The 127,522-nt window shown below is 46.0% G+C and overlaps 15 protein-coding genes, 1 long non-coding RNA gene and 2 pseudogenes across 26 annotated transcripts; 9 read left to right on the forward strand and 9 right to left on the reverse strand.

Moving 5' to 3' along the window:
* Positions 1–1,357: 1,357 nt before the first annotated feature.
* Positions 1,358–6,604, reverse strand: LOC117863577 (probable protein phosphatase 2C 39). Its single transcript, XM_034747364.2, has 7 exons — positions 6,366–6,604; positions 6,037–6,221; positions 5,821–5,937; positions 3,900–5,195; positions 3,544–3,808; positions 3,166–3,289; positions 1,358–1,956 (listed from the first exon to the last, which is right to left on the reverse strand). Exons 4-7 carry the CDS (start codon positions 5,061–5,063, stop codon positions 1,638–1,640), a joined length of 1,872 nt encoding a protein of 623 aa, XP_034603255.1. The 5' UTR covers positions 5,064–5,195; positions 5,821–5,937; positions 6,037–6,221; positions 6,366–6,604; the 3' UTR covers positions 1,358–1,637.
* Positions 6,605–18,240: 11,636 nt separating this feature from the next.
* Positions 18,241–19,500, reverse strand: LOC117862451 (uncharacterized). The gene is made up of 2 exons (XM_034745929.2): positions 19,343–19,500; positions 18,241–18,997 (listed from the first exon to the last, which is right to left on the reverse strand). Exon 2 carries the CDS (start codon positions 18,970–18,972, stop codon positions 18,637–18,639), a length of 336 nt encoding a protein of 111 aa, XP_034601820.1. The 5' UTR covers positions 18,973–18,997; positions 19,343–19,500; the 3' UTR covers positions 18,241–18,636.
* A 5,444-nt stretch (positions 19,501–24,944) lies between these two features.
* LOC117865726 (BTB/POZ and MATH domain-containing protein 1) lies at positions 24,945–26,479 on the reverse strand. Its single transcript, XM_034749966.2, has one exon. The coding sequence runs from the start codon at positions 26,468–26,470 to the stop codon at positions 25,196–25,198; it is 1,275 nt and encodes a 424-aa protein (XP_034605857.1). The 5' UTR covers positions 26,471–26,479; the 3' UTR covers positions 24,945–25,195.
* A 2,590-nt stretch (positions 26,480–29,069) lies between these two features.
* LOC117863040 (desiccation-related protein PCC13-62) lies at positions 29,070–30,611 on the reverse strand. The gene is made up of 3 exons (XM_034746615.2): positions 30,097–30,611; positions 29,791–30,016; positions 29,070–29,664 (listed from the first exon to the last, which is right to left on the reverse strand). The coding sequence occupies exons 1-3, from the start codon at positions 30,450–30,452 to the stop codon at positions 29,290–29,292; spliced, it is 957 nt and encodes a 318-aa protein (XP_034602506.1). The 5' UTR covers positions 30,453–30,611; the 3' UTR covers positions 29,070–29,289.
* An 8,848-nt stretch (positions 30,612–39,459) lies between these two features.
* Positions 39,460–45,052, forward strand: LOC117863378 (acetyl-coenzyme A synthetase, chloroplastic/glyoxysomal). Its single transcript, XM_034747050.2, has 18 exons — positions 39,460–40,111; positions 40,485–40,631; positions 40,741–40,896; positions 40,999–41,121; positions 41,205–41,373; positions 41,906–41,988; positions 42,197–42,298; positions 42,376–42,464; positions 42,571–42,661; positions 42,778–42,891; positions 43,220–43,296; positions 43,368–43,446; positions 43,540–43,608; positions 43,688–43,863; positions 43,933–43,989; positions 44,096–44,186; positions 44,289–44,387; positions 44,571–45,052. The coding sequence occupies exons 1-18, from the start codon at positions 39,776–39,778 to the stop codon at positions 44,754–44,756; spliced, it is 2,244 nt and encodes a 747-aa protein (XP_034602941.1). The 5' UTR covers positions 39,460–39,775; the 3' UTR covers positions 44,757–45,052.
* Positions 45,053–45,850: 798 nt separating this feature from the next.
* On the reverse strand, positions 45,851–53,234 carry LOC117863379 (uncharacterized). Its single transcript, XM_034747051.2, has 12 exons — positions 52,917–53,234; positions 48,090–48,227; positions 47,885–47,966; positions 47,712–47,788; positions 47,496–47,602; positions 47,279–47,390; positions 47,052–47,168; positions 46,869–46,960; positions 46,713–46,779; positions 46,538–46,616; positions 46,219–46,454; positions 45,851–46,100 (listed from the first exon to the last, which is right to left on the reverse strand). The coding sequence occupies exons 1-12, from the start codon at positions 53,169–53,171 to the stop codon at positions 46,074–46,076; spliced, it is 1,389 nt and encodes a 462-aa protein (XP_034602942.2). The 5' UTR covers positions 53,172–53,234; the 3' UTR covers positions 45,851–46,073.
* LOC117863380 (uncharacterized) lies at positions 50,947–54,096 on the forward strand. Its single transcript, XR_011898873.1, has 2 exons — positions 50,947–51,981; positions 52,111–54,096. It is a non-coding gene; the product is annotated as an uncharacterized lncRNA (long non-coding RNA).
* A 1,116-nt stretch (positions 54,097–55,212) lies between these two features.
* Positions 55,213–58,867, forward strand: LOC117862430 (protein MHF2 homolog). Of its 4 annotated transcripts, none has more exons than XM_034745905.1 (6): positions 55,213–55,362; positions 55,474–55,557; positions 55,658–55,697; positions 57,660–57,713; positions 57,805–57,909; positions 58,136–58,867. In XM_034745905.1, the coding sequence occupies exons 1-5, from the start codon at positions 55,309–55,311 to the stop codon at positions 57,906–57,908; spliced, it is 336 nt and encodes a 111-aa protein (XP_034601796.1). In that variant the 5' UTR covers positions 55,213–55,308; the 3' UTR covers position 57,909; positions 58,136–58,867. The 4 variants fall into 4 exon arrangements, with proteins under 4 accessions (XP_034601796.1, XP_034601799.1, XP_034601800.1 ...); XM_034745908.1 differs by having other exon boundaries at positions 58,157–58,867; XM_034745909.1 differs by having other exon boundaries at positions 58,203–58,867.
* Positions 57,954–58,554, reverse strand: LOC117862431 (non-specific lipid-transfer protein 2). The gene has a single exon (XM_034745911.2). It carries the CDS (start codon positions 58,552–58,554, stop codon positions 58,264–58,266), a length of 291 nt encoding a protein of 96 aa, XP_034601802.1. The 3' UTR covers positions 57,954–58,263.
* Positions 58,868–59,058: 191 nt separating the features above from the next.
* Positions 59,059–60,841, forward strand: LOC117862428 (reticulon-like protein B9). 2 transcript variants are annotated; one of them, XM_072295191.1, is made up of 6 exons: positions 59,059–59,251; positions 59,463–59,495; positions 59,605–59,785; positions 59,879–60,020; positions 60,211–60,280; positions 60,379–60,841. In XM_072295191.1, the coding sequence occupies exons 1-6, from the start codon at positions 59,188–59,190 to the stop codon at positions 60,543–60,545; spliced, it is 657 nt and encodes a 218-aa protein (XP_072151292.1). In that variant the 5' UTR covers positions 59,059–59,187; the 3' UTR covers positions 60,546–60,841. The 2 variants fall into 2 exon arrangements, with proteins under 2 accessions (XP_072151292.1, XP_034601794.1); XM_034745903.2 differs by having other exon boundaries at positions 59,059–59,785.
* Positions 60,842–61,137: 296 nt separating this feature from the next.
* LOC117862426 (uncharacterized) lies at positions 61,138–67,022 on the reverse strand. Its single transcript, XM_034745902.2, has 14 exons — positions 66,946–67,022; positions 66,144–66,168; positions 65,952–66,050; positions 65,798–65,817; positions 65,388–65,452; positions 64,833–64,902; positions 64,523–64,583; positions 64,311–64,364; positions 63,981–64,134; positions 63,740–63,836; positions 63,312–63,421; positions 61,971–62,077; positions 61,548–61,658; positions 61,138–61,437 (listed from the first exon to the last, which is right to left on the reverse strand). The coding sequence occupies exons 1-14, from the start codon at positions 67,005–67,007 to the stop codon at positions 61,321–61,323; spliced, it is 1,152 nt and encodes a 383-aa protein (XP_034601793.1). The 5' UTR covers positions 67,008–67,022; the 3' UTR covers positions 61,138–61,320.
* Positions 67,023–67,307: 285 nt separating this feature from the next.
* LOC117862425 (general transcription and DNA repair factor IIH helicase/translocase subunit XPB2) lies at positions 67,308–74,333 on the forward strand. 2 transcript variants are annotated; one of them, XM_034745900.2, is made up of 19 exons: positions 67,308–67,444; positions 67,536–67,652; positions 67,774–67,942; positions 68,784–69,006; positions 69,092–69,148; positions 69,479–69,619; positions 69,696–69,776; positions 70,302–70,389; positions 70,876–71,213; positions 71,311–71,386; positions 71,472–71,665; positions 71,989–72,152; positions 72,226–72,298; positions 72,388–72,501; positions 73,026–73,106; positions 73,243–73,302; positions 73,440–73,523; positions 73,616–73,758; positions 73,857–74,333. In XM_034745900.2, the coding sequence occupies exons 1-19, from the start codon at positions 67,429–67,431 to the stop codon at positions 73,933–73,935; spliced, it is 2,298 nt and encodes a 765-aa protein (XP_034601791.1). In that variant the 5' UTR covers positions 67,308–67,428; the 3' UTR covers positions 73,936–74,333. The 2 variants fall into 2 exon arrangements, with proteins under 2 accessions (XP_034601791.1, XP_034601792.1); XM_034745901.2 differs by lacking the exons at positions 67,308–67,444; positions 67,536–67,652 and having other exon boundaries at positions 67,792–67,901.
* Positions 73,977–77,992, forward strand: LOC117862429 (phytochrome-associated serine/threonine-protein phosphatase-like; annotated as a pseudogene).
* Positions 77,993–80,282: 2,290 nt separating this feature from the next.
* LOC117865357 (uncharacterized) lies at positions 80,283–81,235 on the reverse strand. The gene has a single exon (XM_034749543.2). The coding sequence runs from the start codon at positions 81,030–81,032 to the stop codon at positions 80,625–80,627; it is 408 nt and encodes a 135-aa protein (XP_034605434.1). The 5' UTR covers positions 81,033–81,235; the 3' UTR covers positions 80,283–80,624.
* Positions 81,236–81,376: 141 nt separating this feature from the next.
* On the forward strand, positions 81,377–93,997 carry LOC117865354 (pentatricopeptide repeat-containing protein At5g16860). Of its 6 annotated transcripts, none has more exons than XR_011898825.1 (10): positions 81,377–81,679; positions 81,775–81,845; positions 83,135–83,583; positions 85,929–90,582; positions 90,698–91,044; positions 91,407–91,653; positions 92,326–92,404; positions 92,490–92,583; positions 92,862–93,166; positions 93,684–93,997. XR_011898825.1 is itself a non-coding variant. In XM_072295188.1 (4 exons), exon 4 carries the CDS (start codon positions 85,987–85,989, stop codon positions 88,645–88,647), a length of 2,661 nt encoding a protein of 886 aa, XP_072151289.1. In that variant the 5' UTR covers positions 81,377–81,679; positions 81,766–81,845; positions 83,135–83,583; positions 85,929–85,986; the 3' UTR covers positions 88,648–88,885. The 6 variants fall into 6 exon arrangements, 3 of the variants coding, with proteins under 3 accessions (XP_072151289.1, XP_072151291.1, XP_072151290.1); XR_011898826.1 differs by having other exon boundaries at positions 92,862–92,993; XR_011898824.1 differs by lacking the exon at positions 92,862–93,166.
* LOC117864692 (phytochrome-associated serine/threonine-protein phosphatase-like) lies at positions 89,215–93,021 on the forward strand (annotated as a pseudogene).
* A 7,944-nt stretch (positions 93,998–101,941) lies between the features above and the next one.
* Positions 101,942–107,641, forward strand: LOC117863529 (chaperone protein ClpD2, chloroplastic). The gene is made up of 12 exons (XM_034747299.2): positions 101,942–102,966; positions 103,439–103,608; positions 103,701–103,930; positions 104,028–104,136; positions 104,222–104,352; positions 104,937–105,038; positions 105,121–105,402; positions 105,493–105,614; positions 105,706–106,000; positions 106,104–106,337; positions 106,617–106,850; positions 107,078–107,641. Exons 1-12 carry the CDS (start codon positions 102,359–102,361, stop codon positions 107,387–107,389), a joined length of 2,829 nt encoding a protein of 942 aa, XP_034603190.1. The 5' UTR covers positions 101,942–102,358; the 3' UTR covers positions 107,390–107,641.
* A 194-nt stretch (positions 107,642–107,835) lies between these two features.
* Positions 107,836–110,640, reverse strand: LOC117863530 (chloroplastic import inner membrane translocase subunit HP30-2). Its single transcript, XM_034747300.2, has 6 exons — positions 110,147–110,640; positions 109,494–109,609; positions 109,064–109,190; positions 108,652–108,800; positions 108,203–108,265; positions 107,836–108,112 (listed from the first exon to the last, which is right to left on the reverse strand). The coding sequence occupies exons 1-6, from the start codon at positions 110,477–110,479 to the stop codon at positions 108,085–108,087; spliced, it is 816 nt and encodes a 271-aa protein (XP_034603191.1). The 5' UTR covers positions 110,480–110,640; the 3' UTR covers positions 107,836–108,084.
* Between the last annotated feature and the right edge of the window lie 16,882 nt (positions 110,641–127,522).

Genomic DNA, 127,522 nt, shown 5'->3' on the forward strand with positions numbered 1-127,522 from the left:
CTCGACGGCGGCCTTGGAGGACGGCGGGTTGTCGCGGGCGCGGGCGAGGCCGCCGGCCTCGATCTGCCGAGGAAGGACGCGAGCGTGAGCTTGGCCACGGAGGGGCCGAGCTTCTTGGGGTGGTGGTGGTGGTGGTCGCCGCCGCCGCCGCCCCCGAGGAGGCCGAAGCAGGAGGCCCAGCGAGGGATGGGTGGTGGGGTGGCGATTTTTGCAGAGCGCCGGCGGCGGCGAGGACCACGGCGGTGCAGCGCGCGCGCTGCCCCGCGGGTTTGCCCCCTCGCACGGGCTGGTGGTGGAGGGGTGGGCAGCACCAAGGCAGGGTACGTCAGCTGGTCCTGCCCCGCCGGCATCTGCGGCGGGGGCGGCACCGGGAGCATCGGGAAGAAGGGCGGCGTCGCGGCCAGCTGCGCGGGCTGATCCGGGAAGAAGGCCTGGCGGAGCTGCCTCCTGGCGGTGGCGAGGGCGTCGGGGCTGTTGGCGCCATCGACACAGCAAGTGGCGAGCAAGATGGGTAGCAGCAGCTGCAAGAATTGCTAGGAGATGGCATTGTGATGGAAGAAGAAGAAGCAAGTAGAATTGTAGAAGAGGAAGCAGGAGCAAAAGCTGCGTGTGTATGGCGTGGTGTGTGTGATCGACAGATCTTGGAAGGGAGAGAGAGAGGAGGGAGGGAGGGAGGAAGAGGAGGTGAGGTTTTAGAGTCGCTGGCGGCGGGGGTGCCGGTGGTGGCGCTGCTGTTGGGCGCCAACCTGGCCGCGGAGCTGGGCGCCGCCGCGCGCGTGCGCCAGGAGCGGTTTGGGAAGTTCCGCTCAGGGGAGCTGCGAGAGGTGGCGAGCGGGGGGAAAGGGAGCACTAGGAGGGGCAGTGCGCCGGCTAGGGAAGAGGGAAAAGGAGGGGCATTTGGGTCATTTGCTACCAAATGTGCTAAACTTTTGCATACTATCCAAACACCTCAAGATGCTAAAGTTTAACACTCCATTTGAGGGTGTTAAACTTTAACACCTTGTTAAACTTTAACACCCCTTTCCCAAACAGACCCGTAGTTAGAAAACAGAATAATAGCTCCTTTGTTTTGCCTCCTGCTTTCCGGCGTATGAAGGTTCGCCCCTCTACTTATCCTACCAAGCTTGTTTTTCTGCCTTGATATTCAGTCCTTGACCTTGCAGCCACTAGAGATGGTGGCGTTGATGCAGTTGAATCGAGTTCATTTTCCACATTTACCTCATCACCATTCTGTTACCGATGCAGCTACTTAAAACTTAATACTGCTACTTCATACAGACATAGTACTCAAGTACAGATAACTATGGGCTCTAATCAACAGCTAGACTGATTAGGATTCATCAGAGAATAGGAATCATAAAGAAATATCCATTTACTAATATTAAGTTCCTAAACCGTGGAACAGAGCCGAGCAGAACAGCCTCACGCTAAACAACTTTACATGCTCATGCCACCAGCAGCTAAAGGCGCCAGCACACATGCGATTCATGAATCATTTCAACATCTCAGTTCAGCCCGGTGCACATACGCGCCCGATCACGGCCGACATGAACACGAAAAACACCTTTCACCACCATGAACTGCACGCTTATTCGGTTGGACCGGACGACAAGCCCGCGTCTCTGGCCACTCTACGCCTAGTACGGCTTGAGGCAGTCGAAGAGGCGACGATGCTCCGACGGCCAGCCCGCAACCGCCTCTCCCGCCGCCGCGGCAGCCGGTGACAGCGCGCCCGCGGCCGGGGATCTGACGCTGGACGGCGACGCGGCGGTCGGCGTCAGGCACTGAGCCGGCGCCCGCGGGCTCTCCCGGCTAGCCAGCGCCGCCTGCCGGGACGCGTCGGGGTTGCCCTCCACCTGCAGCATCTGCAGCTGCCGCCGCCTCTGCTCCCTGCGCTTGTTCACATAGTCCTCGTGGATGAACACCTCCATCTTCTCCCTGACCTCACTACTAGCACTACAAATAGTTACTACTACTAATCACTCTTTCAGAGTTCCTAAGATCCTGATGAGAAATGACACTTGGAGCTGAAGAGGGAGGGGAATGTTGCAGGGCAGAACTGCACTTGTATATAGAGTGAGTGATTGATTCATCATCAAGGAGGTCACTGTCAGTCGCTCTTAACTTTAACCAATTTCACAAGGCAGCTGCAGACTGCAGTTGTCTGCCATTAGTCCATGCCAAGTGTGCAGTCCACAATGGCACGAAAAGGTTTAACGGCATCACCAGAAGGTCCGACGCCACATAGCTACGACTGCGAAAGCGTGCCTGGCTGTTTCTGGAGAAATTAAAAAGAGGACTTTCTAGTTTTCTAGCAAGTGCCATTTCCCATGGCTGTTCCTTGGTCACATCTACTAGGATGGTATTCTTAACCAGAATGTTGCTGTCATCCTTGACGTGCCAAGAACACGAGAATTCGTGGTGTACGTTGGCGTTCGAGCAGGACAATGGTGTGCTCCAGGTTAGACCCGGACGCCGGCCGGTTGCTGTCCCTGTCCATGTGGAATTTTCCCTGCAGAGAATGGGGAGGTGGCTGCCTGCTTGCCGCGGCATGGAATCGTGGATCAGAAAGCACAAAGAGCTAGAGTCAGAGATGTGGGTGTGTGGTATGTGTGCCAAGATCCATCACCCACCTCATAATATCTTCTCAGGATTAGTGGCCAGTGATATCAGCAATCCTCCACATTGGACTGGCTTCTGAATGGATCGAAATTCCGGTCCACGTCTTAAATGTTTTCCCCTTTTTGTTTTTAGAGATAATCAGAATTTGATGATATCTTCAGATCAGAAAATCCAGAGACTTCAAATCAAGCAAGTTTGCACCACCAGTCATATTTTAGGATTGACAAGCAGCAATGTTTAGCAGGGAAAGATTAACAAATGAAAACTGAAATTGTTTGCCGTTTGCTTCATGGATTCAATCTCAAAGAAGAGCATCCATGTTCCAGTCATGTACAAAATAAGCCAAACAAATCCATGTGAACCTTTTGATTTAACAAAAGGTTTTGTCCACAACCAAAATTCCAAAAGGATGTATACAGATTTTTGGTTTATTGACTACCACACCAGACTAATCAAAAACATATTATTCGAAATAGTTGTTTGCCAACACCCACAAAATTTTACCAGCTGATAGCTCCTCTGTTTAGCTCGCCATTCTCTCACAAGGAGGTTGATGCAGTCATTGTCCTCTGCCCATTTCCAAGGATGATAACAATGACAGTCACGTCATCGTGGTACTTCCTCCTACTCCCAACAGGTATCCTCATCAATTCTTCAGCTGTTAAAGCTGGAAAAAAGGGAAGAAAGTATAATTAGAAATTAGCCTTGATGCATGCCGATTTTGTGGTTCTGAAATGATTTCAAGGATGCTGATTACATGGGAAGAAGGATACAAATACTATCATATAAATCCAATTTTTTTAACGTAATATGGTAAATACATATGCATGTTCGGCTCTAGAATAACTGATCTGCACAGCTAAAGCCCACTCACTATTTGACATTTTGATCGTAAAGTTCATAATATATTTTGGAGAATACCTGCTTCCCTGGCTGCTTTGAGTATAAGTTGCTCGATGAGATATTTTGCTGGATCCCCCATAGGATTATCATGCATGAATTGATAAACCAACCGAACAACTTCATTGTTAGTGAAGAAATCGAATAAGCCATCACTACCAAGAATGACAAACAAATCATCATCTGTAACTTTGTGACTCAATGTGTGTGGATTTGTATAAACGTAAGGTGGGCTGCTCAGATCACGAACACGGAGAATGCCCATGAGTGCATCATTTAACTTTTTCTGCAAAATGACAGATAAAAAGGTATGAATTTTACTTACAACTGTAAGGATGATATGAATTTTGTTCTCTTATCTAAGGATCATATGTTACCTGCTTTAGATATCCAACTCCAAAAGCACGAGTGACCTTCAGCTTTCCTTTTATTTTGTTTCCCCTTACAACTGAAGAATCGTTGGGGTGATCGGCTATAAGTTTTTGGTACTCCAATGGATTTTCAAGTGAGTGGGTCTCTGTTAATTGTGTAGCCTTTAAGATGCCCTTTTCTGCATATGGCATGCTAGCAAGCACAGCTCTACTATCCCCCAGATTCAAGATGCACAAATCTGTTCCATGAAGAAGCACAACCAGAACACAAGACCCTACTGATACTAAATCTGGTCTATCATCCATCTCTTGCTCAACCATGCACAAAAAGTCATTCTCAGCTTGCTCAACAGCAGTGGAAAGGCAGTTCAGCACACCAGCTCGAAATGTTTCAGAAAATTTTATATCTTCATTTTCTGCAATTCTCATGGCTAGTGTTAGCTCACTCTTAACACCACTAAGAGAGCTTTCTGACAAATTATATAGACCATTTTGTTGCTTGATCCGATTCTCCAACAAGTATAAGTAATATACGATGTTATCATATAGAGTTACAGCTAGAAAATCAGCTGCATCTCTCCCATTAAACCCATCATATATTCCACAAATCAGCCAACCATTTTTCTCTGAGCACACAGCTTGGACTCTATCCTCCCCAGCAGCTCCGCCAGCCATTTTCACCTCTGTATTAGTCAGAAAATTGGATGATACAGCAGTTGGAGCGCTGGACCTCCAAGTATTTTTACTGATTTCAAATATAGAGCTCTCAGGGCTGCCTTGTGAGGTGGAGAACGAGTCCAATCTTGACATTGATGGAGAAGAAACAATTTTTCTAAAGGAATTCGGAGAATCTAGTTCTGGTAAAATTTCTTCACCGATAAGACCCTTGCAGATATTTGTATTTGCCAGTGTGAAATTTGCACTTATTGCAGCACCAGACAAACAAGTAAATGAGCCATTTCGTGACCGCATCATGGTATTAGTGCCAAATATGTTCTTAGGAGAGATACCATTCTCATGATCATTTTCAGAAGGAAAACTTGGATAAGAATCACAGTGGTATCCAAAGCTGACATTGAGATTGCTACAACTCCTCACAAGCATGTCTTCTTCCTCAGAGCTGATGCTGTGATCACTATTGTCCCTATAAAACAGTTCTTCGTCCACCATGTTTTTGTAAAGAAGTATAACACCAATATGATGTAATATTGCTGCAACACTTTGTTTTAAAGGTCCTGATCCTATTCAAAGGCCATGCCAAATACTACTTCCTTTATACTTGAATGGAAACGCGAACCAAACCTGAAATAGTAGTAGGATTGTTACTGGTAGCATGTGAGCAAAGGCACATAGGATTGTGTACTGCAAACTTTTTCTGACGTCTTCAATACAGTGACATATAGTTCTCCTTCATGTTCGAAGGAACAATTTAATGTGTGTGTGAATTAGTCCTTCCTACTATTTTGGTCAATTGTTTTGACTATACCTCCAGCCAAATTTATAAGAGGTAGACAAATTACATGCCAATTGCCATGAAACCAATGAGAAACCTTGAGTTTGACCTGTGCAGGGTGCCTTGTATTACTAGCCTGTTAAAACTCCATAAATGGTGAATATCATTTTGACTGCAGCCTCCTCCATCTCGAATTGTACAACCATAGATAAACTAATTATAATTGTCAGCCCTTGCTGCAAAGCTACCAGACTTAACTGGACACGGTTTGCAAAGAAACACGACATGTTCCACAAGAGTACAAGATCTACTTTTATAGAAATATAATAAAGGGAAAAATAAATCTCCACCAAAGCAATCAAGAACACCCTCAGGAGCCAGGAGACAAGAGAGGAGCATGAGGGTAAATGCTCTCGAGTCTTGAGCAAGGCAAGTAGGAGGAGGAGGAAGGGTAGCAGCACACAGAACAATAACCTGAAGTGAGAAGGGGTTGCTTCGCATAGGAGCGGAGCGCACGGTTGCTCGATGGACTTCACCACAGCGGCTGTGACCAGTACCCCCACAGGAACTAACCTTCTTCTTCGCGTTCACCTGCGCACCACCACACGAGAAGAGCGATCAGATTAACCAAGCAAGCAGCCTGTAACTAATAGACAGATATAAATAAAAAAAATCATGACCGGTACTTACAGATGCATCCATCTAAGTTCAGAGAGATGGGAACCGGGCCAGGCGACGCAGCCGCTTCTCTCCCCCCATTCCTGAGCCCGCCACCCCTCCCAACGCGCAGCAAAGGAAAGAAGAGACCAAGCCAATTCGCCTCTAAGAAAAAGCGCCGCCCGTTCTTCTCGAAGACCCGGCCGGCCCTACCGCAGCTTTACGGAACACGAATCGAGAATCAGCATACCGGAAAAGGGGAGCGCGAGCGAGAGATTGCGGTTGCGTGCACAACTACACACGCATCTATCAGAACAGAGCGCGGACCGAGGGAGCAGAGGAGGGACGATTCGCTGGCTCACCTCTCCCGCCACCAATCCCCGAGGAGGCCCCGAGCCGCCAATCCAAGAAGAGCCGAGCAAGTTGAGCGCGGAGGGACGACGACGAGGGCTGCGGCGAATATATTGGGGTGGTCCGGTGGTGGCTGGTGGGGGACGGGGAGAGGGAGAGCCGGAGAGGGAGGGAGGGAAGCAAGGGATTCACCTGTTTTTATTTTTTCCTTCGTTCCTGTTTCGTTTTTCTTTTAGCTGATGAGATCTGACTGCTCGCTGTGATATGATTGGATACGCCAAATCCAACCCATGTCGTCGCCACCGAGCCATGCTGCTGCTGTGCTTTACCGGTTTTTACCCTTTTCTGCGGCTGGGAGTTGGAACTAGAAAAGCGTGTGGGCGTGTGGCCGCCTGCGTATTATGCGCGGAGAAGGGTTGTGCTGATTGGCACGGGCGTACGGTGAGTCGGTGACTGGTGGGGTCTTTGGGGGTAGGAGCAAGAGGATCTGACGGCCTGGAATGGCCATGTGCCATCCGACCGTCCAGCGGGCACGATAACTTCACCTGGCAACAAAGAAAACGGGGGTACGATAACTCCAGAAATCGGTTAAATGAGGTTCTTTATTTTTCTAGCTACAAAAATACCTCCAATTCCAGTAATAGCCCTCATGGATAGAGTGCTAAATAGGGAAACTAATAGAGGATCTGCTGGAGTGTGATTTTTTACTTGGCCCTCTAAACTTGGGATAAGGGCTGTTTGGAGCGTCTGCTGGAGTTGCTCTCAACCCGCCGTCAAGAGAAAGGGAATGTGACAAAAAGTATAGGTACGAGTATTGAGAAATGCATAAGAAGAGTAGCATGTAGCGAGTGGTCGAGTGGATATGTTGATATCAAATATAGGATCAAAACTCTTGGAAGAAACTGAGGTGATAGGCTAGAGGCTAGGCACTGATTCAAGGTTACACAAGATCATAGCTGTTTTTATATTTTTCAAGCATAGTATTTTTAAATTATGAATATTTTCTTGGAGGCTTGGTACAAAGTTTTCATTAAAAATAGTCATTCAGGGTTACCAGGTCGGTTATTTAGACTTGGTACTTCGAGATCTGCCCAAAAATGAATAGCTCACATTCGGATTTAGTAATTATGAACTACCCAATTACAAGCAAATCAATATGAACAAAAGCAAATGAATTTGCAAATCCAATCAATGAATTTGCATATGGAGATCCATACTACAAGGAAGAACTCAAGATCCATGAATTGATTCCAGTAAATCTCCACAAATCGAAGAAATAAAAGCTTAGAGCCTTCGACCCTCATTGCGAGCAACAACTTTAGCATTGGACTTCACTGGTATTGACATTAGTGCGTCGCCACCTCGCCAAGCGCCAGCTCCCCATTGGAGGTGGAGGAAGACGACGATGCTTCATGTGACAGTAAAGTGGGTGTTTGCGGAGGTGATTACACGCAAGACAAGGAGGGGTGCATTCGTGTGGCTAGGGACCTAGGGTTTAGTTTGTTGGTTGGGCTCAATTCAACTGAAAGTGTGCTATTGAGCTGATGCGCTTATATTTTAGATAACTGAGTCTTGTACGTACTTTAATTCAGGTTGTTTGAGCTATTATCGGGATTCAAAACCCATATTTTTTTTAAAAAAACAAATTTGATTGTTCAGGTTTAATTACGCTCGTTTTTTTTTGCCCCCTGCATAGTTTCTCCATGTAACATGAACTTAATTATCAGAAAATAACACGCCTGAAACTCTCAACCACATCTCGCACACATGCATACAAAAAAAAAATGCTCCGCCAGTTGACCTAAGCTGATCATAAACTATATCGTGCTTGCAAGTGTCACAAATGATTGATGAGCCGAGTGGTCGACGAGAAAGTGATATGTGGGGCTTGAAATTCAGTCGGCCAATTATTCTTGGCGTCGTTAGTTCAAATAATTTACGCTTTTTGAATTGTTCATGTCATATATGTAGCTAATTAAATTGGCTAACGTTCCTGTATACTACAAGCATGTCCGCGTCTACTCAACATTTTCCTCCCATGCCTACGCCATCATACAAAGGAGTCGATCAAGGACAGCAACACTTGATCCTGTCAGCTTCAGAACAGCGCATACCCGGTTTTACGAAAACAAAATTCAAACTAAATATGGCTGGAATCGACATGAACGACGACTATAATATATATAAATAAATAGAAAGAGAATCCAGTTACGCAAGGATGCAGTATTGTTCTGGGATACTCTAGTGGTTATAAGGGGGGCCTTGTCCGGATCAAGCGGACTAGACCACTTCAAAACTGAGTCTTAATCCAATTGATTCCTTTTGATTGATGGTGCGGTTGCAGCAGTTGCACAGCCTGTTCCTGCATGTCAGTTTCTTTGTGCAAAATCGGGAGGAAGATACTGGGAGAAAGTTTTTTCGCTTCTCCAAAAAAAAAAAACCAACACAAATAGTGTCGATCTGCTTGCTCAAAACGAACACTGTTGCAGAAATTTGTCACCTTTTGTGACAATTTCAGCATCTTTTTCCTGTTGAGAAGCTGAAACAAAAGCTGTGCCATTGTCCATTGGATTCCAGTCGTCGCGAGTAGCTAGAGATAATCAACCGGCTTAGATCACATTAACTGGACTCCAAAAGGTCCCATGAAGCGGCAAATGCACGGCTCCATTTTTAAGCGCGCGACACGTACAGTCCGTACCACTTGACTGCTTGTCAGTGCCTCATCAGTGGGAGACGCTGTTTCCGATAACGTTACCGATAAGCCAGCCAGCAAGAAATACTCCAGCGCTCCGTGCTCAACACGCGCGGCCGATAGCCGGTTGGTGATACTATCTGCATGTGATCTCCTGCGGATATATCCATCCCAATCCAAACGATGCGGCACAAATTCTCAACACCAGGTTCACTGCATGCACCCCCTCGGCGCCGCGCCTGCTCTCGAACGTGATCAGCGCAGCTGCAGCTGCAGCTGCATGGACAAGTGTGTGTGCGCGCGCCCGCGCTCTCGTCTCCACCCGAACGCGCCCCGCCAAGCTGCAAACCCTGTTGGCCTTTTGATCGATGGATCCTGCAGATTTCATGCGTCGATCGCCTTCGTCTCCCCGCGCCTTTTCAGCGACCCGGACTAGCTCCTGCTCCTCGGCGCTAGATTTTTTCTGAAGCGGGGTTGTGGTTGTGGCAGCCACTGATCTGAGCTGCGCAGAGCACCGGCCGGCCGGCCGGACGGATCGGACGCGAGCACGACGACAGGGACGCCGCGTTTCGGAGTCGCGTCGCGCGAGAGCGACACCCCAATACCCCATCCTCAAATTGCCGCGTCGCTTTCGACCCCCGGGGCCCCGTACGCACGCATTAGATCGGATCGCGCGCCCCGGGAAGGGTAACGACCGACCGATCGGGTGGTGATGGCAGCGGCGACAGCGACCGCGGGATTACCTGCGCGCGGCTACCCGTTCCTTCCGCCCGCCAAAGGTCAACAGTGCGATCGATCGATCGGCGGAGCCGCCGGGTCGCCGGCCGGGGGCACGCGCGCGGCGCGGGGAAGGCGACAAGCGAATCGATGTGAAAAGAAAAGAGGAACGGACGGAGAAGCAGCTAGTATAGCATCTTTCTTTCTGTCTGCCGCCTGTCCGTCCGTCGGTCTCTCTGCTCGCGTTGCCCTCTCCGACGCATGCACATATGGAGGGAGTTGGTCGCGGGAGATCTCGTGGATCGCGGGACGTGTGTGCTGCGCATCGGCACACGCGGCGCCTGCGAGCTTCACACGAGTGCGTTTTGGAGTCTTCGGAAGCTGCCGCGCACGGTACTAGTGACCCTTTCCTCGAAGCTATCATGGTTCATGGAGTATGCAGCTGAAGCGTGAGTGTTCAATCGAGTCGAGAAGGGGGGAAAAAAATCTTGAGACGATATATCTGAAAGACTGGAACTTTTGTTCTCTGATCCATAACGGTTGGCAAAGTTGCACGAAACAAGTTGCCAGTTTCGTATGGGAAAAAAAAGAACTGCATGCTACCTGATATTTTGTCTGAGCATCGCGAAACAAGCATGGCAAACGGTTTACAGCAAAGTAAACGCACATACGCCATGCGATGTCACCTGGACCTACTTCTTTTCAACTTGCTGTAAGTTACTATAGATACAAAGATTCATACAAGTTAAGAAACGTCGTCATGGCAGACTACAAGCAGGTGATTAAAGATGATAAAAAGAATCCATCCAGACATTTACCAATAGTGGTTTTCAATGATCAATAATGCAGCTGACGCCATATGCTACTGCGCCAGAATAGTGTCAAGTGGGGCGAGTGGGGTTTACGATAATCTCGTTTTGTTTCACCAGCTCGTCATGTCGCCTAGACACTTGTCCGTTGGGGGCATCCAAGGGCCAGCTCGTTGCCAGACCCTAGCCTTCTAGGGGGGCCGTTCATCTCTCTATGTGTGATGCTTCTAGCAACCCAGGGAGTAAGGTCACTAAGGCCAGTGAGGCCAGGTGTTTCTAATTCTGCATCTTCTATCACTAGTGCACTGCCAAATTGTTTGAGACCAGCGCGTACGGGAGGAATAAGTTAGGAGAACATATTCCAGTACGGGCATGAATTATGTGAGGACGAGAACAAAGAATCTTATCCCTGCCGCATGTGAAATCCCCTCCATTTGTACCTTGATTATGTTTAAAGATAAAACACATATGATTTCTCCATCCGCATCTCTTTTTTTCCCTTTCTGGTCATCATGCATGCAGCCTCGTCAGTGATGAGGTGCACAGCCACGGCCAACTTTGCCTTGTGGGTGCACGCGCTTGTCTGTCCCTCCGAGGCATGTGGCCGTGCATGGATCGATGATTGCACAGGCACCATGGCACCACGAGGCCTCATGGGGTTTGTTTCAGATTCAGAACTGCAATTTCCCCAATCGAGAGCATGTTCTCGGAGTAGATGGATCTGGTATCTGCATGTGAAGTGAAGAATGAAATGGGGTCTGCGTTCTGTGCTGCTGAGGAAGGCCTAGGGCCCAACTCCAGCGCCTGCATGCTCTCTGAGGTCTCTGAATCCGACTAAACTAGCAGGCTGCACTTCTTTCAGCAGCGATCACAGGTCAGGCTATAACTTCAGAATCGCGTTTGCGAGCTGAGAAGCCTGAATGTTTTGGAACTCCCTGCAGCTGTGCATCCCTCGTTTGGTTACCACACAAGAAGAACCTGAATTCCCAGGGCACGTGTTCGTTTCAGACTTTCAGAGAAAAGAGGCGATCATCGTCTCCCTCTTTTTGGTTACAGGAAGCTCTTGATTCGCCTGCCTGTCACCGACGAAGAACCGAAACTTTCCGGCCAAATGAGAGGTCGCGGGGTGATACGATCTGGCGGCACGAGATCACACGTTTCAATTCCCTATTTTAAAAAAAAGATCACACGTTTCAGGATGAAAAAGATGGAGCAGGCACCGGCCCTTCTTCAGTCCTACTCCTACTCATGACGCCCATACAGGACATGAACAAGATACTGGCACAGAATCAAATCTCCAAGGTGCTGCAGCACACCCCCTCCCTCCTTTCATCTCGCCTTTTGGTCGGGAGGGGGGCAAAGGTATGATCGGCACGAGGGCAGTGGATTTGGTTCCAGCAGAAACAACGATCGTCCCTGTGTCGGCGGCGGCGTATCGTTTCTGCAACGCAACACACGGGTCAGATCAGTAGATGCTCCGGCATCAGCTGCCATGCATGTTCCTTCAGTTCCCGGGAAGGCTGAGGCTCCATAGGTTGGCAATTCGTGTTTCTGAACAGAGCATGCGATGTACCTTGCAGATGCAGGGATACAAGGGATGCAGATGGCGAGATGCAGACACGGGCAATTCGTTCTCTTGTACGTTTGTTAGCAACGGAATAATTGGGGTAGATTTGAAGAGAGTTGGGAAGAACAGATGAATATATCAGAACTAAACAAAGAGGGAGTGATTGGGGTAGATATGGAAGAGAGTTTGGAATAGCAGACGAATAGATCAAAACTAGAACAAAGAGGAACACACGCCACCGTTTGGGCTAAGCCCACTCCAAGCCCGAATAGAACTTGTTGGGCTGCTTGGCCCGCTTACTCTTTCGCACTGGCTGCTCTGCTTCATGTAGAACATGTGGTTCACTGCTGAATGCTGATCAGCAGGGGCGGAGCCAGGATATGCTCAAAGGGGGTGCTGATACTCTTAAAACTTAAGCTAACCTCATGTTTTATATGCAAATTTGAAGACAAAGACTAATATTACATGCAAGTGCATGGCCTGCAGGGGGTGCTGCAGCACCCCCAGCACCCCCTGCTGATCAGGAATACTGGTGATAACAACGTTTTCTGCAGGATGCACCTCGAGATCTTCGCGTCTCCAGATCAGTGCCTAGAAATCAAATCATGCATCTGGCTTCAGAGACTAGTGCAAAATAAGATATTCCTCCAATGGTTTCCATCACCGGTTAGACCAAGAACAGCTCAAAGCGCCATCATTGTCACTTTGTAAGTTTAAGAACGGGTATCTTCACTCACACTTCTAACTCCAGGGCAACTACTCTGCGGATACCCCAGCAGCTCGTCTGATCGTGGCTTAGTTAGGATCGTGTAACAGCTCTAAACATGATTAAGCTAAGCATGTCATCATAAGCATCATTAAGTATTAATCAAAGTTCGTTAATAATTAAAAATTACTTAATGTTGGGAGGTCATTTTTTACGTGCGGACAGTCTGCCCCTTAGGCCGGACGGTCCACCGTTACACGTCAGCACGTTGATCAACGGTCATGCACGATTCCGATCAACTCCTTTGCCACATCACCCGCGGACAATCCGTCCCTCACTCGCGGACGGTCCGCCAGCACATCCCGGTGAGCGTCGCGGGTGCAGAACTTTGGTGCCGCATCGCCCCCGTGGACCCCACACGTCAGCCGCACCCCTCGGCCCGACCTGAGCATCTCCCAGCTCTCTCTCTTCCTTTCATTCACCCCCCACACACTCTCTCTTCCACCCCAAACTATGGAGGAGCTTCCTAGGTCCCTCCACCATTGAAGCCCCTCAACCTCACCGGAGCTTCGCCGGAGGACCGCCGGAGCTCGACACCGACGTGCTGCACCACCTCTGCTTCATTTTCTCCCTTGGGCTTGGAGCTTGGAGCTTCCCCAAGCTCTTCTTCCTTCATCCCCAAGACCTCCCTCAAGGTTCAAGTCAAGGATGACCTCAAGCTTCCCCAACGCCACCCTACACCAACCTTCAGCACCTCACCAAAGTTATAACCATCACCGGTGAGCCATCTCCATCCCCGATCCGTTCCCTATTACCCTAGATTTTGAATCCATGGAACCCTTTAGAGCCAAATCACTATTGTTGACCTAGAGTTTTGAATCCTTAATGCATGTCGAATATATCTTCCTAGATGAACTCTAGACACTCACAGGAACCTATAGAAACAAACCGCACCCCAAACTGACGTCGGAGTCGCCGTCAGCGAACCACGACGGTGGTGCGGATGGTCTGCTTGACACCCGCGGACGGTCCGCCAATTGCACACAAAAACCAATAGAACCTTTCATTTCCACCTCCCGGGAACTTTTCGTACTGCCAACGATCCGCCCTTGGTGGCCGAACGGTCCGCCATTCAACCGCACCGCCAACCGAGTCTCTACACATCTTTTCAACCTGTGCTGATTTTGAACTGTGGACGGTCCACCCCTCACCCGAGGACGGTCCACCATTCATTTTCAAAAAACCATCCATTCTGTCTAGTTTTACCAAAAACGGTTCGCACTTAACCGGCGAACGGTCCGCCCAACAGTCCGCCGTTCAAACCGGAGGGTCCGCCACTCATGTTCCAACACCTCTACTTTTGCACTTGTATCACCTACTTATATATGCTATAACTAAACATTTATATGATATTATAGCAATGTCAAATCATGATTAAACATGTCATTCTCATATCATTTGCAATCATTCATGACATATTTATGAGATATTTATTTATCAAGTATCATTGCACTCGTGTAAAGACCGAAACGCCGAAGCAAGAGGAGGGTGATCCCGAGCCGGAGCCTGTCACCGATGATGCTTCCTTTGAGAACCAAGGCGGACACCTAAGCATCATTTTTAACCCTATTTTGGATCAATGATGTATATGTGTCTTGTATGTGAATAAATTACTATTATGTATATGTTGCTTAGCTCCTACTGGATGCATTATCCATCCTCGAATTAGAATAACTCTTCTAGGAAAGTATGTTTGTATAGGTGTTACGAAATTAATTGCTTATACATGTTTAGCTTCGGTAGAAGTTGAGAGGTGGTAAGGTCACCACCACTCGCGAGTTACAGGTTGCTTGTTTAATTAATACTTGAGTAGTCATGAATGAAGTAAAATTTGAACAACTATTAAAGATGAACCGAACTTAAACAAGTATGGTAGGGTCAAGTATGGTAGGGTCATGTTGAGATTGGAACTCACTTGAGTTAGACTTGTTTGAGTTGATTAAGGACCGGGACTTTGTTGCCGAGTTCTTGAGCACTTTTTCCTACAAACCACATGCTTAATATGGGAACGGTAAGCCAAGTAACATAAGTTGTACCTTGCCTTGACCGGATTCAGCACGGAGTGGGATGAGGTGTGATCGGTCGTGTCCGGTGCACCTATCCACTTCTGGTCGTTCGTTCATAGTCGGGTGTGGGTACGTGAACGGTTGGGGGCATGAATTAACACTTATCCTCGGCTAGGGGTATGGTCGTTGGTCTCGCATCTCGTGTGGAAAAGTTGTACACCCCTGCAGGGTTATAATCTATTGCAATAGCCGCGCTCTCGGTCATTGAGCAAGCTCTGCTTTCATTGTAGAGTTATTGAATGGAGTTCATGGAAGATTGAGCTTATATTTATGATCACATTTACTTATTGGAATTACTTTATGCTTGACTTAGAGATCATAGAATACCATGTCTTTTGCTTATTATAACTTGATCAAATGTAGATGCTTTTATGCAAATTTAATTTCCAAAACCATTCCTTGCTACTTAACCAAATGCATCCTCCTTGAGAGTCGGGCAAGTATATATCCATAGTTGGATAAGACCTACTGAGTAACTTTTTGTACTCACGGTGCCACCATTAAGTAGTTGCAGGTGAGCCGCAGCCGAAGGCTGTCTTTGGGTACTTCTTTCCCGTGGATGGAAGAGCAGGTAGGAAGTGATGGTCATGGCTATAGGAAATGCACTATCAACATATAGTGTTAACCTTCTTATTTTGTATTGTATCGTATGAGCACGATGATAGAACTTTTTGCTGCAAACTCCGTGAACTTGTTATGTATGTGCACTTGAACCTTTTTATGTAATGTGATGGACTATGTATGGATTGCTATATGGTGATAATGTTATATTGTTGTGCTTGTGAGGTGTGTAGAAATCCTGGACAATGCTCATGATATATCTTAAGAAGTTATTCTTATTTAATAAATGGGTGTAACTTGGAGGTTCCTCACAGATCGCTGATCAGATATGTCCCAGATCATGAAACACCTAACAAAAGCATGCGAATGCTGCTATTTTCAGTTCGGACCACGAGCACCACAACCAATTTTTTTTAAAAGGAGTAGGAGCACTGCTATTCATTTAAGACAGGAGCACCACAAAATAACTGATCGATTTCATGTGGAAGATAACGATAAACGCACCGACAGGGCAGCCACCAAACTTGTGTTACTTGCTACTTTTGCTAAAGCATCAGCTTGCATCTATCAATCTGGAACACTCTGTACCATGCGAGTGTGTCCTTTCTTTGGTAAATGCTGGCGCTATCCTGCCCCAAGCAGAAAGGTTTGCCAGAAATCGCTGATTAGGTTGGTCCGACCTGTTCGTAACCAGTCTAGGCCGAGCAGAAGAAACTGAAAGCATCACTGATCCTCCTGTATGTTGTATCCCTCTTTCTGGAGGCCACAGAAGTACCACGTAGATGATGATCATTCTCTATCACTTCTGCAATGCATCTTTGGTTTTACATGCCTTTGCTCTGTCAAAACCTCTGAAACCTGAACACAGGAAGAACGTAGAAACTTGCAAGACACGGGTCTAAACTGATCTCGTCTGAAAGTCTGAAGCCTTCGTATGAAGTGGTGCTACTGAAGCTCTGGTGCGTACCCATTGTTCTTGAAAGTCTGCAACACTTCACCGAAACGATCTCTCCATCATTCGGTGAACTGAACAGGACTTTCTTCAGCTTATATATATCTTTCCTAAATCTGAACGAAATCGGTCCGAAGTTGAAGCAGCACTTGCATTGGCACATGCTTCTGTTTAGCAGCTACAAGAGACCGAACACAGGACCAGCACCCAACCAACAACATACCATCCAGCTGACACAAACAATGCATTCTATGATGCCATGGTACAGTAGGACCTGCATGCTGCTTAAAGCAAGATAGGGCTAATAGTACCTTGATTACTGATTAGCTACGGATCTTGACATGCCAACCGTCTCCTCTCTCCTGCCAACCAACTTCTGTGCTGGTGCAGCAGATCAACATCGCAATAGCCTTGGTTGTATTGTTGTTGTTCAGCTATTGGTGCATGCGTGTTACCATCAGACTGATGCAGCTGCAGCCTGCAGGTGCAGCTAATACGATGGAGGACGAGGCATTGAGGTCGGGGAGCTGTCAAACAAGGAGTGTTTGGGTTCTCTAGTCCTTTCTAAAATTTCCATCACATCGAAATTAGGAATATTAAACATAGATTAATTACAAAACCAATTGCACAGATAGAGGTTAATTTGCGAGACGAATTTATTAAGTCTAATTAGTCTATGATTTGACAATGTGATGCTACAGTAAATATGTGCTAATGATAGATTAATTAGGCTTAATAGATTTCGTCTCGTGAATTAGCCTCCATTTGTGTAATTAGTTTTATAATTAACTCATATTTAGTATTCTAATTAGTATCCGAATATTCGATGTGACACAAATTTTAGCCCAAACAAAGAATCCAAACACTATGGGGACGGATTGATCCACGCAGGCTTCGTCAGAGTGCTGTGCACAAGCATCACACGAGCCACTAAAGAATCACGGGATAACCAATCCACACCCAAACAGAACTTGACTAACAGTGACATAGAAGAATTTTAGGTGAGATGAACTGAACCAACACATAATCCTTTATAGCATTTCGGATGTTTGATACTAATTAAAGGTATTAAACATAGTCTAACTACAAAACTAATTGCACAAATGGAGTCTAATTCGCGAGACGAATCTATTAAAGCTAATTAGTCCATGATTTGACAATGTGATGCTACCGTAACCATTTGCTAATGATAGATTAATTAGCGTTAATGATAGATTAATTAGCGTTAATAGATTCGTCTCGCGAATTAGACTCCATCTGTGCAATTAGTTTTGTAATTAGCTCATGTTTAGTCCTCCGAATTAGCATCCGAACATCCGATGTGACCCTACTAAAGTTTAGCGCATCGTATCCAAACACCCCCTAATGTGATCGATACCTTCCACCATCAGAGAGATCTGGATATCAATCTACTAAGCTCATGTTTAATCCTCATGATTTGCATCCGAACATCTGATGTGATCCTATCTCGCGAATTAGACTCCATCTGTACAATTAATTTTATAATAGTTTTCTAATTAGCTCATGTTTAATCCTCCTGATTAGTATCCGAACATCCGATGTGATCCTAGAGTTTAGCAAACACCCCCTAAACTAATGTGATCGATGCCTTCCACCCTCAGAGAGTTCTGGATATCAATCTACTAAGCTAATGTGACTGACAGGCCCATTTGTAGCAACAGTGATCGATGCGCTTCCAAGATCTCCCGGACATGTTAAAAGCATCGCCAGCAGCAACAGTAACTAATCACAGCCCTTGCAACAAAGCGTGGATTTAACTGAAATGGTAATTACACACAAGAAGGCCATCACACATACTCTACCAATCGGACTTGTTCCATTTCAGTGGAGAGGGTGGACTGAAGCAGGCGAGCGGGATGCGTAGCAGAAAGAGCAGGGGATTTTCCTCTGAGGAGGGGCCATTCGAGGGAGATGGATCCATCCATCCCAGCAAGAAGCCGAGGGGAAAATAAGAAAAAGGAAACGAGAATTTTTTGCCGATGGCATCAAGATGAAGGGAGGAACAAATAAGCTCCCTTTCTTCTGTCACATAACAGAGACTATGTTCTTTTTCCTTCCTCCCTTCTCTCCTCCTCTTGCTGCCGGCGGTGGTTCTCGGTTCAGATTTCACATTTCAGAGAGACGGGTGCCGTCACTGCGCCGCGACGGTGCGGGAGGACGACGGTGGCACGGCCGGCGGAGGCGCGGCGGAGGTGGTGGCGGCCGGGGAGGGAGGGGACGCCGGGTGGCCGTGGCCGTGGGAGCTGCTGCGGTGGAGGCGGCACTTGAACGACCCAGCGTGTGTGGCCGGGGCGCAGACGCACTTGGGCGCGTGACCGTGGCCGTGGGCGGAGGAGGCGGACGACCAGCTCCTCCGCATGTGCTTCGGCGACGCCGCGGCCGCGCCGGTGGGCGTGGTGCTGTGGTGGTGGTAGTGGCCGTGGAACCTGCCTTCCTCCGCAGCGGTGTCCACGTAGTTGGACGCCATGAGCTTTCCTGCCTCTTTCCTGCCCCTGCATAGCCAATCATTGACGCATTAGGATGGCAGATTAAACACAAAGGGATCTCTTAAAAACTGACAGTACGCAGGATCTTCGTTGGTGGATAAAAACTAAGTTAAGCCAAACACTTCATCTGATCAATCTGCTTTGCCTACACCTACAGCAGTTTGCCAACAACTCAACGAGCCTAGTTGGTGGCGATCCGTTTCAGGTTAGTGCTAAACTTTTATCGAACTCCACAAGTAGCACGTAAGACGTAACATACTAGAATAAAAGATCATAAAAAGAAGGATGGGATTCTCCTAGGTAGGAGTAGAAGAACAGGAGAAGGAAGGCTTCGTAGGACTAGGAGCTTACCCGGAACAAGAGAAATAAACTGCGGACAGGCAGGAATCGAAGCAGAGGAGGGAGGCGAGGTGCCGAGCGCGGCAAACTGCGTTCCCCCCCGCGAGTACCCCTCGCTTTATACAGGGTTCGCCTGCCCGAGGGCAGGATCGGCCGCTGCCCTGCCCAGGATTCCTCTCCCGCGCCCCCGCCCACTGGCTCCCCGGACCCACCCACCATCTCGGCAGGTACTGTACGTTACCACGGGTTCCACTGGTTTTGAAACTAATCCCGCAAGCAAAGCGAGGCGCCAATGGATTAGCCCTCGTCCCGGCACGGCACGGCCCCGGGCGCGCCGTGGCAAAGCGGTCAATCCGGTGGGTGATTTTCTTTTGGCGGCGGTTTCTTTGAGGTGGCGGGAAACGATGGGCTTGGCGGGTTGCGCAGCTGGCTGGCTGGATGGCCAGGCGGATCGCGTCGGTTGCGAGCAAGCACGCCAACGGGTTTGGCGATTTGCCTGCCGCCGGCCTCGGGGTTGGAGGCGCCGGGAACGGAACAAAATCGCACGCGATCCCGCGCACCGGCGCACGCAGACGGTTCTAGAATAGAATGGATCTGCCGCCGTTGCTGCTGGTCTATCCTGATCCATTTTTTTAATGGGCGCGCGCCCACGGTTGTGAGATGGCTCCGGTCTAGACGTCTAGTAGGCTCGACGACGCCCCGTCGCCCACGGACTCCATCCCCATCCCTTCAGGTGCACGGCGTGGCGCGCCGGCAGGTGGGTATTGGTTGGTCTATTGGGGAACACGAGACGGCGAGCGGGCAGGGAAGGAATTGCGCTCGCGCGCGTACGTATACGGCCAGGGAGCGCACGCCCGCGCCGCCAGGCGGTAGCCAGTTCCCAGTGGCGTCCCGCGTCGCACTCCCCTCGCGCGTGGTGCGCGGCGCCCAAGCTCTCCCCGCCTCGCGATGGATCCCCACGACAACCAGACAAGCCGCGGTGTCCGTTGTCCGGGACGAATAGATCGTGCGGAAATGCCGATCGATACGGCATCTTCATGTGCCGCCATGACAGTACGACGACACGCGAGTATCGCCGATCAAGAGACGGACAAGGCACGGGAAAGAACAGTGGCCAATACCCCATACCTCATCAAAGCACCCCCACCAGCACACACGCATAAAACTACAGCTAGTGATGATAACTGATAATCATAGTGCAACACACATGACTGTCAGGTGACGACGTGTGTACCGGTGGTATATTATATTAGTTTTTCTGCACCGTGCTTTTTCTGAAAAAAAGAGCAGACCGCTATACGCAGTGCATGCTGCGCCACATCGGCAGCACGTCGGTCGGGACGGACGATTCGTGAATCGAAGGCTGAGTCGGGGAATCACTGTGTCCAGGAACACCAGAGATCACGAAATGGCCGGCTCTCTCTTCCTTTTGAAGCCGTCCACCATCCTTCCCCTTCCGACCACTGATGGTGAGCAGTGTCCATTCCTTTTTGGTGATGCTGCCTTTTCGTCCAAAGGCCACCACCACGATGCCAGTGTGTGTCAACACCCAACCCCACCGCGACCGAACCCTATCTCCTCCGCACCGGCCGCCGGCCTTGCCTGCATTATTGGCCCCGGTCCGGTCTCAGCCTCACCAATCATCATCCCCCGGAGCGCCAGCAAAGCAAGACGAATCGCCCGTGCCCTCGCCCTCATCCATGTCGACATGCGCATCTCTCTCGCTCTCCGGTCTCGGTCTGAATCCCTGCCGAAGCCGCCGCCGCCCCTCTCTTGCAGAGAACGCCATTTAATTTGTCTGTCTTCTTGACAGTCACGTTACAATGCTATAGCCGTGTTATCGAGCAGGTTAAAGGAAAGTGATCCTCTTTGTTCATCTATAATCGTTTTCGGACGTAGCGTGCCGTGACAACTGCGGCCTTCTGGTACAGATATTCCGATCTTGGGAAAGGCATCGATCTTGGCAGGGAATGAACGAAAGCAACGGGCCGCCGTGACCATGGATCCGATCGATCTAATCTCCAGCACTGTCGTGCACAAGGCATCAGCATGCATAAAAGGAGTAGCAAGAGCTTTGGGAAGAGAGTTTCTACGTGGAGACTCTAGAGACTGGAGTAGTGCGGTATCTTGGCAAGAATATCGCGAAGGTTGAAAATGAAAGGGAGGGGAAATTCATTTCGTAGGAGTGAGGCGATTTTTTTCCCCCTATATTCCAAGTGAGGTCTTTGCATTGGTGAGCCTTGTCTCCCGGCAAGCCCGCAATAGCTGCACGCATCTGATGGATAAGGATGCCCTAAAAATAAACGAAGTCAACCTGAACTGGAGGATACTTCACGAAGTTAGAGGGGTTGATTACTCGCATAATCCAAACCTAAAGATCTTCAAGGGTAGGTTGACTGATCGATATGTGTGCAAATGTACATCTCATTGCTCGGCAGATCAGGTCAGAGATAGGTTGCACCTCAAATCTCTGGACTTCCGAGTGGTTGAGGACGTACTGGTTTTGAGCATTGTTTAACTTATCGCGTACTGTTGTTAGGAATGAACAGAAGAAGAAAAAAAAAGTAGGTTTCTGATTGCACGGTTGTAACGCTGACGCAGGCTTTGAAATTCAAAGAGAGAAAAAAAGTCCTCGAATGATGTGCCGAATGTGACAGAACTGTTCTCTCACTTTGTAGCGCATTATCATTGTCGGGATTCTCAGCTGCTTCAACTCGGGTGCTTGATCCTACTTGTACTAGTGTCGTATCGATATTCGGATGTTAATTAGAAAGATTAAATATAAGCTAATTATAAAACTAATTGTACGGAGTTTAATTCGCAAGATGAATCTATTAAGCCTAATTAATCCATCATTAGCAAATGGTTACTATAGCATCACATTGTCAAATCATGGACTAATTAGACTTAATAGATTCATCTCGCGAATTAGACTCCATCTGTACAATTAGTTTTGTAATTAGCTTATATTTAATACTTCTAATTAGTATCAAACATTCGATGTGATAGGTGCTAAACTTTAGCAACCTGCATCTAAACAGGCCCGGTCGTGTATTAAACAAAAGAGCATAGGACGAAAATGGAAACCATGAACATAATAATAACGTCACCTAGGGAAATGATGTGCCGCGGATAATCAGAAACAACAAAAAAAATGTACGATAGGGCCTCTACGCTCTGTTCATCAGATACTACTATTCAGGTCTCAAGGCTCATAACAGGAGCAGAAGGCGCACTGGTACAGGCAAGCTTCAAAGAAAACCATACGATAAATAAGCAATTGACAGCACCGAATGCTGATTCGCCGCAATACAGTTCTGCATCTGCCCTATTACTAAAGCAGGAGTAAAGAGAACATGGTTGAAATTCTAAAACCGATCAAAGATCAGGAAGGAAAAGGCCCCTCGGCAACAAGAACGCTGTGTTACGGCGTTACCATTTCCGTAGCAAACTCCTGCATGAAAATAGCTCAACACAACAGGAAGAAACAGGAAGCATACTGACGGAAGAGTGAAGACCCAGCCTTCTTGCTTGTCTTCGAAATACATCAGCCCAGGAGTCCAGAAGCACCATTATAATTTGGAAAAATACACCAATCCGGGCCATGTGGAAATCTGTGTGCAATGCCACCTTGGGCATGGAAATCTTATATTCAGTTCAAATCACCTCGGAAACAAATTATATATCAAATCGTATCAGCATCTAGATTTCTCACTATTCATTGCAACAAGCCGACAGCCACAAACATGAGGGGAAACATATACTGCATACGCATGACGTAAAGATATCCAAATTGAACAAAGGTGACACGAGGATCTCAGTGCTATTTGCCAATGATTCATCACAGTTCACAATGGATTTAGCATATTTTGATTAATGTTAGGCCAGCTGAAGACGCACTGGATTGCGAATGACAAGCTAAAACAAATATATAACAGTGATACCTTTTCTCAGTCAGCACATTAACAATCGCAGAGAATACAAGTGAGGTAGCATATATTTATATTCTACATGGGCAGTCTTTGCATACGTATACATTTCAGATAACCTACTAGTCTCCTAAGATCTTAAGAAGACCATTTCAAAGTTAACCAATGATGAGGGTACTACATTTGAAATACTTGTTTGCTTTCTCATCCACATATTTTGAAATTGTCCCAAACATGCAGACTTGCAAAGTGCCCAGTGTAGATACAAAACTTGGATCATACTGGAAAAGAAGTCTTCTTAGTATAAAGAAGAAGCAAACAGAGGCCAAGTATATATTTTTTTCATTAAATGAAGAACCAAGCATCTGAGAACATGTGGGTTATAGACTTCTAGGTCCACTCAAGCCTGAAGGTAGGATGATGCAGAGAATAGATCAAGAACTGAAGTTCTGACATACCGCAAATCAAGTCAATGGAACCATGTGGAACACTGTACAAAATGGTTGTGAAACTGCATAGTTCTGCCTCCAAAAAGGTGAATACAGGTTCAAGCTTCGACATGTGTACAAGTAAAAGAAGAAACATCTGTTATAGGTATTCCTATTGAAACAAAAGATGTGATGAAATCTTGATGATGTTGCGAAAATATGCTCTCATTCAGAGTCACATAGAGTTAGCACTATGACAAATTTGGCATGGATTGATCATGCAGATTTGACACCGATTGGAAATGGCAGAACACAACCTGGAGAAACTGGCTGCCATTTCCAATATTATACAAAAACCTAGACATGTCTTCTTTTATACAATAACCATGAGCTGTCCAATATTATCTGGAAACTACAGTCTTGACTGATATTTTGAAACTACTTCAGTCAGGCATTGTAGAAATATGTGAGCTGGGCACAAGATGTACTGATATATTCAGAACTGATCACTTTATGAACATTACTTCAAAGCATATAAACACCTAGCCCTCATCTTCCCTTAACCATCACTGTGACAGTGGGATAGAAAACTTACAGCATATTAAGTTCTACAGGCATATATATCCACAGCTTGTGACCTTCAAGTCGTAAAATAACTTGAATGGTTACTGTTTTGACATCCTGGACGCTCTGCAATTGAAATCCAGGGCCTTCCCAACCATCCAGAGGGTCCAATTGAAAACGAAACATGAATCAGGAGACTAGATAAAAAAAAGTTGCCTCCACAGCATTATGTAGTTAGTAGTAAAGTCTGCACCACATATATCCTTTTCAAAATGAAGAACTAAGCATTTTAATAAAATGTGGGTTACCAATTAGATACAATAGAATATTTGTTTGTAAACAGCAGAACTAGTTCAGCTCTCTTGCTCGTTGAAGCTTGCAGGTAGTGTGCGGACAGGAGGGCAAGAATTGAAGCATTATCTTAGCGCACTGGACAAAATGGTTGCAGAAACTACACAATTCTCCCCAAGAGTTTTCCCAAAAGTTCATACCAAAGATTTCAAAACATCCGGTAAAGGATTCATATTTAAACAACAATACAAGGAAGATTATGATACTGTAATAAAAAAAATGTGCTCACTTTAAGTACCGTACAATTAGCAGTATGAAAAACATAATAGTTTCACACTGAATGGCTATGTTGCCCAACAATTTGCACTATTGGGCAATAATTCATCACAATTTCACAAGATATTGTTCGACTAACTGATGACTTGGCGGTTTGAACGCACAACACAAAAGTTATAGAAGTAATACATTGTTAACTCAGCACATAAAAAGATCTTAAGATAATACAACTGAGCTAGCACAGAGGTACATTTCATATGAACTACTATTAGCCAAAATATCTTCTGCAAACTAAAGGATAAGGAATCTCATCTCTAGTTGCTATGCGCAAACTAACCTAGTAACTACTTAAAAAAGTTAAATCAACGATGCGGATACTAAATTTTTTGAGATTTGGTCACTTTCTCCTCCTCCCACATATCCACAAGGACAGAAGGGCATGCCCTTTTCAGGTGCAGATACCCTTGGCTTGCCACCACCTCATTTATTCTATCTGAAGAGTTGATATACTCAATGCAAGCATCTTTGAGCTTTCTGCAGTTATGCTGGTCTGCTAGACATAGGATGATTGCAACAGTTTCAACATCAAGACTTACGCAAAGAATTCCCTCACAAATCAGCTTGAGCCTCTCCATGGCATATCTATCTGCAGCCACAAGCAGGTGTTTCATCATTTCCTTGTCATCGCTGCCAAGATCCTCCATTGCGGGCAATGAGTCTGTGTAGATGAAGTGAAGCAATGCCTTGAAAACAGGAGCCAGCATGTCTTCAATTGTTATGCACTCCCTGTTTCCCTCCCCTACAGGCCCGTAGAGCTCCGCCTTGAAGACTGGTGATCGTGTCGCGACAATAACCTTGTGTGCAGGGAAAATCTCCCCTTGAACAATGAATTTCACATCTGCTCCCTCCTCTGACTCCAACAATTTTCCAAAGTTGACCGACAAGTCTGAAGGAGGCACCACCAGATCCTCAGAGATCGCCGCCACCTCGGATACCTGTGGTTCCTTGATAACAGTGACGTCGCACTCGATCACGAGGCGGTCATTGTGTATGTGCCCAGAGGCTTCCCTATCGCTCGTGCCAATGAACTTGAATATGTCCAAGCCACGGTTCTTACTCGCCTCCATGGTGGTAAACAGCGTCGGTTTGTTCCGCCAGAAGGCTGGCCACGGTGCTCCGTTGTGGTGCACCAATCTGAGGTGATAGAGCACCCTCACCTCGGCTTTCTCGCTCAGAAGCTCCAGACAGACACAGAACGAGTCTCCGGTATCCGCTCTGTGGAGTCCATCGGGGTAGAAGCGGACGCACCAGTCGAAGCCGCCGACGGTGAAGGCGGCGGACCGGATGAAGCGGCCGGCGCCGAGACCCATGTGCAGACTGAACCCGTCGACCTCGAACCTGTGCGTGGCGTGCGCCGTCTCCGCCGTGCACCGCGACGCCGTCCTGATCCTTGGACGCCGAAGTGCCGCCGCCATTTTTGTGGTTTGCTCGCGGAGAAACCGAGGTCGATCGAGGAGGTGATGAGAGGGAAGGCGGCGCGGCGTGGAGAGTAGATCTGGTTGCGGGGGACGGCGGCACGGCGCGGCACCTCGAAGGGAACGGCAGCGTGGTGGGGGAAGGGGAGCGAGATTTTTTGGGAACGAAACGCTCATCTACACATTTTAGCACTAGTGGCATTTCATCTACACATTTTAGCACGAAAACAGTAGAAAATGATTCGAAACAAAATTTCATTGCCGGATACGTCGGTCGAGAATTTATCATTATTTTCTAAATCAACTACTGTACGAGAAAATGCAAATGTAAAGATTTTTTTTCCTCAAATGGGCAGGAGGACCACGCATCATTGTACGGGGCCAACTACAAAAGGTTGTAATTTATATGGACTTAACAACCAAGAAGAGGAGGGGGAAGGACCAAATGTAGAGATAAAAACGAGTAAAAATACCAAATTTTATGTTTAAGTAGAATTGGAAGCAATCAAAAACGATATGTAATTTCCATCAAACAATACTAGACCTGAGCAAACCTGGAGCCGAGCCAGGTTGGCAAAAAGCCAGATTTCTTTTGGTCCCAAAATATTTGCGCCCGCCCATTAACTCCAACTCCAGTGAGCCAACAAAATTGGACCCAATTCGGACCAGGCTCGGACTCGGGCCGGTCCGCTCATCATTTTTAAGCCTATTTTTTTCAGGCCGCGAAAAGCAGCACCACGTCCGGCCCTAAATGAGTGTTGAGCCAAGCCTATTTTGCTCAGGTCTGAACAATAGATAAAAGAAAGTTGTGACCCATCAAACACATATGTTGCCTTTGCGCGTGATTATACAAAATCCCTTTAAGTAGAGCAGAATCAGAACATCTACAAGCTGTTCAACTTGGAGAACCTACGAGTAGGTTTTGTTGGGGGAAGACACCACGACTTGGACAGAGGGAACGCCGCCGCAACCTGCAGGCGTAGACTGGGGGGCAGGGCCAGGCCCCCTAGGACACCAATTTTTCCACTGAAAATTTTGAAATTCAAATAAATTTTAAAAATTTAACATAGTTGGCCCCCTAACAAGCAAAAAAATCAGATAAGACTCGTGATGGATATGGTGCTAACCACTAATGGTCAAGATAACATCATCGAAAGGTATGTAAATTGTTGTCCAGAAGTGTTGAGTTTAATCTGCTCTGCATGTTGGATCTGTTGGTTCCCATGCACTGTTGTTCATCCAATTCTTATATTCAGTTTCTTTTATTTCCATGATGGATTGCTACCTTCAAGGGGTTCATATATATGTTACATTATTTGATCTACTTGCTTATGGATTTCAAGGATGAAGGAATTTTCTGTTCCTATGTACCTGATTTTGACATTTCTGGGCAAAAATTATATATGCATAGACTTTTTCAAAGGCAGCAAGGTTCAACATATTAAATGGATAGTTCTAATTTGAGCATGAAATGTATGCAGTGTTATTGACTTGGAGTAAATAGTACTTCCTACTTGCACACATAGAGCAAAGATAAGTGACATAGTATATGACAAGCAAGTGGTTCCAAGGGTACTACAATACATCAAGAATCGAGGATGATAATGATAGTTGAAAGCAGTAACACTTCAGAGGTACCCACTATCATTTCTAAAAGCACTTTCCAGATTAGGCGGTGCAATATTTGGTGCAATATTTGAAGTAGATTGCTTGAAAGCAGCATATATGATCTGATGCTTCTGGCTGAGGTGAGGTCTCTAAAACCTCGAAACCCTTTGGTCTTTATTTATTTGGTGCAAATTTGCGTGAAAATTGATGGATTCCTTTGGCATGCCATATTAGACATTTGGACTTGATCAGAATATGCTAGATTACAGTAGATTTAGTTTTCAGTTAACCTTGTAAGGTGGTATAATCACAAGAAGATGTTGTATTAGCAGGTATAGTTTACCTAATAATAGATGCTACCTCATAATTATCTTGATTGTGCAGGAATACGTATCAGTCATGATTGTGCAGGAATACGTATCAGTCAGACCATGGTGGACTCTTCATCGAGACCTATAGAGTTAGCTTGTTTCATGTGCCAAGATTCTGCAAGTTACACTATAGTTGAGGAAAGTAGTTTCTTTCATACACCAAGAGTGAAAAATTACATATTTGATGATGCTATAGCTAATGATAAAATGAACAATGTAATTAATAGTCAGTTTCGTGGAAACTATACTTGTGAAGTAACGAGGGTGTTAACTATATATTTTCAAATGAGCTATACATATTCCATTATTGAGTAAAAGTGCTAATGCACAAATGTATCCATCATGAATAATTTTGTAATGGTAAACAAAATTATGCTTTTGTTCTACTTTTATCACATTAAATTTTTTCAGCTCGTAGCAACAGTGCATGCCGAAAAGGAGAGGGGGGGGGGGGGGGTAGCTTGGTCCCGTCTCTCCCCTCCACCTGGGTCATTTTGTTTAGTAATGTAGAAGTTTGATGCCCAAAAGAAAATATGCAACTATTTTGTGGTAATTAAAGATTGCAAATTTTAATTAATAATTATCTATGATTGAATTGCCTGTAGCAACGCACGGGCACGATTCTAGTAGAAAAGGAAACTAAAAATGCAATAAATGTTTTTGCAAGACTAAAAACAAGATAATTTTGTTGTCGTCCCTGGTGTGTTTCGGCCAATCAATACACTCCAGTGCATCAAATCGTTCGAGTTTTGCATTGATGGATAAAAGAAAAAGTTGCGACCCATCAAACACACATGTCGCCTTTGCGCATAATTATACAGCGCAACCCTTTATTCAGGTTATTTCCATACACATGCATATCCCAGCTTACCCACGCTTCGCAAGGTCACACAACACGTCACCTACATGATGCCAACACACATGTATAGTCTACAGCTTGCGGGCTCCACTTTCACACACAAATTAACATGTGCACCACCCCTTGTTGGCCCCTGCCACGCCACGCTCGCCCGTGCGCTACACGGCGAGCAACCCCCTGGCGATGCGGCCGTCGGCGCCCTGCGGGAAGAAGCCGCCGTGCTGGGCTGGGTTGCCGGTGCCGTACACGATGCCGAGGATCTCCTCCGGCGTGCGGTCGTAGGCGAGCGAGAGGTGGTCGCCGGCGATGACGTTCCCGACGGTGAGCCCCTCGGGCCCCTGCCCGGGCGCCACCACCAGCCCCTCGTCCTTGACGCCCCTCCGCCCCAGATCGTTCCGCAGGTCCGAGATGTGCGCCGTGACCTCCGCCACCCCGACGCCGTAGCTCGACACCTGCGTCATCCCGCGCTCGTACAGCAGCGTCCGGATCACCGCGTCCTGCGCCGACTCCACCCCCAGGAGCCCCGCCAGCAGCTGCATATCCATACATACATGTTCACCAACATGTCAGCCGGGCATGAGAACATGGATTAAGCATGGAGAGAGAGATGGGCAGGTGGCGAGTAGAGCGGTCATGCGCCAGGTGCACACGCTTATTACCTTCCTGGCCTGAGGGGTGAAGAGCTTGGGGTTGGCGCCGACGTAGCCGGTGAGGCCGACGTAGGGGATGATGTAGGAGGCGATGAGGAAGTTGACGCTGTTCTCGTAGGGGTTGAAGGGCGGGTCCAGCGTCGCGTTCAGCGCCTGCTCGATCACCTTGCCGAAGTTGGCCGCGCTGATGTCCAGCAGCGGCCGCGGGAAGCCCCTCACCGTCTGCTTGATCGCCCTTCGTTCACCAATTCATGCACATGAGAGATTGCTACTTCTCGGATTGTTACTGTCACATGAGAGATTCAGGAGAATTACCTGAGGTGCCCGACTTCCTGGTAGCAGAACTGGGTGGCGATGTCGCGGATGAAGGGGGTGAGGCTGGCGGACTGGCCGCCGATGGAGGGCGGTCCACCGCCGGTGAGGTTGGCGTCGATGGCGTCCAGGCCGTACCCGAGCGCGGACCAGCAGAAGAACTCCGTCTCCAGGTACTCGAGGTTCAGCGGGAACTCCAGCAGGTCCACGTCCGACTGCGGCAGCATCGACCCGGGGGCGCCGAAGAACCCGCGGTACGGCGGCCGCGCCCACTCCTTGTCCATGTCCTGCGCGCGCGCCAAGGCGCCGCACAGGAGAACCGCCGCCGCCGCGGCCACGACGAACGCCGGCGCACCCATCGTCGCCGGCCGGCTAGCTACTACCTACTGGTAAGATGCGATTGCTACTAGCTTTAGCCACTGCACGCACACGTCACGACACCCAGCACGATCGCGCTCAGCTAGCTGCACGTTTGTTGACTTGTGCGTTTGCGGAATTAATTGCTTCCGGAGATGGGGGTGATCGGTGCGAGTATATATAGGCGGCGCGCGGGGCGTGCGGGACGGCGGCGACGGGTGGCCGGTGACGCGGACGGGTAGGGGTGGCGCGCCAGGGGCGTGGCGCGCGGGGGAGGACGACGTGTAGTGTTTGTTTAAACGCGCTGGCGGGTTTTGGTTTCTTGCCTCGGAGTTTGAGTGGTTGATTCACCTATTCAAACCGGGCAATGACGCTGCTCGTGCGTATGGGACGGATCTGCTGATGTTTTTCTTTGCGAGTTCACAGTTGTGACACGCAGAGATGGAAGAGAGAACAAGATTATCCTGGTTGGCGTGGCATTACATTTGTGGATGGAAATATGCGAGTGACGGAAGCGGAGCAAGTGAAGCACGCGACGTGCGCTCAAAAAGAAGGGTAGGAAGAGTGTAGCCAAACAAAGTATGATATACTCCCTACTTGCAAGAAAGAAAACAGCATCCTCCAGAGTCCAGAAACTAAAGCAAAAGAAAAGAAGAAAAACAGCACATCCTCACAAGGATCTCGTAAATGCATCAGCCCGAGAATGTATCGTCTCCTTCCGACGTGCATCGTCTTCCTCCTCATGATGTTGCAGTTCCATGCTCCCATGTGCCGCCCTCTTCGATTCGCACTGCGCCAGCTTCACCTCCGGCAGTTTAACCATTCATTTTGTATTCACATCTGATAATATTCATATTCGTTTCCAAATTCAAATTAAAATGTGGTAAATAGTAATATTCAAATTCCATTCTGTACGTATGCGATCCCAACTGACCAAGGACATGCAGCTTCTCAAGGCAGAAAACTGTTTGTTTTTATTTACACAAAAGAAGGTGAAGACGAATATCTTAGCTCTCTTCATATATACAACAGAACTGACCTCGATCATATATTTCAGCCGACAATGTAGTGACAGTCAGCGTAGCGAGACAATGTTACTGTGTTAATTAGGCGTTACAACGAGTCGCATGTTGGTAAGTTGACAGTGCACTATCGTCCACATTTCCCTGTGCAAGCGCGTTACAGTGATATAGTACAGGCCACCTCGTGATTCCCAAACCGTGTCGTTAAAGGCATATGTGATCATAGATGAGCGGTTGTCAGATGGCCGGCCACTGTAACGATGCGATGACCAGAGACCAGACAATGGTTGGTCTTGGTCAGGATCAGTAATTCACCGGGTAAAGGTAGTACGATGGTCGCTGTCTTGGTCAGGATCAGTAATTCACCGGGTAAAGAAGGCAGTACGATGGTCGATGCCAAATTGGCAATAGCGCTAGACTCCAAAGACTTGACTTCTTGTTCTAGTAGTGGCGGGATCCAGCACTGCAGAGAGACTCAACATGTGCACCAATGCACTGTGGCGTACATACTCCTACTTGCAAGAAATAAATAGCATCCCCTCCAAAATTAAAATAAAAGGCAACGAAAGATAAAACAGCAAACGATAAGGTCATCTATCTCTCGGGAATACAATGACAAGCGGGACTACGACACTAACTTTTAGTAGCATTGCCTCCTGAATGGCTTCAAGATTCGTGCTTGATTTAAATGTTATTCAGTTGTGCCACGCTACAGATCTAATTGTATGTTAGCATTATGTAAGCGTTGGTACCTATACCATATTTCACAAAGATAAATATACTAGTATCCACTTGATGAGGAAGAGTCCAGTTCTGTACCGCTCGTACCATTTAGTACCGACCAAAATACCCAGTACTAAATGCGTCATTTAGTACCGGTTGGTAACACACGTAATATGCGCGTGCGCGATCCGTGGGATTCAAACCCACGACCTCAAGCCTCACATGAGGCTTCCCTACTATCTCACCTACACAGCACATGTGATGGTATTAGATATGCTTTCCTTTTGAAGTACTCCGTGGAGTACCATTTAGTATTGGTCAATTAGACCAACCAGTACTAAATGGTACTCCATGAGATACTGGTGTTATTGCCCAATACTAAATAGTCTAGACCTTTTAGTACAGGGTCATAACACCAACCGGTACTAAAGTTTGACATTTAGTACCGGGTGGTGTTTTGACCTGGTACTAAAAAGCCTCCAAGGACCGAAAATTTAGGCTCGGTACTAATTCGGCGCGTTAGTACCGGACCAAAAGCCGTCCAGTACTAACGTGTTGGACGAATGCTCAGTTTTCTTGTAGTGGTCGGTGCTCACACTATGCACACACTTTACTACCTGTTGTAGTGGCAATTTTGGCCATAATTATATACTATGTGCTGCTTGAGGACTAACTTTTGCATATTATTAAACTATAGAAATTAAATATGCTATAATAAAAATACTATTGTTGAAAGGATCCACTCTCAGGTTACGGAGGATGGAAGAGGACAGTAAAAAAAGATTGGGTTTTATTGGGTCCTGATCCAACGCAAGCTCATACGCTAGGCCGATCAGAGCAGGTCAGCTTCGGGTGTTTTGATGCTAAAGGCCTCTGCATGGACTCCACAAGAATATTATCTAGGACTTCCATGACATCCACCTCAACGTAAGACGCCTATGTAATCAAATCTTCTCCTACCTATATATACATTGGGTACGGAGAAGGCGGAAGCTAGGTTTGAAACTCCGCGATGCAAAGCCAACGTTAGGTTAATGGTCAATGAGTGTAGGACTTCTAGAGGGGGAAAAACTATAGTTTATGGTTGATAATTTGCGTGCATAAATAAAGGACACAAACCACACATAACAAGCACTCTAGCTAGTCTCTAGTTGATTTTACAGAGATGAAAAATGTATGTGCATGAATTCATAAGGGGTAAGAGTAAATGTACGAGCCTGCCAATTTCAAAAAAAAAGGAATGGTTTAAATGAAGTACACTATCCTGTTGACTATATAGTCTCTAGCCGAGAATTTGCAACTCAAATCCGGATGGTAGCAAGATTAAGGGGGTGTTTAGCAGCACTCCACTCCAGAAAAATCAGCTCCACTCCACCAGCTCCACACTTTTCCAGCTTCACTCTACCAACTCTAGAAAAATATGAAGTTGTTGTACGTGTTTGGCAGATTGTAGTGCTCCAGCTCCATAAACATGAGGACTTGGTGGGAATGGTCTATTTTGCCCATGGTGGATGGTTGGTTGTGCTTTAAGCAATCTGAAGTATTTTTTATTGTTTTTCCCGCTGATACAATATGGTATAGTGCTCGAGTACTGTTCACTTTAGGAAAAAATAAAACAAGTCCAAAATTTAGCATGGCAAGATATAAAATAAGATATTCCATTGAATAATGTTCCAATGACTAAAATGCCCAACCAAATAATGTTCCACCGAATGAAAGGTCCCAACAAATAAGGTACAAAATCAACCATGCCATTACAAACTAGTTCCAAGCAAGAGAAAGTAAGGTGGCTAGCTCATCACGAAAGACATCCATATTTGGACGTTGAGTACGGAAGTTGACCCATCCGACGCCGCTTGTGAAACTGCATATTTGTTATATTTTTCTGGTATTGTAGGAACAAAATTAGGATCACGATCAAACCGAGCAAAGTCTCCATCTTCATCTCCATGTTCACGAATGAAATTGTGAAGGACCATGGTGGCCACAATAATTATCTTTTGCTTGTACATGGGATATGGTGGCATCTTATAAAGAATTTGCCACTTCATTTTTAATAATCCAAAAGATCGCTCAATCGCATTGCAAATAGATGAGTGAAAAGATTGAACCTTTTCATAGGATTCTTAGGTTCTGTACCTCTATGCCATTCCGTTATATGGTACCTTTCACCCTTGTAAGGAGTGAGGTAGCCATGACGATTAGGATATCTTGCATCCACAACATAGTATTTGCCTATATTCTATTAAAAATAATATGAGTTATGGATTAATACTACTTGTTAAACACATACGTATGTTCAAATTAAACACATGTTACCTTGTGGAGGATGTGGGAAAAATTCTTCATCCACTCTGAGTGCATTGTACAGCACACTTGTGTCATGCATAGCTCTAGGCTGTCCCGTGGAAACATAAGTGAAACTCATGTCAAAGTCACATACTGCTGCTAGAACATTTTGAGTGGCTATCCCAGTTTTTTCAATATATCTCACTTGCTCCTCAGGTGAGAAAGTGACACGAATATGACTGCCATCAAGTGTGCCAATGCAATCTTTGAAGTGTGGATATGCACATCTGTCATCTCTTATCCTTTTATGGACAATGGGGAAGTTGCGATTTTTGGGTCTAATGAAATCTTTTGCCATAGCCATCAAAGCATTAAGAACCTCATCAGATTTCCTGCTGATGGTTTCCCTGAAGGCTTGAATCTATTTTGAGGTCTCCTATTAGACTCATTTCCAGCACCTGTGTATAGTAACATAGCAAGCATCTCATATGTGCTCATAAGATTTTAGTCCATACCTCATCAACTATCTTGGTTACTTGCTCTTGAATAACTAGTGTTGTACCTATTCTTGGTTTCTTTAATGGTGAGTTTCTTTTGTTCGCCAAGAGAATGGTAGGAGAAGGAGAAATCTCTTGGGGCTCATATGTTTCATCCCCACCACCAGCATCATTGTCACAATCATCAGAAACATCATGAACCTCATTCACATAACCATTGTCAACATCCTCTTGAGATGGTAGCACGATGGGGTTAGAGCTCATAGGATTCCAATGATCTGATTGATCATTAGTGATGTCACCAAACATAATTTTCAAGTCCTCCTCATTTTGCGATGGTTTTTTCCTAAACTTACCGCATCTTGGAATATCCTGAAATTCATAAAGAAGGCAACCATTGTTAGTAAAATAATTAAATGATATCAAACTATTGAAGAACAGAAATAAAATAATCTCGGGACTCACCACCGTTGCCTTCTTCCACCACTCATCATCCATATCAATCACATCTCTACCTCCGTCTCATCCCATTCCTGTTTGCCTCCTTATTAATTGCTTCCAAGCTGCTAAATTGGGTTTCAACTTATCCCACTTGTTCTCCATTTGCCGCTTGGTTAAACAAATTGTTGTGAGGTTGAAAAATTCATCCTTGACCTCATCATAGCCTACTGAGTCAAAATGGGTGTTTGTCCTGTTCCCTTTCTTAACTTGTTTGGTAAACAATGAACATATGAGCGTCGTGTTTGCATCATTCCATTCAATTGAATCACCCTGACCAAGATATGACTGTAACATCTTTCAAGTATTTGCACTATTGTTTGTGTAACTCATGTTACCTAATCCAATCATTTCAACAAACAAATGCATCATGAATGAACCATAAACCTACTGCATGATAGTGAGAAAATGCATTACCGTGTCTTGAGCATTTTTTCTGCCTTCTTCTTGCCTTTGCCTTGTGTAGCACAAGCAGACACATCCTGGCCGCTGGCCTGGCTGACAAGGCCAGCCAGATCCTAGTCGCTGGGCTGGGAGCCAAGCCCGTCCAGATCCTGGCCACTGGCCTAGCTATCAAGGTCGGTGCCAAGGGGACCAAGGCCGCCTCCCTGACCACTACGCCTGCCGCCTTGGCCACCACGGCCACAGCCGCCCCTTGGCCCGCCCAACGTGCCACGGCCGGCGGCCAGGCCGCCAAGGCTGCCATGGCCTAGGGCGCCGCCAAGCCCTTCTTGTTGCGCGCTGAGGTCAAGGCCACCACAGCCGGCCACAGGAGCCGGCGAATTGAAGGGACTCCAGCCACTAGAAGATGCGGCGAGTAGTCTTTTGACGGCATGGGCGGAGGCCAAAATCGATCCGGTTGGAGAAGATGATGAAGAATTGCTGGATTAGGTGGACGAGGGTCGCCGCTGCCGTCCATTTTCGCTAGAGATTGGGCTAGCAGCGCCCAAACCAAGCGGCAGCGGTGCTAGGGTTCGCGGAAGGTGGGGGAAGGAGCGGCGGGATGAGGGGGAGGGGGGCGACGGGATGAGGCCAGGTGTTTTTTTCTTTTGTTGAATCGAAACGGTACGTTGTGTAACCAGTGGCATGGTGGTTAATTACCCCCCAACTCTACGAGGAGGTCTGAAACTAGGGTTTTTGGAGCACTCATTGAGGTACTCCAAGAAAAACATGGACCTAACCCCTGGCTCCATGTTTTTTCTGGAGCTAGAGTTTGTGGAGTTAGACGTGTTTGGCAGGAAATTTTGTGAAATTGATGAGATGGAGCAGTTTTTTGTGGAGTTGAGTGCTGTCAAACATCCCCAAATAACTTTTATGCCACCAAGCCACTAGCCTACTGTTTGATCTTATATGATTGAAGGTAAGCATGAAATGGATACGATAATCTTTATCCTCCTTTATAGTGCATTTTTTCTTATAGCAGCAACCATAGTGGTAGACCACTTTGGAGGCACTGCGTGGTTCTGCACTGAAAAAGAAGTTACTAAAAATTTTCGAGCCGGAAAGAAGTGGGCTGCTTGTGTTTATGTCCACACCGTCTCACACACTCACCGTCTCTACTGTATGGTGTGGAAATTTATGTGTCCCAGTCTCTCCCTGATTGTTCGTAAACGGCACTGTAGTGGCTTGGCCACTGTAATGGATCGATCGACCTGAGTCCGTGTAGATCCGCACATTGACAGTTTAGACGCAGGTGGGCGGCCAGAGATCATGGGTTGGTGTGACCGTGTGGGTTATTTTTGTTCCCAAATCCAGACGCAATCCTCGCCAAATATACGGCGCGTCCCACAAAAAGAGAGCCCAATTCGACAGTGCCAAAAGCGAGATAACGAACAGTGACATGCATGCTTGGAGAACGTGTGTGTGCGCTCTTCCTCCTTTTGGACGATGTAGTAGTGTGCTTTGATATTTATCGAGAAGAAGATTAGTATAGTAGCGTATCGTGCAAGTGAAAAGATACTACCATCACGTCACGTACGAGCCACTCAGTTCTGCGGCGACGCCATGGCGGCATGTCGCCATCTTCCATGGTAGCCCTCTTGGGAAATACAGCACGTGATTGATGGTGAAACAACGCTGATCCCAAACCACTTTATTTGGGCCCCCCTCCTACCAGCAGCAAAGACCAAAGAGAGATTGATTTGGTCCAGTACATTATTAATACAGTATAAACGAGCCTGATAACCATATGTGGGCTCAGGCCTTTAAGGAGGGCCGAGAAAAATTGGTCGTGCGTCAGGTCCTTCGATGAAATAGGTGGGCCGAACACTGAAATGTCCATGTTATCACGGGCCTAAAAATCTGCAAAGACTGATGGCCTGCCAGGCCCGAACCAAGCAGCCAGCAGCTGAACAGCCCACCATCTTTCGGTTATTTCTAAAACTTCCAACTGAACTGATGGATGCATAGCTGCTGCAAGTGAAATGGAACTAGAAATGAGACACATGAAAAAAAAAGCTACACTTGCTTGGAGTTGTAGGACATAATGCATTTGGAAGATAGTACTCTCCGTCTCTCCGTCACTTGGAGACTTGCTGGATACTCCATGGGTAATTCATTCTGCCCAACTAACAGAACTTTTTTTTTTCGGATGGGTAACTTGCGTGCTCATTACGTGACAACCCCACCGCACCCGCGACCGATCACATTTTCTGCGCCCGGTCAGGAAATGGACGGGACCTTCCTATGTTTCTGCGTTGGGGTTGCGGGTAGCTTTAGCTTGTTTCCGTTCTACAGCTTCGAGCTCTCAGGAGCTGGACCCACTCTTGGAACTAACCTTCGGACAGTGGGCAGGGCCCGCTCATCAAAGTCCGCGTCGAAATATCTTGCGCGCGTTCGATCCGATCCGACCAACGGCAAAGATGGCTGCGGGTTTCCGCGACAGGGACCGAGAGGAGATGCGAGCTGAACCGGGAACGTGACCAGAGCGACCACTGACCGGTTACCGCGCGTGATGGGGTGTTTGGTTCGTGCGACTAAAGTTTAGTCACTGTCACGTTGAATAAATGTTTATATATTAATTAGAAGTATTAAATATAGGTTAATTATAAAAATAATTGTATAAATGAAGGTTAATTCGTGAGATGAATCTATTAAATCCAATTAGTCCATGATTTGATCATGTGATGCTACAGTAAATATGTGCTGATCATGAATTAATTAGGCTTAATAGATTTGTTCCACGACTTATGCAATTACTACGTTTAGTCCTTTTAATTGGTATAAAAACATCCGACGTGATGGAACTAGTCCATGTATCAAACACTCGGCACGTCGCACGAGATACCCCGATCGGATCGCGCATCGCCGTCGGCGGCGGTGTAGCTCGCTCGTTTCGTCGGAGTCGTCGATGTGGGGGCAGAGGAGGGGATTGCGCCGTCACTTTCCACGATTCGCACGTACGTACGCGTGGCCCCAGTGCAGCCGGAGCCGCAGTTTTTCGTCTGCTTGGGGTGTCCCCGGATTAACCGATCCGCGATCACCAGAAACTGTAAGCATAGTACTAACAAAGGGCAGGTTCCACACTTCCACCCCTGTTTCTTTCAATCCTTCGTCACTACTAGGTGACATACCGTGTTGTTGGTAGCAGCTAGCAACGAGCAGCAGCAGTAAAACTGCAGAGATCAAAGCATCAGGCAGGCCCCCGCTCGCATGGCGCAAGCGTGCACTGCACATGGAGTGGAAACCGGAACGGGAGCAGCACGGAGTTCTTTACCATTTCTGTCCGGGCCTTCTAGACGCGAACCAGGAACGCGCCAAGCCGCCAAGTCTAGTGACGACGAGCCCGACGCAGGAAGCATCGCAAAAAACGACCGGACCGGCCCGCTCAGGAAAAACAACCAGGCGAGTCAGTCAAAGACCGTCCAAATCCCAGCCACACATCCCGGCCCGGCCGCCCGCCGATCTACCCGACTACCCCTCATCATTCCTCGAACCCCCAGCGCGCACCGCACGTATAAACGACCGGGCCCGGCCGGGGCGCGGGCGTCTCCCCTTCCATTCCCGTCACCGGCAACCCTCGAGTAGTCGTAGGCTAGCAGCAGGAAGGATACGCTAGCGCCACCGCGGCTCCCAGCGCCACCAGAAAAAAAGGCAAGGCGAAGGCGAGACCAACTCGGCTTCTCGCTTTTCCGCCCGCTTGATTTGCCTCCGCCACCAGACGGGCGCGGCCGGATAGCCGAGAGCAACCTGTAAAGTCAGAGGAGAATTGGTCCACGGCCACGGCCGAGCTGCAGCAGCCAGCAGGTGGTGAGGTGAGGTGAGCGGAGGCCATCAGGTGCCCGCGCGCCGCGCGTCATGGCCCACCATATATACGCCACCACCAGCGGGTGCGCCCGCCCCGCGATCCCGCCGCTCTTTCCCGCGCCGACGCCGACCCTTCCTCTACCCTCATCTTCGTCTCGGTTGCGGCGACGCCGGGGGAGTCACAGTCCCAGTCCCACTCCCATGGGCGCGACCGGGCACCTGGGTGCGCTGGCGGTGGCCGCCGGCGCCGCTAAGCCGCGGAACGGCGGCAGGCCGTGCGCGGCCGTGCTGGGCGACCCGCTGCCGGCGCTCGACGACGACCCGGGCCTCCTCGTCCACCCCAGCGCCGACTTCGCCGCCCAGGCTCTCGTCTCCTCCACGCAGCAGGTGATCGATCGTACTCCTGCTGACGCGCGCCCTTCCTTACCCTCTCTCTTCCGTTCCGGTTTGTCCCGATCCGTGTTCGAAATGGGTGGCGCGCGCGCGTTCGGCCGCCTGCGCTTTTGCGCCGCTGAGTGTGCGGCTGGTCGTGATCCAGGGGTCTCAGATGACGCAGACAGGGACTAGAAAACAAAGCCGCGTGACTGGGCTCTGGGACCTGCCGACCCGTGTTGTTTTCCCCTCTTATCTGTGTGTGGGTTCGCATTTCATATGGTCCGTGTACATGGATCGAACATTCGGTGTCTGTGAATTTCTGAGTTACTTTTGGTGGTGAATGTGGGGAGTAACTTGGATATTTTTTGCCATGAACTGTGATCAGTACCGGGAGATGTACCAGAGGTCGATCGACGACCCGGCTGGGTTCTGGTCGGAGATTGCGGAGGAGTTCTACTGGAAGCAGAAGTGGAACCCTGATGCAGTTTGCTCTGAGAACCTCGATGTCACCAAGGGGCCGATCAAGATTGAAGTAAGTGGTTGGTTGGTTGGTTGGTTTCAATGGTTGTCTCTACTCTCTAGTGGTGTGAGGGTAAATGGATCTTGATAGTGATGGGTTGTTTGTTGCTTGGCACTGGCAGTGGTTCAAAGGGGGGAAGACCAACATATGCTACAATGCGGTGGACCGCAATGTAGAGTCTGGGAACGGGGACAAAATTGCCATGTATTGGGAGGGGAACGAGCCCAGTGATGACGGGAAGCTCACATACTCTGAGCTCTTGGACCAGGTTTGCCAGGTAAATCTTCATTCTCTTCTACCGATACAAATGCATATAGCGTGACAGCGGTATTTACAGAGTCCAGAGGGGCCTAATATGTTCTGGTTTGCTTTGTGGTAGCTGGCGAATTACTTGAAAAGCGTCGGTGTTGGAAAGGGTGATGCCGTGGTGATCTACCTGCCAATGTTGATGGAGCTTCCCATTGCAATGCTTGCATGTGCTCGCATCGGTGCTGTTCATTCGGTAATTGCTATACCATTTTGTGCTGTGATTGCTCTGAATGATCCTGTGTATGCTTGCCTGTTATGATGCTCGATTATGTTCAGGTTGTGTTTGCTGGCTTCTCTGCTGATGCAATAGCACAAAGAATCATTGACTGCAAGCCTAAGGTTGTGATTACCTGCAATGCTGTGAAAAGAGGGCTGAAAGCCATCCCTCTCAAAGATATAGTTGACACTGCTCTGGTTGAAAGTGCAAAGAATGGAGTTGATGTAGGTATGCACTATAATCTGACTTCTACGAGGATGGGTGTCAGGCCTGTTTGCAAAATTGAGCTTCAATACAATTGCATCTAGTCTACTTTGCTCCTGTTCCGTGTCCATGTGTTGTTTCCTACGGTTCTTAGACTCTAGGAAATTGCAGTGATGAAATATCTCATGGAGTTAGATATTTTAAAGGTTTAGTGCCTTGGCTTTCTTATATTTTTGTGTGAAATTTTTATTTCTACAAAATATATGAAAATTTTGTCCCGGTACCACATTTTTACAAGATCATATTATAAAATGGATAATCTAGAGCTACACGTCAATCAAATTTCATCTTGATTGTAGTTCTTACCTCCTGAATATTTCATCTTGCTTCCTTATTTTTGATATGCCTTGATGTATTCTGTTGACGCCTTAAGAAAAAGCCCAAACTCCAAAGCAATATTATTCTCTTGATCATCTCACAGCATAAAGTTTGTTTAATGAGTATGTACTGATCTTGTTTGAAGAAATCTAATGTGAAATTTTCTGGTGCTGCGAAGGCATTTGCTTGACATATGAAAATCAGTCAGCACTGAATAAAGTAGACACACGTTGGAAACCAGGGAGAGATGTTTGGTGGCAGGTATGTCGAAGACAAACAAGTTGAATTATATTCGATGTCACATCATAATTGCTAGGCAGTAGGCACAGAACCTCTGGAATTACTGTGTCATCCGGAAATTCTCTTGCCAAACACTTTTGTTTCACGTCATGTCACTAGAACATTTTTGAACGCTTATATCAGTAGAATATGGGTTATTTGATTCTGAATACATGATGATGTCCCTCAGGATGTTGTTCCCAATTTCCCAACTAAATGTGATGTGGAATGGGTTGATGCAGAGGATCCATTGTTTCTTCTGTACACAAGTGGCAGTACAGGAAAGCCAAAGGTAGTCTTAACTCTTAAACTTATAGATTGTTCCTGTACCCCTTTAACCAAACCATTAACATACTATGAACCATACAGGGTGTGTTGCATACAACTGGGGGCTATATGGTCTACTCTGCAACAACATTTAAGCATGCATTTGACTACAAGCCAGCGGACGTATACTGGTAATGTCTTTGTTGGTCTTTGGGCAGAGCAAATATTTATCTGAAGTCATTGGGTCTCTAGTACCTGCCGTTTTCTTACTATTGTTCCTCTGTTTCACTTACTAAGGTGCACTGCGGACTGTGGTTGGATTACTGGACATAGTTATGTGACATATGGTCCTCTGCTGAATGGAGCCACAGTTCTCGTTTTCGAAGGGGTAACTGCAGAACATTTTATAGATGTTGTGCTATTAACTGTAACTCGTGGTTTTGGCTTCTTTTGAATTGTTATATGTCTAATTTTGTCATGTGTTTTCCTGAACACGACTTCTAGGCTCCAAATTACCCTGATCCTGGTCGGTGTTGGGACATTGTTGACAAATATGGAGTGACAATATTTTATACCGCACCAACACTTATACGCTCACTCATGCGTGATGGTACTGAGGTAACACAGCTAGCTGCTTACTACTTGTATTCTCAATTAAATGTTGTAGCTCTTTTTAGTCATCCTAGAATGCCAGGTGTGTTATTCAAACCCTACTGTTTATGCTCCAGTTCCTAGATATAAGATCAAAAGGAAACTTCTTAATTTGTGCTGCTGGTAAAGTATCAATTTGATTGCTATTTCCATTGAATGTTAGCATTTTTCTGTGGAGCTTGCATGCACAATAATACAAAACATATCTTCAGAGTGATATAGTCCAAATAATTTTAATTTCGATGGTCTACGTTTTCATCCTGTTTAACCTTCTGATTTTCCATTCTATCTATAGTATGTTTCTCGGTACTCTCGCAAGTCCCTCCGAGTGCTTGGAAGTGTGGGTGAGCCAATTAATCCAACTGCATGGAGGTTTGTAATCACTGCTAAATCTTAAAATTTCTAGTGCTGAAAAGTCTTACATGCTTTGTTCTTCATTTCAGATGGTTCTATGATGTAATTGGTGACTCACGATGCCCCATATCAGATACTTGGTGGCAAACTGAAACTGGTGGATTCATGGTAAGTGTCTTCATAAATTTTTAAGGACGCTTTTAGAGTTTAATAAGTGTGTCATCTTACATATCATATTGAAGTGTAATTATTATGTTTTAGATCACTCCTTTACCTGGCGCTTGGCCTCAAAAACCAGGATCAGCAACATTTCCTTTCTTCGGTGTGCAGGTACACACCATAAACATTAGTTTTCTGAAATAGAAGTTCGTGATCCCCTTATTTTGTAATAACTTTACCTTATTCACAGCCAGTCATTGTTGATGAGAAAGGGCGGGAAATGGAAGGAGAATGCAGTGGATATCTTTGCATAAAGAAGTCATGGCCTGGGGCTTTCCGGACTCTCTATGGAGATCAAGACAGATATGAGACGACATACTTCAAACCGTTTGCTGGATATTATTTCTCGGGTGATGGCTGCAGAAGGTAACTCATCATTATATCTATTGATGCAGTAAATGTGTAAAACCATAACTAATTAAATATGCATGTCAGGGATAAAGATGGCTACCACTGGCTGACTGGAAGAGTTGATGACGTTATCAATGTGAGGTAAATTGAGCCACATGTTTGATTCATTCTGCTTGATGTTGATTCATTTGATGGTTCAAAGAAGTTACCCACATGTGAATATCTCATATTCCTTTGAATATTCTAGTGGACACCGGATTGGGACAGCCGAAGTTGAGTCTGCTCTGGTTTCACATCCAAAATGTGCCGAGGCCGCTGTTGTTGGTATTGACCATGAGGTGAAGTTCAGAGCTTAAAACTTTTTTTCTCCGCAGTGCTCCATATCTGACTCCCCCTCTTTAATCGAACCCGATCCTAAAAAAAATAACTACATGTTGTAGGTTAAAGGGCAGGGGATATATGCTTTTGTGACTTTAGTGGATGGCGTTGCCTACAGTGATGATCTAAGAAAAAGCCTCATTATGACAGTCCGCGGCCAGGTACGAATACTTGAAGATGTCTGTGGTGGCAAATAACCTGTGATTAATAATTACCTTCTCTTTTCTTGATGGAACCTACAATGTGCCTCACTTCAATATTTTTCACTCTTTTCGGGAGCGGATCGAACATTGTCGATTCGAAAATTTCTCCGCAGCATAATCTTTGCACCTTTTCATGTGTAGATTGGCGCATTTGCTGCTCCTGACAAGATCCACTGGGCACCGGGGCTCCCTAAGACACGAAGTGGGAAGATCATGCGAAGAATCCTGCGGAAAATTGCATCCAGGCAATTAGACGAGCTCGGTGATACAAGCACGCTTGCTGACCCTGGTGTTGTTGACCAGCTGATTGCGCTCAGCGATAGCTGACCTTATCGGCCATGGGGGACGGAACAATCACTGCCTGCACTACATGTGTAAATTTCAACTTGTGTGCGGTCAGTCGCTCTATCCATGATTCTCTTGTTTCTTCGGTGTTTTGGAATTGGCAACCAAAGATGGATACTGAAACGACGGGTTTGATGCGGTGAGTCTGCAAATTGCTGGATCAGTCACAAATAGATGCAGTTTGGTAAATAAGGAAATTAATGTAAGTGCAAGTTTTGGTTACATCCGAAAGTAATGTAATGGGACAACCACAAGTCCCATTTTATGGGTGCGCGGCATACAGGAATCTGTCATTGAACACTAAAGCAGGACATGTTTACTGCCTCTGTATGCTGTTCAAAGCATGCAGGCGCCCCATTTTTTGGAACTTCACTAAACCCTGTGAGAATTGAACTGTTCCGTTCGAATTTCTGAAAGTCCGTTGGGGGTAACGGGGGATGTGTTCCAAACAGGAGTACTCTTTGAACACGGAGTGTACGAGCTGGACGAATCAATTAAATTGGCCTCTTCTTGTATTGATCTGCGGACTGCGGGGGGGATTTGCCATCATCAGACCGGAGTAGAGCATTTCTGGCGCATGGACGAGCATCGCCGTCCTGTGGACCGTGGTGTCCGTTTACGACGCCGGCGCAATTAGCCCGGGAGCATTGGGCTTATAATACCAGCAGTCCAGCAAGAAGGAATTGTTGTTTGGTCATCAAACTAAAAATCCACTATTATATTTAGTTTGACAAGGTTGTTAGATTGAACATAGTAGTAGGCTATTTAGTTTATCTGTTGTCGAGGGAAAAAAAACATTTTCAATCAACTTACCAAAATTATTTAGCGGCAATAAGAGAACCGGCCCATTCTACATTCAGTCAGGGGAAAAATTGGGCCTAATGGGCAAACTCAATTCAACCGGGCCTATCTACCGATGGGCTCGTACGAACAAGATATTCTCAGAGAGGCTGGCTGCTAGCAGGCCAGTAGTCAGCCCATCTCCATCTCTTGTATCATCCATCGGTCATCGCTTAGCACGCATTTGGGATTACCACACTTTGTCTACTTCCGCATGGTGACAATCTCCACCGTGATTCGTGTAAGAATCTGTACTATTATATTTTCTTTAATATATCGTGTCTTCAGCATATACACAATGCTTCTTTATCATATACAAGGGCTCACAGAGAGAGGCACTCTGTGCAGCAACAATGATGCACTGGCCGTGTAGCAAAACTAGGCCTGAATGCATGTGCTTCTCTATCTCTGTCCGAATAGACTCCTAAATAATCTCTGTATCCGTGTATGGTCACCACCTCATGCCCCAATTCCGATGAACTTCAGCTGCAACACAAGGCCATCAAGCTCGTAAGATAGATGCCGACGAAATCAGGTTCAGACTTCCAGTTGTGTTCACTGAAACGTGGTTGAAGCGAAGGTTACAGCATCCGTCAAAACTTACCAGGTTGTTCTTGGGCTCCTTCCAGTAGAAGCCGTGGATGAAGATGGGCAGGATGTTGCACGCGATGAGGACGTAGATCATCAGTGCGTGCATCCCCATCCACTCCATGGCGACGGTCGGCCGCCGGTAACCGTAGAGGTCGACCAGCGTGTAGATTCCTGCGAAGAGGAGACCGGCGGCGCCGGCGGTGGCCAAGGTGTAGCTCAGGGTGTACAACGGCTTGTTCATATGCATGCCTGAAAAAGATCACGAAGCGGTCAATGCCAATGTTCAGGAACGGGTAGTACAGGGCAGGTTAGTGGTCTCATGGAGTGCTTACCAAAGAAATCCATGGCGAAGCCCAGGACTAGCATACTGAAGGAAGGGATCAACCAGTTCATGATCCTCTCCCTGTGTTTCTGCAAAGCCGATTCAGGAAAGAGAAAAAAATTCAGACCTTTTGTTTCATTAGTCAACTGGATGGTATGCTGATATATCGGGAGCAATTACTGTACCTGGAAATGTACAATGACGTGTCCGTACTGGAGCCCGATCAAGCATGTCACAATGGCCATCACGGAACTGGTGAGAGCAGAAAGAGAGGACAGTCAGCTACAGAACTTGAATTGCATTTTCCAAGATGAAGATTTCAAGCAATGACGTTCACTGACCTGAGAAGGCCTTCAGGGTCAAAAGGAGCCTGGCACCAAGACGGAGCGTCAGGAGGAAGGGGCCCATTTTGTGGTGAATTGATGCTACATTGCTGCCACAGGACAAAAAAGAATAATCAGAAGACTAAATAAACAAAAGATCGAAATCTCCTCAAAAAAAATGAGACAGAAAAAGCTATAAACCTTGGATCGCGCGTAAACCGGTCGACCATATAGATGTTCGATGCCTAAGATTTTGCGGTCGATCATGCCAACTGCATTACAACCTGGGCTGGTGTCACCTCTTACTCCGCATTTCACCTAAATTTTTGGAATTTGAAGCCCATCAGTTCACCTCTCAGTGGTAATAATACTGAACAATGTTCAGTGAACACTTCTTAGCATAAGAAAATGTCAGAAGTGACACTTACCAAGAAGGACTTTTCAGTGGAACCAGGGCCTGATGTCTGATACTCCCAGTCAGGAACATAGGTACCATACAGCAGGGCCATGTATGTGATCGCCACAATTGCGCCTACGAACCTGAATGAACAGCAGCATATTACAGTGTTAGAAACATAAGAAACGGATATCAAACGATGCACTTTTCCATAGTCCAAAATGGGAGTACTTTTGGTCAAAACTCACAGTTGGTAGCGGTATCTCTTGAGCAAATCGAATCCATAATCTACATCTTCATCTCCTTTGAGCCAAATTTCACATAGAGCAGTCAGCAGATAAGCTATTGCAATTCTCTGAAGCCAAGAATGCACGTCATCAGTTACATACTTACCGAAACACCAATTATACATTGCTAATGGACAAATATACAGCGTATATAACAAAAAGACGCATTTCAGATACCTGCAGTATACCCATGAGCCGTATTTCTTGAAGGTCAACCCCAAAAGTTAGACTACGTACACCATGGAAGAATCCACCTGTGTGGTGTAGCAGCAAATGAGATCGAAACATTTAAGCATTTCATCACAAGTGTACCGTAGTTGACTTGAACAAAAAAATAGCTGCCATAATACCTTGTAGAACAAGACCAAGACAAAAGAGCTTCAGGGCACGGAGCACCGCCTTTTTCGTGGCGTCCAACTTGTCCGGTACTCTCTGTAAAACAAATTAAGGTGACGCGATCATTAGGTTTCAGCGAATCCTAGATGTCACTGTTGGCGGTTTCAGAAACAAAGGGGAAACAAGCTTTGCCATCTCGCTTTTGCCGGCGTGTACTACCTTGTACGCGAGCGCCAGCGCGACTCCGACGATGAAGAGGAAGAAAGGCATGACGAAGTCGGCCACTGTTACGCCATCCCAAGGGGAGTGATTCATGGCCGGAATGAATGCTCCAGCGTCATCGACGATGATCATCAGCTGCAATAAGAGAAGAGACTTTTGATTTTACTTCTGCTTGAATCTAAAACAAGTGTTTTATTTCAATGAAAGTGACAGAGAACCAGTACAACATTATTATTGATAAGTACCAGTGGCTAAAGCAAGCATCTGCAAATCTACTTAGAGGCTAAAATATAGTAAATCATCTGGTGAAACTCTAGGCCACATAATTGGTCACGCTAAAATGATCAAACAAGAATATGATTCGACTGTCAATGATTATTTTCCACTACTAAATTCGTGGCTCTTGAATTGCCGCCATATTTTAATATTCAAAACTTGTACGGTTACAAATATCTTGGGAAGCGAAGTAAGGATTATTCGATGAAAAGTGATAACAACTTCACGTTGCATATTCGTTTGAAAAAAGAAAAGGAAAAGAAAGCTCCACGTTACATATGGGGGTGTTGCATCAGATTCCGGCCTCCAAATGCATTTCACCCTCGAAAGGCGAAATATTCTAACCGGGGGAGACGAAAGCGCGCACGTTAGCCGTTACCGTCGGCTACGCACTCAAGCACAAGTGTAGCACCGTGGCAACGGCAACGGCATTGCGTGGTGCGAGTAGCTTAGCACTATCTGCCGCCGCGTGATTCGTGGCAAGCACGACGCACTATTGACCCAAAGAGCCACTCAACGCTGTTGGTGACGCAGATGGCTAATCCTACGAAGGTTTTGCCCTAAAAAAAATTCCTAGAAAGGTTTTTCAGTTGATGACTTCATCTGTGCCGTCCACGCAACTCCATGGCCATTTTGCCAATAATGTCGCGATCGAATAGAAAAACGCCTCCTCTGCTGTCCAAGCATGGCGAGCAACTTAGCCGCAGTAGGTGCAGCGGTGAATCACCAAAGGCGACGGGGACCTAACCTACCGTCCCCCTGGGAGGCTGGGAGATCGCCTAGCTTCTTCTTACTACAAGTACCCTGTCACCTTTCGCGTGGTGGGCAAGGAGTAATCAACCTCACCCCATTGGTCATGCCATGTCGTTCGTTCTCCACGCAATGAACAACTAATGGATATTTTTTCCCTTTTGCCCAACCAAAAAAAATCAAGGTGGTGCTCGATATTTTGAGAGAATTGAAGAGAGCTACGCGTATGGTCTTGGAGATGAGATAGGCTACGGCAGTAGAGCTACAGCGATCACTGTCAGCAAGGTATAGTATGCGCAGACGTACGCGTGTGGTGCTGTGTGCATACTGCATACCAACATGGCTGTCATTTTCGATCCACTAGGCACACACAGGACACAGCCATGCCCCAGCAGATAGAAGCCTGCCATGAACGTCGTCGTTGGGGCGTTGGCATCTGCCGGACCGGGACCAGCTTGCTGCAGGACGGAGGCGCCCCAGGCCGGGGAGCCCCGCCTGACGATCTGCGCCACCCGTGCCCGTCGCTCTGTCATCTGCTCACCCTGTAGCATGGACTCGGGCAATCTGGGAGTGACCACACGTAGACCTAGTAGCCCTGACGTGTTCCAAGATCACGTCTTGGAAAAGTTCTTCTCCCTGGACCCGATCAGTCGTGTTGACGCGACGTCGAAAGGTTGCCCGGCCGATCGCCTTGATTTGTAGTATCAGTGTGGAAGACTTCAATTCAGGCTTATCATCACTTCATCAGTGGATCTCGACTCGATCCGCGCTCTTTTGGCAGGTCATCTTTGTTTCAGGGTGTCGTAGACCACATGAGGATGACCTTTTCCGTGGCGGTAGGAGTCGTCGTCGTCGCTCGTAGAGCTGTGCTGTGTTGCCCTTATTGCCTGACACCGACATTGCTCCCTTGCCCAGCTGCTCCTCCCGGAGTCACGCGTGAATTATGTGAGTGCTGAAGAAGATCGGCGACGAGGTAACGCTACAGCCGCCGCGCCGAAGATGATCGCAAAGGTCACGTCACGGTCGGTCGCTGATGTCGCGCGCGACCTTTAGGATCGGAGACGAGGAGAGAGCTCGGAGCTGGTACGGGTGGAAGGGCAGGACAGCCCGTATCATCATGCCACACGATCTACGCGGCGGAGGACAGTATAGCTCTGTCTGTTGCCGGTGGGTGGGGGCCGGACCGGCGCCCTGCGCCACACACCTGTCTGGCGCCCGAGGCCAGCAATGGAGCAGCAAGATCCTATCTTTCCTCCCCGCTTTCTTTAACCCCGCAAGGGAATTTCAGCGACACCGATCAGGTTTCATGTCATGTGTCGCACACATGAAGCTGCCGGACGGGATCAGAAGGCGTTCCTGAAAGCCTTGGGTCCAGAGGGCGAGAGGTCCCCTGTAGCTCACGCATCCCTGATTCCCGCGTCTCGTGTCGGCCCCCGGCGTCGCGGGCCAAGCAAGAAAGCCTAAAGAAAACGCCGCGGTTACGGCGAGAGAACATGTGGAGCAGGCGCACCCGCCGCCCCGCTTCGCCCCGCCCGGTGGTGCGACAGGTGGAACCGATCCCCTCCGGCTACAAGCCCGGCCCCGCCGCCGCCCGTGGCGTCGGTTTACGCCGATGACGCCGTGCGCCGACCCGTGGAACACAGCACGGAGCTTACTGCTCCTCCCCAACAGCAACACCGCAACCACTACAAGTTTGGCCAAAAGCCAACGCGACCGTGCCTGCCTAGCTTGCTACAGGCTCCTCCTCTTGCGTCCCGTCGCGCGCGGCCGGGTCGGCGCCCGCGCGTGCGCACGCCGGGGGAGAGGGACGCGCCGGCGTTCCCAAGGCTGGCGCGCGCGGGAGCCGAGCGGGGCGCGGGGGCGCGTCCCGTCCCCGTCACATGCATGTCCCATGGGGCTTTGTCCCGACGTGGAGAGGCCATCGGCCGCTCGCCGACGCGACGCGGGGTCACGCACGCATATGCTTTTGGGCGGCGTCCCGGCCGGGCCTGGGAATATTTCGCCCGGCGACCCATGCGGCTGGCCGTGCACGCCGCCACTACGGTTTTCGGTTTCTTTCCCCTGCAGCAGGAGGACTCGTGGCCGCTACCTAACATTCTACTCCAGCGTCTCCAGCTGTTTCTCCGAACACGGCGCCGGCCAGCAGATCTCGCCCAACGACCACGGACTGTTTCTCCTATCCGGCTATGCTATTCGCGACTGGCTAGGCAAGGCAACAAGGACGGGTTCCCATGCTAAGCAATCATAGAATGCACTACATGCAGCAAGCAACTCTGATGTTCCTTGTTACTGTCAATGTGCTATGGTTTCGAGTTTGTGCTGTCCATTTCTGAGGCGGTTTGCTTGCTACTTTTGTACAGAGCTATTATGCCACTGAATTGTGGTATCTCTGGAGTACTTATTTCTAATTGCAAATCCAGCGACACGGTTTTCGTATCTTGGGTGTTTGTGCATGGCCTTAAGCTTATTGAAAAGTCAAAGCTAGCATGGATTCTGTCCTAAAGGGGCACCAAGGAAACAGAGCAGCAGGGGTAGAAAATGATGGCAGAATATTTGCAGCATCTCTTTTCTCTGCTCCTGGTTTTCAACTTCACTTCCCCTCCGCTAATCCGCTCCAAATCTGGCCCTTCGTTCTACCCTAATTTTCTACTCCGTTTTCAGTACGCATCATGTCGCTCACCGTGCGAGCATATTTCTGCTGCTACGGGCTCAATCAATCGCTCAGCCTTGTTGTGTATTCTAAGCTCTGCATCTGAAGTGTACCCCTACATGATACTCTGATTATTCTAGGTGTCAAATATAAGGGGCCGGCGGGGGTACATGCGCTCATCTACTTATCAAGAACTCAAGATCGCATGGACAGGTGAGCTAGAGTTGACAATTTCACCATTTTTCTATCCAGCTAACGCAGGGAAGCTAGGTAAGCAACAGAGACCTTAAGCCACTAAAAAAAAGGTCCAACACTCTGACGCATGAACTCTCGTCCGTGCAGGCGTGCAGCTAGCTCGACTCGCTCGAGTTCAACATCTGAAGAACTTCCGTACGGTGGTGGTAAGCGGGGGGGCCTTTCTTATTGCGAGAATTGCGTGGGCCACACGACCGGGCACCGACGGTTCTAACCCCGTTGGGGTCGGGGCTGGGTGATGCGACAGGAGCAGGCACCCTTGCGAACCCGGCAAGCCGTGCCGGTGATTGTTAATCTCCGTCGGGTCTAAACAACCATATCTCCACAGGCATCAAGATGGTGATCTAATCTTAAGCTTCTGCCTAACGGTAACGTCTAATGGCCGCAGTGGCTATCAATCAACAGAAAAGAAGTGAATAATGGACTGTCAGAGAAACTCAGAGAGTCAGGAGGAAGAAGAGAACAGAGGTGGAGGAGCTACAGAGTACAGGTTCATGGCGGCGCGAGCAGAGCTGGAAGCCGTCGTGTCTATCGATGCAGGCCTCGCTGGCTGGTGATACTCCAATTCCAAAAAAGCTAAAGCTTGTACTGATGGGTTGGTTTAAGCAACCCTGGTTTCTTTTGATTATACCCCCGTTTAAGTACGAACAAAAAGGGAAAAGAGAAAAAAGGAAACTTAACCGCCGGTGATACTGCTACCACCACCATGCATCATGATTGTTCATGAACATGCGTGGTTGGCACCATGAGCATCAAAGGATGGATTTAAAAGCATAAACCCACTCAGCAAGCAATTCGATTTGGTAGTGGATTAAAACGTATAATGAAGTGCGGCAAGAAAAAATATGAAAAATTAAGAGCTCGCAGGCGAGCAGAGGAAAGTAAGTACGTACCAGCACGGTGATCCCTCTGAAGACATCGAGGGAGACGAGCCGCTGCCGCGCCGGCGCCGTCGACGCCGGAGAGGTCCCCGCCGCAGCGCGCTTCGCGGGCCCGCCGCTGCTCTTGGGGAAGCCGCGGCCGCCGGCCTCCAGATCCACCGCGAGGGCGGGCGCGTCGTCGCTGTGGACGAGCTCGTAGCCCCCCATGGCGCCGTGGGACTCGGGCGGCGCCGGTCTCCCTCCTGCATTGCCCGGAGCGGCGCCCATCAGCAACCCCGGGAGGAGGAATAACGCTGCGCCGCGGCCGCGGAAGCGGACAGCAACAAGTGCGTGAACGAGATGCGGCACGGAGGGCGCCCGCCCGCTCACCTGACAGCGTATACGCCAACCACTTGCCCCGCCTCCGATCCTCCCTGTCGACGACTCGGCTAGTGCGCTCGGCCCCACTGCTGCTGCTCGGCGCCTCCGCACCTGTGGTTGCGACGGCAAAGCCTGTGCAGCCTCGGTGGTCGGCGAGGGATTGGCGAGGGGGATGCTATATATATACTATAAGTATATAGCAAGCGTCCTCCTCCGGGCTTGGTCCCTGCCTGCTCCGGCTCGGCTTCGGGCTTCCTCCTGACGGGTCCTCCTGTACCTCCTGCCGCCGTGGGTGGTGGTGGCTGGCTGGGCTGCGATCGCGCGCACGGCACGGACACACGCCTCGCGCCGTGTCTGGGCGCTTCGATCACGTGCCGACCTTGCGTTTCGGCCGATCGATCTCGCCCCGGCCGTTGGATCGGATCCGTCCCGGGCTTTTCGTGGTGCACGCGGTTGCGGTGGCGGTGGTTTGGTTAAAGGACAGGACTCTTGAAGCTGAAGATGGGATCGAAACGGATAGAAAGAGACGGTCTTTTCTGTTCCAGAAAAGAAGAGGAAGAGACGTTCCGACGCTCTGTTGTGCCGAAGCCGGTCCCGTCGTGCTCCCACCGACTCCGTGTCAGTGTTGGAGAGTTGTAGTAGCAGTTTGATCTCAGGCTGCACCCGGTGCTTGCTTGATCTCGTTTGATAAGGTTGTGGTTGTGATTGAAACGGTTCCAACTATACAGCTCCTCCCATAGAGCAGCTTTTCTGGTGAAGCTAAAGTTAAATGGATGTAAGAGATCAAATGTCCTACATATCCTTGGTTATACGAATTGTTTGAATAGGTGAATTCAATGTTTAATATTAGTATATAACGTAAGTTCATTAGAAATTAAAAAAATGATTAAAGTATTATTGTTTAAGCAATAATTAGTGTGGCTTGTATGTAATTTATAAAAGTAGGCATACTCTTTTTTTTAGGTAACCGTAATAATTTTATATGGAATGAAAGAGATTTACAAGTTTTGCCCATGTTATGTAATCAAACAATAACCATTACTTTTTTTATTTTTTTTACCGTATATTTTCCTTGCTTATTATCTGGACCTTTTCCTCCCGTCTCTTCCCTTAATCTTTTTTTTTACCGCATCTCTTTCTTCCTTATTCGATCCATCTTTCTTTTCCTGCCGCCTCCTTTCCTCCACGCGACCTCGCCTCCGTCGCTCAATCCAGCTTCGCTCCCCGTTGCTCCCCACTCCAGCCCCACTCGCTGCTCACCGCCTTGCTCCATCCTTGTCCCGTTGCGCCGGATCCCCACCAGGCAACGCAGAGCATCGGCTCAGCCGCTTGGCGCAGAGCCAATCGGCACGGGAAGGCAGGCGTAAAGCTGGGCGGCGTGCTCACGCCAACGTCGTCGAGGTGGAGCCGCCGGTCCTAGCGCCTGCAAGTGATTTTTGGTCAACTTGAAGGGCAGTTTGGTACCAATGGGCTAGGTGGGTGGGGAACCGCGAGAAGCTAATTTTTTTTCCTTCTCGCGTCCAGTTCATTTTGGGTTGCAGCTCTGCGGCGGCTTCAGCAACAAAGCCGTTTGCCATTTTGAGAAGTACTAGTACAACTCCTTGAGAAGCAGGTGGAGATACCCTTGAGGAGCAGTGCCAAACGGGCCTTACCTGCAAATTGTAGCTCGGACAATCATGCCTGGCAATGGTGGGGGCGCATCATCAAAGTACCAAACGGCCACAAGTCGGAAACGGCGCGGTCACGAGAGGCCGTACCGCTCGACCAATCGAATCCGGACGAAATGCACAGTTCGGGATCCAATGCTCTGCTCTGTCCATCATCACATCACAGCCTCACAGGCGGCATTTCCGCGGCACGTTCGACATTCACGACCGTATGGGCCTGAAAAGGCCACTCTATGGAGGCCCGTTGCAGAGCTACGTGGCCGTCGTAGCTTATAAGGCCGTCGTAGCGATGTAAGCCCAACTCCTACTCGAGCGCTAGTGGGTCAGTCACCAGTGGAGGCGGCGGTCGAGCAGTCCCAGCGAAGCTGCAAGCCGCCATGGACAAAGATGCGACCGTCGGAAACTCGCGCGCTGCCGAGACATTCGATCCGGTGAGTTCATCTGCCCCTGACCACAACCGAACCTCCCTCCTCCGATTTTTCTTTCCGCTGAAATTCAGGTTCTGCTGGGAGCTGTAACCTATTTTTGGGGGATTTGAGCAGGACCTGATTCACGCCATCTTCAAGCTGGTGTGGAGGCGGCGGGCGGAGAAGGGTGCCGGTGGCAACGAGGACATCGACGTCGAGGTGATTCATGGGTCCAGCCGAAACCTAGGTGTTCAGAAATTTTTCTGGACCGCCCATTTCCCCCTCTTCTACTGACGAGCGTGCTTTTGTTTTCTTGCAGCCTGCTCCGGAGACCTCGAGGAGAAACAGGAGTACAACTGGTAAGTGAGTCTTTTATTTTCCTTTTTCTTTTACTAGTGGCAAGGATTTGTTACATTATGAGGACACTTGTCGAACATTAGGATAAAAGGATGAAATAGCTTGTAGAAAGCATGTGTTGGTCTTTAGTGCAGTCAAATGGCATCTGTTTGCACAGAAACCCATCAGCCAATGTTCCCCAGCCCCCACCTTCTTGCGTAGACTAATAGACTGTTAAGACTACAAAGCAAAATTGGCGCTTAAATTTTTGTTGCCTACATAGGGATGTGCATACATATTATCGCATTAGCAATCAGTAATATATGTCCACTAGACAAATTCAGTTAAAAGTTCTTTCTGAATCTGTTCTAACCTCTTTTCTTTCTTTCTGTACAGTTTTTTTTAACTCTATTTTAATATATTTAACACAGTAGGGGCCTCCCCTACTGTATTTACCTCCAAAAAAAAAAGGTTCCCAGGTACCATGCTAAAACTGGCTTTTAACTTTGGGATATTTCTGTCTTTGTTATGGCTGTCTTAGTGGCTTAGTTCTGGTAGTAACTTGGGGGTAAGAGTATCATTAAGATAAAAACTTTGGTGAACAGGTGGTTTTCTTAATGAAAACAGTGGGGCTGGATTTCTGTTTTTTCAAGGGATCAAGCATTAGCACTGGAAATGGCTTCTAGTGAATGCATGCCTTAGTCTTTGGTGCAGTCGAATGGCATCAGTGGAAACCCAGCCAGTGGTTCACGACTATCTAATGTGCCCTCTACTCCCCTTACATAAACTTAACGCAAATACTGAGCAAAACAAAATTGGTGCTTAAACTTTTATCTGGCTACATAGAGATGTGCATATTGCACACTCCCTCCATTTCAAAATGTAAGGCATATTTTGTTTCATTAGGACAACCCTTTGACCAATAATTACTCTATTAGTAAGCAGCTTTTGTGATGCAAAATTGATGTTATTAGACTCTTATTGAAAACTGAAAAGTACTTTCTTATGAATATGAGTTTGTATAATATAAATGATATGTTAAGATGTTCAAAGTCTTGTCCCAATGAACCAAAACACGCCGTACATTTTAAAATGGAGGGAGTACCTATTATAGCATTGAGAACAAGTAACATTTGACATTAAAAAAACAGTAATAAATGTCTACCAGATGAAATTTGTGGTTGAAATTATTCAAGGGGGCTGCACAGATCCATTTCTAGCTGGTTTCAGTATAGCAAGGCAGGCACTTAACAGGTTTTATGATATATTCAATGATTACGGATTAGTAGTTATAGCAGTAAACACTTATCTTGGTCACCTAGCACCTAGAAGTTATTTCAGCTTAGCACCTGTTTTCTGTTCAAGTAGATGGCTTCAGTGTTCTGACTTTTGAGTGTAAGCTTTATTGCTAAAGGAGAGATAATATCATTTTATTTGGCAATAACTATATGAAATGGCTAAAACAATTTGATCTTGTTCGTTATGTATTGATCTGAATAATCACACCTACATGCCTCAAGTGTTCGAGGCTGTCTGAGCAAACTAAACTACTGACACGTAAGTTATGTATTGATGCCTCATTAGTGTTTTTTTTAATCTTCTGGTTTCTGTCTAGATTGGAACTAGACAGTGAAAGGTTCCCAGGTATGATGTTAAAACCTGCTTTAAACTTTAGATCTTTCCGTCTTTGTTATGGCTGATTTAGTGGCTTAGTTCTGGTACTAGCTTGGGATAAGAGTGTCACTAAGACAAAAAAAGAAAATTAAGTGAACAGATGGTTTTCATTATTGAAAAGTGGGACTGGATTTTTTTTTTTGTAAGGGATCAAGCATTAGCACTGGAAAGAGCTCGAAAGCTGTATTTGATTCGATTACTTTCGCCCTTATGGTTCAGCTGGACACCACACCATACAGTTGAAAGTAACTTTGCTGCAACCTTATTGTGTATTGCTCATGATGTGCTGACATGATGTGTTCACCTGACAGCCAATGCAAGCGCACTTAAAGTCAGCTGTGAACTTCTGCGCATATTCGTTACAGGTTTGCACCTCTGAAAAATGCTGCGTAACCTCACGCTAGCATGTAGCAGCAGCAATTTTCTGTAATTTTAACTCAGGAATTTCTCGTGCAGAGGCTATTCAACGTTCTGCTTTTATCGCTGAAGCGGAGGACGCTACTGTTATCGAACCCACCCATCTAGAGCGTGTATTGCCGCAACTGCTCTTGGACTTTTGAGGTACCCCCATAGGGCTTTCGAATCCATTTATTCGAGCAGACGTCTGGCATAGAAGGATAGAGATTCCTAATTGACATTAGTGACATGAGTTTTTCAACTTCTGCTACATCCAGTAACTAAGAACATTAAGCAATCGGAACAAACAAGTAAACAGATATGGCAAGCCCAACTTTATTCGACATAAACCTGAAACCATCCTAACTTACCGTTTCTTCGTGTGCCAAAGTTCGTCTTCATTTTATTTCAGAGCCTTTGTGCTAGCCGACTCTGACCACCCGGCACCTACGCTTCAGCAGCTACCGCGATCAGGGGCTCGCGACCCGCGCGCGCCGCGGACGGAGAGCTAGAGAGCTACTAGCAGCTGGGCACGGGCACCTTGCAGGCGGTGAACACCCTCCGCTTGTGTCTGGTGTCGACGAGGCGCTTCAGGTTGGCGTCGTCCTTATACCGGCAAAGGCAGTTGGGCCCGTGGGACTTGAGCCTGGCGCAGCAGGCGGGCGTCGGGGAACCCTTCCCCGTGAACGCGCTCGCACACGGGCTCAGCTGCATCACGTCGCACGGCGCCAGCGCCGAGAAGTCGGCCGCGGCGCGGCTGGCGAGGAGGCTCACCACCACCGCGACGAGGAGGAAGACGGCCGGCCTCATCCCGACGATCGCAGGTGGGGTTTTCGCTGGACTGGGACTGGGAGGCCACGAGAAGTCGTCAGGAGCTGCAGCGTCCAGTGGGCAGAGTTGCTCGCAGCTTTTGTAGGCCGGCGCCCGGTAGCAGTGTAGTGTAGCACGCAGCAGGTGAGTCACGGTGTGAGCGTGCGCAACCGAGCGCAGTGCACGTTAGGTGAAGCACGCCTGATAGAGGGCTGCCTGCCATCACGATTCTGAGTTTCTGACGAGGCTAAGGTACTGTGCACATACTGAGGCAAAGCATCTGGTTGACGCAAACTTGCCGCGCATTCGTTTATTCCTCTCGATGGTTCAATCCCTGCAGATCTAGCTATCCTTTTCTTCTCAATCTACGCCCCCTTGAGATAAAAATTATACTACTCCCTCCGTTCCAAATTATAGGTTGTTTTGGCTTTTCTAGATACATAGATATTATTATGCATCTAGACATAGGGTATGTCTAAGTGCATAATAAAGTTTATGAATCTAATAAAATCAAAACGACCTATAATTTGGAACGGAGGGAGTAGCTTTTTGGGGGCATATAAAGACGCCCTTTCTGCAACAGACCGATCAGACAAACCAAGACGAGATTAATCGTCAAAAACTCAGAGAGCCATGCATCCTCATTTTCCTAACGATCACGGCAATGGACGAGTGGGTGGTCCATTCCATAGGCACAACCGGTGGCAAAGACCCTCTAATTTAGCCTAACAAATTTAAGGATCGGGCTTCACGAGGATCGAGCTATAATAGTATATAATTTTGAACTAAAAATAAATAGGGCTAAGTTGGATAATAATATATGATTTTGAACTAAAAATATATAAAAATATATAGAGCTGAGTTGTATTGTGAAGGAGGCATGAGGGCCATGATCCATTACCACCCCTAGTCAATTCATAGGCTTCTTGGCGGAGGAAAAGGTAATGCTACTCTTCCTTTCTTTCTGGACAATTAACTTGCATCATTTGAATTACCAAAGTTTCTGTCTGAATCCATGTGTTCATGGATTGCGTTGTTTGCCCCTCGCAGTGGCGGACATTCTGCTGTGGAAGGACAGGAACTTATCTGCAGGTGTGCTCCTCGGGGCCACGTTGATCTGGTACCTGTTAGAAGTGGTTGAATACAACGTAATCCCGCTCCTTTCCCAGATTGTCATCTTGGCCATGCTCGTGGTCTTCATTTGGTCGAATGCCACGCCGCTCTTGAACATGTATGTCTTTGTTTCTTCTGGAGGTTTATCGAAATTCAAATGTGACACAAAGGCACGAGAAGCAATTCTCAACTAACCAAATTTTCATAGCAGACCCCCTCCAAGAATCCCAGAAGTCATCGTCTCTGAGCATGCCTTCCGACATATAGCACAGACCATCCATTACAAACTGGCATACACTGCTGCTGCTCTTTATGACATTGCATGTGGAAAGGATCTGAAGAAATTCCTCTTGGTACATAACAATCAATAACTCTCCTACCTTCATAACAAAAACCATGTCACAGTTTTTCCAGTGTCAAGATATATGCCAAGATCCACGTGTGATATTTTTGAATTTATATTTTTCATCACTTTTATAGTGTTTTTGGGCAATTTACAACACTTTAACCTTAGACTAACAATATGCTGTTTCAAATATTAAGGTGATCTTTTCACTGCTAATATTGTCTGAGATTGGAAGTTCTTACAGCTTCACAAGTCTACTATATCTCGGTGAGTACCGCGGTAATTTTAAACAAGATGAACACACAAAGATCATACAAACCAATTGCTATAATACATTTAACAATCTGAACAACTTACTTCCGCAGGATTTTTGTGTGCTCACACTTTGCCAGCATTGTACCAAAGATATGAGACAGAGGTGGACCATCTAGCTGCAAGAGGTAGTGAAGACATCAAGAGGTTCTATAAGAGGATTGATTCCAATTTGCTCAACAAAATAGCAAGAGGCCCTGTCAAGTCAAAACCTATATAAGATATACTCCCTGAAGATACATCAATAATTCCCTCGAAAGGGAATGACCTATCATTTGATTGCTTCCAGCGAAAATGGTCCTATTGTAATTTGTACAAAGGTGCGTGAACCAGAAAAGCAAGAAGTAGCTTCAACTGAGCCTGGAGAATTCAGACTGTCAACATTCAAATGTACCTATCAATGCATGGATACAAGCATATTTTCAAGACTTCACAATCAATATGAAATGAACTATAATGTTGTAATCTCAACAAAGCAGATCATTAATAAGAATTGAGTGGTGTTTTCTCTTTCAACTCTGACGCCATGGGTTTGTATAAGTACAGCACATGAAAAAAGAGCATCCAATATGGATTCAGCAAGACAAATAGCTAAGATTGCCTAATCGTCTAGGGAAAAAAGGAATATAAACATGATTACATGACATTCATCATTCATTGTCTTCTAACATGTGAAACGCTAGTGTTATGTGTTTTACTCTTCATTCTTGGTATATGCTGTGGGATATACTGGAAAAAAAATTATTGGCTACAAGACACTAGGCGGGGCTCTGCAGCAAAGAAACTAGTGTCCTACAGCATAGAAAATGCATTTCAATGTCCTACATCTAAGGATCAGTGTCCTGTTGCTAATTTTTCCATTTAACTAACATACACGAGGAATTCTCGAGGCATCAAACATTGCATGATTTATTTGCAAAGATCCATTTGTACCTTAAATGTTTGTGTACCGTGGAGAGTCAACTTGAATCTGGAATATGACCATGTCTAAAACATCAGAGACCTTGGCTTTTCCTTAATTCAGTAGATGAAATATCCATGCGAAATTTTTCCTCTGGTATGGAAATGAACATGTCGCTCAGCTCTTCTGGAATGACTAAATCCTCAAGGGCCTTCGAAACAAAACAAGTAGTGTATATTGTTTCAGATGATCCCTCCCCCACTTCCTTCTCCCCACACCCAAAAAAAAGTGTGTAAAGAAAACATCAAGTTAAATTTATACCTTGAAAACTCCTTCAATCATTCGACCACCAACAAGAAAAATGGTACCTGTGCTTTTACATTCGAGAAGTATCTCCAGCATTCTATTGTAATCTCCCCCATAATACTTGGGCTGCAATGAATAAACTTCATTCAGTATCAACAACAAAATATCCAATTGTCAATTTTACTTACACAGTAACGAGTAAACTCTGTCACTGAAGGTAATACCACAATTTATGCTCAAAAGTAAGTACAAAGTGTGCTGATAAGAAACTAAAAAGATGAAAGAAACTGCAAATTGCTACTCGAACATTGGGTATTTGGGTTGCATATTATTTTCTAATAAACATAAAATCATTGAATCCAAAACCTAAAACATCCTTTCAGAAAGGAAACAAACTAAACTGGTAGGTAGTTTTATCATGACTGTCGAACTTCTTACATTAACAAGTCTAGCTGCAGTGTCTGCACCAATTATAAAAGCACTTCCTGGGAAAAGCTCCGCTTTCTTATAGAAGTATGGTTGGTTAGATATTATCACATTCTTCCCTGTAACAGAAAGAGAACAACAGGGTGAGTTTCCCCCAGCAAATCCCATCCCTGTTAAGTTCTGAAAAAGAGCAGCTTGAACCTCAAAAGCAGTAAATAATCGGTGAGCAATTAAACAGACTTTCAGCAACCAACAATTGGTTGCCCAGGTTGTCAATCACTATTTTATCCTCCCTTTGGTTTTAAATATATGACGTTTAGGACAAGCTAACTAGATAACAAAATGAACTAACTAACTTGTCTTAAATGTCATATATTTAAAAACGAAGGGAGTACAATGGTAATATAAACAAAAACTTAGGAAAAACACTACTGGACACTTATGTAAAGAGCTCCCGCGAAATCATTTTTAGGCCTTGTTTGTTTGAGCTTTAGCTTTCCAAGCTTTCTAGAAAGCTGGCTTTTGGCTTTTACTCCCTGGAAGGGTGGCTTTCCGAAAGCTAACACCGTTTGGCAACCTAGCTTTTGGAATGGAGGGATGGAGTGTCTGTTCTGTGAGGTCCCCATGTCAGACTTTTCTTCAACCTTGGATGCCGGTCGGATTTGGCGGCGGGCGAGATTTGGTGGGGAGGAGGGGTGCTGCACCGACGGGGGAGATTTGGAGTGGAGGAGCTCCCCTGCAGCGGCTTCCCGAGCCTGCCGGATCTAGGCTCCTCGGCGGCAGGCGGAGGCGAGGCTGGGGGAGACACCGAAGGGGATGGCGAGCGAGGCGAGCGGCACGGCGAGTGGGGCTGCTGCGGCGGCGGCGGCTCGGAGGAGAGGCTGAGGCACTGGAGTAGGAGGCGGCGGCGGGGCAGGGCGGGTCGCGGCAGGGCGGGACGGGGCGGGTCGGCGGCGAGGCAGTGGCAGGGTAGGGTAGGGTCGGCGGCGAGGTGGTGCCGGCGGCAGGACGAGACGGAGATGGAGCTGAGGAAAGACGTTGAAAGCTACGGAAAGCTCACATTTCCCTGCTTCTGGGCTTTCCATGTAATCATAGTTTTTGTGGGCTTTTGGCTTTCGAAAAGCTCAGCCCAGAAGCTGGCCGTTTGTTTGAGCTTTCGGCTTCTTAGGGTGGAAAACTGCTGGAAAGCCCAAACAAACAAGCCCGCAACCCACCTGAATGAATGGTAAACAAGACTCCAGTTCTCTGTAACCGCAAACTGAACCACATTTGGCATGGCAATCCGATCAGAGTCCTAGGGTTATTGCAAAATCGAAGTCATGGCACATAATTGTACATGATGCTGGGCCATACCTGCTTTTCTAAATTGCTCAACACGCCTCTTAATTTCTGCAATAGATAGTGGAGGTTTATCGGCATTGATTGCTGATATCTCAAAGAATGGAAGCCCATCATCATACATGCTACAACAAGTGGATCCATTAAAAATATCAGGCAATTTACTCTTTCTTCTAAGATAAAACAAGGAAAAAAACAGAAGTGGACGATCCAATATCTTGGGTACAAAAACAGCTATATGGAAATAGTGTTGTGGAGCCACATGCCAATTGTCAAAACATAGCAAACCTTCTCTTGACAAGTAATTTTCTGTGACAAATCATTTTCACATTTCCACTTTGCCATTTTTGGTTTTTGTTTTCCCTTGCTAGTCTTTAACATGCCCAAATCCAAAAGTAGAAATGTTTCTATTTATTCACAGCTTCTCCAGGAGTAAATCAAACCTTGATGCAACTTCCAACAGCTTAAGGTGGCCCTCATGCAAGGGGTTGAATGAACCAGGTAGAATTACTTTCCTATTGAAGTTCGTTTCCACTGGAGCTACATTAAAGAAGAACAGTGTCAGAGATGGAAGAGTTGTAGAAACAATAGAACTAACAACGACCAAGGACACTATGATTCAAGAATGAAAATGGAAGAAATTCTAGAATGAAAAACATAGCAACTCCAAGTGCTAAAATATACCGGGAAAGTGATAGACTTTCATGCAAACTTGCCCATCAATGACTTGTTGGAGCTCTTGATCTTCATCAAATTGTTCCGTGCTTTCTTCTGGAAGTTCAGGTTCTTGAATGCCTGACTGAATAGTTGCAGATACTCTGCAGGTATCTGCTATTGCCTACAATGCGTACTCTTAAAAATGAGTGCTACCTCCGAGAATGCCAATTATCATAAGATTGGCCAATCCTGACATGATGAGGATTGGTTGCTTATATTTGTTGGTTACAAACTTATGATGTTCAACTTGATCAATATTACCAATGAGAACATATCATCTAGTGAGGTGCAACAAACCTTAAGCAAAAAACAGCTTGAAACCTCGTCTTCTTCCTCTCTGCTCCGTAAACCCTGGGAAGAAAGATTATGGTAGCATGAGGCAACACAATTTAATAAATAATAGTGGATTGCTGCTATTTTCTATTCTGCTAACAAGTTCTAAAAAGACTAAGAAGTAGCGTCAATTTATTAAAGTGTAAGAAGGAACAACAGTGCTTGTACAGTTGTACCTTTGACAAGGTAACATGTGATGTCCTGAGGCAATTGTGAGTCCACGTTGACACATAAAACCTATTTCAAAACGAGAACCAAATGTCATATAGTGGACACTCAAGAAAGAGGATTAACAAACTTATAGATGTTATCATAACAGCAAAAAGATAAAGACCCCCCCTGATTCCTCGAAAGATGAGAATTTTGTGCCATAAATCATGTGCTCAGGCTCCTATGGTCGTATCGTATCACAATTCACATGCTAAGTCAAGATTCTAGCACGACCACTGCTCTAACTTGGTGAAGTGGGCTAGTTGCAAGGCATACCTGTGGTCACCATGTTTTGGACGTGAGCTTGCCAGTGACCCTGTAAATCCAACACCCATAACTTGGAGACCTATGCATACCCCCAATCAATTACTTCAAAATTTACAGCAAGGATAGATGATGTTAGGTGCAAATATGCAATTCTGCAAGCTACATAGTCATGTGCAGAATGATCAAGTATTGCGAAGTAAAGTAAGGACCTGTTTGGATGCAGGGTGCTAAAGTTTAGCACCCGTCACATCGGATGTTTGATACTAATTAGGAGTATTAAATATAGGCTAATTACAAAACTAGTTGCACAGATAGAGTCTAATTTGCGAGATGAATCTATTAAACCTAATTAGTCCATGATTTGACAATGTGGTGCTACAGTAACCATTTGCTAATGATAGATTAATTAGGTTTAATAGATTCGTCTTGCGAATTAGACTCCATCTATGCAATTAGTTTTGTAATTAGCTCATGTTTAGTCCTTCTACTTAACATCCGAACATCCGATGTGACACTGCTAAAATTTAGCACGTAGTATCCAAACACATCCTAAGTCACACAGACCTGGCCCAGAAAGCTTGAGTGTTCGGTTGTACGCGGCCAGTGACATGTCCTCTGCAGCCTGCTTGCTGTTGAGGGGGTATTTGTTTCTTTAGTCCCTCCTAAAATTTCTGTCACATCGAATGTTTAGATACTAATTAGGAGTATTAAATATAGACTAATTACAAAACCAATTGCACAGATGGAGACTAATTTGCGAGATGAATCTATTAAGCCTAATTAGTTCATGATTTGACAATGTGATGCTACAGTAAACATGTGCTAATGATGGATTAATTAGGCTTAATAGATTCGTCTCGTGAATTAGCCTCCATCTGTGTAATTAGTTTTATAATTAGCTTATATTTAGTCCTCCTAATTAGCCTCCAAATATTCGATGTGACATAAATTTTAGGAGGTCCTATAGATCAAACACCCTGAATTGCAAGGCCATCTGACCATCAAAGCACGGTCAGTGCAAACAGTACCGTCAGGCGTCAGGAATAAGCCAATAACATCTGAGTAGTTGTTTGACTGTGGGTTCGCAAGTGGACGCGCAGAGTGTTTCGGGAGTGCCGATTCCGTTACCTTGCCAAGGAGCTGCGCCATGGAGGCCCTGGAGGAGGGCACGACGACCTCGAGGACGGTGCCCGACGCGCCGCGCACGGACAGGAGCCAGCCGAGCGCCTGCGCCGAATGGGGGTGCCGGGCAGTTGGGAATATGGCCGATTTGACGGGAAAATTACAGCGCGCGGGGCCAGGAGGTGCTGGTACGGATACCTGAGATGCGCCGCCGGCGAGGTAGGGCCCGTTTGGTTGCCTAGTCCATGTTTAGGTCACTTCAAAATCCCAACTTTAACACTATGCAAAAAGAAGATTTCCATCACATCAAACTTGCGGTACATGCATGGAGTACTGAATGTAGACGAAATCAAAAACTAATTGCACAGTTTTGTTGTACTTTGCGAGACGAATCTTTTGAGCATAATTAGTCAATATTTGGACAATAATTCACAATACAAACGAAACGCTACAGTGTCGCTATAGGAATTTTGACACCCCAAAGTTGGGCAACTAAACAAGGCCCTAGAGGAGTCTAGCCTAGTTCGCGCCAGCTCACGTGGCTCCCCAGAGCCAAGCCCATTGCATACAGGAGCATGGTGGTCGCCTGCTCGCACAGGCCAGGCTCTCCCGAGAAGCTGTTTGTTTGCTCGGATAAGGACGGGTTGCATGAGATGAAAATATATAAATAATCATCGTAATGACATTTGTTACGGGGAAACTATTATCTCATAGCTCTTAGTTTATCTTATTACTACTTAATATTAATCAAAATATGTTAATATCATTTAATATGTGCTAATAAATGTATTAATAACGTCTTTAGATGGCTAATACCTACGCCACGCGAGCCTAGCCCGGCAGAAACGGCCGATTTCCTTGCACCAGCAGAGCCTGACTACGGAGGGAATCTTGCACGCTCGGAGTCTGACCGAGCAGATACGCAAACCAAATAAATAGAAAATCTTGCATCGGCAGAGTCTGACTGAGGGCTGATGGAGGCAACCAAACGTCCCGTTAGATGATCGCCTGGGAGCGAAAGGAGTGGATGGCCTCCACCACCGCGCGGACGCAGCTCTCCATCGCGATCCCGGTGGACGCCGTTGGCTTGGGCGAGCTGCTACGGGACGAGACGACGCGGGGATTTTGTCCGGTTCCCCTCCTGTTTTTTTTTTAAGGAAGAGTTCCCTCCTGTAGATGTAGAAAAAAAAAACTCTGCTGTGGGCCGGATCCCTCAGAACCCGTTTACGCAACGGCCTACGCAACCGACACCAGGTGGTCAGGCCCACAGCCCAATGTCGGTTCCCGCACGTGCCGCCCTGGCCCGCAACTACTCCACCGAACCCTTCAAAGCCCACGTAGGGGTCTCGAAACCGCAACAATCGCAGTTCGCAGACCGCATTGCTGGCTGAATCGCCTTCGCACCGCCACAGCCTTCCGTCGTCCTCTCCGACATCGACTCGCACCGACCACTAGCGGCGCCACCTCCTCCTCAGCCCCAGCCATGGCCGGCGGCGACGGTGAGGCGGCGGCCCTAAACCCCCGTCTCCTCCACGAACGCCCTCGTACACCTCTCGCGTTGACGTCGTTCCCCTCTCTTCTACCCCGCAGGCGATCGCCACCGCGCGCCGAAGCGGCACAAGTCCTCGGCCCCGTCGAAGGCGGCCCTGGTGGACGAGAGCGCCGAGTTCGACTACGCCGATGACTTCGACGACGATGCCCTTGACGGTACCCACCGCGCGCTTGATCCCCTCCTAAATCCGCGAACCATCCCCAAATCTGTGGGGTTTCTTCTGAACTTCTGATCGATTTGAGGGATTTGGGGGTGGATGTCTTTGTTCTATTGCAGCGAATACGGAGGTGAAGAAGAGGGATTTCACGAAGCTCGAGTTGAAGCCGGATCACGCGAACCGGCCCCTCTGGGCGTGCGCGGACGGACGCATCTTCCTCGAGACCTTCTCGCCGCTCTACAAGCAGGCATACGATTTCCTTATCGCTATTGCTGAACCTGTGTGCAGGTCCGCTTTAATCAGTTCCATACTTGAATACCACCAGCTGCACCTTTAAATCAGAGTTGTCATGGCTGTACCCAGATGGCTCACAACCTGAATTGGAGCCGTTGATTTCTCCATGGAGTTCTGATAGCATGAATTAGGGCTGCAGTAAGATGTCCGTGCTTTGGATAGGATTGGTCTGGTAAATCCAGAACACATTGTTAACACACTAGCCGCAAGTCTGTCTTTGGATGTCTTGGACCAGGAGATGAATTTTGAATATTTACAAGACAGGATTTCTTGACTTGCGATTTTGCATTCCATTCAAAACCCGACATAAGAGTCAACATGATGTCATTTGAAGGAATTTGTGTGAAATTGGTTGGAGGGATACATATGCTAAGAATTGGGAGGGAGAAATACAGTGGTGCTTGCTCAATTTAATTAAGCATGGTTACATGGATCTTTAGGTTTTAAGGCTATGCTGAATGTAGCTATGGCATTTTCCAGAGTTTTGTTGCTTCTGGTGCTATTTGTTCGTGAGTGGATTTGGAATAAACAAATATTATTTGAACACTATCTAAACTTGACCAAAGTTATGCGAGATGTTTACCCTTGTTTCCTAGGTAATAATTACTAGGACTTGCTTAGTTTTGAGGATTGAATGGTGTGTTAGAGATATCCTGAGCTTGTTACTTCAAAGAAACAGCAAGTCAGCAACAATAGTAAGCTAAATTGTAACTGTATCTGAGCTACCATGGTGCTCTGGATATTGAAATGAATTTATGCGTTAAATGCTTGAATATATTCAATGAAGGTTTCCAACTTTTCTTTCTGAAAATTCAACCTTTTTTTTGTTGTGCAGGCCAGAATCTATGCATGAGTACAATCTAACTCCCCACTCATTGTATGCTGCGGTCTCAGTAGGACTTGAGACAAGCACTATTATTAGTGTCTTGAGTAAACTCTCTAAGACTAAGTTGCCTCGTGAAATAATTGACTTCATCCACGGATCAACTGCTAACTACGGCAAAGTGAAGCTTGTCTTGAAGAAGAATCGATATTTTGTTGAGTCTCCATTTCCTGAGGTCATATCACTTGACCTTTGTATAAAGAATTCTGATAGCTCTATCGCTTTTCTTTGTTGAGGGAACTGTGGCATCTCTTGTGCAGGTATTGAGTAACCTCCTGAACGATGATGTTATATCAAAAGCTAGGATATCTCCTGAGGTATTATTTACTTTGGATGTATAATATCAAGCTGAAGTTAGTGTCAGGTAGAGGAGAATTTGCACACTGTGGAAATGTCAATTTTGTTCATGTCATCAGTTTTTTTGTTTTCTTTCTGGTTTTGAGTAATTGGTTCTCAACTTATTGGGTGTGTAATCATATTGGACATTTGAAACCATTGCAGCTTAGGAAAAGTTTGTTACCTACCTCACTAGCCTTTGTGTGATAAAAGTTGTTTTCCTGCTAATTTGTCTACATTAAACCAGCTATCCATTTAACTTAGTTGTTTGCTTCTCAACGTCGTATGAATCTATTCTAATTTTCCTTCAGGATTCCCTTGGTGCATCTTCATTTACTATTAGCAAAACATCTGGACAAGCTAGTGGCCATGAAGAGTTGTTAAATGGAATGGACTTGGCTGCTGCAACTGAAGACAAGGAAACACATTCTTTTGAGATTGATCCCTCTCAGGTATTTTTTCATTTCTACTGAAGGTTGGGAACCACTAAAGTTATTGAGGGACTGATGTTCCATTTATCTCACACAGGTTGAGAACGTCAAGCAACGGTGCTTGCCAAATGCATTGAACTACCCCATGCTGGAGGAGTATGATTTCAGAAATGACACTGTAAGCTTGTCTTTTCTCAGGGAACAGCTAATGCATATTGTTTTTCTGTTCTTTTTTCATCGATAAACAATGATCATAATGCTGAAAAGTTTAGACCAAAAGGATGGGATAAATTGCAAACCACAGTACCTCTTGTTGGAGAATGCAAAAATTGGGGTTGGCCCAGGTCAAAGGAATGTGATAGATGCACATATGCATCAAAGAAAATAAGTCAAATGAAAGGGTAGGAGAAATTTCAAACCACCTTAGCTCTACGTCAAATAATACAAGGGTCAAGGGGTGGGATTGATCCCTGCTAATGGAATGTAGATGAACTTGCATCAATAGAAAACGTTACTCCCTCTGGTCATAGAAAAGTGGCAATTTTGGACATGAACATAATCTTGGAAACACTACTTTTACTACTGAATTTTATTGTGATATGATTTAGAATCTAATGAAGTTATAATATGTGAAAGTATTTTTAACACAAAGCTGCTCATGGATCTAAAGTTTAACTTAGTTCCTCTTCAATTTTAATTGTAGGTAAACCCAGATTTGGACATGGAGCTAAAGCCGCAAGCACGACCCAGGCCATATCAAGAAAAGAGTCTCAGCAAGATGTTTGGAAACGGTAAGTTCATCATGTAAAGCTTATGTAGAATTGAGTTTCAAACAGTTGGTACTCTGTTAGAGAGCTATTGATGGCCACGAAGTTTGGGCTGAAGAATTTCCCAGTGATTAGCATCGAAAGCCCAGTATTGGTCTCTTATCCGATTGCACATTCTGATTTGCAGCCAGGTCCGAAATGAAAGTAAATGTGCCTTCTCTGTGCAATGGTCTTGCAATGCCTTGTTTAATAAGGTGTCCAGTATTGTTTAATGTTGCGAATACTAAGTGAAGATGTTGCAAATTTTTAACTGATAGCAAAATATGTGTTTACTCAGGATGTAAACCAAATTCTCCTTGCTCTTTTTAGCTAGTGATTTTGTTCCCTTGGGTCATTTATTAATCTTTCCATTGTAGAAGTTTTTGGCTTTTGCATGGAGTAAACAATTTGTGATACTTGTATGCAGTGAATGCTAGCTTTTCTAATTTGATTTAATTTGTAATTATGCAGGACGAGCAAGGTCAGGCATTATTGTGCTACCTTGTGGTGCTGGCAAATCCTTGGTTGGTGTATCTGCAGCCTGCCGTATTAAGAAAAGTTGTCTATGTTTGGCCACAAATGCTGTCTCCGTAGATCAATGGGCATTTCAGTTCAAGCTTTGGTCAACTATAAAAGATGACCACATTAGTCGTTTTACATCTGATAACAAGGAGAAATTTAGAGGGATGGCAGGTGTGGTTGTGACTACATATAACATGGTTGCATTTGGTGGTAAACGGTCTGAAGACTCAGAGAAGATTATTGAAGAAATCCGAAACAGAGAGTGGGGCTTGCTTCTAATGGATGAGGTGGGCTGGTCTATTATAATCTGATCATTGGGGTTTTATTCTTCCATGTCTTAATAAAGTATAATGCAGTGTCACTTTTGTCTCCTTTTCTATTCAGGTTCACGTTGTCCCTGCACATATGTTTAGAAAAGTCATCAGCATCACTAAATCTCACTGCAAGCTTGGTCTTACTGGTACGTCTCCATCATATAATCCTGCATGGTTTCACTGTTTGCTTTTATGACGTATCATAAACTCATTATATTAAAATTACCACAGCTACCCTTGTGAGAGAGGACGAACGCATTACCGATTTGAATTTTCTAATTGGACCAAAACTGTATGAAGCGAATTGGTTGGATTTAGTGAAAGGTGGATTTATTGCAAATGTGCAGTGTGCAGAAGTATGGTGTCCCATGACCAAAGAGTTCTTTGCTGAATATTTGAAGAAGGAAAATTCAAAGAAGAAGCAGGTGAACCCATATTGAAGTTTGTCATAGGTTCCTGCAGAGAATTTATATAAGTTTTTGTCCTTCCAGATTGCAAATTCATGTATTCCAGTTTCCACTATTGCTTTATTTTATTCCCATTGTACCTTTCCCTCTATGCAATAGTCGACTTCATTTGTTTCCTTTAGCTATTCACCTCCAACAAGACATACCACTCTTATACTTTTGACAACAGTACATATATGAATTTTCACTGATTGGAATTCCATTTTCTTTAATTTCATTCTCGTCTTCCTGGAAGCTAACTTATGTTTTGAGGATCACATCTTACTGCCCTTACATGCCAGGTACTTTATGTCATGAATCCAAACAAGTTCAGGGCTTGTGAGTTCCTGATTCGATTCCATGAGCAACAACGTGGAGACAAGATAATTGTGTTTGCTGACAATCTATTTGCACTAACAGCTTATGCAATGAAACTCCGCAAGCCAATGATTTATGGTGCCACAAGGTGACTTTACATTTATGCAGATGTTACCTAGTTTCCTCTAGTTTGCGCTTATTTATCTTTGAATCACATTCAGCCATGCGGAGAGGACAAGAATTCTCTACCAATTCAAGAACAGTCCAGAAGTCAATACAATTTTCCTTTCAAAGGTGTGATTACTGACTATCTAATATTAAATATGTATTTCAAATCAACTTACTGTCAGCAATGTTGGTGACTATATGCTATTTCCTGTTAGGTTGGTGATAACTCGATTGATATCCCAGAAGCTAATGTTATCATACAAATATCATCTCATGCTGGTTCAAGGCGTCAAGAAGCTCAGCGTCTGGGACGTATTCTCAGGGCAAAGGTACTATTGGACCATTTGTTTCATTTTACATACAAGCTGGCTGTAATTGCTGCACTTGATCCTTTGGCATTCAAAATTATTCTGTGTGGATGTTTCTGTTCCTTTTGACACTCAAAATTATTCTGGACATTTAGAAGTCATCATAAATTACACATTATGGTGAAATTCTTTTAACACAGTAAACTTCAACGTTATAAATTTTGATTGACATCCAACATAACATATTGCTGTTGTGCTGTGGCAAAGCTTGTGACTAAATTGTCACTCCTGCTGACCTTGTATTTGTAGTAGTTGCACATAGGTTGTTTATTTGCACACTATCCTATTTACCAGTGTGGGGCTACCAACCTGGATTTCGGTTTCAGCTTATAGTTATGAGAGTCACTTTGATGTGGCCAATAGATTGGGGATAAAGTGATACATAAATTATTTGGAAGACTTAGATCTAAACTGCAACAGTCCTATAATGAATATCATGAATTGTGTATTCTCATTAAATCTCTTGTAAATTATTGTGACCTCAGGGTAAGCATCAAGATAGGATGGCTGGAGGAAAAGAAGAATACAATGCTTTTTTCTATTCTCTAGTGTCAACCGACACACAGGTTAGTCTCACTGGATTACTCATTTCCTCATTATTTCCCCCTTTTTTTACTGGAAACACCAGCATGCATATATGTTATGACAGCCCTGTAAATTATCTTCAGTATATCAGGATGACATTCTTTTTTGCTGATGCAGGAGATGTACTACTCAACAAAAAGGCAGCAGTTTCTTATTGACCAGGGATATAGCTTCAAGGTATGGCCTCTGGAGCATTCTTAAGTTGTAAAGAATTATACTGTAATTTGACTCTTACCCATAGTACGTGCAGCTGCCCGCACCTGCTGAGATTGTTCTTTTGGCACATTTTAGTGATGAAATATTGTACTTGCCAGGTTATCACTAGTTTGCCGCCACCTGAAGAAGGACCTAATCTGAGCTATTACACGCTTGATGAACAGCTTGAGCTTCTGGGCAAGGTGGGCATTTCTGTACCCCATTGGTTGTAGGTCATAGTTCCCTTGTTGGTTGTTACTGACTGTGCAGATGCCCCATTCACCACTTCCAACAGGTGCTGAATGCAGGGGATGACATGATTGGCGTTGAGCATTTGGAAGAAGACTCTGATGGCAAGGCTCTTCTGAAAGCTCGTCGCTCTGCCGGATCGATGAGTGCCTTTTCTGGAGCCGGTGGAAGGGTTTACTTGGAATACAGGTGCTGCATCTATCCACTCTTCCTCTGTTTTTTTATTTGGTGCCATATCCAACCTCATCGTTAACTGGATGCACATCGCCTGTGTCCTGTTCTTCCAGCACGAAGGGGAAGGGTGCTCCGAAGAAACCCAAGGACCCATCAAAGAGGCATCATCTGTTTAAGAAGCGCTACCAGTAGGATGCCAGAGAAGTTGTGTAGCCTGTTATGCTTTGCTGACAATGACCTGGTTCATGAGAACCTTCTTGCTTGGCATGAAAATGTCGTTGGTTTTAACAGAGAAGCCAGGTTATGCAAAGCTGTCACTTTCTGTTAGGGCAACCGTACTAGCAATTTCCCTCGTTTTGAGCAAGGTTTCTGAGCAATTATATCGAGGACAATTTTGGTCTTTGGCTTACGCCTGCTGCTTTCTGTTCGCAAACGAGGATGTATGTCTTCTTGAAAAATGTAAATATTGTGTAAGGCTTGTGTGCACATTGAGCTATAAGCACGCTAAAGCTGCAACGCGTCATTAGCGATGCTGAACGACCTGGCGCTGGCCTTAATATTTTAACTCCAAAGAAATTTAAATTTTACAATCCTGTGTATGATGCAGTATGGTCAATGGTTACCAGTTTGATGTCTTGTGATTATTGTTCATGAGCATTGCAACGTTTGTTCAATTTTGATGGTGCAACTTTCCTAATATGCTTAATTTCCTTCTTTCTGCCCTTAAATAGAAATGAGGCCTGCATATGACATTATTTAAATTCTCAAGATAAACATGTATCAAACGGTTGACTACCGTCCACCCTTGCCCCGTCAAATCCATCAAATAACTGGAATGGCTTCATGTCAGATACACCACCGAACTTTAGGAACAACATTTTGGACGATATCGTCACTTTGGCCGCTATTTTCTATTAGATATAACTAAGAGGTGTATAATAAAGTAATAGTCTAATAAAATTGTTTTCAATACAAAACATATAGTGGAGTAATGTTTATTATACATTTACAGTTTCTGAAGTTTTACAAATCTTTTCCGAGAATCCGTCGAAACGCAAGTTTATCAGCAGATATACATGCGTTCCGCTTATATATACTCCAAAACAAAATTGCAAAGAAGAAAACGGAAATTGCTGACGAGTCTCCCATCCAATTCGCGACCCCGTCGTCTCGTGCAGTCGCAAGCACGAGGCTGTGAGCGAGCCAGCCAAGACGCTCTTCGATTTGCCCTCACTCCAGCCCAGCCAGCCAGCCGCCCAAAAAGCCAGGCGCAAATCACAACCTCGCCTCCTGTCCCCTCCCCTCGCTCCTCGTTCCCCTCTCGCCGCCCGCCCCCGGCCGCGATCGAGGCGGCGCCAATAACCAAGGGCGGGCCTCACCCTTAGCAGTGATAATGTATTCGCCATACTGACATGACACCCTATAATGAAAATGAAAACCCCATTATATTGGCACTAGCCCTTAGGATTCTTTTTCTCCTGTGATGTATCATGTATGCATTCGTCCCAAGTATATTAATTAGAAATTTTTGCAATATCCCCCTTCTTCCCTCATTTTGATTTCATATGGCTATATATTTTAGCTTGTAACATACATCGCATGTTTGTATCCATTTGGTACCACAAATAGCTGGATACACATGAAATGCTTATTTAGCATGCAGGCATGCTAATATTATTGTGACTTGTCTTTAGGTGTATGGTTTCTATGATGAGTGCCAGTGAAAGTATGGGAATGCCAATGCATGGCGGTACTGCACTGATGTTTTTTATTACCGTACGCTTTCAGCAATCATTAATGGATAAGTAAGTTCCTCTGGGCAAAGAATTTGCAGATTGTCAGTTCATGTTATTTGGGACAAGTCATACTTAAATTATATGCTGAATTCAGGTCCTCTGTGTTCATGGCGGTCTTTCTCCTGATGTACGCACCATTGATCAGGTTCGTGACTTTTCTTCTGTGGCTTTCTTATAGTTATTATACTCATCGGTCCATAGATGTTTATAGCTTCCATATTTCCTGTCTTGTAGGTATGCCATACTTAGTGAAAATATGTGAAGTAGAAATATATTTTACTTGGTCTATGAAAGGATGAAATGATTACAACTATTTGAAATTTCCATTGTCACCAATGATGCAAAATTAATGTTTCAGTGCATGTCTGCTAGAACTTTTGAATGAGCGAACAGTTTATATATATTATTTTCAGTGATTTCTCTGTTCTTTTTTCAGCTGGTTGTGCTAACTCTTTTTTTTAAAAAATGTTTGCTATATAATTTCCTTCAGGAGTAAGAACAGTTATCATCAATGAACTGGTGGTGCTAATTGTACAGTAAGAATGGTTATCATCAATGAACTGGAAAGTAACTGGCCCTTAGCATTGATGACTCATTTTTGTGAAGAATGGTAGAGTATCTGATTCTGGGGTTGATTTGGCCTTAGCATTTCTGACTTGTTTTCTGAAGAATAGTAGAGTACATGATTCTGTTGCTTTTTATGAATAAATGTTTCGATGAGATTAAACATTTGATTATCTTTTATCACTAGATACGAACAATTGATCGCAATTGTGAAATTCCCCACGAAGGTCCTTTCTGTGATCTTATGTGGAGTGACCCTGAAGAGATAGAGACATGGGCTGTTAGTCCCCGTGGTGCAGGTTGGCTGTTCGGATCACGAGTCACAGCAGAGGTGTGCATACAATCTTTCTTGTTATTTTATTATTCCGAATCGCCCTTCTATTCAGTCCTTGTAAATGCCACTTTTTGCTATGCAGTTCAACTTTGTTAACGGTATCGAGCTAGTTTGCCGAGCTCGCCAGCTGGTGCGGGAAAGCTTAAAGTACATGTTTCAGGAGAAGGGCCTTGTGACTGTTAGTTCTTATTCCCACATAGATTGTCACTCGAGATACTGGTAGCATCATATTAGTAGTTTCTATTTTTTTTTATTTCAGCATGACTGAATTATTACATTTGAATTGTTTATGATGCTTTGTTTGTACTATTTCTTTCCAGGTGTGATCTGCACCTAATTATTGCTACAGATGTGGCAATGTAGCTTCCATACTAAGCTTTGATGAAAAGATGATATGTTGTTTCGTTTAGAAGAGTTTGCTTGAAGTCTTCTGCATACCTGATTACTCTTGAGTAAATTCATACAATAAGTTCAGCTCAATCTTCAGCATGTTTTATTGTGCATATACACAAGCAGTTTTTGTACATGTGAATGGGCAACAGAAAAGCAACCGGTGTTTCTGGCCAATATTTTTAGATCTTTACTTAGTGAAGTGGTTATACAAGTGAATGTTACGTACATCTAGGTGGGGTCTCTCCTTTGTTCTGCAACTCACCAAGTTTTTGTTAAGACATTTTCTATGCTTGCTAGTGATAGCTGATAGGCAGGGGCTGGAAAATAAGGAATAAATCATAGTCTTTTGAATAGGGGCAGGGTTTCAGTTGGACCGTCAATGAAATAAGCAAATTGTTGTCTTTCTGCATCAACCATGCTTTTTTGGGGAATCAAGCAGACTTTGTGGTTTAGTGGTTCATCAGCAACAGTTATGCATGTGGGTTTGTCTTGGCTGAGGAAGAGGGGTCCAAGTTGCCATGAAAAGGCAAAGTCTGCTCGCTTTTGTCAACAAGTACCAGCAGACCTCTGATTCTTTTTCGCATTAACATCTGATTGCTCCTAGTTTTGCATCACCAATTGTCGTGTATCTTGTTTACGACTGCATGGTGGTTGGCATGTTATGCTCCACTGCGCTTTGCTTAACTTAAACCAAAGTGTAATGAGATGTAGCTGATGCTGATCAATGCTGTATACTTTTCTGTTGCCAGGAAAGAGACGTCAAGTTCTTCACGGAGACAGAGGAGAACAACCAGATGCGAGGCCCAAGGACCGCAGTCCCATATTTCCTCTGACTTCAATTGTACAATTTTAGAAGTCAAACGTTTAAATCTGTAAGGGCTAAAAGATCAACCAGAGGTGTTTGTTGTTGTAGGTTCAGATCATAGTGCAATATGATGCATTTGATTTCTCCATTTTCTTTTAACCACATGTACATAGACCATCGGGAGTCATGTTACTGTATCCCTTCAGTGACACCGTCAAGTTTTGTTCTTGATTTATTTCACGTGCTATTTATCATCGTGGACCGCGCATGCGTTGCGCAACAGAAATGTTTCTGCTGCCTGTTTATTTTATTTCTGATGTGATATTTTCCTTTTAGTTTGCACTCGCCTAGTAAGATATTTTTCTTGTAAACATCTCGTGTGCGCACTTCCTGGCATATATTCTTGGTTGGATAGCACCAGGTATTTATTCGGTAATGCAGTTTGATTCTGCGTGATAAACCACTCCTAATCTTATTTGCAAGCGTTTAACGTGAGACACGCGGAACCGAATTCATCACCGGGTTGCGCATGAAAGCAACAGTTGCGACGATTGTAAAGTCCCGTTTGGATACTCCTGCTAAAGTTTAGCACCTGTCACATCGGGTGTTTGAATGCTAATTAGGAATATTAAATATAGGCTAATTACAAAATTAATTACACAGATGGAGTTTAATTCGCGAGACGAATCTATTAAACCTAATTAGTCCATAATTTGACAATGTGGTGCTACATTAACCATTTGCTAATGATGGATTAATTAGGCTTAATAGATTTATCTCGCGAATTAGCATAGAGATTCTGCATTAGTTTTATAATAGTTTAGTACCTGTCACATCGAGTGTTTGGATGCTAATTAGGAATATTAAACATATACTAATTACAAAATTAATTACACAGATGGAGTTTAATTCGCGAGACGAATCTATTAAACCTAATTAGTCTATGATTTGACAATGTGGTGCTACATTAACCATTTGCTAATGATGAATTAATTAGGCTTAATAGATTTGTCTCGCGAATTAGCATAGAGATTCTGCAATTAGTTTTATAATTAGCTCATATTTAGTCCTCCTAATTAGCATCCGAACATCCGATGTGACATTGCTAAAGTTTAACACCTAGTATCCAAACATCCAAGTGTAGCATCCAGCATACATACCAAGTATCTGCTCACCATCGGCCAGTGACCAAGCAGGGCGCGGGTTTGCTGCGCGGCAGAGGCCACGAGCAGATCAAGATGCCTGCGCCGCACGGCGGGGGTTACGGGCTTTACGGGCGCACGGCGTGTCGCCCACCTGCCCGCTCTCCAACGGAGCGGAGAAGGCATGCCCTCCGCTGCCTGTCTCCTCCCTCGCCCGCCCACCGGCGCGAACGAATCTCACTTCTCAGTGACCGCACGCGATGCGCACGAGCGCCGCCTTGGGGTGGGCACCGAGCCGCGTCACCGGCGCCCGACAGCGATCGCCGTTTGCATCGTCCTCCGGCCGCCGTCTCTTTTTTTTCCTTGCTCTCGGTTAGATGTACCCGTGATTCGCTGCCCTCCCCGCCCACCCGGGCAGCTTTTGGGTTTGGACGGCGCGCGCCGTGCCGCGGCCTCAGATCGTCGTCGTCCTCACGTGACCGGGGCTCCCCTCGGTTAAACAAAGCTTCGCCGTGCATGTCAGGTGTCAGGTCGTGTCCTGTCTCGTGTGCTCGACTTCTCGTGCGACGGTGCGAGTGCGAGTGCGAGTGCGAGTGCGAGTGCGAGCCCGTGCCCCACGGCAGGTCGAACAACAACAGACTGCTAAATCGGTGGAGCCTGCGGGCATCTTTTGGCAGGCGGAGGCTGTGCTGTGCTTGTTCCTTTTCCCAATTTTCATGATCGTTCAGGTGGCCCGTACTGTCTTTACTCCCCACTTCATTTAATACCGCTAGTGGTCTTTGAACTTTTGTTTGAAAAAAAACGGATTCAAATCTCACCGTGTTTGTAATAACTCCCTTGAATGCACGTGCTCCCTCCATCCCAAATTATAAGTCGCTTTGATTTTTTTGATACATTCAGGCTCCGTTTTCTTCCACTGACTTATTTTTAGCACCGTCACATCAAATGTTTAGATACTAATTAGGAGTATTAAGCGTAGACTATTTACAAAACCCATTACATAAATCGAGGCTAAACGGCGAGATGAATCTATTAAGCCTAATTAGTCCATGATTTGACAATGTGTTGCTACAGTAAACATTTGCTAATGATGGATTAATTAGGCTTAATAGATTCGGCTCGCCGTTTAGCCTCCACTTATGTAATGAGTTTTGTAAATAGTCTACGTTTAATACTCCTAATTAGTATCTAAACATTCGATGTGACACGTGCTAAAAATAAGTCATCGGAAGAAAACGCCCCCTCACTTTGCTATGTATATAGATATAACAATATGTCTAGATGTATAACAAAGTGGATGTACCAAAAAAGTCAACTTATAATTTGGGATGGAGGGAGTATTTATTTTTTTTCAAATGAATGCACCCATACGTATGTTTGACCGGCAACGGATCGATACCTCACCAGTCCACTTCTCAACAGCAGAAAATAACGCTGTGTTTCGATTTTCTAGTTTTCTTTCGCAGAATGATGGGAGATGCAAATGATAATGCAGCTCTCGATGATTGATCGAACCATGTATGTAGAAAAGAAAAGAGAGAAATGCACCTGTACACTTGGCCTTGTAAGATCGGCGTGATGGAACGAACGATCCGGTTTCGCCAGAAATCATTTTTTTTTCTGGACGAGCTAAACAGAGCCGCGAAGGAGCAAATCGAAACAGCAGCATATCCTACTTGGCATGGCAGATGCTCTGGTTGTGGGCAAAATTGCAGAGCAAAAAAAAATTGTGTGTGTGTGGGTGGGGTGGGGGGGGGGGGATGTCAGTAACTGACTAACTTGACGCTACCTCCTCCGATCCCGAGGCGGCGCCGCGGCGGCGGCGGTAGACGCGCCGGCTGCGGCTGCTAGGATGTCCGGCCTCCACGCGCACGCGGCGACCGCGACCGAGCCGGGGCCCGGTCCTCCTCCCGCCCCATTGCCCGCCTGCCGGCGCCGCCCCGCAGGAACTCCCCGACCTCGGCGTCCGAGAACGACGACGATCCCCCCGGCGCGAGCCGCCGCCGGGGCCGCCGCCTCCACCTGCCGCAGCACCGCCTCGCGACGCGGAGCGGCGCGCGCGCCACGCAGCAGAGCACGGCCACGGGCAGGCACGCGCAGAGCACGCAGCACGCCGCCGCGCACTCCGCCACCGCCGCGCGGCTCCCGGCGGTGGGGTCCGCGGGCGGCGCCGCCGGGGACGCGCCGGGCCCGGGCCCTCCTCCCGGCCGCTTCTTCGCGGGGACCTCGGCCGCCGCCTTCTTCCTTCGCGTCATGCCCCTCCGGCCCTCCGCGCTCGCTTGCTTAGTTGCTTCTCCCTTCCCGACTCCCCGCGGCGGCCGTGGCTTGCTTTGGCTTCCGGCGCGGGGGATTCGCTTACGAGGCGTGGGGGTCGTGGGAGAGAGGGGCTCTCTCTCTTCGCTCTCTCTGTTGCGCTGCTGTCTGTTGCTTCGCTTTTAAATTAGGAACCCCTGTCATGTAGGCCAGGCTTCCTGTCTGTCACATCATATCTCTCTGGGAGAAGATTTAAATTTCAAAGATTTAAATTTCAAGTAAAAAAGATGGATATAAATTTGATTGGAATTAGTCACTCGGCGGCGACGCGGATATGTTCGGTCTCGGCCTTTTGAATTCCGAGCCGAAAGCTCAGAGGGTCCTGGCGGCGCATCCCCGAGTGCCGTCGCCGCCGAAGCGACGCGAGGACGCTAGCGCCAACTCGCCAAGCCCCCGCCGCTCCGTCCAAGCGCCGCCGTCCATCAGCCTTCCCAACCGGCGCCGCTGCCCCTACGCCTTCCCGTCCGGCACCGCTGCCCCTACGCCTCTCCACCTCCTCGGACCTGCAACGGCGCCTCCGGCCTCCGCCTCGGCTGCCACTTCCGCATCCACCACGGCGTCGGCACCTCGTCTTCCTCGGCTGGCATATGTGAGTCCTCCTCCTCCCCCTCCCCCTCCCCCCCCCTCCCCCTCTCCTACTGCCTAGGGTTTTTACTCATCTTTCCTGATTCATAGTTCTTGTAGATCGTGTTGAGTTCAAGGCTTTCAGCTCCACAGCTTCAAGATCCACTCCTTGTGCATCTCTTCACTGGATAGTAAGCCTTCCATTCTTTTGATTGCCAAGGACGAATTGCTTGTTCCGAGTTGTATCATGCTTGCTGTAAAATGTCGATTCCCATGTTCATGTGTGATGCATATAATCTGTTGCAAAATTGTTAAAAGACAATATTGCAACATGTGAAATTTTGCATATTTGAACAAACAAAGAAAATGAAAGAATTGGTTTCAGCCAAGGGAGGTAGCAACTAGCAAGTAGAAAAACTTAGTAGAAATCTCACGTTGTTGACATAGTATCTCAATATCAGTAGATGCTCCAACTCAGGTCTACAATCTGCATTGTTTTTGTTCTTACCAATAGATGCTCCAACTCAGGTCGTTGACACAATATCTCAATATCACGCAGCTTCGAGAAGTAGAGATCTCTTTCTTTCTCCATGCTGTCCACAGAAACTTTCAGGTCTGCAATGTTCAATTCAACGAAGGAAGTAGAGATATCAACAACTACAATTAATTCAACATCACTACTGTTGTTTTGAAGTACTAGTTCATGTGATGACTCGATTAAAGGTCACATCTGTCAGTATAAAGAGATCAAGTACTGTATCTAGCTGCATGCTTGTTGACTGTATTGCACATGCTGCAGCACTAAACAACTACTGTTTGAATCATGCTGCCAATCTGAAATAACTACCGCTCCTGTGCTAATATGCTAATCTGAAATAACTACTGCTCCTGTGAAATAACTATTTTCCTTGCATGGTTTACTGAAGACGGAAGTATCAGGGTAGCTGATTTCTTCTGTGCTTGAATCATGCTGCCAATCTGAAATAACTATTGCTCATGACAAGGTAGCAATGGGAATAACTAAATGCAATATGTTTCTTGCAGTGATGGTGATATTCTTAAACTAGCGGTCACATTACTCATAGTAGGTAATTAAAAGTGCAGTACTCATGCGGCAACAGTTGAGTTAAAAGCATAGTTTTATACAATAATTTTAATGGCTCCTTTGTAGTGCGATCACTCTATTGATCTCATCAGTTGACAAACATATATAGTTCACCCAGTACCAATGCGTTAGCATGTATTACTATTTCAATTTAAGGTAACTGACTGTTCTGTAAATAGGCCAAACTACACTCTGATTAGTTCATTAATGATAGATCATTTGGCTTTCAAATCTGACAGATCGGCAGTAACAAGAACTAGAAATCTGATAGATATTGGCAGAGAAACACTTCTAGGTTGCATGTGACTTTGATTTAAATTTCACTTTCATCTCATGTGACATAGTTTACTTGCCTTACCATATACATACATATAGATAATGGAATCTTGGGAGGATGAAGTTAGGAGATTCATGCTAGAGGAGGAAGAAGAGGATGACGAGCTATTCCTAGTTATGGTCCCCATGCTTCAGCAGTGTCTATATGAGGAGAAAATCCCGTCGTATTCCCGAGGCTGGAAGCCCGCGCGGAGAACTGGTCATGGGCGAAGTTACCCCATCATTTGGGAGAACACAAGATGGGGGCACCTGACCCGATCCGCGAGTTTTCCGCGTGCCAAGCCCTCCCCACCTCGATGGTCTGGCCGCCTCTTCCCCGCGGCTCCCCGAGCGACGCAGCGCCGTCGCCCGTGCGGCTCCCCCTCTCTGCGCCTCGCCATCGCCTCCCCGTCCTCGCCGTCGCCTCCCCGTCACCTCTCCATCCCTGCACCGGCTCGATCTCCACCACTGCTCCGTGACTGCCCCGCCTTGCCTCGTCCCAAGATCCGGTGAGCCCTTCCTCTCTCCTCCTTGTCCTCCCCAGATCGAGCTCCTGCTACTTGGATCGAGCCCTTCCTCTCTCCGTGACTGCTTGTGCTTTTTTTATAGATAGATGTGTGTTAGATGTTTTTAAGTTCTTCCTTCGGTTCATCTTATTTCTAGATCCCTAGAACTGGTAATGCTTTCGTCTTAGGCGCTAACTAGTTCATTACGGTTTACTCTTAGCGACAGCTACAGATTATAGAGATGCATCACTGTAAAAAATGGAATCCTGTACTAATGTCTGCACCCTTTGGAAAGCTTTGACTTTGTTCTAGTTATTTAGCTTCAATGCTTAATTGCTTGTCATTCTTCCTGGAATGAAAAATATCATGCTATTGTCTCTTATAAATCTTGATGAGGTTCATCAGTGTTTTGGATGAGGTTCTTGCTAGCCTGATGAGAGAAAAAAATCCTGATGTTACACATACACATGACTGGTAGAATAGACATTGCACTGCAATGTTCTTATTGAAATCTGGAAGTTAGGTTTGGATTGTTCTTGTTATTTATGTTCAGTGCATAATTGCTTGTCATTCTTGCTGTAAGGGGAAAAAAATCTTGTTGTTTCTCTCTTGTAAAAGTACTAGATTTGGATGAGGTTCCAATCCATTACTAGCTGTTCTTGCCAACCAGATAAAAAATAAAGCCATCTGTAATGTTTTAGAAATGTGTAATGTTTTAAGGTTCAGTACATTTTTTTTTGTGTTCTCATTTCCTTCCACTCATTCTTGGTAGATAAACTGTAGACATTTGTTGTGGCGTATTATTAGATATTCAGGTCTTTTGATGCAGTGCAGAATAAAAAAAATATGATTACTGAATAAAACTACAAATGCAAGGTTGCTGATCTTTGTTCTTGAAACTAATTTCATGCTTATGGAACCTATGAGTTTTATGTCATTGTTTCTGTGTTATTCTGTGACTTTCAACATCCAAGATGTGTTTAATACTGGCGATTCCGTCCCTAAGAAAGAAGATCAACATGATTAATGGAAAACAACCACTACTTGGAGCACAACCTTATCTGAACCATTCTTGTTGGCGCAGTTCTTCGTTTTGTTTGTTGTGTGCGGTGTGCTTCCTCAAATCAAGCCTTACTCATGTGCTGTCTGATTTTTTTTTCCTTAAGGCTGCTATAATTTATCAAATCTGGTTAAAAGATGTAGAAGCACTGCAGTTTAATAAATCTGATCTCAACTGTTAAGTAACGAAGACCAGAGATTTCTGTATCTCTGAAATTACAATGTCTTATTGTTCTCTCTGATATCCTTCAACTTACAATTTTTAATTGGATTATATCCGTTAGCATTTGCTCAACATGGTTGAACGCCTTTTGAGTGCATTAAATCCATGGTTATCAATACTATGTGGAAATATGGAATATTGCTGCCTTTCTCAGAGGAGATCCAAGAATAAAGCTATTTCTTTTGCAACATTAGATGTAGCTAAGCCTCCATATAATAATGAATCCTGAACCTATGATCTATTTGGCTTGAATCAGCCTGTAGACCTATGATCTGTTTGCCATATTAAGTCACTGTTCTTCTGATGTCAAAATGCTATTCTGAACCTATGATCTGTTTGCCATCTTTTTGATCCTGAACCAAAATGCTAGCTTATATCATATATTCTTGCAAGTATTCCAGTTTTCATAACCTGAGCTTTTTCCTTTTCTTATCTAGACCATATGCATTTGAGTGACATAGTTTACTTGCCTTACCATATACATACATATAGATAATGGAATCTTGGGAGGATGAAGTTAGGAGATTCATGCTAGAGGAGGAAGAAGAGGATGACTATTCCTAGTTATGGTCCCCGCGCTTCAGCAGTGTCTATATGAGGAGAAAATCCTTAGGATTGAGCGAGAGTAGACTCAAGTCACTCTGATCGAACTAGTTAGAAATGTCACTGATGCTGGAGTTATGCGCAGAACTAGCGTTGATCATGCAAAACAACAACCACCGAACGAATCATGGTTTGGTTATTTATTTTAATCTTTATTTTTGAACCAAGAGGGAAGCAAACCAAATAATCAAACTTATTCTGTTATAAAAGGGCACAATATGGTCTGAATCTGGTCTTGATCGGTTATTGTCTTTCATGATGTTAAATCCCAATTCAGTAGTTATCCAGATGCAAAATATATTATGTGATAGTAGCATACTGCAAACTGACCACAACTCTATGGCCTTAATGGAGCTCTTGTGCATTCATATTATTGATATTTTCCTTACCGCTTCTGCCCAATTTGAAGCACAGTGTGTATGATACTTCTTTCTAAGTAAGTTCTCTTTGTTTGATGATACAGTGATGCCACGACTTCTCTTTTGAGGATTTAATGTGCACAGTGATATTCTGCTAGCGTTATGCTCTTCAACTTACCGGAAGCCGCAAAACGAATTGGAGTAAAGTTCCTATCAGTTGCAAGTGCAGAATGCTTTGGTCGAGATATCTCCCCGATGCATTTTGCATCCCTGTTAAAGGAATGCAGGTCTGTGAATATAGTTCGTCAAATTCACCAGAAGATAATTGCTTTGGATCTTCTTTCTTGTCCAGCGTCATTGCTGTCAGTGTCACTTCCACCACTTCCATCACATTCATATATATTACCAAAATCTTTGGGTACTGGTGTTGTAGCTTCTTATCTTGCTTTTGGTGCTACAAGCGATGCTCTCTCAGTGTTGGAGCGTGTCACACCATCACCAGCCGTATGGTGGAATCTACTCATACGAGAACACATCAAGGAAGGCCGCCTTGACAGGGCAATTGGTGTATCTTGCCGCATGCTGCATGCTGGAACTAGGCCAGACCATTTTACTCTGCCGTATACGCTAAAAGCATGTGGAGAGCTGCCTTCATACCGTTGTGGTAGCACATTCCATGGACTCATATGTTGCAATGGATTTGAGTCAAATGTCTTTGTATGCAATGCATTGGTGGCAATGTATGCACGCTGTGGTTCTTTGGATGATGCCAGTCTGGTGTTTGATGAAATGACTTGGAGGGGAATTGATGATGTTATCTCATGGAATTCAATTGTTGCTGCCCATGTTAAGAGTAATCATCCATGGACTGCATTAGACCTGTTTTCAAAGATGGCATTGATTGTCCATGAAAAAGCTACAAATGAAAGGTCAGATATCATTAGCATTGTCAACGTTCTTCCTGCATGTGCTTCTCTAAAGGCATTGCCTCAAACTAAAGAAATTCACGGCTATGCCATTCGGAATGGCACATTTCCAGATGCTTTTGTATGCAATGCCCTGATTGATACCTATGCAAAGTGCGGGTCATTGGAGGATGCAGTAAAGGTTTTCAATGCAACGGAACTCAAAGATGTGGTTTCTTGGAATGCAATGGTTACTGGGTACTGCCAAAGTGGGGATTTTGAGGCAGCCTTTGAGCTTTTCAAGAATATGCGCAAAGAAAATATCCCACTAGACGTGATAACATGGAGTGCTGTAATTTCAGGGTATGCTCAGAGGGGATGTGGCCAAGAGGCCCTTGATGCTCTCCGGCAAATGTTTCTTTATGGATCAGAGCCAAATTCTGTCACAATCATCTCTGTGTTGTCTGCCTGTGCTTCCTTGGGAGCATTGTCTCAGGGTATGGAAACCCATGCGTACTCTCTGAAGAAATGCCATCTACTCTTGGATAATCATTTTGGTGGTGATGGGGATGGTGAGGATCTAATGGTGCACAATGCGTTAATAGATATGTACTCAAAGTGCAGATGCTTGAAAGCTGCACGTTCCATATTTGATTGCATACCTCGAAAGGAACGCAATGTGGTAACTTGGACTGTCATGATTGGTGGGTATGCGCAATATGGGGACTCAAATGATGCCCTCAAGCTTTTCTCGGAGATGATTTCAAAACCTTATGCAGTTTCTCCAAATGCTTATACAATTTCCTGCATTTTGATGGCCTGTGCACATTTGTCTGCTCTTCGTGTGGGTAAGCAGATCCATGCTTATGTCACCCGCCACCATCACTACGAAGCATCTGTGTACTTCGTGGCAAACTGCCTTATTGATATGTACTCAAAATGTGGTGATGTCAATACTGCTCGAAATGTATTTGATAGCATGCCTAAAAGGAATGAAGTATCTTGGACTTCAATGATGTCAGGATATGGAATGCATGGTCGTGGTAATGAGGTCCTGGACATATTTGACAAAATGCAAAAGGCAGGCTTTGCTCCTGATGACATTTCCTTCCTGGTTCTTCTTTACGCTTGCAGCCATTCAGGCATGGTTGATAAGGGCCTGGATTACTTTGATAGCATGCGTAGAGATTATGGTGTAGTTGCCAGCGCAGAGCATTATGCTTGTGTTATTGACTTGCTGGCTCGCTCTGGGCGATTAGATAAGGCATGGAAAATAGTTCAGGAAATGCCAATGGAGCCTACTGCAGTAATCTGGGTCGCATTACTTAGTGCCTGCAGAGTACATTCAAATGTGGAACTTGCTGAATATGCTCTGAACAAACTGGTTGATATGAAAGCAGAGAACGATGGATCCTACACGCTGATATCCAACATATATGCCACTGCAAGGCGGTGGAAAGATGTAGCAAGAATCAGACTGCTGATGAAGAAATCAGGGATTAAGAAGAGGCCAGGATGTAGCTGGGTCCAGGGTAAGAAAGGCACCGCATCTTTCTTTGTTGGAGATCGTTCACACCCTCTATCTCCAGAGATATATGCTCTTTTAGAGAGACTAATCAATCGCATCAAGGCTATGGGTTATGTCCCTGAGACAAACTTCGCACTGCACGATGTCGATGATGAGGAGAAAAATAACCTTCTTACTGAACACAGTGAGAAGCTTGCCCTCGCATATGGCCTCCTCACGACTTCCCCTGGTTGTCCCATACGGATCACAAAGAACCTGCGTGTCTGTGGCGATTGTCACATTGCATTCACTTACATATCAAAGATTGTTGACCATGAGATCATAGTGCGAGACTCCAGTCGCTTTCATCATTTCAAGAAGGGATCTTGCTCCTGTGGTGGCTATTGGTGACTTGATGATATCTCTTCCTGTGAAAGGAATGGGTGCGGAAGAAATGCTAATTATTTCCCATAGAAGAAATACTAATGTGATGATGATTATTCTCAAAAGGACTAATATGCTCATGATTTTGTCATACTAATTCAGCATTCCAGAAAACAGTCACAGAATTCTGGTTACCATTGTTTTGATCTGCTTCTGTGAGATGTCACCTGCACTGGTATTTATGTTATTTGTCCCTTTTTTTTCATGCCTCGTGTTGATTTGTTTTAAGCTGTGACTCTTACCGACAATCTGCACAGTGCAGCTGCTATTCTTTTTCCTGAATATGTGCCAATGCGGTTATAGTCTCATTACGTACTCATGTAGTACTCATTTTGTTTTGTGTTTTGATCTGTCATGTTCCGACTTAGGTCTTGTTGAGTTATTCAATTGCAAGTAATACGCTGCTCGAAAGTCTTTTGAATGGATAGCACAAGTAGCACATGATAAATATTGGCAACCTTTTATTTTTCGTGTTACACCCATTGAGATCCTTGGGACTTATTGTTGATATTATATTGGATCAATTTGCCGAGGATGTTGAAGCATATTGGTATCTGGCAATTTTCTTTGTAGCAGGAATGCTTAATTGCTTGCCCATCAGAACCAATCATAACAGGTTTATTAAGACCAGGTTTCATTTGTTGTATTGGAAACTTGATTTGATTAGCTGATGCTTTCCTTTCTTGATTTCAGATTACAGTTCTGCACTTCCGCTAGAGAAATTATTGCTCAGGGATACAGATGAAGATCTGGGTGGGGCCGTGGTGGTCATGTTGATGACATGACCAAACAGACATATCTGAATGAACCTGTTCTTTGCAATCTGAAGAAAAGATAATAATTGAATGAGATATGTGTTAGTGGTTTACCATTACCGGCACTGTTTTATTTACTATGATAATTTGCATTTGAACTTAATTGAAATGTAGGTGAATTGCTTACCCCGAGACTAACTTTCTCTCTGCAAATTTACGTACTTGAATAATTCCAGTCACAATGTTTAAATTTCCATGTCATATTGATTTATAGAGCAGCTTTTGCTTAGCACATTCTCAGACTGATTTTAGATGTCTTAATCATAATCAGCTTTGGTAGAATTTCTGCCAAATCTGTTGGAATCGAATAAAAGCCATCTACAATTGAAAATCTGATCCATTAAGGCAAAATCATTTGTCTTTGTGAACACAGTAATGATGCACTCATCTAATGGTTTTCAGCCTCAATCAATTCATGATATAATAATTATCCTTTTTCAGTTTATAGAGCAGAATGCTGAACAGTTGTAAACTTGATATGATCTCTACTTAAATATGAAAAAAAATCAATGCCATATGTAATATCAGGACACTTTTCGTATTGTTGTTTCTTTTACGCTCATTACTTTCCAGTTTTGTATTGTCAAGTACGGATTGTGTTCCTGTACAATGAGACATGATGGAGAAGGGTGTCAGATTAGGGGAGTTGAGTCCATGTGTTATGCCGTAGCTGATGCATCGTACAGCTAGGGTTACAGTGTGATTGAATTGCAAGGCACTGCTATACAATTTAGTTATTTTGTTGGCATTGGCTGAATTGATTAGGGCTATGGTGAATGAATCCTGAAGCCAATCCTTGTTAGTGGTGAAAGTGGTGCGGGCAAAACTGAAATGACAAAACTTTATTATGGAGTATCTCACTTTTGTTAGTGGTAGAGCCGAACGGTTGAACAGCAGGTTCTAGAAGTAAGTTTTACCATTGTTTGTCCACTATAATTTATGGAAACTGGGAGTTCTTAATCTGTTTTTTTGATGATTATGCATTTTCTGTTGCTACTGCTGATGATAATGTAATCTTTATATGTCTTAATGTGCTCCCTCCAGTCGAACCCTCTTTTAGAGGCATTTGGTCAAATATTGTGCCAAGGTTCGTGTGTGTTCATCCAAATAATACATAATTTCTTCTTTAATATGTACAACCTAACCTTTTTGACCGCCTTTTCTTTTGCCATATTGTAACCTGAACGCTTTCTTGGTTGCAGCCAATTCGGAAAACGCTTGGTTGCAGCTGATTTGGAAAGTTCATGGAGATACAGTTTGATGCAAGTGGTAGAATATTGGGCAAACGATGGATTGTAAGAACTAACCATGGCACATGAATATCGGGTTCCGGCTAAGTAGCCTCCCTTGCCAATCTGCTCTTGTGCAACCTTAGGATGCGCAACAAATGGGTTCAGCAAACCACAGGCTATCTTCTCTTTCTGTCCATTCGCCACCACAACATGTGTGAGAAAGTATTTAATTGATGATCAAAATAGTTCTCCCAATACATTGTTTCATTTTTGGGCAACATAAGCAAGAAAGTATTATTGTTGGAAACAATAATCAGGTATTTCCATCTGGATCTAGACGAAGCCTCTTTTTTCTCACTATCCACTATTTCTTTGACACCTCATCAAAATACTGACATGACACCCTATAATGAAAATGAAAACCCCATTATATTGGCACTAGCCCTTAGGATTCTTTTTCTCCTGTGATGTATCATGTATGCATTCGTCCCAAGTATATTAATTAGAAATTTTTGCAATATCCCCCTTCTTCCCCTCATTTTGATTTCATATGGCTATATATTTTAGCTTGTAACACACATCGCATGTTTGTATCCATTCGGTACCACAAATAGCTGGATACACATGAAATGCTTATTTAGCATGCAGGCATGCTAATATTATTGTGACTTGCCTTTAGGTGTATGGTTTCTATGATGAGTGCCAGTGAAAGTATGGGAATGCCAATGCATGTCGGTACTGCACTGATGTTTTTGATTACCTTACGCTTTCAGCAATCATTAATGGACAAGTACATTCCTCTGGGCAAAGAATTTGCAGATTGTCAGTTCATGTTGTTTGGGACAAGTCATACTTAAATTATATGCTGAATTCAGGTCCTCTGTGTTCATGGCGGTCTTTCTCCTGATGTACGCACTATTGATCAGGTTCGTGACTTTTCTTCTGTAGCTTTCTTATAGTTATTATACCCATCGGTCAACATAGATGTTTATAGCTTCCATATTTCCTGTCTTGTAGGTATGCCATACTTAGTGAAAATATGTGAAGTAGAAATATATTTTACTTGGTCTATGAAAGGATGAAATGATTACAACTATTTGAAATTTCCATTGTCACCAATGATGCAAAATTAATGTTTCAGTGCATGTCTGCTAGAACTTTTGAATGAGTGAACAGTTTATATATATTATTTTCAGTGATTTCTCTGTTCCTTTTTCAGCTGGTTGTGCTAACTCTTTTTAAAGAAAATGTTTGCTATATAATTTCCTTCAGTGGTAAGAACAGTTATCATCAATGAACTGGTTGTGCTAATTGTACAGTAAGAATGGTTATCATCAATGAACTGGAAAGTAACTGGCCCTTAGCATTGCTGACTCATTTTTGTGAAGAATGGTTGAGTATCTGATTCTGGGGTTGATTTGGCCCTTAGCATTTCTGACTTGTTTTCTGAAGAATAGTAGAGTACATGATTCTGTTGCTTTTTATGAATAAATGTTTCGATGAGATTAAACATTTGATTATCGTTATCACTAGATACGAACAATTGATCGCAATTGTGAAATTCCCCATGAAGGTCCTTTCTGTGATCTTATGTGTAGTGACCCTGAAGAGATAGAGACATGGGCTGTTAGTCCCTGAGGTGCAGGTTGGCTGTTCGGATCACGAGTCACAGCAGAGGTGTGCATACAATCTTTCTTGTTATTTTATTATTCCGAATCGCCCTTCTATTCAGTCCTTGTAAATGCCACTTCTTGCTATGCAGTTCAACTTTGTTAACGGTATCAAGCTAGTTTACCGAGCTCACGCTGGTGCAGGAAGGCTTAAAGTACATGTTTCAGGAGAAGGGCCTTGTGACTGTGAGTTCTTATTCCCACATAGATTGTCACTCGAGATACTGGTAGCTGTTAGATGTATATGTACTGTTGATGATTTACCTTTTGTATTAGGGGGTTTTCTATATATTTTCCCCTTCTTGTACCTGTATATATATGGGCCTAGAGCCCCTGTTATGAATACAAGTGCTATTCCTAACAGTAGCATCATATTAGTAGTTTGTATTTTTTTTTATTTCAGCATGACTGAATTATTACATTTGAATTGTTTATGATGCTTTGTTTGTACTATTTCTTTCCAGGTGTGGTCTGCACCTAATTATTGCTACAGATGTGGCAATGTAGCTTCCATACTAAGCTTTGATGAAAAGATGATATGTTGTTTCGTTTAGAAGAGTTTGCTTGAAGTCTTCTGCATACCTGATTACTCTTGAGTAAATTCATACAATAAGTTCAGCTCAATCTTCAGCATGTTTTATTGTGCATATACACAAGCAGTTTTTGTACATGTGAATGGGCAACAGAAAAGCAACCGGTGTTTCTGGCCAATATTTTTAGATATTTACTTAGTGAAGTGGTTATACAAGTGAATGTTACGTACATCTAGGTGGGGTCTCCCCTTTGTTCTGCAACTCACCAAGTTTTTGTTAAGACATTTTCTATGCTTGCTAGTGATAGCTGATAGGCAGGGGCTGGAAAATAAGGAATAAATCATAGTCTTTTGAATAGGGGCAGGGTTTCAGTTGGACCGTCAATGAAATAAGCAAATTGTTGTCTTTCTGCATCAACCATGCTTTTTTGGGGAATCAAGCAGACTTTGTGGTTTAGTGGTTCATCAGCAACAGTTATGCATGTGGGTTTGTCTTGGCTGAGGAAGAGGGGTCCAAGTTGCCATGAAAAGGCAAAGTCTGCTCGCTTTTGTCAATAAGTACCAGCAGACCTCTGATTCTTTTTCGCATTAACATCTGATTGCTCCTAGTTTTGCATCACCAATTGTCGTGTATCTTGTTTACGACTGCATGGTGGTTGGCATGTTATGCTCCACTGCGCTTTGCTTAACTTAAACCAAAGTGTAATGAGATGTAGCTGATGCTGATCAATGCTGTATACTTTTCTGTTGCCAGGAAAGAGACGTCAAGTTCTTCACGGAGACAGAGGAGAACAACCAGATGCGAGGCCCAAGGACCGCAGTCCCATATTTCCTCTGACTTCAATTGTGCAATTTTAGAAGTCAAATGTTTAAATCTGTAAGGGCTAAAAGATCAACCAGAGGTGTTTGTTGTTGTAGGTTCAGATCATAGTGCAATATGATGCATTTGATTTCTCCATTTTCTTTTAACCACATGTACAATAGACCATCGGGAGTCATATGTTACTGTATCCCTTCAAGTGACACCGTCAAGTATTGTTCTTGATTTATTTCACGTGCTATTTATCATCGTGGACCGCGCATGCGTTGGGCAACAGAAAAGTTTCTGCTGCCTGTTTATTTTATTTCTGATGTGATATTTTCCTTTTAGTTTGCACTCGCCTAGTAAGATATTTTTCTTGTAAACATCTCGTTTACGCACTTCCTGGCATATATCTTTGGGGCATGTTTGTGACTGTTTCACTAGAAAAACAGCTCTATTTTACCAACTCCATTCTTTTTTTTAGCTTCGCTCCATCAACTTCAGAAAAATAGGAAGCTATGAATATGTTTGGCTAATGGTGTAAACTCCATCTCCAGAAATTATAGGAATGCGTGCGAATAATTTGTATTACCCTTGGTTGGGGTTGGGATATTTTTTCGCGAGCTACAGTACCCGACTGCTACTGTGACAGATTGATGAGTTTTTGCACTGATGTTAACATATTTTTTATGCCAGCTTAAATGACATCAGAGCGGAGTATATCATTCCACCAAATGTTAAATTGGAACTGATTTGACCACATGTAAATTAGAATAAACAAATGAACGCAGATTGCGAGATACAAAGTCAAATGTTTCAATCATTTTTGCAGAACCAGGATGCACATATTCCAACTAGCTAGACCAGTGTTGAACAAACAACTGCTTAACGAGATCAAGCTAATCTCAGTCATCCTACACCTAACCTGACCTGGATTGTGCTTGTGCTGCTTCCTGACATCAAAGGAAGAAGTCTTGGAGACACCCATCTTGCCACCTACATATAATCATTCTGATCAATGGTGGGGAAGAACCACAAGAGTCACCGGTGATTAACTGGTCCGGCCGCTGCGGCATCGTCTTCCTCATCACCAATTGATCAGCATCCAGTCCAGCTTCGAGCCTCAATTCCGTCCAGAACCAAGGTTACTCACCTCCACCACCTCAAGACCATGTGCAGGATCGTCGACCTCCACAGCTGGCGCACCACCAGAACCATGCCAGGCGAGTGGCCTGCGGCGGCCGACGCCGGCACGACCGCGGAGCACACACGGCCCAACAGCAACACATTGTCACCGAGGCCACTCGCGGGCATGCGCACCCACCGCCTCGCGTCCCAGTTGAGCCTGTAGAGCCCGAGGTGCTTGTGGTGATTGTCCGAGACCATGAGGAGGACGCGACCGAGCGACTCGACAAAGTAGTGGTGCCACCTGATCTCCCCTTGCAGGAGCGTAAAAACCGTGTCCCTACCCTCGACCCTAGGCTCCGCGACGGCAAGTTCCACGCGCAGAAGCTTCCTTCGGTCGTCCATGAGATACACCGTGGTGCGGACAAATATGAGGTCCTTGAAATCCTCCACGAAATCCACTCGGGTTCATGCGGGCACCGTGCCACCGCGAGCAATCTGCTATCGCCGACGCAAAAGAGCTCATCCAGAGGTGTAAAGGGTGCTAATTTTTCTCCAAGCAGCAGCACCTCCCAGCACAGGCCCTGCGCACCATCCCACCATCCTAGCCCTTCACATGCTGGGGGCTGGATATGGTTGGCCCTTTAAAGACCGCTCTGGGTAGATACACCAATATCTTCATCTTCGTGGCAGTTGACAAATTCACCAAGTGGACTGAAGTCAAGACTGTCAGCAGCATAGAGTCGGCCAAAGCCGCTCAATTCGTCGAAGAGCTTAGACACTGCTTCGGGGTCCCCAATAGGGTCATCACTAAACTAGGCAAACAATTCACAGGATCCGAGTTTTGGAATTTTTGCCAGAATAACCTCATCGATGTATAATACTGCTCAGTATCTCACCCACGATGCAATAGCTAGGTCGAACGTGTGAATGGGATGGTCCTCCAATCCCTCAATTCTCGCATCTTTGATGATGCATCCTAGTACGCCACCAAATGGCTCCGCGAGTTACTCCACATCATTTGGTGCCTTCGCACCCAAAAGAGTCGGGCCACCGGCTACACCCTATTCTTCCTCGTCTACGGCTCAGAGGCTATACTGCCAACAAATGTAGCCTTTGGTGCCCTGTGGATTCAATACTACAAGGAAGGGGAAGCAGGAAAGAGTCGGCAAGTCGACATTGACAGCCTGGAAGAGCATCGTGTGGCGGCCCTCATCCAGCATGCACAACACGAGCAATAGATTCATCACTATCATGATAGGAGCGTCCAGGAATGCTCGTTCAACGTCGGCGACCTAGTGCTCCACCAGATCCAGTCCACCAAGGATATGCACAAGTTGTCGGCCCCATGGGAGGGGGCCTTCATCGTTAAAGAAGTCATCCAGCCCGGCACTTACCGGCTGCAGTTGGCGGATGGCTCAGGTGTCCCTAACCCGTGGAACATTCAACACTTGTGATGCTTCTACCCTTAGAACATTTAAGCTATGTACTCTTCGTACCTTTTACATTAAATAAATAAAACCTCAGAGGTTCTTTGCATACCTACTACCTTCTTGCTTTTTTATCCGAGCTCTTACTCATGCTCAAGGGGTTGTCCGACCTAATCAACAGACCACTCCCTCACCTTTATGCTCGGGGGCTTCCCCCGCTACGTGTCGACCTCCGAGTCCCAACTTTTCTCCTACCCCCCTCAAGGTTGTGCGACTAACTTGTGTGGACAGCATCCTAGCATGCGAAACCTAGACAACCTTGCGCTCGCCCCCTCTACAAGCTTGAGATCCGCTCTCAGCAGAGTGCTGGCCAGGCAAGGCTAGGCACTTAGTGGGTACAGACCTAGGCCACACGGTGTCCTGTCAAACACACGAAGGGAGGGAAGAAGTTTTGTCTTTACATAAGTTAATCAACATGTTTACTTGTCTCATGACACAGATTGATATACATCTTAGTTTTTCTATTACAGGTCCAACTCCTTGACTACCTCCTCCACAGCTTGTTAATACTGGTCGGTCAACTTCGGAAGGCTATCAGGATCAAAGCCTTTGGCTACCTCCGCTCTGATGCGCTCCACCGCCACTCGAGGGAAATACGTCTTGAGAAGTACAATGATGTTCTTCGCGCACTCCACGGCGGTCTCCTTCATCAGTGCTTTCAGCCAACCAGGAGCACTCCTCAGTCGGTCCAGCAGTGGCGTTGGCTCGGCAGGATTGGCCTTGGGCTGGACCATGTCCATTACGTAGCCTGCGGTCGACCGCAGATCTTCAAGCTCCACCTCCAAACCTGCAATGACCACCTGTTCATGCTGGAGACTGTGCATCATGGAAACCAAGCACCGGTCCATATCCTTGCGCAAGCTAGCCTCATAGGCAAGTTTCTGCGACACAGCATACTTACGGTGCACGGCGACGTTGTAGTCTTGCTGTAGTCGGGCGTTGGCGGCCTCGCACTCTTTGAGGTCTCTCTTGAGCCTCTCCTCTTTCTTTTGGGCATCTGCAAAATAACATAACTCAGGAAAAGATACCAGCCTCATCTACCCAAGATAGATCCTCTATAAGGGATGAAGCTGTACCAGTCCGCAAAGCGCCAAGGTTGTCCTAGACCTCCTTGGTGATCTTCTTATGCTCCTCCAGCTCCCGAGCCTTACATCAGAGCTGCTCCACAGCATCCTCCTTGACCCCATTGAGCTCGGCCTCTAGGTGCTCGACCTTGAGGCGATACTCCTTGGCACGGTAGATGGCGTCCGCCCTCTTGTGCACGCGCTCGGCCAGATCCTATACAAAAGTTACTCCAACATTTCAAAGATGGAAGACAGGGACGAAAGCCAGCATCAAGTTAGGTTGGCCAACTTACGTATAAAACCTCCCCGACCTTGGCCGAGGCTTCCTTCAGGACAGCAAGGTCTTTCTTGTCTTTTGCCACATCCCGTGCCAGGTCTGTCCCAGAAAAGTCCAGCGTGGTGCTATCATCATCTGCGTGGGCATCGACGTCAGCATCGTAGCCTGCCGCCTCGGTGTCAACCGGCGCCTCCCTAGGGGTCTCCTCCATCTGCTCCGTGGCGCTGGCATCCGTGGCCCTAGGCGTGGAGACAGCGGTGTCCCTTGCAGTATCTAGGCGTGACGGAGACTTTTGTTCAAGCCTCTCCAGCTCTACCACCAGGTCGCCGGCGTGTCCGGTCTGGGTAGACGAAGCAGACGCAGCCCCCAAGTCCGCACCAAGAACATGACCTCTCACCTAGGTCCCAGCGCCATCCTCCTGCAGGCTTACCTCATCCTCCGTCACCGCTTCCCTGCACGGTCAGCATAGAACAGATAAAGGGTGAAGCAGCCTACAAACAAACTTTCAACAATAAGTGATGCCACGACTACACTCATAGTGTGCTCTTCTTCGCTCGGAACTTTGGGCAAAGAGGCACTGGCGGCGGCAGGGTCGGCCCCTTCCGCTTTCCCCCACGGATCTCCATCTTCAGCCGCTCCTTAAGCTTCTCCCCATCGGCAGTGATTATCTCAAGGAGCTCAGCCTTCTTCTTCACAGGTGGTCTAGGTGACTCGGAGTCGTCACTCACTACTCCGGACGAGGCCTCTGTGGGAGAGGTAGTTGCCTCAGCTAACACCTGACTCTTGGTGGCCCCTATTTTCTTCCTCTTCCCCTTTTCCGCCTCTGGCACCTTGGGTTCCACCACCTTGAGAATAGCCTGGCACGTCCGCCGCCCAACAGGAGCGGCACTCCTAGCCTCCATCTCGTTGCCTTGGACTAGCACATCCTCATCGAAGACGTCGAAGGATGAGTCCGACTCCTAGTCCAGGGCAACAGGTGGCTGCTCAACGTCAGTGATGGGGCGGATCTTAGGCCGTTGTGGGTCGGCCCCTCCAGGAAGCGGTGCCGGATAAAAAAAACTCAAATTCACAGCTCTGGTCAATCAAGAGGAACAGTTAGAGAGGACGCAAACTCAAAGCAGCAAAGCCGACTGATGAAACTAAGATCTTACCGGGTCGGTCGGCCTCACGAGGGAGTACGCCTTAGGGCAGTGCTTGTTCTTGATGACGCCACCAAAGAACTCGCAGACCCGACCGGCAACCTCTTCTCGAGTAACTTTTCGCTGTACTTCCCAGGTTGGATCTAGTGGACCCGAGTACTCATACGTCGTATGGACCCTGTCCTTGATCGACTGTGTTAGCCTTCGGGAGAAATTGATGCTCACAGCTCCTGTTGTGAGCCCACGTCTCTTCAAGTCGGCGATCTCCTTCAGCAGTTGGTTGACTTGGACCATCTCCTTAGAGGTTGGCTGGTTCGACCATTCTAACCTTGTCACGGGTACATACCCGAGGCGGGGTGGCAGCTCGGGCTTCTGATTGTCTATAAGGAACCATTCCTTGTGCCACCCTTTGTTCGAGTCCTTGAGCTTCGGATCAAAATATTCCAGGACCCTCTTTGGCTACAACGAAAACCCACAACCACCAATCAATCTCGGCTTCCCCTTGGTCGACACAATTTTCAATTGGTAAAGATATGTCCATAAATTGAAATGGGGAGGAATGCCGAGGAAAGCTACGCAAATGTGGATAAAAACCGCGATGTCCAAAATGGAGTTAGGGTTGAGATGCACTAACTTGATCTTGTAGTACTCTAGCAACCCGCGAAAGAAATCCCCCATCAGGATCCCGAATCCCCGCTCGAAGAATGCCTCAAAGACAATGGCTTCGGTCTTGTCCTCGGTGGGGAACTCCTGGCCCACGGTCGCCTTCCATTCCAGGAGGGACTTGGGACCGAGCAGGCCGCGATCGAAGAGGGCTTGGATCCTCTCCTCTGTCATCACGGATTTCACCCAATACGTGGATGGATCTGGTGCCTGCTCCGCTACCATTTCTTCGATTTCTACTCCTCGGGACACAGATCTGATGAAGGCGGGCCTCTTGGTTCGCATGCGGCGGGGAATGGCGGCACGACGGTGGGGACTGCAACCTTTGGGTGGAGGAGTGGTGGATGCAATTTGTGGATGCGGCGGCGATTGTGTTGGCGGCGGCGGCGCTTGGGCGCGAGTGGAGTGGAAATGAAAAGAAAACCACGCCTCTTCGGCTTTTGAAGGCATTGACGACGTAAATCTAGCGATGGAATCCGTGGGTCCCTATTACGGCGCAAGCAATGGACGAAACCTGTGGGTTTTCCATTAAGTCTCACGGCGTGCCTCCGTGGCTCCGCCAGTTGGGGCTGGGCACCTATCTCAGGTCGGCGTGCCTCCACGGCTCTGTCAGTCCTCGTGCTCGGGGGCTGGATGCCTATTTCAGGTCGGAGTGCCTCCACAGCTCCACCAGTCCTCGCGCTCGGGGTCTGGGCGCCTATCTCAGGCCGGCGTGCGTGGCTCCGCCAGCTGTCGTGCTTGGGAGCTGGGCACCTATCTCAGGTCAGCGTGCCTCCGTGGCTCAGCCAGCCCTCGCGCTCAGGAGTCCTTGTGCTTAGGGGATAGGCACTATATTTGGATCCATTTTACGATGGAAACAATACATTAGATTCTTGACCATTGGACCGATTACTTTAATTGCTTCAATGCTCGAGGGCTACTCCGTATGAAGTGCGTCTTGCGACACCCTCCATGTGCTTTCCTTCGATCTACAGGATGCTAGACATCCTGGAGCTGGACAGTCGCATAGCCATGCGCATTTGTCATACGCCTGAGGAAGCTTCAATTGTTCTTCCTTTTTTGAGCACTGTGCAGCCTCTCCATCACTATAACGACACCGCAACTTTAGCCGAGTACATTATAAGCTTCATTAATTGTTGCACATTCGTCAGGTTCCTGTTGGACTCCACATCGCTCGGGGACTTGAGAGATAAGGGTACCCACGGGTCCCCACTGACTACGATACTGGTCGGCCCTGACAGGTGGGCCCGCCTGACCATGCCGTGCGGGCTAAGGCATGAAGATACATGGAGCACAAGTCCGAAGGTCGGGCGAACGGATTCTACCCAGATATCACGGGATACTTGTTGTAAGCCTTCTCATATTGCTTTCCATGTAACAACTGATTAGGATTAGATCCTATCCAATTGTAACCCTAGGTCGTCAGCCTATATAAGGCGGCTAGGGGTGCTCCCCGAAGGCAACTCAACGCACCTCAACTCATCCCACCTCACATTAACTCTTCGCACATGCGATCAACAATACAATCCACTAGAACACAGGACGTAGGGTATTACTCTCCACAGACCTGAACCTATCTAAACCTTGCGTCTCTATGTTATCATTAAGTTCTTGGTCTCACGATCTCCCCCGTCTACAAATTTACCACCTAGGTAACCTTGTCACTAAATCTGACAGCTATAGTGAAAAAGCTCGCTGCCAGCTAAAATTTTAATGAGGTGACCATTTCCATCGTGTAGAATGTGGTTGAAGAAAATAGAATAATTTTTTTTAAAAAAAATTGGAACAACCTACGGAATGGGATCCATTTTCGGCTCTCCCCTGCCGTCTCGGCTCCCTCCCCCGGCACCCTTCTCGGCTTTCTCATCCTATTTTCTCCATAGTGACTTTGTCACTCATGTTCTTTTGTTCGAGCTTCTTGGTAGTTTCTCAGCGTGAAAAGTCAGAAGCTCAAGAAATTCTAGTGCAGCTCCCGAAAAGTTGGAAGTTCAGAAAAGCTGGAAAACTCAGTTTTATAAGTTTTTTTAGCTTTTTAAACTTAAAAAAATTAAATACATCATTTAAAAGTTAGCGTTGGGTCTTGGGAAAAAAAACTAGCAATAGCTTTTAAAAAAACTTAAAAAATTGTGGGTCAAACAAACTGTCCGCACCCACTCAGCCGAGAAGCACCAAAAGGCTCGGTGGCCCTCCCGGCTCCAGCCGACCAGCCGGCCTCGCGTACACGGTACACCGCCGGCGACGAGCGAGACGGATCGCGCAGCGGGGATGATCCAGGACAGTTTTTTTTTTTGCTAAAAAAACCCGGCAAAATAGCGGACAAACGGCGAGACCTCACCCGCCCGCGCCCGTCCATCCCACATCGCACGGCCGCCCCGGCCCCGCGCGGCGCAGCCACGGAACGCGCGCCTCAGTCCACACACCCGCTTGCGCTTTCGGATAGGCCCGGCAGGCGCGCGCCTCCGGCCCCGAGCGCGACCGGCGAAGAACACCCCCGCGCGGTGGCGTGCGATCCGCGCGGTGGAATCGAGGCCGAGAGGCGAGAGAAGGAAAAAAAAAATCCCTTTCTTCCCCACTGCCACACCGCATCGCGTCTCCGATCATCCGCCCCCCGCGGCGCCGGTTCCCCCGCCCTCCCCTCCTTCCTTGCGTGCCGCTGCCGCTTCCCCACTTCCTCAGCTCACCTCCCACTCACTCGATTCCCCGATCCCGGGCAGGCAGCGCCACGGCGGAACCACTAACCGCTGCCAATTCTCTATTCGATTCCGCGCCAACTTTACAGCCACGCCGCGCGGCAGGTGGGAGGAGCCTATAATTGAAGAAGCATCCAATCATCCACCCAACCGATCGGGGGCAGGGGCGGATTCGAGCGATGGAGGCGTGCTGCTGCTCGTCCTCGTCGGCGCCGTCGGCGTCCATCCTCGCCGCCGGCCCCGACCCGGTCCTCCGCCGCCGCTTCTTCGCGCCGGCGTCGGCACCGGGCGGGAGGGCGCCGTCGCGCCCGCTGCGCGCGTTCGCGGTCGCGCTGGCCGCGTCCCCGGTGCCGCGGCGGGGGCAGCAGCAGCGGCGGCGCGGGGCGGGCGTCGTCCGGGCGGTGTTCGAGCGGTTCACGGAGCGGGCGGTGAAGGCGGTGGTCTTCTCGCAGCGGGAGGCGCGCGGGATGGGGGACGAGGCCGTCGCGCCGCACCACCTGCTGCTGGGCCTCGTCGCCGAGGATCGCTCCCCCGCGGGGTTCCTCGGGTCGGGGATCCGCGTCGAGCGCGCGCGCGAGGTGTGCCGCGACGCGCTGGGCAAGCCTGGGCCCGCGCAGGCCGCCACGGGGCTGGCAACGGACGTGCCGTTCTCGGCCGCCAGCAAGCGCGTCTTCGAGGCCGCGGTCGAGTTCTCCAGGAACATGGCCTGCAACTTCATCTCGCCGGAGCACATTGCGCTCGGACTCTTCAACCTGGGCGATCCCACCACCAACAGCGTCCTCAAGAGGTTGGTGGTGCTCTTCTGCTCTATAATATCTGCTCCCAAAAAGAAACCGTGCTGTTTTTCATCTTGTTAGAAAATTAGCCCTCACGGCGACACATCTCTTTTGGCCAATGATCCACAACCATGTGACATCTATCAATAACACGACAACCTCTTCATCACGAACGAAATAACCATACGCCTCTTTTGGAGCGTTACAGATGCACATTGTCAGTTAGCCACAGCTGGAACCAATCGGCTGATAAGCTTTGTCGATAAGGACCAATATTTGTATCTAAATTGCACTACAAAAATATGTCATTCGAAAGTTCAGCAGGCTAGCAGCTGGAAATGCAAGCAAAGTTTACAACTAGCAATGTGCATTCATTTTAGCGAGAAATAGATAAAAGTTCATTTTAGCGAAAAAAATAGATAAAAGTTCCCCATTTGTTTTTTCATTATTGTGTGATTTATTGATGCATCTCGTTCGTTGTAGCTTAGGAGCAGATCCAAGTCAGCTAACCAAGCAGGCATTTGGCCGGGTCCAAGGGGAACTTGCCAAAGATGGCAGGGAGCCTGTTGGGCTATCTTCTTTCAAGTTACGTGAAAAATCTGCCGCGGGAGCTGGCAAGACTGCAATTGTCAAATATTCAAATAAAAAGAAAGGTTAGAGGTTAAGCTACTTTATTGGAGTTCATGCCAATATTGTTGATAATAGAGCTCATTGAATAAATGAACTTTTTCGTATGTCATTTCAGAGAAGAGTGCACTAGCTCAGTTTTGTGTGGATTTGACCATGCGAGCAAGTGGAGGATTAATTGATCCTGTTATTGGTCGCAAGGAGGAGATCGAAAGAGTAGTTCAGATTATATGCCGGAGAACAAAGAACAATCCAATTCTTTTGGGTGAAGCGGGTGTTGGTAAAACAGCGATTGCTGAGGGTTTGGCTCTTAAAATTGCTAATGGAGATGTCCCTATTTTCCTTGTGGTAAGATCCAGCGACCAGTGATGGATGCTCAGTCATGTTGTAACATATTGTTAAGAACTGCAGTTAATAGTTACCACTCATTTACATTGTTTTATAGGGAAAGCGTATATTATCACTGGATGTTGCTCTACTTATGGCTGGTGCAAAAGAGAGGGGCGAACTGGAAGCCAGGATTACTAGTTTACTACGTGAAGTGCGCAAAGCAGGTCATTTGACTCATCCATTATAAATTACTAGATATTGAATTCTTTTTCCTATACAGTCTTTAAATAGCTCCCAAATTTCATGCAGGTGATGTTATGCTCTTTATCGATGAGGTTCATACTCTTATTGGATCTGGAATTGCTGGAAGAGGAAGCAAGGGAGCTGGCCTTGATATTGCCAATTTGCTGAAGCCTGCACTTGCTAGAGGTGAATTGCAGGTTCGAATTACACAAACCTTGATTAGTCTACGTTGACCTTCCTGCTTTGCACTTAATACGTGACACTTCCCAAATAGATTGCTTTGATGCCTGCGCTTCATCATTTTATGTATTGTCTGGTGTCTAGGCGTGTAGTTTGTCATATTGCTTGCCTAAGTTCTACCCAACATTTAGTTATGTCATATGATTTAGTTACCTGCTTTCCAAACAGATGGCAGTCTACCCCTCATGCACTATCTGTACAGTAGAGAACCATATACTTTCTCTTGTCCTGTGACCTGTTGATTGCATATATTATTGGCAATGAAGGTTTCTATTCTTTTTTAGTAGAATGCCACTGAGCAACTGTGAAGGAGATTTGGTGGTTAGACTGATGGTTCCTGTATTCATCTTGTTATACTGTTTAGTGTATACTTTGTCACTTGAGTGAGATTCAATCTTTATGAAGATGTGTAAAATGTTTATGAATACCGAGCAGGTTGTTTTGTCAATCCGTGACAGAATATTAAGTATTAGATACGCCATTCAGCTGTGTGACTGACTTTGTTTTCTTCCCCTGTGGTTATTCTTGTATTTGCTCACAGTGCATTGCATCTACAACTCTGGATGAACATCGGTTGCATTTTGAGAAGGATAAGGCTCTAGCCCGCAGATTCCAGCCAGTATTTGTGAATGAGCCTAGTCAGGTAGTTTGGATTTTGCTTTCAGAAGTCACTTGGTAGGGTGGGTATCTGTTTCTCTTATTAATCCTTTGTGACACCCCTACAGGAGGATGCTGTGAAGATATTACTTGGTCTGCGTGATAAATATGAAACGTATCACAAATGCAAATACACTTTAGAAGGAATCAATGCAGCAGTTTACTTGTCAGCAAGATACATCCCTGACAGACATCTTCCTGATAAAGCTATTGATCTGATTGATGAAGCTGGTAGTAGAGCCCGAATGGAGTCATTTAAAAAGAAGAAGGAAGAACAGTGCTCTATTCTCTCCAAGTCCCCAGATGAATACTGGCAGGAGATTAGAGCTGTCCAGAGCATGCATGAAGTGGTAATACAATATTCACAATAGAGCAGTTGCAACTTGCAAACATTCCATACACTCGTGGATTCTTATATTTCATTGTATACCACATTTCAGGCACTGACTAACAGGTTGAAGTATTCTCTAGATGAGAATGACACAGATGACAATGTTAATACTGAAGTAATAGATGAGGACAAGATTGCTTCACCATTGACGCCTCCAACTTCAGTTGATGAGTAAGTTCCATCATGTAGTCATGTCACGCAGAGTAGGCTTAGCATCCTGCAACTTAGATCCATAGAATTTACAGTCACTCTTAACGTGCAGACCGATTCTGGTTGATTCGGAGGAAATTGCAAGAGTCACATCATTATGGTCAGGGATACCGGTCCAGAAGTTGACTGCAGATGAAACAAAACTTCTAGTGGGCCTAGATGATGAGCTTAGAAAGCGTGTCATAGGTCAAGATGATGCTGTTGTGGCAATATCTAAAGCTGTGAAGAGGTCACGTGTTGGCCTTAATGATCCTGACAGGCCTATTGCTACACTTCTATTCTGTGGGCCAACCGGAGTTGGAAAAACCGAACTCACCAAAGCACTAGCAGCAAGTTATTTTGGATCTGTGGGTTATGCTTTCCTTCTTACATATTCTATTGTTATTTACAGAGTTTATGACATGTTCCATGGAATTATGTCTTGAGAAAGTTATTTCTTTCATTTAACAGGAGTCAGCTATGGTTAGGTTGGATATGAGCGAGTATATGGAGAGGCATACTGTGAGCAAGCTGATAGGTTCTCCTCCAGGGTACATGGGATTTGGTGAAGGGGGTACTTTGACTGAAGCGGTTCGGAGAAAACCATTCACTGTAGTATTGCTTGATGAAATAGAGAAAGCTCATCCAGATATTTTCAACATTCTTCTCCAAGTATTTGAGGATGGACACCTGACCGATTCACAAGTACTAGCTCCTGACATTTACATTGTTTTTTCGTGCCAGTTTTTTCAGAACTTGTTTACAAATCATGCACTTGGAGAGATACTACCACTTAATTAAATGATTGCTATAGTTCTACCCTTACTAATTTCATTAGTGAAACGAATTACTGATTCAACTCTATAGACAAAAATGAACTTATCTAAGTTGTTTCATAAAAGCAAATTCTTTCACTTATGCCTTATACTCTTTTTAGTCGCATTTCAATGTGCATGCATTATTTAATGTTTGTGTTGATTACAGGGGCGTAGAGTTTCCTTCAAGAACACATTGATTGTCATGACGTCAAATGTTGGTTCTTCATCAATCTCGAGTGGAAGGAGGAGTATAGGTTTCTCAACACAAAAAGATACAGAGGATACCACATATGCTTCGATGAAATCCCTCGTGATGGAGGAGTTGAAGGCATTTTTCCGGCCTGAATTGCTCAATAGAATGGATGAAGTGGTTGTGTTCCGTCCTCTTGAGAAAACTCAGGTCTGTTATTTCTATCCATGTTACATTCTTCTTTTACTTTGTGGTTTTAAACATCGTATCACTTAGTAATGGAAACCAAGGAACAGAGTTGTACTTGATAGCTAACTTGATGCAATGCTCTTGCACCTAGAATAATATCATGTGCATCAGTTTTTATCCCTATCGCATGTGGTTCAGCCATGTGGGAGATTGCAAATGAGACATTCACACTCTCTGACATTCTGCAGATGATGGCTATTCTCAATATAATTCTGCAAGAAGTCAAGAGTAGGCTTCTAGCTCTTGGGATTGGCCTAGAGATATCTGATTCAATGAAGAATCTGATTTCTCAGCAAGGATATGACAGAAGCTATGGTGCACGGCCGCTGAGGAGGGCCGTCACCCAGCTAGTTGAGGATGCGATCAGTGAAGCAATCCTCTTTGGACAGTTCAAACCTGGTGACACGATATTGATGGACACTGACGCCACAGGAAAACCTTGCTTGAGCCGGTTGAATGATCAGACCGTCCAATTGTCTGACCCTGCAACAACGCTGTGAACTTCACCATCGTGTTGTATACTAGTGGCTTACCCATTAATTCTTTCACAAAGTGGTATGCCTCTTGATTCTTCCGTACATAGGATCCACAGCTCTGTGTGTACATAACCTTAAGAGTTGCTGGAATCTCTCCTTGCATATAATGTAAATCTAAATCTTAACCCAATTGTACATAATTTCACCATAGAAGGCATACATTGTTTATGTTGGCTAGCAGGCCAGGTAGTCAGCATTGCATTTCAATGTTGGTCATCTCGATGTTTTCCCCCGGTGCCGCCAGCCGTCTATGTCCGTACATTGATTGGAGCGGCGTGTAAACTGACTGTACTAGCATGCAATACAGAATCCAACTGACATGCAGAAGTGGAAACAAATGTCTGACTTGCTGTTTGTTTTTCAACTTGACACGCCCTAAATTAATTATATCTTCATGGCTCAGCATAACATTTGAGATACCAAATTCTGCCATTCCAAATTTCCAAGAGAACAGATTGATTCGTAGAAATTTCACTTCAATACACATCGAAGCATGCGAATTGATCATAGTCTGATGACTACAAAACATATACTAGTAGTACAACCAAATATACTGCTGCCTAAAGCTCATCCCCGAAAAGTTAAATTGTTCCCCACAAAAACCTCAATTCTGCAACTCGAAGAGAAAAAGGTGGCTCTGACATAGGGTGCCGATCATTTTAGTTTGCTCTTGTCAATTCAGGATCTCTGTAAAGTGCATAGAAAGTAGATTAGATGTAGGGAAAAAAACAAAAATAAAGGCTATAAACCAGAATGGCTTTATCAGCGATTCCTGACCTTTTAATGTGATCGAGGATGAGGAGTCTGGGACCAGGAGGGATCTTCACATCTCTGAGTGCACTGGCATGAAAAAACATGTAATTTCAATAAGAACGTCACCAATTTTTGCCCCAAAGATTGACTTTTCTTTGTTGCCGAGGAAGAAGTTAAATGATCCAAATAAGAATAAATTGCATAAACCCTAGGTATTGTGGCACAAGTGGCAAAAGAAACCCAGGTATTGTGATAATTGGCCTACTCCACTGTTTGGTGCTCATCAGGAGCAGAACCAAGCCAATGGGAACATGGCTCCCATTCAAATTACTTGTGGTTTGTGCAAAATTGAGGCCACAGTACTGCATGTTATTTTCCACTTACCAAGATACTGGTACCAAGGGTTTTCTATGCTACACAGCCTGGTGCTCTGTGATTTACCTTTCCTAAAAGAAAGGCAAAACATTTTATACCTGTCAGTAAGGAGGGGCAAGGTTTGATCAGTCAGGAGACCCTTCTTGAAATTCTTCTCGTAGTTCTGAAGGCCTAATGTTTGCAACATGCTTCTTCCACGAGAATAGTATGTATCTTCACTCTGTGGCTGCGAAAACTTTTGACCGATCTACAATGTAGATAGATTGATAATGATTAGAACAATCTAATAATCGTGGATAAAAGTCATATCAATTAGCTTGGCCCGGTTGGTATTTTATCAATCAGAATTCTTCTAAAGTATAACGCAAATACATATGGCAATGGCAGTTATAGTAATGGTAACTTCGCCAACATATAGGAAACAGCATCAACAAGATACCAAGTCCAGTGCCAAAACTCAACGAACAACAAAGTAACTTCCATCAGCAGTAGACATTTCCAGGTTCTTACCATGAAAAAACCACCTTGAAATACAGCAAATGCAACACCAGTTGTAATTGCATTAGCTACTGGATTTGGTGTTCCCATTCCACTCACGATGGAAAATAGAGCCCCAGAACCAAAAGCTGCTGCCATGCTATATACAAAAGAGAAATCATCAATCATATAAAGTGAAATATGATCTATAATTCAGCTAGACATATAAACCTATCCAATGAATACTACAAATAAGCACAACTGATTCCAGATGGAATTAAATATGCAATCTAGTCTCCTTTACTTGAAAATTTACTGCAGTCCCTATAGCTAGTGTAAGTTTAATGGACTGCCACAACATCACTCAGAACAAAAGAGAACTTGTAAAGTACAAACCAACAATCATTGGCTACTCAAGTGCAGAAATTTACAGAACAGTTAACAAGAACTAGGAAAACCTTACCTGCCCTGGACATCCTCCTTTCCTCTTATCCTTCTCATAACACAGGATATACCCGCATTCGCACCAGTCATCACTGCAAAGTTTCGTGCTTGCACCAGGGGTCCACCAGCTAGAGCCTATAATTGAAATCCATGTCTTAAACCCAATGCTTAAAGGAAAGGGGGGACATTTTCCTTTTGCCTGTCTTAGATGTATGAAAATTGTGTTTAGAAGCATTCCTTCGTTAGTGTGTGCAAAGTAACTGATGTGCCACTTTGGCTTAAATTGAAAGAAGAGCATCTGCTTTTTTGTCCCTAAAGAAAAATGCTGTCACATGCACACAAAAAGAAACTAATATCTTTGCTTTTGTTCTTCAAATAAAGGCAGTTGCTTGCTTGCTGGGCAAACTAAAAATCCATCATCCCAGCATAGAGATGTCACACACCCCGTTCGTATTTCATATCACCATCAGTGCCCTACTACACCTAATAAACAATTATCAACTGCTTAATGTTCTAAACAGATTCGCACGAACATTAGCTAAACGATGTCCCGCGGCATAGCATTTCAGATATCCATCCATTCCCCACCAAAACACTTGGAGAACGAAGGGAAATTCGTATAGAAACTATTCACCGCGAAAATGGTTGCGTATAGGGACAGCAGGACAGTACCTGCGCCTGCTTCAAGGAGGCCAAGGCCTTGGGGTCGGCCCCCAACGGCGGCGGCGGCACGGGGAGCGCGGCCCCACCGTCGGGCGCGAGCGTGCCCATGAGCCCGCCGAGCGCGGCGCCCTGCACGGCCCCGACCGCCGTGGACACGGCGGCCTCCACGTGGGTGGGCTGCTTCGCCAGCCACGCCCGCAGGCCGGCCTCCAGGGACCTGACGCGGTCGCTCCACTCGGCCAGCGGGTTGGCCATGCCCATGCCCCGCGCCGCCGCCACCTGCGACGAGGAGGAGGAAGCCATCACCGTCAGCGGCCGCGGCTTCTGCTTCGCCCCATCCATCTCGATGACCACTCCCGCCGCCTCTCCCAGGTTCGTCGCAGCGGTTGAGGAAGAGCAGGGCAGGGGGATAAGCGGATAGCTGCTGGTTTATCCCCTGCTTCCCTTTGGATGCTCCGACGCCGGGAGCCTGTGACGAGTCTGGGCAGTGGGGGGCGTTGCGAGCCCGTCGGCCTCGCCTTCATTCGCTTGGACTCGAGCTGAACGTTCTCACCAAACCTCGCGTGGATCACATGGGCCGGTTTCTCTGGGCCGGTGTGAGTCGTCGGGCTGCGTGTTCAGACCTCAATGAAATGGACGGAGAAGCTTTACGTGACCCGTGTAGTGAGTGGTGGTAGGTCGTCAGTGGCAGTTCAGGCTTTTAGCGTCTTGACGCAAATTTCGTAATTAACTAGTGAAATTCTTTTGGACGACCTTCCGTGCGTATCCTAAATAACTGATCTTGCTCTTCACCGTGAAAGAAGAATGTTCATGTTCGGGAGCTTTTGATGGACGGCTGGTAGAGACTAGAGAGCGAGACACAAAGTTATCACAGCCTCTGTTTCAAAAAAGCTGTGCCAGAGGGCGTTTAGGTGCTAGGGTAGCACCACCGTGGTGTCTAGCTTATTGACATTTTGTCTAAGTGATTTTTCCACTAGAGGTGGCATAGGATTTTATCTATAAACAAAAATGAGATAAACAAAGATGAAAAAGGTCATTAAATTCATGGATACGTGATAATGTTATATTGCTTCTTTTAATATGACATATCTCCTCTATTTAACTAGGTAATCTTGAATCGCTACCATCAGACTAATGGGTATCCTTAGTACCGGTTGGAGCTCCCAACCTTATCCTCTGTCCGCCGCCTCCTATCTTCCTCTCTCTCTCCCCCCCCCCACCTCCTTATCTGCTCTCTCTTTCCCCCCTCCCCCCGTCGGCGCCCTGCTCCCAACTTTATTCGCCTCTGTCCGCCGCCTCCCTCTCCTGTCCCTATCTCTTCCCTACCCTCCCGCCGCCCCCTCCCCCTCCCTCTCCCACCCCCTCCCCCTACCTCTCTCGCTGCTACTGCCCCTCCCCTTCGCCTCTCACTGGTAGTGAAGACTGGTGGCGGGGTGAGGTGTGGGGCGCGCGGAGGTGCTCGGCGACGCGCGGGGTGCAGCGGTGCGCAGGGGAGCGGCGGCCAGCCGGAGGCGGTGGGGCGTAGGGGTGCGGCGGCGGGGCATAGTTTTTTTTTTGCATAGGTGGTGGCGGCAGGGTAGCGGGATGCGGGACTGGGTGGCGTGGTGGTGGCGGCGGCGGGGAAGCGGGATGCGGGGCCGGGCGGTGTGGTGGCGGCGGGGCTGGGCTCGGGCTGGCAGGGCTCGGGCTCGGACGGGGTGATTTCTTTTTCTTATTTTTTAATACCCTTAGTACCGTTTAGTTCACCAGATCCTAAAAGGCCCTTTAGTACCGAAGTAGCAATACCGGTTGCACAACTGGTACTAAGGGGTTAGGAACCGGTACTGAAGGCGCTTTCCCTGGTAGTGGATGTATAGTTCTTAGCTAGGGGCACGTGATAGTTCGAGACTAGTTGAGCTGTTCAAGTACTTTTGTACTTTCATTTTGGTATGTCATGTCTTCCTAAAGTTTAAGTTGTCCTCGATTATAAACGTATGTTATACAATATTTATTGGAATAATTAGTATTTTATGTTCAATTTAATGTATAGATTAAGTCATAAGTTAAAGAGGAAATAAGCTAGATTATTTATCATATCACGTCGCTATGTATATAAAGAATTGCTCCTCTTTTAGGCCTGTTCGCTTCAGGTTATTCAGCCGGCTTATCAGCCACCAAACAATGTTTTCCTCTCACGACAAATCAGCCATTTCAGTTTTTCAGCCGGCTTAAGCTGAAGCGAACAAGCCCTTAATTTCTAACACAAATCTTAAAGCAACCCACCAATTAATTAAATATTTTCACCTTGGTTATGAATGGACCCAGCCCTACCAATGTCAATCCAGCCCATACCCATACTATCTTCTCGGCTCCCCAACCTCTTTCTTTGCGGACGCTCCACATCGGCAGTGGCTCAACGTCGGCGGCGCCCGACGACGGCTGTGGAGCTCCACATCGGATATGGTCGTCCCTGTGACGATCAAGTGGATATGGCCGCCGCGCTCCTCAGGGAGCCCCCCACCACGGTGTACTGCAGGAGCAGCACGAACCCCTCATCGCATACACCGGTGGCGGAGGCCACGCGGCCCACTTTCAGCATGGCAGCACAGCCACACGAGATCTGCCTAATACTAATTGTTCGATCTCATCAAGGATAGCAGTATGGCAGCACAACATGCGAGATATGCGTGATACTAATTGTCTGATCTGATTAAGGATAGCTGCCGTCCATCATGCACAACAACTTGATAATGAGGAGAAATTTTTTCTTTGATCTTGGGAGAGATGATAATCCTAGTTCGGAGAATGGAAACTCGTTGTGGAATCCTAGCTAGTTCTCCCATCGATCCTTGGTGGTGATAAACAGAACGATGCAATGATAAATTTCTAATTTCACCTTTGGCTTTGCTGCTCAGCTGCAGCAATCCTCAAACGGATTCTCTGAACAATATGCGTGCCAGCCGTAGTTAGAATAGGATGGCAGCAAACAAAGGGAACTAATTCGAATTTATTTCACCAGTGCTGTTTCAGTTAAAGGTCCTAGAAAAGTTAACTAGTAAAAGCGCATCACTATAGTCCACTAAGGCCACCAATAACTGTGATTAGATGATATCCCACAAACTCAGAAACAGAAATGCATTTTCAGTCTAACAATTCGTTTCAGCAGAAGTATGATTAGTACTTGACAATACAAATACACAAGCTTCGAATTGAATATATACAGAAATTCAATGACCTTTTAACAAATTTACAAGTATGAATGTATGGTCAGTATAATGATCTGCATTACCATTCAAACTTAGGAAAGGGTAATGCTTGAAAATTATGCCTGGACACCTGCATGGCTGTCATAAGGCTTCGTTTAGTGCAGATTTCAGAACTCGAATGGCCATGGTGCTGTTTCGTCAACCTGAACTCCAGAGGCAAGGCCAAGATGAGGGTCACATGATTTGGGGACGCATCCTGGACTCTCCAGGGCTCCAGGCCATCCACCGTGTTCACCTCCTCTCCAGTGCAGTGCTGGATGATGCGACGATGGCCATGCATTCAAAGGGTGCTGCCTCGTCGGTGGTTGTACTGGCTGACCGACTACACGGACAGCAGCGGACGTACATCAGTTAGAGGCACTGGACCTCCTCGTGCGAAACAGAATGGCGGATCGCAAGAACGGCCTGTCGTCGTGGAGCATCGCCGCCTCAATACGATCGGTGGCAGCGTTGTCACGATCTTCGAGCGCCGCCAGCTGCAGCTCTATGGCTCACGGGTCACGAGTCGTGAATTGAACGGCGCCGAAATAAAGGGATCCGATGCTTGGGCTGGACATGGTCTGGGTCTTACCAGCGCCGGTCCTATGATTTTGAGGGCTCTCTAGCGAACTCGTCGCGACGGCCCCTCTAGACCATAAAATCTTATAATATATAGGCTAATTTTACTTGTATAGGGAAAGCAAATCCAATAATATATTTTTAATTTAACATGTCTGATAATTATCGAGAGCGAGAAACAACATAGACTAAAAAGCAATATATTTGTACTTCTATACCTTAAGGAAGAATAGAACTCCATCATATTCACTGTTTCTTATAAAAAGATACTTCTTCGAGCATTTCTTGATGCAAAATCATCAAGGACGGTATTGAGATCAATAGTGCCTAAGATATCCTTCTCGATTGTGCATATAGCCAAACCATTTAACCTTTCTTGTGACATAGTTCATCTCAAATAGTTCTTCAACAATTTCAATTTTGAGAAACTTCTTTCGGCTGAAGCTACAGTCACAGGTATAGTTAAAAGAATTTGATAGGCAACTAAAACATTTGAATAGCAATCTGCGTCCATACCAAACTTCAGAATCTCTGGCGCCGACATCAAAGAATCTAGCAAAGTAACTTGCAACACCTTTAATTTTGAAAAAAAATGATTCATCTCAACATCGGATGAGTTATCATGAGAAAATTTTTTCACAAAAATCTTGCAGCGCAATCAAAGATCAGCTTCATCCAAGGATTTCAAATTTTCTGAGTTGAACAAGAACCCAAAAACATTATCAAATGCTGTCATCTGCTCAAATCTACTGGTCAATAAAGCAATTGCAGAATCAATCATAACTAGGAAGTACTCTCTTATAAAGTAGTCCACAGTAGACTATTGTATTTTCTCGTCTTGGTCATCTTGTTCATCAAAATATTTCTTTCTCTTTTGTTGACGTTTTGTAGGAAATATTGGCTCTATATCCAATTCAGATGCAATGTTTTTTGCTGTATCCATACTAGAAGTGAAACCTTCATCTCTGTACTTCTTAAAATATGATATGACACCTTCAATGTGTTTGAGAGTAGCATCTATACTCACTATTTTAGATTGCAACTTCTTGCTAACCTTATTTATAGAGAATAAAATGTCATGCCAAATAACCAAACCAACAAGAAATTCAAATTCTCAAGTGCACTCACCAAAGATTGGCATTCACTAACTGCCATTGCTCATTAGTTGAAGCCTTCTCTAGCGCTATTAAAGCTGATCTTATTTGAGAAGTTTGGAATCTGATAGCTTGAACACTTTTTATTCGACTTTCCCAGCGAGTATTAGACCATGACTTAACTGTCAATCCTGGGACATTGTCAACCAAAATCTTCCACCTTTTGGTAGATTTTGCAAACAGGGTGTATATACGTTGGATAATGCCAAAAAAAGAAATAGCTTGCTCGCAAGATTTCAAATATCCCAAATAGTAAGATCCCAAATAATGGCATATTATATGAAAACAATATATAACATATAAGAATAATAGTTTACCTGCAAGATTTTCCCATATCACAAAGAGTAAGATTCAGACTATGACATGCACACGGCATGTATAGTACTCTTGGATTAATTTCAAGCAAGCGCTTCTGAACACCTTGGTAAGAACTCTTCATATTTGAACAATTATGATAGCCTTATCCTCTCACATCATCAGTATTCAAATCAAGAGAGGCCAATACATTCTTTAATTCATTAAAAGGACCCAATCCTGATGTGTCATCTACCTTCAAGAACTCTAGGAAGAACTCCTCTACCCTTGGAACATTCCTCGACATATTGACACACCTAATAATTAGAGTCATTTGTTCTTCATGGCTCACATCTGGAGTACAATCTAAAATCACAGAAAAATACTTGGCATCCTTAATGATCTTTAATATAGTTTGTTTCACACAATCTGCAAGAAGATAAACCATCTCATTCTGAATTTTATGCTCAAGATAATGATGATGAATCTCACTATTTTGAATCTGCCTAATATGGTCTTACATCACGGGATCAAATTCACCCATCATTTCAACTGTGCCCAGAAAGTTACTATTGTTACCTTGATATAGTTTCTCATTTTGCCCTCGGAAAGCCAAATTATGTTTAGCAAGAAACTTGAGAGCAGAAACAATTCTTACTAAAACTTGTCTCCAACGCTCTCTATAGCATCAAGTTGTTCACTTAAATTATCATTAACTTATTGTTGCTCTTCTTCTTGATTATCAGATGCATCTATAGGGTTGTCATCACGCACAGCACTACTTGAAGATGAAAAAAACTTATCTAAAGCACCTTGTTGTGACTGAACAAACTGTTCTTCTTGTCTTTTCCATTTTCTTTTCGCAGCCCCTGACAAATGTTTCTTAGGCAACATTCTAAAATTCTTACACCTGACCTAAATTACAAGAAAAATATGACTATATGAGTACAAAGTACTAGACAAAAATTGAACAAGAAAAAAAAACTAGAGCCTAGACAAAGTGTGGTTCAATAAACAAAACAGCTTATATATGAATATATGATATATCAGTGCAGTCATGCAGGCATGCAGCCTAACTGCCTAGCTCGAGTTTTTTTTTCATACCTCGCTGGACAGCTTGGACTGACTCGCGTGCGGCGTGTCGCGTGGTGAACTGCAGAACTAGTGAATGGTCAATGGTGATCGCCCGCCCGATCCTGAATCCTAATCGCCGTCTTGCAGTCGCCGGAATCCCGATCGCCGTGATGCCGTCTCGCTTGTGAGTGCGACCCTGGCACCCTGCGATCTCTTTCCGTCTCGCCCGTGATCTCTTTCCGTCTTTCGGGCTGCGGTGTTGCCGCGTTGGCTTGGCGCCTAGCGGCTCAAGAGGCGAGGCGACACACACACGCGACGAGGAGCCGCTGCGGCGCTGCCGATCAAGTATGGGGTCTGGTCTTCTATACTTGAGTTGGGCCCCCATCCCGCCTGGGCCCTAGGCCATCGCACCTCCTGCCCTACCTCTAGGGCCGGCACTGGGTCTTACGAGGATCGGATCCATTCAAGATCCAGGTGAGAAAATAAATAATTAACTAGCAAACATGCCCGTGCGTTACTACAGGTCTAAAATAAATAATTAACTAGCAACCATGCCTGTTGCGTTGCTAGAGGTCTACGGTGAAGATCTTAAATATAATATGTATTATCTATAAATAATATCCAGATCCTATCTCAACGCATGAACTTTTTACATGCATTGATTCATGGCCTACTATGTCTGTATGGCAATTTTAGAAGCACCTGCTATGCAATGCAACCAAGGTAGCCATGCTTGGTATTTTCACGAACATCTCATGCACAGGCAACGCACGGTCTTGTGAATCCAAGCTCAAAATTTGCCAAATGCCAAGTCCAGCAGAGTAACGCGTGAACTTATCTGTAGCAATAGCAAGCAGGACAAGGAGCACAATCCCATGCCTCCAGTGATCCAGTCAACCAGATTGCTCCACGCCGCCACTGAAGGTGATGGCGGCGAAGTAGAAGGCCGCCGGCCGTAAAGGAGTGCATGAACGGGGAAGGCAGCTGGCAGCACACACGACGACGACCGCCGGCTGGAAAGTCTGATGAGTGCAGGGAGCATCCACGAACACAACCCTGCGTAATTTACTATTTTCTATACCAGTAGACTCTTTATAAGTGGATAATTTTCCTTTCGACAGGAGGAACAAGTTTCTTTAAGGGTGGTTCAATGGGAAGCGGATAAAACTCATTCCCTGGATGAGCTGGAAGCTCAACGTTAGTATGCCAACGACTTGGAGAAACAAATCGAAGCTCTTGCACAGAAGTTACAATCAGCCGACACGCGCTACAAGCAGAAGGTAAACATTATCCTTGCAGCATTATCCCATTGTAAAGAGACCACCATCTTACATGAGGTCAGCAAATATTATAATACCATGATAAAGCTTTGCAATTTGCAGTACCCATACTTATAGGTTTTCGCTATTGAAACTTACCGACTTGCTGAAATAGCATGGTGCATTTGCTAGCTTGCAACATTTTTCTCTTGCATTGAATCGTCTGAGCTTTCCAGGTCACAGAAGAGAGGGATAAACTTGCTGAGATTACCACAGAGTTCAATAAGTTGACACAAAAAGTAAGCAAGAGCGTTGAACTTGAGAAGAAGGTGCATGACCTTGAGCAGAAGCTGCAGGTAGTTTATTCTAAATCTGAGGAACAGGTAAGTAGAGACGTGCCGATGAAATCTCTTGGTTACCTTATATCTGATCATTTGTTATTGGCAACTAATCCCGAGAGTTCACCTTGGATTCATCAACAATTTCAAGCAAACAAAATGACAAATCTCAGGGTGTTGATGCGGCCTCACCAAACCCAATCCAGCAAGAAGTGCTTACCTGTTCAACCATCATTCCTGTCTTCTTTTCTCCACCGAGCAAGCAATCCACAGTAGCTAGCTTCTTTATTTTTCTTCCTCCATAAATGAGCAAGCAACAGCTCGAATCACCAGCACACCTTCTGCTCTGTTCTTCTGTCCACCAAGACAGCAGCAGCAACCACCTACCAGTAGCTCTTCCTTCTTCCTGCCGGCAAGCACCAGGAGCAGATCAGGCACCCAGCTAGCTTTCTTCCCTGAAAGTGCAGCAGGAGGAGGAGAACGCTAAGGAGGTGTTTGGATACGAAGTGCTAAACTTTAGCAGGGTCACATCAGATGTTTGTGCAGGAGGAGGAGAACGCTAAAGAGGTGTTTGGATACGAAGTACTAAACTTTAGCAGGGTCACATCAGATGTTTGTATGCTAATTAGGAGGACTAAGTATGAGCTAATTACAAAACTAATTGCACAGATGGAGTCTAATTCGCGAGACGAATCTATTAAGGCTAATTAATCCATCATTAGCAATGGTTACTGTAGCACCACATTATCAAATCATAGACTAATTAGGCTTAATAGATTCGTCTCGCAAATTAGACTCCATCTGTGCAATTAATTTTGTAATTAAACTATGTTTAATACTCCTAATTAGTATCCAAACATCCGATGTGATAGGTGCTAAAGTTTAGCAGGGGTATCATACCCTAAATCTATCTCAAAAATCCACAAGATCCATTTGTTATAAAGATATCTGCATGCTTCAGCTTATCGGGGCTCCTCACTCATGAACATGGTGAGCATCTCGCACCTCGGCCAAGACCATGCGCCCGCATGGTCACCTTGCTGCACCTGTGGGATGTCCAACACCATCTCGCACCTCTCGATTGATGCAGCATGGCGTTCCACACGAGGTCACCGTTGAGGTCCTCCGACTCACTGCTGCAGGATCTGCACCACAAGGACGCTGGGCTGACGGAGATTGGGTTGTGGGCGGGTGGGCACGCCACAGAGGAGGATGCCGGGGATGACGCCACGAGAGGTGTGGCGGGCACTGCGCCGCCACCACGGCTGATGCCGGGGACGACGCCACGAGAGGTGTGGCGGGCAATGCGCCGCCACCGCGGCCGATGCGGAGGCTGGCGGCGTAGACGCGTGCAGGCGCGCGGTGGCCTTCGCCGCCACCGCTGCTGGACGACGAGTGGTGGTGCGACGTCGCGTGCGCCTGCGACGGCGTGAAGTGCGTCGCCATCCCGGCGGCAGCGGCAGCAGCCTCCAGCAAACCACACAAGCACGCGAGAATTCCCACGTAACGGCGGACTCATTCCCTTCCCTCCCATACAGTAGATCCGTTTTAGCGGCGAGAGGGTGGGGAGGAAGGGGATCGGCGGGAGGTTGGAGGCGCGGAGGTATTGATCGGAGGGCACGGATGGCCGCGAGGGGGTTCGTGGCTCGCCCTGCGCCGCCACCGCCCGGCTCCCCCGCTCCGCCCCTCCTTGCTTTCCGCCGCCGCCACCCGCTCCCGCTGGATCTAGATCCGGCGCGGGGCGCAGCTCGGAGGAAGGAGGAAGCGATTACCGTTTGTTTCCCCTCCCTTCCCTCATTTTTTCCACCCGAGCCCCCATCTATTCAGCATTTGGACTGTGGATTGATTACGGAAAAGTTGAGGAGCTTTTTTGCAAAATGACCACGATGGTTGAAGAAAAATGACGATTAGAAGAAACATCCTCTCTTTAATATTACTAGCAAAATGCCCGTGCATTGCTACAGGTCCTTACTTGATCTCATGTTATTATTCATTTGTTCCTAATATGCTGGCTTCGCTTCATAATACGTTGGTGCGTTGTCCCGAGCCACCGATGCTGGTCTTCGTCACCAAGTTCTTGGTGCTCCGACGATTGATCTTTGACCTTGGCCCGCTCCTCCGGTAGCTGCACGAGCGCCACGGCCCCATCATCTCCATCCGTCTCTTCCACACCGCACGCTGGTCTTCGTCGCCTACCGCCGGCTAGCGCACCATGTCCTGGTGCAGGGCGGCGCCACCTTCACCGACCGCTCGCCCCTCTTCAACCCGGGACGTCTCTTCACCGCCGAGAAGCACGACATCAGCATCTCGCCCTACGAGCCCTACTGGCGCCTCGTCCACCGCAACCTCACCGCTGAGGCGCTGCACCCCGCCCGTGTTAGCCTCTACGCGCCAGCGAGGCAAGCGGTGCTAGACGTGCTCGTGGCCGACCTTCTCCACGCGCGGCGGCGATGACAGCTCGAGCGCCGTCCAGGTGAGGCTAGCGTTCTGACGCGTCCTGTTCCAGATGCTCGTGTACATGAGCCTCAGCGCAGGCTCGGGGAGGAGGTGCTCGATGAGGTCCAGGACATCCAGATGCAAATCCTCCGCTACATCACCAGTTTCCCCATCTCCTCTTTCTTCCCTGCGGTCAACAAGAAGATCTTCCGCAGATGGTGGGAGTCGTCCGCCAAGCGCCCGGCCGACCTCACCACCGAGCAGCTGCAAGGTAGCGGCAGGGCGCCCCGCTCCGGCCACTGGGGTGCCCAATCCCCTCCGTTGCCTCTATTTTGAAGAAAGGAGAAGCGTTTTCCCCTTTAACCCTCTCACTTCCCTCCTTTTTCCACCCAAGGCCCCTCTCTCTTCAGAATTTGGACTGCGGGTTGATTATCAAAATGTTGAGGGGTTTTTTGCAAAATGACCACGACGTTTGGAAGAAACATCCGCTCTTTAATATTAGGTATAGATATACTAGCAAGATGCCCCGGTGTTGCTACGGTGAAATACTAATTATATTATTAAAATCCCTAGAATTTTTTTATACCTCAAGTGTTTTTTTGGAAAAAGACAGGTGGTTGGTCTTGCTCCTAGGAATCCGAAGACCTGGGTTCGAATCCTCTACCCACCCTTTTGTACATGATATTTTTCCGGAGCACGGTTTATTTTTATTTTTTAGGCAGGGGCTCGGTTTCCCATTTCAAGGGGGTGGGCGCCAGTTCTTCTTCTTCCTCGAGACAGATCGAACCGAGCCGAGCAGCCTCTGTCCGCTGGCCAATTACTCCGACCTCCAGCCACCATTTTCAAATCGCCACCACACACATCTGCCTGATCCTCCAAGCTACCTCGTCCACCACTTGTTGCCCGCGGCCATGCCTCCTAGCACTGGGGAATTAAGCCCCTACGCCCGCCATTGCCGCCGGCCTCGAGCTCGGGCGCCACCGGTGGACTCCATCCTCCCGGCCACCTCATCCCCAACCAACCGCAAAAACGAAACCACAGTGAGCCCCTGGTGCTCCCGTGTTCGTCACTTCCCTCTATCCGCCATCATAGCCGGCGGTGTGGCGCGCCGCTCGTCTGGCCATGCCGCCGCTCGCCGCCGGCCATGCTACGGTTGGCGTCCGCCAGGGGCAACTTGGGGTACGGGTGCGCCTCAACGTGCTGGTCAAGTTGGCGCCGCTCCCCTCGCCGATCCCTTCACCGGTGCCGGGGCCCCCCGATCCGGACCTGAACCCGCTGTTCTATCTCCACCGTCGTCCGCCGCCTGATCCCCCGAAGCCGGAGCCGCCGTCGTCACCGGAGAATTGGTTGCCGCCGGCGTCGGCAGGGGGCTTGGAGCGGCCTGTGAGGGGGTGGGTGCGTGCGCGGCGGCAGACCGTGGCGGTGGCCGAGGAGGTCGGCGGGCGGTGGCAGACGGTGGTGGAGAAGGTGGCAGCGGGGGGGGGGGGGGAGGGCGAGCAGGATGCGAGCGGGCGGAGGAGCAGCGACTTGGAGGCGGTAGCCGCGGCGGAGATCCCCATGGGGGCTGCAACGCGTTAGAGGGTCTCCTCGTGCGGCGGGAGGCTCCGCTCGGGGGCGTGATGGTGTTCACGGGGGCGAGGACTGCGGGTTGAGGGTTGGAGAAAGAAGAAGCTTTTTCCCCTTTAACCCCCTCCCTTCCCTCCTTTTTCCACCCGAGCCCCCTCTCTTGAGAATTTGGATTGCGGGTTGATTCCATGAAAGTTGAGGGACTTTTTTGCAAAATGACCATGACAGTTGGAAGAAGCAACCGTTCTTTTATATTAGGTATAGTTTAGTTGGATGCTTTAAGATTCATATCAGAAATTAAAAGAAGAGTACCGTAGCAATTCTCATGTACATATTGGATAAATCATAAGCTAAAAGGTAAGCTAGATTAATTTCCCATTTAGCACAAAGTAATCCAAGGAATGAACTCTAAATCAGGAGTATATGTTGCTGCATATCCAGTTTCTTACTTATTCCTCAACAAAGGCAATAACCTTTCACGATAACTAAGGGCGAAGCTAGCAGGCAAGACCACTACAGAAATGCTAGGACTAGAGTGTTAGAAAACTAATTTAACATTGAATTTGCTAGACTCAATAAAGGCCCCTAGCTTTACACCTAATAGTAATATCAACTCCTGAATTTCTGTTAGGCCCTATTTGTTTCGTCGGAATTGAATCTCATTCTAGCAATTGGATTCAATAGGAATTAAATTACATAGAATTAGATTCATTTCAATTTTCTTGTTTGGATGTACAAAGAAACTAATTCTTAGAATTAGATTCCAAATATTGTTTGGTTGATTAGAAATTCAAATGGAATAACATGCTACCAGCATAGCTCTCTCTCTAACACATGGAGTTGCCAGACATTCAAATGAAGTCTCCATTGTTGTTAGATATTCAAATCAGACAACATGCTACAATTCAAACATTTAAATGAAGTATCTAAACTTTCAGTCATACTTGACATTCAAATCAGACAACAAGCAATACAGTCATACTTGACAATGCAATCATGATAGACATAGTATCTAAACTTTCATATAGTTGAAGCCACATATTATTACAAGGCAATGCAAGTTCAATAGATATTATCCATCACTTGATAGTATAATTTATAGATGAACTAGTTTTCTTCACTTGTTGAGCTGTTTCAGTAGCCACCTCTTTCTCATCTTCTCCAGAAGCGCCAACAAAGACTCATACTTACGTGCATCACCGGTCAGGATATCAAATAGGTCCAACAAAGTGTCTTCATCCAATCCTTCTACCTCATTCAGTGCGTTTAGAATTTCTTTTGATGTTGGGCCTTTAGGGGCTTTTTTATTGAGTGCTTTAGCGAACTTATCCATTTTTTCAGCCATCATAGAGGTAAAAGAGTCACCTAACCGTTGCCTCTTTAAACTTCCTGAAGTTGCCGATGACGTGGGCTCTTTGTTACTAAGATCTTCCTTACTCATCTCTTTTGAGCTCTCAGCTGCAGTCTTTGCCGCTTCACCGGTAGCATGGTCTTTACCAAACACCAAGATAATTGAGTCCCAGTACAAGACAATCTTGTGCCTATACCCAGTAGCTTCTTTGTTTTTCTACAGAAAACAAATGTTGATCCTTGGCACATAGGTCATAAAATGATCTCTTAGTCAAGCGCAAATTATCATAGCAATAGACATTTGATCCTTGGTACAGATTTCTTAGTATTTGTTTGTGTGTAGCTACATCTCTCTCAGCCACTTCATCCGGATCAACGATATGTCTAGGTATCTTACGCTGATACCAGTGCACAATCATGCTCATGACAACAGAAACAAATAAAACAGCCACTCTTTTTCTTTTCTTCCTACGTTTCTCTCTCATTTGCTCCATGCTTGTATTAACCATGTCTATGTTGTTATCAGGCATCTAAAGCACATATGCAAAAAGGAATGTTTTAATTTATCATAAAAAAAGGTCATAATTAAAGCACATATGCAAGTGATCAGAACAGCAGAAAATATTATTTTATTGCATAGGCTTATACAATGGAGTTGGAAGCAAAAGTTCAGAAACTCAAGGAGCTGAATCAGGAACTGGAAAGGAAACATGTGCCTTTCCTATCTTTCTATAAACACTGCAACTGCAGGTGTTAATGCATTAACTCTTGAGGAGCATTTATTCATAATCATTCTGAAATTGGTAGTTTCACGCTTTTAGCATGTCCATTTTTCTGGCACCTATAGAGGTTTGTCAGTGTTCACCTATAGAGGTTTGTCAGTGTATAAACAGGCTTGACATCCTGAATCACTTCATGTAGTTATAGACTTATGATACTGCATTGATGGGTTACGCTAAAAAATGGTGATGCAATCACATAGTATGCCACATGAAAAACCTCAAATGGTTCTAAAAACGGTGCCCTCAATATTGTCATAACAAGAACGATTATGTTGTCTCTTCCAAAAAGTAGTTCAACATTCAAATCATAGGATGCAAAATTAGTGCTACATTCAAATTCATAGACCAAGTTCCTCTGTTTCTAGTACATAGAAGCTGGTACTGTTTTTTAAATTTTCTAACTGCTTGTAGAGTTGCAGAATGTGAAGAAGCCAAGGCATAATCATCACGCAAGTTATTACTGATCATCACACATTCACACAGTAGCACATCATACCTTATAATGAAAATGTTATTGAACAAGCATAACCTGTTAAACATGGTTTTCTAACTTTGATCAGATGTTAACAAGCAATAGTAGATTGCTTTCAGAAGACTAACTACAGATACCTATTATACATAATCTACCTACTGAAAGCATAAGATTACAATGAATACTCATCGCCAATTGGATCTACAAATAATGGAACAAGTGATTACAACAAATTACGCTAAGAACCAGATCCACAAAAAATTACTAGATCAAGAACCCTAAGAACGAAGTGCAACAACCAGATCAAGATACAAATAGTAAGAACGAAGTGCAATCAGGGAGGAGAAGAGATGTTGCATGAACCCTAGAGGGCAGCAAGGTAGACGGGGGTGTCGGAGGAGGAGGGGGCGGAGGAGGAGGAAGAGGGGACGGCGGAGGAGGGGGCGGTGGAGGAGGAAGAGGGGACGGCGGAGGAGGGGGCTATGAAGGAGGGGGCACGACGTCGGGATGGAGGCGAGTCGGGAGAGAAGGCGGCGCGACGTCGGGGAGGGGAGGCGAGTCGGGAGGGGAGATAGCTGCGGATGGAATCGATTTCTTATTTTCAGCCCCAGAATGTGTCGCGGGCAAGGAAATCAGCCTGTGGAAATCACTGGAAAGACGATTTCCAATTCCATGTGCAGCCAAACACGTCGGCCAAGGAAAAAAATTCTAATTCAGCCTATTTCCATGCAGCCAAACAGGCCCTTAGGGCCATTGATGGACCGAGTTGTATGGGCTTAGCCTACTTTCGCACATAGAACGAACAGTAGATCGCAATGCTGCGAAGAGAAGAGATCATTGGAACATTAAGAAATAAAAAATATTTTACTCTGCTATTTTTCTTGAAATTCAATTGACACTCTTCCTCATGTAAGATCTCATATTGATGTTGCCTCTCTATAACATCGCTGATCTTCTATTCTTATTTTTTTACTTTGCTACCTACCAAAAAAAATTTATCTCACTTAGTTGTATTGAATTATATGTGTTTAATTGTTCTTTGTGATGGTTGATCAAGTCAGTGTGACAAATTGCTAACAGTTGGTATTAGCGACAACCAAATCCTTAAAGCTTTTGGCATGGAGATAGAGTGGGAGACATATAGGAGCAATATATTTATTTAAGTCTACTTTGTTCAACAAGCCTAGCACCCACAAGGTGTGTGAGAAAATGCCTTCAATGAATCCGATGATTGTATTTCACTTAACCACATCCTTGAGGTCACCATTCATTGTGTTCTCTATCCCATCAGAGAGAATGTACTTTGTAAAGTTTTTTTTATCCTTTTGGGTCGTGGAAATGGCGAATGTGTGAGAGATACTGCATCAAATGGAGAATTAGAGTAAAATGCACGGGTGTAAGGAGATGTCACTTTGGTCCACGAATTCCGAAAGTGAATTTCTAGGTCCATGAACTTTATAGGTCATTCATCGTAGGTCTATATCAGTCCATGTATGAATCTATAGCTGACATGGCATACTAACTGGGTGCCTTCTCTTTCATCCTTCTCCCTTTGCTTCTCTTGCATTTTATTGAGCACATGCTTCTATGGGAAGCTCAATGTAGAGGGCGATGTTGGCTACCAAAGAGCACGGAGAACGGCGAGGAGTCGAGTCCCTCATTGTACGCCACGTCAAACTTCTTGTTGCTGCCAGTGGAACACAGTGAGCTAGAGGAGGATTGGAGGAGGCACTTGGAGCGTCGTTGAGCTCAGCCAAAGGGCCAACAAACTCGCGCTCCATCTTCACGGCGTTCAAAACTTGCTCAATAAAATACAAGGGAAGGAGGGAGGGAGGGATGAGAGAGTAGATGCCTAGTCAACTGGCCATGTCAGCGCTAAGTGCACACATGGACTGGTATGGACCTGCGTTGAACGACTTAAAAAGTTTATGGATCTAAAAATGCACTTTTGAAGTTTATGAACCTAAGTGATATCTCCTTACAAGTTAATGGATCTCCAATGCATTTTACTTGGAGAATTTCATGGTTGGAATGTATGCAAGAGTTGTTGTTAGCTCAACATTCGGTGTGTGTCCATTGAGTCCAACTTTCCCACATTTATGAGCAATGGTGATGTCATGATAAACTTCTGTTACACCTGCCATTCCCAAGGGTATTGTCACCAACCCCGACCTACATGAAGTGTCCCTAACTATCACCACCACCACTTGTGACATAAACTTCGATGTAGACTCCAACTGCTCGATGAAATGCTTAAGTAATGGCATCAACGTTCTGATGTCCGAGCAAGGTGCGAGAGCTATGGCCCTGTTTAGATCCCTCATCTAAAGTTTAGCTGGCTAAATTTAGCCACTTTGGATCCAAACAGGACCCAACTAAATTTTAGCTTAGCTGGTTAAACCAACCAAAGACCAAAATACCCCTCATTCATTCACTCCAACCGCCCAGCCTATCCCCTACCCCTTTCCTCGCTTCCTCTTCCTCCTCCGCTCATCGAGGACACCCGCACCCCTCCCCGCGCCGCCGATGCCGCCATGAGCTGTGGGCGGAGCCCTGCTCTTCCTCCGCCGCCGCCACCACCGAGCCACGGGCTGGGCCCTGGTCTTGGCTCTCCACCATCACCAGGGAGACCATCGACGGCATGAAGGGTAGCATGGTAATCTAATATTTAGCTAGTGGATCCAAACACCCCTAACTAAAGTTTAGCCAACTAAATTATAGTCAGCTAAAATTTAGATGGTTGGATCCAAAGAGGGCTCATGTCAACACCATCCTTGGCATATACATTTCTCGATGTCCTTGTACCATGAGCTGCATGTTGTCCAACTCATAGCATGCTAGTCTAGGTGCACACCAA

This window comes from Setaria viridis, chromosome 7, assembly GCF_005286985.2.
Source record: "Setaria viridis chromosome 7, Setaria_viridis_v4.0, whole genome shotgun sequence".
NCBI classification, from domain to species: domain Eukaryota; kingdom Viridiplantae; phylum Streptophyta; class Magnoliopsida; order Poales; family Poaceae; genus Setaria; species Setaria viridis.

Coding starts and splice junctions, on each gene's coding strand:
- LOC117862431 (XM_034745911.2), bottom strand. CDS start 58,554: ATGAGGCCGGCCGTCTTCCTCCTCGTCGCGGTGGTGGTGAGCCTCCTC.
- LOC117865354 (XM_072295188.1), top strand. CDS start 85,987: ATGCTCTTCAACTTACCGGAAGCCGCAAAACGAATTGGAGTAAAGTTC.
- LOC117863577 (XM_034747364.2), bottom strand. CDS start 5,063: ATGGTGGACGAAGAACTGTTTTATAGGGACAATAGTGATCACAGCATC. Junction 3,290..3,543: donor CAAAGCAGCCAGGGAAGCAG/GTATTCTCCAAA, acceptor CCTTTTTTCCAG/CTTTAACAGCTGAAGAATTG. Junction 1,957..3,165: donor ATGACTGCATCAACCTCCTT/GTGAGAGAATGG, acceptor AACTATTTGTAG/TGCTAGTAGTGAGGTCAGGG.
- LOC117862425 (XM_034745900.2), top strand. Junction 69,007..69,091: donor TTGAGTCTCCATTTCCTGAG/GTCATATCACTT, acceptor TCTCTTGTGCAG/GTATTGAGTAACCTCCTGAA. Junction 73,759..73,856: donor AGGGTTTACTTGGAATACAG/GTGCTGCATCTA, acceptor CTGTTCTTCCAG/CACGAAGGGGAAGGGTGCTC.
- LOC117865357 (XM_034749543.2), bottom strand. CDS start 81,032: ATGACGCGAAGGAAGAAGGCGGCGGCCGAGGTCCCCGCGAAGAAGCGG.
- LOC117865726 (XM_034749966.2), bottom strand. CDS start 26,470: ATGAGCGTTTCGTTCCCAAAAAATCTCGCTCCCCTTCCCCCACCACGC.
- LOC117862451 (XM_034745929.2), bottom strand. CDS start 18,972: ATGGCGTCCAACTACGTGGACACCGCTGCGGAGGAAGGCAGGTTCCAC.
- LOC117862430 (XM_034745905.1), top strand. CDS start 55,309: ATGGACAAAGATGCGACCGTCGGAAACTCGCGCGCTGCCGAGACATTC. Junction 55,558..55,657: donor ACGAGGACATCGACGTCGAG/GTGATTCATGGG, acceptor GTTTTCTTGCAG/CCTGCTCCGGAGACCTCGAG. Junction 55,698..57,659: donor GAGAAACAGGAGTACAACTG/GTAAGTGAGTCT, acceptor TTCACCTGACAG/CCAATGCAAGCGCACTTAAA.
- LOC117863530 (XM_034747300.2), bottom strand. CDS start 110,479: ATGGATGGGGCGAAGCAGAAGCCGCGGCCGCTGACGGTGATGGCTTCC. Junction 109,610..110,146: donor CCTCCTTGAAGCAGGCGCAG/GTACTGTCCTGC, acceptor TTTCAATTATAG/GCTCTAGCTGGTGGACCCCT. Junction 108,801..109,063: donor TTCAAGGTGGTTTTTTCATG/GTAAGAACCTGG, acceptor TCTACATTGTAG/ATCGGTCAAAAGTTTTCGCA.
- LOC117862428 (XM_034745903.2), top strand. CDS start 59,499: ATGCTACTCTTCCTTTCTTTCTGGACAATTAACTTGCATCATTTGAAT. Junction 59,786..59,878: donor GCCACGCCGCTCTTGAACAT/GTATGTCTTTGT, acceptor TTTTCATAGCAG/ACCCCCTCCAAGAATCCCAG. Junction 60,281..60,378: donor CACAAGTCTACTATATCTCG/GTGAGTACCGCG, acceptor TTACTTCCGCAG/GATTTTTGTGTGCTCACACT.
- LOC117863378 (XM_034747050.2), top strand. CDS start 39,776: ATGGCCCACCATATATACGCCACCACCAGCGGGTGCGCCCGCCCCGCG. Junction 42,465..42,570: donor AAGCCAGCGGACGTATACTG/GTAATGTCTTTG, acceptor TCACTTACTAAG/GTGCACTGCGGACTGTGGTT. Junction 43,990..44,095: donor GATGACGTTATCAATGTGAG/GTAAATTGAGCC, acceptor TGAATATTCTAG/TGGACACCGGATTGGGACAG.
- LOC117862426 (XM_034745902.2), bottom strand. CDS start 67,007: ATGGAGAGCTGCGTCCGCGCGGTGGTGGAGGCCATCCACTCCTTTCGC. Junction 66,051..66,143: donor TCGCCGGCGGCGCATCTCAG/GTATCCGTACCA, acceptor CATTCGGCGCAG/GCGCTCGGCTGGCTCCTGTC. Junction 61,438..61,547: donor TGATTGAAGGAGTTTTCAAG/GTATAAATTTAA, acceptor TTTGTTTCGAAG/GCCCTTGAGGATTTAGTCAT.
- LOC117863379 (XM_034747051.2), bottom strand. CDS start 53,171: ATGGGCGCCGCTCCGGGCAATGCAGGAGGGAGACCGGCGCCGCCCGAG. Junction 47,967..48,089: donor CGCTGGCGCTCGCGTACAAG/GTAGTACACGCC, acceptor TTTGTTTTACAG/AGAGTACCGGACAAGTTGGA. Junction 46,455..46,537: donor CTTCGCCATGGATTTCTTTG/GTAAGCACTCCA, acceptor GATCTTTTTCAG/GCATGCATATGAACAAGCCG.
- LOC117863529 (XM_034747299.2), top strand. CDS start 102,359: ATGGAGGCGTGCTGCTGCTCGTCCTCGTCGGCGCCGTCGGCGTCCATC. Junction 104,353..104,936: donor TTGCTAGAGGTGAATTGCAG/GTTCGAATTACA, acceptor ATTTGCTCACAG/TGCATTGCATCTACAACTCT. Junction 105,615..105,705: donor CCTCCAACTTCAGTTGATGA/GTAAGTTCCATC, acceptor CTTAACGTGCAG/ACCGATTCTGGTTGATTCGG.
- LOC117863040 (XM_034746615.2), bottom strand. CDS start 30,452: ATGGGTGCGCCGGCGTTCGTCGTGGCCGCGGCGGCGGCGGTTCTCCTG. Junction 30,017..30,096: donor CAGGAAGTCGGGCACCTCAG/GTAATTCTCCTG, acceptor TGGTGAACGAAG/GGCGATCAAGCAGACGGTGA. Junction 29,665..29,790: donor TCACCCCTCAGGCCAGGAAG/GTAATAAGCGTG, acceptor ATGGATATGCAG/CTGCTGGCGGGGCTCCTGGG.